Raw genomic sequence first — 121896 nt, forward strand, 5'->3', positions numbered from 1 at the left:
CGTGGTATAGCAAAGAAACCGTGGAGTATTTTTTAATTAATATTTTTTGGAAAACCGTGGTATAGCGTTTCGCGAAGTTTGAAGCCGCGAAAATCGAGGGATCACTGTATAGGTCTTCAATGTCTTTTTTAAAGAAACATGGACTTTTATTTAGCTGTCGTAATTGATGGGCTGGATTTCCATGGGCCAGGATTACCATGAGTGTAATCATGAATTCTTTCATCAAGGGTTTTACTGGTGAGGGTGATAATGAAACAGTACATTGTACATGCTGTAAGTAGATTGGCCCCTAGTGATTCCAGGAGGGGGTGGGGGAAGATCCGTGAACCCCCCCCCCCACAATCCCAGGGAAAAGCTGACTTGTAATGCTGTCACTACCACTTTTCTGCAAGGACTCCTCTTCCATACTTGGGGAAAGGCAAGTGGAGATCTTCAGGAGTTTGAGCTGATTGAAGGATTTGTGCCAAAGGCTGGTTCCTGTCCTCAGCATGTGTGTCACTAATGCATTGAGCATTCACTTTCATATGCATAGCAAGGTCAAAGACCTAGAAGGAAGTTGAAAGGCACAACGGGGGCAGGTGGGTGGGAGAAATGACAATGACTTCTGAAGAGCTTGATTTCAGTTAGCTATTTCCTCAGCCCAGCATCTCCTTCAAACACAGGGAGCTCAGAACACTGTCCATAAGTGAAAAGGATCCTATCCAATATCTAGCTTACATTAGTTCCTAGCTGGCTATGTGATCTCCAACCTATATATTTCTATGGATCTTCCTTTCTTTACTGTTAGCCCTTGGAGAGAGCTCAGGTGAAGAATAACTAATGAAGTTGGTGAAAAAAGAATCACTGATGAATCTTTCCACTCTGATTTTGATAAGTTCCTCAGAGTTAGATTTTCATGAACTTCAGTTGTTTTTGTTTATTTATTTGGACTATCAAGTTAAGTTTTCCTTTGATCCTTTCAGTGTCTGAAGATCTTGGAATGGGTTTCCTCTTGTTCATTATAGGCGGTTGTTGCAATTTGTGAAACCAGTTCCCATGACTCAAGAGAGTTATTGTGCAAGCAAAAAACATAATGAAAATGTTAGGCCTATTTTGAAAACAGCAAGGGACGGATGACTATCAGAGGCTCACTTATCCATAATATCTTCTTCCCATTTGGGAGATATGCAGGGGTGGGCTACTGCCCGGATGGGGGACCAATGCAGTGGGGTAGCAAAAATGGAGCTCCACCCCAAAGCACCCTGTTTGTTTGTTTGTTTGTTTATTTTTATTTGTTTGTTTGTTTGTTTATTTGTTTATTTATTTATTAGATTTGTATGCCGCCCCTCTCCGTATATTGTTTTACAACAGTAAAAAACAATATAAACAAATCTAATATTAAAAGTAATTAAAAAACCCCAATTTAAGAAACCAATCATAAATAGAAACATACCATGCATAAATTTTGTAAGCCTAGGGGGAAGGGAATATCTCAATTCCCCCATGCCTGACGACAGAGGTGGGTTTTAAGGAGCTTGCAAAAGGTAAGGAGGGTGGGACAACTCTGATATCTGGGGGGAGTTGGTTCCAGAGGGTTGGGACCGCCACAGAGAAGGCTCTTCTCCTGGGTCCCGCCAGACGACATTGTTTAGTCGATGGGACCCGGAGAAGGCCAACTCTGTGGGACCTAATTTGCACTGAAAGTTGTTGAAAGAAAATGCATAAGCCACGCCCACAGTGTGGTAGTAAAGATTTTGGTAGCCCTTCACTGGAGGCATGGGAGGAGAGAGTCAGTATATGGGAGGAGAGAGTCAGCACCAATATATAGCTAATTGATTCTTATGCCCCAAAGGTGTTTTCTAAAGTAGCAATTGGACTTTCTAGTTTTTCTTTGAAGTCTTTTCACTTCTTATCCAAAAAGCTTCTTTAGAGTTTCTTGAATAAGAAGCGAAATGGCTTCAAAGAATAATCAGAAAGCCCAACTGCCTCTTGAAAAAGCACCTTTGGAACAACCATGACCTTGGGTGACTGAGAATCTCCATAGACATTTGACTGGTTCTTATAAGATCAAATATGGCTTAGTGGGAGAAAGGACGATCATGTCTCTGTGCTTGCATAGAATAAAACAGGATCCTTTTCTCTCTTTCTTCTATTTAATGTAGTTCAAGTTTAAAAAGACCCTAGCAATAGCACTTAGACTTATATACCATTTTACAATGCTTCTACAGTCCTCTCTAATCAAATAATAATAATAATAATAATAATAATAATAATAATAATAATAATAATAATAATATTTGTATGCCGCCCTTCTCCAAAGACTTGGGGCGGAGTCAGCATATTGCCCCCAACAATCTGGATCCTCATTTTACTGATCTTGTAAGGATGGAAGCCTGAACCTGGTGAGATTTGAACTGCCAAATTGCAGGCAGCCAACAGTCAGAAGAAATAGCCTGCAGTACTGCCCTCTAACCACTGTGTCACTGCAGCTCATTACTTATGTGTTTGTTTATGATCTTTCTGTAATATAAAATCCAACTTTCAGTTTTTCAACGTTTCCATATGTATCTATCTATCTATCTCTTTCTTTCTTTCTTTCTTTCTTTATTTTTTTTTTATTTATTTATTTATTTATTTATTTATTCAAACAATTATAGGGTGGTAATTTGTACAAATAAAACATTAGATAAGTAATAATAAAAAATAACAAAATAAGACAATAGGACAGGGACGGTATATTTATATACATTATATATGTTTAAACATATATAAACATATATGTTTATATGTGCATGCATGCTTGGAATAATCTATATCCCAACAAGTAATAGTAATTGTTGTTGTTTCTAGCGTCTTTGACTCAGTGTTGTCTTCTGGTAATTGCCTGGAAAATCCCTGCTGTTTTTTCTGGCAAAATTTTATAAGTGGTTTGCCCTTGTCTTTTTCCTGGGACTGAGTAAAAGTGTCTGGCCCATAGTCACCAGCTTGTTTCATGCTTAAGGCAGACCTATAACTTATGGACACCTGTTTCTAGCCTACACTATAGACAAGCATTCTTGGTTAAATTTGACTTTATGACTAGAGATATGGATTGTATAAACAAAAATCTTGGATCACAAGTTCACTTGCAGGAATTGGGCATAGCTAGAAGAGAAGGACCAGGGGGCACATGATAGCAGTACAGTGTTCCCTCGATTTTCGCGGGTTCGAACTTCACAGAAAGTCTATACCACGGTTTTTCAAAAATATTAATTAAAAAATACTTTGCGGGTTTTTTCCCTATACCACGGTTTTTCCTGCCAGATGACGTCATATGTCATCGCCAAACTTTCATCCGACTTTAAAAAACTTTTTTTTTAATAAACTTTAATAGATAAACATGGCGAGTAATGATCTAAATGGTTGCTAAGGGAATGGGAAATTGCACTTTAGGGGTTTAAAGTGTTAAGGGAACGCTTGTGATACTGTTCATAGCCAAAAATAGTAGTGATCTCTCGGTTAGCGCGGGGGTTACGTTCCAAGACCTCCCGCGCTAACCGATTTCCGCGTTATATTGGATGCGGAAGTAAAACCACCATCTGCGCATGTGCGCCATTTTTTTCATGGCCGCACATGCGCAGATGGTGGAGTTTGCGTGTGGGTGGCGGGGAAGACCAAGGGAAGATTCCTTCAGCCGCCCAACAGCTGATCTGCTCCGCAGCGCGGAAGCAGCGAGGAGCCGAAGATGGGGTAAAGGCAAAGGGGAAACCCCATCTTCGGCTCCTCGCTGCTGCCGCGCTGCGGAGCGGATCAGGTGTTGGGCGGCTGAAGGAACCTTCCCTTGGTCTTCCCGCCAGATCGCTTGCCGCTTGCCAGTCCACACACGCCCCCCTGGATGAGCGGCCCCGCATGGCCCCAGCACCGGACTCCGTTGCCGGCGGGAGGAAAGCGAATGCCACGGGGCTGGGCTCGGCTCCCCCCTCGGCTTCCCCCCTTACCAGCCCCGCCGCGGAAGGCTCCATTCTGTTCCCTGCCGGCCCGATTGAGCGGCCGGCGGTCTCCATTCAGGGAACAGACGTCCACCCCCTCCTCGGAGTCCCCGGCACCCAGCGTCCCCACGCCGCCTCCACCTCCCGGTAATGCACCCGACCTCTGCCTCTCTCTTTCTCTCTCATATACCACGCCGGCAACAGGGAGAGAAAGAGAGAGAGAACTAGCGTGGACTTATTTTTTATTTTTTAATATTTTATTTTTTTAATTAATATTTTTTGAAAAACCGCGTTGCAGCGTTTCGCGCTAATCGGGAACGCGCAAATCGAGGGATCACTGTATTTACTCCCGCATCCCTACTTCATGGAAATTCGACTTTCGCAGGCAGTCTCGGAACGCATCCCCTACGGAAATCGAGGGAACACTGTATTCCAATATAGTCCCTTGCATCCTGGACATAAACTGTTTCAACTCCTACCCTCAAAACTTCGCTACAGAGCACTGCACACTGAAACAACTAGACACAAGAACAGTTTTCTCCCGAACGCCATCACTCTACTAAACAAATAATTCCCTCAACACTGTCAGACTTTTTACTAAATCTGCACTTCTATTCTACTAGTTTTTCTCATCATTCCTATCATTTTCTCCCACTTAGGACTGTATGACTGTAACTTGTTACTTGTATCCTAAGATTTTTGTTAATATTGATTGTTTCTTCATTGCTTATTTGACCCCTATGATAATCATTAAGTGTTGTACCACATGATTCTTGACAAATGTATCTTTTTCTTTTATGTACGCTGAGAGCGTCTGCACCAAGACAAATTCCTTGTGTGTCCAATCACACTTGACCAATAGAATTCTATTCTATTCTATTCTATTTGAGGGGCTGCCACAGAAAGGAGGGGGGGGGTCAAGCTATTTTCCAAAGTGCCAGAAGGCCAGACAAAGAATAATGGATGGAAACTGATCAAGAAGTGATTCAACCTGGAAATAAGGAGACATTTTCTGACAGTGAGAGCAATTAACCAATTGAAAGTTTGCCTTCAGAAGTTGTGGGAGCTTCATCATTGATAGCTTTCAAGGAGAAACTGGACTGCCATCTGCTATAAATGGCGTAGAGCCTACTTGGGTGGGGAGTTGGATTAAATGACCTACAAGATCCCTTCCAATTCTATTAATCTGTATCTATCTGTACTTCACAGCCAGTTTAAGGTCCTAAAATTATCTAGTAGAAATAAGCCTTATTTTATTTTATTTTATTTTATTATCAGTCATACTGAGAAACCGATAAGTTTGCATAAGATTAAAGCCCTAAACTGCGAATTTTATTCACAGGAGAAAACTATGCAAATTATCAGGAATGGTCAACTGTGGAAAATGTGTACAATGTCCGTCATGTTAACTAATATGGATTTCACAGTAGGAATTCTTGCTATGTATCTTTTCTTTCTCCCTCATTTGTATCCATTTCAACGTAACTCACTCCCTGTTTTATCAATACATTATACACATACGTTGAAAAAGTGCTATCATGATTCTTACTGCTGTCCTTAAGGGCTAAGAGCAGTGATGGGCTCCTAAGGGTACAGTCAGGTATGCAGAATCGGTAGAACAATTTTGGTCAGGTTTGCAGAAACGATTAAAAAAAATTGATTTTTTTTCTTTTTCCCCCCTTCTGGGTTCTGGGTATGTTTTTCCTATTGCAGTAAATGAGGTTGAATGTGTATAATTTTAGAAGAGTTTACATGCATGTGTGTAGGGGTGTGTGTGTGTGTACATACATATGCAGTTTATGTAGTGGATAATGTATATTTTTGTTTGCCTGTTTGTAATATGTATGTATTGGAATAAACTTCCAGCAGACGTGGTTGGTAAATCCACAGTAACTGAATTTAAACATGCCTGGGATAAACATATATCCATTGTAAGATAAAATAGTATAAGGGCAGACTAGATGGACCATGAGGTCTTTTTCTGCCATCAGTCTTCTATGTTTCTATGTTTCTATACATACGGCATATATACATAGAATTAAATAGTATATTTTGGATGTTCAGTAATAGTAAATAGATAGGGAACTTGTATCTCTTTGGGGCAAGGAGCAGCTAGGCACCCTAACCCAAACCCTTGACATGAGTGATGTCAAGTTGGCCACCTTTAAGCCAGTCACATGACCTTTAAGCCACCACCACCCGGTCACATGATCATCAAGGCACTCTACCTGGTCACATGGCTGACAAGCCACACCCACAAAATAAGCCATACCCACAGTGTGATAGTAAATTTTTTTGCAACCCTTCACTGGCTAAGAGGATGTATTGTCTTCATCAGCAACAGTATGTGTGTGTAAGAGAGAGAGAGAGAGAGAGAGAGAGGGAGGGAGATTCCAATGACTGATTAAAACTAGAGGACCGAGAAAAACGGTTTCCAAATAAACTATCTTTATTTCTCTACAGGCTCTGAGCGAGCGGAAAACACTTTCACTCTATACGCGAGTTACAGAAGAAGCGCGTAAGACCAGGAGCTCGGCTATTTAAAGACTTTCCCTCAGCAACAGCCGGCGGCTGACAGCTCTTCCATTTTGGCGCCCTCTACAGCAGCCAATAGGAAGCAGGTAAACAATGCCTATGGTTTCTTTCAATTCTGCTTAACAACTCTTGTTTAACAAGTTAACCCAGATACAGAACATTATAGAACATTACAGAATTTACAGTATTTAACACCCCTCCCCCTTCTGGATGATTTTACAGATTTTTATTCGGTCAAGTATGTTACAAAGTCTTCTAAGTGAGGGGGTCTTCGCGAAGTCCGATCCGACCGTCTAGGGTCGCCCATGACTTGTGTGTCCACCGACGAAGATGGTTCCTCTCGTCCTGCAGACGCGTTGCTCCCATGCCCAGGAGATGGCAGAGCTGAGGCAGCGCTGGAGTGGCTATTTCCCCCAGGTAAGTCCCAATCAACTGGTTCCGGGTTCCTGTTTGTCCTTGCGAAATTCCCTGCGGGGAGGGGATGAGTGTTATCTGTATGTCCTTCACTCCCCATTTTCTCCACTCTCCCCCTAATGTGGTCAATGTGCCTTTTCCAGAGGCGGCCATCTAGTAATTCCACCATATATGTTTTGGGACCTGTTTGGTCTTGCACAATGCCACTTTCCCAATGCTTCCCTGCATCAAAATTTTTGACATATACCTTTTGTCCCACGGCCACTGCACGTTCAGGTATTAGTATATTGTCCGGTTTTAATTTGATGTAGGAGGGGTGCAGCCTATCCAAGGTTGATCTTAACCTTCTCCCCATTAGTAATTCCGCAGGGCTTTTCCCAGTGGTCATACTAGGTGTTATGTGTTGGGTCAGCAAGAACGTGTCTAATCTCTCCTGGATGTCACCTGGAGCTGACCTCTTAATGGCCTCTTTGGCCACTCTCACATAACGTTCTGCTGCTCCATTAGACCACGCTGCGTGGGGCGAGGTAAGTGCATGTCGGACCCCCAGACCAGCTAGGAACACCTCAAATTGCTTAGATGTAAATTGGGGCCCGTTGTCCGAGACTAATATGTCCGGGCACCCATGTGTTGTGAATAACCTCCTTAATACATGTATTACTGCTGATGATGTGGTAGAGGTTAATGGCACTATTTCCAGCCACCTGGAATACGCATCAATCAGGATTAAAAACATGTGATTCCCCACTGGTCCAGCCAGATCAATGTGTACCCTAGACCATGGCCCTTGGGGACTGTCCCACTGTGCAGGGGTGGTTTTAGGCGGGTCTGGCCGCGTTTCTTGGCACTGGCCACATGTTGCCACCCAGTTCTCAATTTCTTTATCCAAGCCTGGCCACCACAAATACCCCCTTGCCAATGCCTTCATCCTCACCACCCCTGGGTGTCCCTCATGAAGCATTTTCATAACTCGTGGTCTTAGGGCAGTAGGGATAACCACTCTTTCCCCCCAGAGAATGCAATCATGCATAACTGATAGTTCTAGCCTCTTGGTTTTAAATTCACCTATTAAGGGATCGTCCCCATTTGCTGGCCAGCCTTTTAAAATGTAATTCAGAATCCTGCTCAAAGTCTTATCTTGCCTGGTTTCCAATGCTACCTGTCTGGCAGTGACCACAGGAGACTTATCCAACTCTATAAGAAGTACCTCTGTAGCGGGCGCTGGGTCTTCTACTCTCTGTCCCAACGGACAGCGACTAAGGCCGTCTGCATGATTAATAGCAGAGCCTCCCTTATGAATGAGCTGGTAGTCATATGCGGCTAGGAAAATAGCCCATCTGGACATACGGGGAGACATGAAGGGAGGAGTGGGCCGTCCCGTGGCTAGCAGACCCAAGAGAGGCTTGTGGTCAGTAACTAATTGAAAAGGTCTCCCAAGCAGATAATGATGAAATTTTTTAACCCCGGCTACCAGCGCCAAAGCTTCCTTGTCAATTTGCGCGTAATTGCGCTCAGCCCCAGACAGTGTTCTAGAGAAGTAGGCAATGGGAGCCTCCTGTCCATTAGGAAAAATATGGGCCAACACACCGCCCACGCCGTACGGAGAAGCGTCGCAGGTGAGCCTCACAGGAAGGGTTGAGCTATATTGCACTACTAGGCTATGCGATGACAAAAGATCCTTAACCATATTAAATGCCCGTTGTTCCTTCTCACCCCAATGCCAATCTGTCCCTTTATGGAGGAGCCTATGCAGGGGTTCAGCCACTGAGGCTTTTTGGCGTAGAAAAACAGCATAAAAATTTAAGAGCCCTAAAAAGGCTTGAAGCTCTGTTTTACAAGTTGGGGCAGGGGCTTCTTTAATGGCCCTAACTTTTTCCTCTGTGGGGTGAATGCCCTGAGCATCTATACGAAATCCCAAAAATTCGACTGAAGGTGTTCCCCATACACATTTCTCCGGTTTAAGCCGCAGACCCTTATCTCTCAACCTAGTGAGTACCTGCCTAATTCGACAGTGCAGCTGGCCAGAGTTGTCCCCACAAATTAAAATATCATCGAAATACGGGACCACCCCATCAAGGCCCCCCAATAATCGCTCCATTAACCGCTGGAATATACCAGGAGCAACACTCACTCCGAATTGCAAGCGCGTACACTTAAAAGCACCCCTGTGCGTTACAATAGTCTGTGATAAGGCAGTGGCTTCGTCCACGGTCAATTGCTGGTAAGCCTGGGCAAGGTCCAGCCTCGCGAAGATTTTCCCAGACCCCAAGGTGTGTAACAGCTGCTGCACCACTGGAATAGGATAGGAGTTGTGCTGTAGTGCCTTATTAATAGTGGATTTGTAATCAGCACAAACACGGAGGGAGCCATCTGGCTTCAATGGGGTTACAATTGGTGTTTCCCAGGGTGCATGTTCCACTGGAACCAATATACCTTGCGCTTGAAGTTTTGTTAATTGCTCATCTAGCTTACTCAGCAAGGGCAAGGGTACCCTGCGAGGCTTTAATCTAACGGGAGGAACAGAAGGGTCTAAGGAAAAAGAAATAGGAGGTCCCTTAAAGGTACCCAGACCAGCCCTAAAAACCTCAGGAAATTCAGTGACAAAATCAGGGGCAGTAGAAAATGTCAATTTGTTAAGACCTGTTACCGCTAAACCCAAGGGTGCCATCCAGTCTAACCCTAGAAGGGAATGATTAGCTCCGTCTACAACTAACAGAGGGAGAACATGGTTCACATTTCTAAAGGTAATAGGAACAGTAGTTTTACCCAAAATCCTAATTGGGTGACCCTGGAAGTCATTGATAGCAATGTCCAAAGGTTTCAATTCGTCCCGTGCCAAACTTGGGATATACAAATGTAATTTATGCCAGGGCATTAGTGTATATTTCGAGCCAGTGTCCAATTCCATATGGCACGGCTGATGGTTCAAAAGGATGGGGACAACAATTTTATTAGGGGCAGGAGGGTAAACTGTAGAACCACTGAAAAAGCGGTTACCTCTGGCATTCCAAGGCCGGCGGAAACCCCGACCTTGTGAGCGGAAAGGACGGTAGGCTCGTGTAGCAGGAAAGGAAGGTTGTTGACCTTGTGGAGAAGAGTTGTCATCCGGCAAGGCAGCACGGCAAGCGGCGGCGATGTGGCCTCTCTTCTCGCATCTGTAGCAGAAGGCGTCCTTAAAGGGGCAGCGCGACCGTTGATGTTGGCCTCTGCACCCAGCGCAGGCAGGAAAAGTTGACCTGGCTTGTCGTTCTGGTGGCCCTCGAAGGTAGCAGCAGTTGTCATTGTAGTCTTCATAGTCGGCGATCTGCACTTCAGGTAGGCGGCGAGCTGAGGGACGCTGAGAGTCAGTGATCTTAAAAACAGTCTGCAGCTTGTCATTTGACTTTAAATCAGCTGCCGCAGCCTCAGCAACCTCAGCTGTCTGAGCAGCTTTAATCACGTCTTGTAACGTGGAACCCTCAGTTGCTAACAACTTGTTCCTAATGGTAACGTTCCGCATCCCAAAAATGAGGGCATCCGTCAATCTGGCTTCCGGATTGTCAAAGTGACATTTTGCCAGGATAGTTCTGAGCCTGGTCGCGAACTGGTTAATAGATTCCCCATCCGATTGGGACATACGGGAAAATTGATGCCTATACACTATAGGCGGCTTCGTTGGTTTAAAATGGGCAGCCAACTTTTCTTGCAAAGTAGCCCATGGGACAGCATTAGGTGGTTCGGGATCAGTTAAAGTCCCGGCCAATTCAAAAATATGTGTGCCGCAGTAATTCAAAAATAGAGCGCGTTTCCTGCTGTCCTCAGCCGTATGTAGGCTGGCAGCTTCCAGGAAAATCTCAAATTTAGCCATATAGGCTGCCCAAGTTGACCGTTCCGGGTCAAACAACTCGGGAGGTTGAATCAGCGAAGGGGTCGACATATTGATTTTTTCCTAAAAAAAAAATCACCGCTAAGACCCTCGTCGCCAATGAAATGACCGAGAAAAACGGTTTCCAAATAAACTATCTTTATTTCTCTACAGGCTCTGAGCGAGCGGAAAACACTTTCACTCTATACGCGAGTTACAGAAGAAGCGCGTAAGACCAGGAGCTCGGCTATTTAAAGACTTTCCCTCAGCAACAGCCGGCGGCTGACAGCTCTTCCATTTTGGCGCCCTCTACAGCAGCCAATAGGAAGCAGGTAAACAATGCCTATGGTTTCTTTCAATTCTGCTTAACAACTCTTGTTTAACAAGTTAACCCAGATACAGAACATTATAGAACATTACAGAATTTACAGTATTTAACATGTAAGAGAAAAGTGGGGTAGAGAAATTGACAAATATGGTTCTGGGGCAGCTGGAACAACTTGTTTAATAGTATAGAAAGGTGGCAAAGGACTATTTCAATAATGCAGTAGGATGAGTTCTATATACTTCCAAAATAATCTGCAAGTGAAGAAAAGCTCTCAATTTTGCAAAATTTAACTAAAATACTGTACATGATATGACCACTTCGCTTTATTTTATTGTAGGGATTCCTCCTCATTCAAAAATAAATGCAAAAATGCCCAGTGGGAGTTGAAGCAAGGAAGAAGGGTGTGTGAATTGGTTGGGATGGCTCTATCCCGGAGTTCCCCTTGCATCTCTCCCTGGGACTTCTTGTATTGTGGATTCTGTATGCCGGGATTAGTTTCAGAGGAAATCAGATTGTGTCTGCTTCCCCTCTTTTTATAGCTGCCAGGGTTCCTCCAAGCCCTGTCGCTCCCATTTAGCATTACTTGGAAAGCAAAATCTGTAGATGGCCAGAGGGACTGTTGCTTTCATCAGAAGGATTAAAAGGCAGGAAGTGATGGGTACTGACCGCTAAGAACAAGTGAATACTGCCACATGTGTTACAACCTCTGACCAAATATTAAAAAAGCAAAACAGCCCTGTTGGTCTATTTCATTAGGGAACTTGGGCAGTGTTCTGTCTGGGTTCCCCCAGACCTCAACACCAACTGAAAAAAACAGCCAGACACTCTGGTAAAAGCCAAAAGTATTTTATAACTGGAAAAAATAAGCACAGAGGAAAACCTGTTCTTCCCAACAGACAGGATATAATACGGTACAGCAGGGTCCTGATGTCCAGACAATACAGCAAACTTCTTGCTGGCACACCCCCCCAAGGTTTCAATAGTCAAAGGCACAAACCAGGATTCCAAGACGCCAAAGTTCACAGTCAGGTCCCACGACTCTCAAAGATAAAACTCCACAAGCCAGGAAGGGTGGGTCTGCCTTTTAGCCTTTCCCAAGAGCACCACACCCAAACCCAGCTGCTGCCACTTTAATGCTGAAAGTATTTAGCCAATTGACTCCGTCTCTGAGTAGCTCTTCGTTGTCGCAGATCAATTATGGCTTGTGCACTTTCCTCTAAGGAATCCAGGCTGCTTGCTGGGGAGAGCTCCCCCTGGTGGGACTCTGGCTGTCCTCCCTCTTCTTCAGCCTGGGATTCCTCCTCGTCTGTCTGCACCTCCTGTTCCTCAGCCTCTCCCTCTGAGCTGGAAACCGACAGAAGGTCAGCCGTTCCCGGAGGGGCCTCAGACGGAACCACAACAGGCAGGTAGGGAATTAGATTCAAGTAGTAAGAGAGGAGATGGAGTGAAAGTGGGAAAGGAAAAAGCAGAGAGAAAATGGGACGATAAAGTGGGAAAGATCCCCAATCGAAGATTCATTTGAAGAACATCTTTAAAAAAAATTATTTTTTATTTATTTATTCAATTTTTATGCCGCCCTTCTCCTTAGACTCAGGGTGGCTTACAACATGTTAGCAATAGCACTTTTTAACAGAGCCAGCATATTGATGAATGTATGATTACAAACACACAGTGTACGTAATCATACACTAAGTTCCAACATCTTACTTAGTCTTGGTTTGCTTAACTTTGATTTATTGAATATATATTTAATATATATATACAGTGCTCCCTCGATTTTCACGGGTTCAAACTTCGCGAAAAGTCTATACCATGGTTTTTCAAAAATATTAATTAAAAAATACTTCATGGGTTTTTTTCCCTATACCACAGTTCCCCCCCCCCCGATGACGTCATATGTCATTGCCAAACTTTTGTTTGCCTTTAATAAATATTTTTTTTAATAAACTTTAATAAATAAACAAGGTGAGTAATAATCTAAATGGTTGCTAAGGGAATGAGAAATTGCAATTTAGGGGTTTAAAGTGCTAAGGGAAGGCTTGTGATACTGTTCATAGCCAAAAATAGTGTATTTACTTTGCGGAAATTCGACTTTCGCGGGCGGTCTTGGAACGCATCCCCCGTGAAAATCGAAGGAATATATTGTATATATTGCTGGGTTTGCTCAACTATTTTCTATAAATCACCATCAGGGGGTGCAACCACTGAATTTCAATTGAGTAAAAAACGTTATGGCTTGGTATTAAGTATGGGGCAACAATCTATGGTAATTTTTTGAAAATACAGATTTAGCATTATTCATGCAAATGTGGATTTTGAAGTGTGTACCCAATTCAAAATACTAACTTCAGAGAATCTTAGTCACAAGCATAGAGTTTTCTAATCCTCGTGGTGCAGTTTCAAAATAAGAGTGAAACTAAGGGTGGGGGGGTTGAAATCTTAGAAGCTGTCACATTTCAGGGAAATAGTCAATGCAATTCTATGTTTCTCTTTATGAACAGTTAAGGTAGAACTGCAAAAGCAGAGCATAGATGACAATCTGAATTATGCATAATCCTGGTTGCACAAGGTAGAGCTGTGCAATACAAAAGATTTTTTTTTAAAGCAAGCAGTACCGGTACATAGAGCTTTTATTATTATCTCCAATTTAGCATGGTTTAATTTAAACCTATTTGAAACTTGTTTTGGTTGCCTAAGATGCCCTCTATGTCTGCTAGGACTTACTTTGCCCTCAGGCAGTAAATTCAAGTAGGCCAAACTTTCAAATATGCTTCCAGGTGACATTTTTGATACACAAATACCAAATTTTCTTAATCATACAAATGTTTACAGAGCTCATTAATAATAACAGCACCCGAAGGAAAGCTCAATATTTCCTCCATTCTATCAGAGAAATGGTTTATATTTTGTTCTTTTATTTTAGACAATGGATATGTAAAATAGACAAAATAAAATTAATCCAGAGAACATATAATAATGCAATGTTATATCTGACTGCCTTGATAATACTGTTTAGCTAATTCTGGAAGGCCATGAATTCTCCTCTCTTTACATTACTGTGTGGTAATTCAAGGGCACTTATTAACTGCATAATAAGGAATCAGAGTAAGAGTGGCATTGCTTTCAGGAAAAATCAGAGGTACTCTATATAATGATGAGATTATTTGGACCATAGTCTGCTCTCTCCTACCTGTTGCATAGCACCATGTTTTCCCGAAAATAAAACCCCGTCTTATTTTATTTATTTTTTGAACCCTGCAATAAGCGCTTGGTCTTATTGACATGTATTCAAAAGCTTGATTGGACTTATTTTCAGCAGATGTCTTATTTTGGGGAAAACAGGGTAGTTGGCATCTTCTGAGAGGTTAGATATTCCAACCTAGGTTCATGATCTTCTGGAGATTGAATGCTATATTGATATTACCAGAAATGAATAACTCAAAGTATCTTGGTCTGTTTTTGGTACAACTACAAAAATCCTGACAATTGCTGAGTACCAAATCAAAATAGCTTTGTTCTGGAGACGTAAATGGTGTTTCTTTAGCTAACAGCCCAAAAATCATAGTTTTCTTTCTGTATGTAGAATAGAAGAAAAATAAGAAGGAAAAAAATCATGTATATTTAGTTCTGTCTATTTCAGACAACAGATAGGTAAAATAGACAAAATAAAATTAATCCAGTTCTAATTTAATACTTTAAAATGTACTAGAATTAACTTAGGTTAAATAACTAAACATATTATGGTCAGGTTCTAAGACTAAACCCTGAGATATCAAATAAAATTAAAATATGAATTATTATCTTTTTCAAATAAATTTAATGATAGCATTATTTCTAAGTAAATGTATAATATTCCAGTTCAGTGAAAATTCGTTAGATTCCTATTGCAGTTTATGTGCTGCTGCATAATTTTTGGCTATGTTATGAGTAATAGAAAAGTCATTGCCCAAAATTATTAAATAATAAAACGGACAATTTCATATTTATTTTATTTATTTTATTTTATTCTATTTAAATGCTGGTGAGTAATGGAAGAATGAGCAAATTGAAAATATTTCTATAGTATATTAGACAAGGAAGACATGTCCCAAAGTTTCTACTTGATTATTCCTACACAATCACAGACAATGACAGGCCCTTTTTGTCTGTTCGTCAGTAGTTTTACTTATCTTTGTACCTCACAGTCTCATAACAAAATGAAACAAAAGTGGCATTTATTCCAATATTCAAATGCAGGCTAAAGTACTAACTAGGGAGCTTTTAATGGACTAGTAAAGGAGATCATCTGAAGATCTGTTAAGTGTTTCCCCCCAGAATCGTCTGGTTATCTGAAATTAAACAACAATAAAAATACATATGTTAGATTCATATTTATTATTTTGCTATTCAACACAGTACCAAATCCTTTGAAGCCATGTTATAATAATGATCTGTTCACTAAGCCATAGCAACTAAATTCACAGTTGATGTCAAACCAAAGGTCTTGATTTACAAGTTATAATAGCTAGGTTCATTTAATCAAAGCAAATAAAGTACATAATTTGTGTACCCAATCTTTATCTCCAATTCCGCTACCATTTGTGTTTGACTGAAAATGCTATTTCTAATCTAACCACTGAAACCTAATGGCACTTCTAAGCACATTATTGTAGCTACAAAAAAGTCAGATTAGACCAAGTTAACAAATAGAAAACCATAAGAACATCCCACATACATGAATAGAGCATGAATAATAATAAAAAATCCCCAAAGGAAGACAACCATTTCCATATTATTGCCATTAATTTATCCTTGTAATCACCAAGTTCCTTTCAAGGGAAGTCTTTCTTTAAGAATGAATATCTATCTATCTATCTATCTATCTATCTATCTATCTATCTATCTATCTATCTATCTTCTGTATATCCATCATTTATTTTCTATTCAAAACATTTAGTATTGTTAAAGATTTCCAATCATTTGTGTGCCTCTCCAAGCAAAGACACTGGGAGGTGTGATTAATACCCCATGAATTCTGAATGTCAATATATTAACTAGAGCAGCTCATAGACCCAAGAATTGCATTTATACCACATACTAAATAATACAAAGTTTAACGTAACAGGAGCCAAACTTAAATTAGTTTAAGTTAATTTATGGTCCAGTTGTCTGGATTTATTTTATACTCATTATGGAAATATAATATGATTGCCATAAAATTGCTGAAAATCAGAGGGAATCTGGTGCAGCTCATTTTCACTCTAGTAAGGAATACCATGGTTGGAATTGTAGGTTGATATTGTCTTAATACACATTCTGCACCAATTCTTGGAGTTTCACCAAGAAGTAAGAAACAATTCAAAGTGCTAATTTGGCATAGGCAACACAACAAAGGAAGCCCCTCTTCAAAAACACATAAGCAATGTGGGTAGTTCACAGTTGCAACACCTGGCAATGTCACTAACTTAGAAGTCTTTCACAGGGGATTAAGCAAAGTTATAAAAGTTAGGTTTGCTTCCACCTAGCCAGGTAAATTAAATAGAACCTCTACATTCAAAGGCAGTGTACCTGCAAGTACCGGCTATTGGAGACAAAAGGAAGAAGAAAGTCTGTATACATTTCAAGTTGAGGTAGGAACTGATCTGTCTGTCATGTTTCAAGTCTAACACTAGAGAAGGATCTGGCTGGAATGGGATTAACCCTTTGGTATCTTCCTTCTTCCAGCCAGGCTTCAAGCTGTTTTTGGATGGCATTAGCTGAACTATGCTAATAGCTTTCCTTCCTGTTCCTCTCTGTTTACACTGACAAGTATCGGGTTGTGCTGTTGAAATCAGAGCTCACTTCCTTCCATAAGATTAAAGAACCCTCACTTGTAGCCTTCTATCCTAGGTTGTTGACAGGAACTAAAATTAATGATTTATTATCCCAGAACAGGTTTTCAGAATGCTGCCTTTTTCAATAGAGGCAAGTGATTCTTCTGTTACTCTGGAATGGTGTCATGAAATCTTCCCCTTTTGGCTAAACAGAGTGTAAGGAACAGTGTGGAGCTGAGAAATTTTTGGCCTGTCTGTCTTTCTGGGATCCCTTAATTTCATACAGTTGTTCCTTATTTTGAAATTTCAGAAGAAGTGTTTGGTCCAGTTTCTTAGTGATGTCAGGTAACATTCTGATTTTTTAAAGGCAAGAACTCACTCACACTCTCAAAGTTTGAAAGGAATTGAAAATACTATAAAAAAGGAAGGAAACCTGCCAGGGATCCTTTACTGATAAACAAATCCAATAAATCAAGTGAGAAAGTTATCCAAGGCTGTCAATTTAACCATTTAACTAAAATGAGCATATTAATGAGAATGTTAGCAAAAACCTCAGAAGAGAAGGATTTAGGGGTAGTGATTTCTGACAGTCTCAAAATGGGTGAGCAGTGTGGTTGGGTGGTAGGAAAAGCAAGTAGGGTGCTTGGCTGCATAGCTAGAGGTATAACAAGCAGGAAGAGGGAGATTGTGATCCCGCTATATAGAGCGCTGGTGAGACCACATTTGGAACACTGTGTTCAGTTCTGGAGACCTCACCTACAAAAAGATATTGACAAAATTGAACGGGTCCAAAGACGGGCTACAAGAATGGTGGTAGGTCTTAAGCATAAAACGTATCAGGAAAGACTTAATGAACTCAATCTGTATAGTCTGGAGGACAGAAGGAAAAGGGGGGACATGATAGAAACATTTAAATATGTCAAAGGGTTAAATAAGGTTCAGGAGGGAAGTGTTTTTAATAGGAAAGTGAACACAAGAACAATCTGAAGTTAGTTGGGGGAAAGATCAAAAGCAACATGAGAAAATATTATTTTACTGAAAGAGTAGTAGATCCTTGGAACAAACTTCCAGCAGACGTGGTTGGTAACTGAATTTAAACATGCCTGGGATAAACATATATCCATTGTAAGATAAAATACAGGAAATAGTATAAGGGCAGACTAGATGGATCATGAGGTCTTTTTCTGCCCTCAGTCTACTATGTTTCTACGAGTTAGTTTGATCTAGTGCTTAATGCATCAGGCTAGTAACTGTGAGGTTGTTAATTCTAGTCCATCCTTAGAAACAAGCCAGTTGGGCACTTTATCTCAGCCCTAAGAAGCAAGCAATGTCAAACCACTTCTAAAGGAAACTGCAGGGAGTAGTCCAGGCAGTTCTCCCGGGTCAACACTGTCTCAAAAAGCACCAAATTTCTCTCTCTTTCTCTTCCTCCACCTTTCCCTCCCTCTCCCTCCTTCCTTCCCTCCCTTTCTCTCTCTCACACACATACACATACCAAAGTCACAAAGCATAAGCATGCTGTTGTCCAACTTTTTCATTTATTTTTTAAAATTTTATTTGTCAAGTACATATTGATAGTATACAAAGAAATAACATTTATATACATGATATTTATTTATTTATTTATTCATTCATTCATTCATTCATTCATTCATTCATTCATTCATTCATTCATTCATTCATTCATTCATGTATGTATGGATGGATGGATGTATTGATTGGGCTTTTATGCTGCCCCTTTCTGAGGAGGTACTAATATTGGTACTAATAAGGGAGAAACTTAGAACAGGGACAGTAGGCACTCTGGTGCCCTTATGCACCCCTTTTACTGATCTTTTAGGACTTGGGTGGGGTTAACAGTGGATAGTCTAAGGGTAAAGTAAAGTCTATGTTACACCTCCTATCTTTCAGTTCAGTTTCAATCATTAGATCCTCCAGGGTTCTCCTTAGCCTAATTAAGGTCAGCCTTCTTGTCTCAGCCTGTGTCTTACATGAAGGGTGTACACAATTTTTCCAACTGAAGAACTGCCCTTGACCTTTGAGTGGCATGTCTGGGATTGCATTCCTAAAATACTGCATGGAATCAGAGCAAAATAAAATGTGGATTTCATTTCACATTTAAATTCAATTAAAACGATACATAATTAATATGATCAAGCACATGCTTGGCCATTTAATGCCATCTGTAATGTTAAAAAATACGCTTTGGAAACATATTTCGGAGGATTCTTCGGTACCTTTAGGCTTTTGACCAGTTGCAGGAGGTTTGGGGCTGAGAATCTCAGAAGAGTGAATGAGAGCGTCATCACTACTGCAGCTCTAGATCAGGGGTGTCAAGCACCACGTTGTCACGTGATGTATTGGTACTTTTCCCTCTTCACTAAACTGGGGGTGGGCATGGCCAGTTCATGATGCATCCGGGCCCTGAGTTTAACACCTCTGCTCTAGATACTCCTTTGGAAATGAGGGGAGAGAGAATGGGAGGCCGGAACAAAGAAAGCAGTTATCCTAGTATGAAAGAAAGAGTTTTTTCACCCTGATCTTCCTTACTTTTCCCAGTCTAGCGTCTTGCCTTAAGTCAATGTTTTCCAACCTCAGCAGCTTTAAGATATGTGGTCCCCAATTCCCAGAATTCTCCATGGGATTCTGGGATCTGGTCCATCCATCTTAAAGCGGCTCAGGTTGAGAAACACTTAAGTGATGAAGTTCAAAATGCCTTCAACTTCTGTCCTCTTTCCAAGTGTCCTCTTGCACTCCTCATTTCTCTGTAAATACCTAAATGTTATGTTCTGTCACCAACCTTTCTCCTTTTCTTAAGAAATTGGTAACTTCAAAGTATTCTGCAAACCAGCAGCTAAGCTCTCCAGTATCCTGCAGAGCAGAAAATAAAAGCAAGCAAAAGAGAGAAACTATTGCAGAAAGAGAGAGAGAGAGTTGTAAAGGGAGAGAAAGGAAGGAGGTGAATCACTTTCCCTCTTTGTGTCTTTCCCTGCCTCATGTTGGCTTTGACTCCTCACAAATTTCTTCCACCACCAGCTACAGATATTTGTTTTCTATAGTAACCACACGTGGTTCCAGAACACTTCATTTATCACTCTTCAGTCTCTTTCCTGGAAGGAAATTTGTATATATCAAGCATAGCTGAACAACCCCTGACTTATCACCTGCCTAGCATTGACAAGAGTCACATTTTTTTCCTACAGTTTATGGAAAACAGAGCTGGTTTACAAGCTTCTAATGGTGACAGGACCAAACTTCATTGATTTTGTTCATCAGCCCGGTCAGGTGGAAAATGGGCTTCAGAACTGTATAGCTTGAGATGACTAGTTTCCTCCCTTATGTCAAACCCTGAAGATGGTCCTGAATGGATGACTACATGATGGCACAGGTTCCACAATTGCAACCTCAACGACGCAACAAGGGGACAAATTGCGGAGGAAAAAGCAGGTCTGCCTGTTGTGGTTTTTCTTACATGTCTTGCCTGTTTCCTGCTTACACAATCAAGGTGTAAAGGATTGGAAGGAATAAAGGAATTAGGATAACTGGGATTATTTATTGTTTCCAAAGCAAAAGAAAAATGGGGCAGGGAGATTATTTGATAACTCTTGAAAGATGGCTAACAAGCTAGGTTGGCTTTTGTTTGTTTGTGGTTGTGACTGCTGGCATACTACTCTTAGGCTTCTAGCTGTGCTAACTGGAGAGAAGAGAAACATCTATCTATCTATCTATCTATCTATCTATCTATCATCTGTCTGTCAGTCTGTCTGTCTGTCTGTCCGTCCGTCCGTCCGTCCGTCCATCCATCCATCCATCCATCATCTATCTGTCTGTCTGTCTATCTATCATCGTCTGTCTGTCTGTCTGTCTGTCTGTCTGTCTATCTATCTATCTATCTATCTATCTATCTATCATCGTCTGTCTGTCTGTCTATCTATCTATCTATCTATCTATCTATCTATCTATCTATCTACCTACCTACCTACCTACCTACCTACCTACCTACCTATCTGTCTGTCATCTGTCTGTCATCTGTCTGTCATCTGTCTGTCTGTCTGTCTGTCTGTCCGTCTGTCTGTCTATCTATCTATCTATCTATCTATCTACCTACCTACCTACCTACCTATCTATCTTTCTATCATCTGTCTGTCTGTCTGCTATCTATCTATCATCTATCTATCTATCTATCTATCATCTATCTATCTATCTATCTATCTATCTATCATCTATCTATCTATCATCTATCTATCTATCTATCTATCTATCTATCATCTATCTATCTATCTATCTATCTACCTACCTACCTATCTACCTACCTACATATCTACCTACCTACCCACCTACCTATCTACCTATTTACCTACCTATCTACCTACCTATCTACCTATCTACCTATCTACCTATCTACCTGTCTGTCTGTCTGTCTGTCTGTCTGTCTGTCTATCTATCTATCTATCTATCTATCTATCTATCTATCTATCTATCTATCTATCTACTATGCCGCCCAATCCCATTGGGCTCAAAATACAATAATAGAAGAAGTCAATATTAATACTAAACACATTAAAATTATAAAACAATAAACTCCTAGTATAAACCCACAACAATCCAATCAATCAAACACGCATACCTATCCTATCAATGCAATTCGGCCATGACAGATGGTGGTATTCATGGCAGATGGTGGTATTCAGGTCTTCACTGCCAACAAGGTGGGAGATATGTCTCTTACTATAGACCATGGGAACAATGCTCCCTGCAAACTTCTGTGACTGAGAGCTAAGCCTCATTTGCCTACTCCTTGCTCAGACTTCTTCCTGAAGGAATATGGAGCATCTCTGATATCCTCTGGCTCCCTGGATAAGGAGAGGACAGCCTGGCAGGCATGCCACAAGCAATATCTGCATATTCCGCTCCCCTCCCAAAAAATCATAAAGTTTATGGTAAGTATTCATTCATTCATTCATTCATTCATTCATTCATTCATTCATTCATTAGGTATTCAGTCATTATAGTTTGTATTAACATAACATGAGTAGAAGGTAGTGATAGAAAGACAAAAGGACAGTAGGACAATGGTGTACTTATGCAAGCCCCTTACAGACCTCTTAGAAAAGGGGAGAGGTCAACTGTAGATAATATAAGGTTGAAGATTTTGGGGTTGGGGGTAGAAACAACAGAGTCAGGTGGTGAATTCCAGGCATTGACCACTCGGTTGCTGAGATTGTATTTTCTGCAGTCAGTTTGGAGCTATTTACATTTACATACTGGTGCTGGAGATCCCCAGAAAGGAAAAAAAAAAGCAGGTACTCTTCTTCTACCCCCAATTCCTCAAATGCAATTTGGAGAAAATGTTTAATCAACTCCAAACATTTGGAAATGCTCCTCTTTCTTTTATGAACAAGGATCAAAATTATCTGACACAGCCATCCTCACTTCCGGTCCACACAAAAGTGAGATAAAATAAATTGCTTTCCTTGTTGCAGTTCCTCCCCCAACCCCTTCCTTATTTCATGCTGTATTTGAATGTTTGTATATATAAAAATAATAATTGGTGTTTCTTATGAGGAGCATTGAAGACGCATCAGACCCCTTTCCCTTTGAAAGCACCTGAATCTCCACCGCCACAAGTTACAGCGAGACAGGAATTCTTGCAAATGAGGAAATGGATTGACCACAAATTCCACAGAATCACAACTTTTTAAAAAATGCTACTTGCACTGTGGTTTTAAACATTTGAACTGCTTAGCCAGAAATTAATGGGTTCAGCTGTCAAAGACAAGTGAGATCATTCGGTCGTAGACCATTGGAACTACTTTTGAACTTTGCCACCCAAAGAAATAAAATGTATTGAACTTTGTCAGAATAAATAGGAAATAATTATGCACCTCGCTCTGATTTTGAATAAATACCGAGAAATATGTGAGCCAAACCAAAACAGTTTTGTCATATGTACCTACAAGATGGAGGGGGTGGGTATTAAGGACTACACTGGAAGTACTGATGCACAACCCCTGTTCTACAGTGTGCATCCATGATGTAATGGATTAGTAGTCTGTTTCCTGCTTCTGATGCACGTGTAATCTGGATTGTGTGGTTTGAGGGTGAGTAATCAGTGAATACTACATTGCAAGTCAAGTGTTGATAGCCCCTTTGCCGATCCCCACTTCCTCTTTTAATGATCTGGCTGAAATTTTACTTGTCAAGAGTTCCTGATTGGCAAGCAACCTCTTGTATCTCTCCAAATGGCCCTTTCTGATGAGATGTGACAACTGTATCAAAGGCAGGAAAACAGCTAATATCTTGGGGCAAGTGTCTTGCAGGAAATGATATTCATACACAGACAAACAAACAGACACTCCACCAAGACTGAATCAAGACATCAGGCCTGAAAAAGTTTGTCATTCTCTTAACCTTCTAATTAATGGGTGCTGTGTGTATATGTCTATTGCATGAATGCAGATAAGACAGAAAGGAGGATATGTTGAGTTTGCTTGCAGGAGAACAGCTGCCTAGCTTAGGGATATATTGCACTGCATGTACAATGACTCTTCCCAAGCAGAAATGCAAGTCTGGGAACTGCAGGAAATAAAGTAACTTGAACATGACGCTACGACAGATGGGAAAGGGAATGGATTGTACAGAGGAGAAATTAACACTTCCTGTAGATCTATTCACATGCTATTTCATGTGTAACATGCAACACACAAACCAACTAGAAAGCTATCTGTAGAGGTATGGAAATGAAAAATATTTCAGATTATTAACTTCCATGCTGATAAGATGCTCAACCAGGAGATAGTACAGACACTGGGATACTCTTTTTAAATATTTTATTAATTTTCCACTTTTAAAAAGAAAACACAATAGCAAGTACAGGAGAAAATAAAATAAAATTAATGATAGTACTGTATATACAGATATTAGCATTACATTAGCATTAAAGTCACTATATTTACATTATATTAATTATACACTAGAGTATAATTTGTCTCAAGTATTTAAATTAGTACATGCTTTTTTTCCATTAACAAAATAATTTCATATATACTTCAGTGATTTATTATGCAGGCTATATTGCCCCCCCCCCCAATTGTAGAGTCTAGATTTTATTTATTACATTCTTCAAAATATTTAAGAAAGTAAAGATAAAAAAATTAACATTATTAAAACAACTGTAAACCAAACTAAACTACCTATACCTTTCTTTATCTTAACGCATATTTTATTGTTGTATATATTTTCCCATAATACAGACACCGGGATACTCATAAAGCATTGGACGATAACCTTTTTATACTGAGCAAGCTACAAGCTTTTAACATCAAAGTACTCAACTTTTTTCAATCATTCCAGATTTAATGTCTCACCCGGAGATACTTCATTTCCCCCCCTGATTTTTGTGACTGTTCCTGCAAAGCGCTGCTCTATAAATGATTCCAGTACAATCAAGACTGTTAGCAAAACTATACTCTGTACCACAGAATAGAGAAATCAAGACTACAGATGGTTGTCCTGAACAGTAACATGGAAGACATTCCTGATGGAGAAAATCTATGAAGGCAGACCTCTTTTCCCCTCTTGCAACCTTTTTGAGGCAGGCATCCTGCAGTTGGGTTGTTTCACCCAATTTCATTCAGAATAGAATTGGAAGGGACCTTGGAGTTCTTCTAGTCCAAACCCCTGCTCAAAAAGGGGTTTGGACTAGAATGATCCTGTATCATTTCAGACAAGTGGTTGTCCAGTCTTTTCTTAAAATCCTCTAAGTGATGGAGCAACTGCAACTTCTGAAGGCAAGCTGTTCCCCTGGTTAATTGTTCTCACTGCTATTCTGGTTTCTGGTAGAATTTTAGCTATTACAAATACAGTAATACCTCATGATACGAACTTAATTGGTGCAAGGAGGAGGTTCGTAAGACGAAAGGTTCGTAAGACGAAACATTGTTTCCCATAGGAAACAATGTAAAGTCAATTAATCCGTGCAACCAAAAAACCCCCCGAAAAAAAACGGCTTTCGGCGACTGCTGGGAAGCCGCGCGGCTGTTTTAAAAGGTGACAGCCGGCCTGGGGGGCTTCCCAGCACCCCCCCGAACCCAGGTTTGGGGTTCGGGGGGGTGCTGGCAAGCCCCCCAGGCCGGCTGCGACCTTTTAAAACAGCCGCGCCGCTTCCCAGCTGTCTCCCGAACCGAACCCGGGGTTCAGAAAAATTTTGCCTCTTCTTACGAACTTTGTTCGAGTTACGAACCGGCGTTCGGGAGGCTTCTGGGAAGCCCCGCCGCCCGGCTGTCACCTTTTAAAACAGCCGCGCGGCTTCCCAGCAGTCTCCGAACGCCGGTTCGTAACTCGAAAAAAGTTCGTAAGAAGAGGCAAAATTTTTCTGAACCCCGGGTTCGTATCATGAGTTGTTCGTAAGACGAGGGGTTCGTATCTTGAGGTACCACTGTAACTTTTACTAAATACAGTATTTTGTAAACAAAGAAACTCCATCTTTATTCTCTTCCTTCCGTATTCAAAATAGACTTCATACTAGCACATTTCTTGTTCTCCCATTATCTCTCCTAATTACATTCCTTTTGTATTCCTCTCAGCTTCCTCCGTTCACCAAGATTTATGTACTGTACTCACAGCATGATTCAAAAACAGCAGAAATGACTAGAAAATAACACAGAATGAGTTTGCTTGCTTGGGAGCTGAACAGGAACACCTTCCATTTTTGTTCTACAGCATTGAAACTCCACCCTTCTTCCCCACTGACCCCCTGACATACCAAATACTACATTACTCCAGTATTTAACCCATTCCTCCCCTTAATATCTTCTTCCAAACACTTGTTTCTTACGTTTTTGGACCCTTCTGAATTTAGGATCGACCTAGCGAACATCTGATTCTTCCTCGCTAGATTCTGGACTTATAGCAATATCCTGTGGCTGGCCTCCCACCTGTTCTACTTCCTGTAACCCCGGGCCCAACACTAATTCATCAACACTATCTGTATCAGAGTCCTCCCCCACCCACCCCCCCCCCCCCCCCCCCCCCCCCCCCCCCCCCCCCCCCCCCCCCCCCCCCCCCCCCCCCCCCCCCCCCCCCCCCCCCCCCCCCCCCCCCCCCCCCCCCCCCCCCCCCCCCCCCCCCCCCCCCCCCCCCCCCCCCCATCTTCTTTGTGGTGGCCCCTCAAATACTGGAATACTGCTATCATGCTCCCCACTAGTCCTTCTTTTCTCCAGATTAGCCATATCCAGTTCCTGCAACTGTTCTTCATATATTTTCATTCACAGGACTCTAGTTGCTCTTCTCTGCACTTTTTCCAAAATCTCATTTTTTTTTTGGCAATATGGCAACCAAAACTAGATGCAGAATTCCAAGTAAGTTTTAGTAAGAAACTTTACCAAGTAAATACATACTTACCCAGCAGTCGTATTTCTAATCTGTCCCCAGACCTTTCTAGGTTTAAAAATTAATACCAATACTTTGAATGATGTAATAATACTAATTCATAGTGGTTGGGAATCATTAGGACAATATTAATAAAGCTGCTATCCTTCAAGAACATCAGTTGGAGGACGGATGATATAGAAAATATGTTAATGTCTGAATAAACATCTTACCCAACAGTAAATTAGTTGCATGTTCCAAGTATCAGATGTAGAAGTATGAAGTCAAAATAATTATACTGTATAAATATATAGATACATAACCTAATAGCTATAAAGCTTTAATAGTATTTCACAACAGTTTCCCACAATCTGATACCCGTCAGATGTGTGGGATTTCATTTTCCATAGTTTTCTATTTATATCCAGTACCTATTCATTCTGAAGATTATCTGCCATATGAGTCTCAGTGACTGATTAGGTCCCAAAGAGTTGGCCTTCTCTAGGTCATGTCAACCAGACAATGTTGCTTGGCGGGGCTAAGAGGAAGAGCCTTTTCTGTGGGGGGCCCAGCCCTCTGGAATCAGCTCACCTCAGAAATTTGCACTGCCCCCACCTTCCTTGCCTTCTGTAAGTCTTAAGACCCACCTATGTCGCCAGGCTTGGGGCAATTAAGTCTCAGCACCCTGGCAAATGAAATGAGATATATGTTATATGACTGAACTAGTATGATACTGGGCTTTTAAACTGTAATTTTAAATTTAATTAGATTTGCCTTTGTGTTGTATTGTTATATTATATGCGGTGAGACGCCCCAAGTCCTCAGACAAGGGCGGCATACAAATCTAATAAATGAATGAATGAATGAATGAATGAATGAATGAATGAATGAATGAATGAATGAAAGATTGAAGATGCTGGCTGAGAGATAATAAAATAGGCAGAAATCCAACAGTTATCTATCTATATCTTTATTTGCACATAGTTGCCTTCTGTGTGCTAGTATTTATAGTTGAAAGTTTTGCACTTTCCACTTGTCTTATGAGATAACTAGTTAAAATTTATATATGTTGGGCCAAGGATACTTGAAAACTCTCATTCCTGTTACCTTGCTTCTGAAAAATAAAAGTTTAGCTTAAATGCATGGTTTCCAAATATATGCCAGCTAGAATTATAAGCTGCTGGACTTTTGTAGAGCAAACTAATCTCAAGATAGTGGTAATGGATATGAATGCTGATGCACACCTGGGCAATGATTCAGCACCCTTTTGAGATGGCCAATGAATTGGTTATTTCCAAGGGGATTGCCAAGTTTTTTCAGATAGAAGATTTTTATCAGTGAACAATGTCTGGTTTCACTGCCCTCTATGCTTAGAAATGAGAAACGTTGGGTAAAACTTGATGCAACTGTTCCCAAGTGGGCTGATTCTTTCCCCTTTTGACTTCAACCACTCAGCTTAGTCATAGTTTGTTTGGCATTTTTAATATTGAAACAAAATTAAGAACTTCTTCTAAAAAGAAAAAAGAAACACTACACAACTTCCTTCATTTTCCTTTCACGTTACCTTACATTCCAACCTTAATGCTGAAAATACAATTGAAAGAACTTCTCAGTGCTGCCTCTTTACTTATTTACTTCAACTAATTCCTTGAAGCTGCTTAGATAATTGTAACTCTGCATTGTGAAGGTATCCCAGAACAGAAGTAAACTCTGATGTATGAATAATCCCTTCTCCATCTCCAAATCGTCGCCCTTCATTATTTTCTACAGGAAAAAAATATAAAACAACTGTTTTTCTTCCAATATAATAAAATAATTATTAAAATATACAAGAATTACTATATTTTGATTAAAAACTTATTTTTTAAATGACAAAACTGTTTCCTTTAAAATCACCCATAGTATCTTCCAGATGTAACATTTCTACAGCAGCAGGTAGATAATCAAGTTTTTTGATGGATGGAAAACAATAGGTAAGACTAGGAAAAATTACATTGAGTACCAGCAATGAGCACAGGTGCCCCTCAGGGTTGTATGCTCTCTCCATTGCTCCTCTTACTCTAATGACTGTATCTATAAGGATCCTTCTGCTAAAATTCTCAAGTTTGAAGACAGTACAATGGTCCCAGGCCTTTTGCAGCTCAGCTCCAGTAGCCTACAATGAAGGAATGACATTTATTTATCAATCTGCTCTCTGTGTCAGATCTTGCATGTTTGGCTGCAGAATTCTTCTGCTCTTGGCTTTAAGTTAGCTTGTAGTTCTGCTGCTAACAGTGATGGTTCAATCCCTAACATCCAAAGGCTCCGTGGGACTAAGGTTGGTGTGGTTCTGGATACTATAAATGAGGCAGATTAATACAAATACAGTAGTACCTCTACCTAAGAACTCCTCTACTTATGAACTTTTCTAGATAAGAATGGGGTATTCAATACTTTTTTGCCTCTTCACAAGAACCATTTTCCACTTACAAACCCAAGCCTCCGAAACTGTAACCGGAAAAGACAGGGAGAAGCCTCCATGGGGCGTCTTTAGGAATCTCCTGGGACCTGGGAGGAAACAGGACTGGAAAAGGCGGGGAGAAGCCTCTGTGAGGCCTCTCTAGGAATCTCCTGAGAGGAAACAGGGCCAGAAAAGGCTGGAAGAAGCCTGCGTGGGACCTCTCTAGGAATCTCCTGGGGGAAGAACCTGGTCATGGAACGAATTAAGTTCATAAGTAGAGGCAAACAGATCTTGAACACACAGTTCTTATCTAGAAAAGTTTGTTAGAGGCATTCTTAGGTAGAAGCACCACTGTATTTCATGAGTATTAAAGCCCTAGTTGATTAATCTGCTTGTTTAAATCCTTTGCTCAGAATCACAATAAAATCACAATCACAATCACAATAAAAATTTCCTTAACAAAGGACTATGCAGGCAGGAGTTGCATATTATCTCTCAAGGCCAGAAGAAAATGAATCTTGCCATTACAGTATGCTTGAAATAAAATCTTGTGAATGATTGAAATAATATAGTTTAAATGTATACAATAATGAATCACTTTCCTGAATCCAAATCCACTATGTGATGAAGTAGTCTGCAACCCACAAGAACTCATGCAACCATAATTTTTATTTTTATGGGCCTTGAATCTTGCTACAAAAAAAGCTAACATGGAATTGAAGTTAGAGGAGAAAAAAAGTTTTGTGCAAAGTCAATTGAGGATTACACACACACACACACACACACCATATTTTTGCTGATATTGAAAAGGAAGGGAGACTAGATCTATTTCAAGCTTATTTGACGGAATAGATAAATGATTAGATAGATAGATAGGTAGATAGGTAGATAGGTAGATAGGTAGATAGGTAGATAGGTAGATAGGTAGATAGGTAGATAGGTAGGTATAGATAGAGAGATAGAGAGATAGATAGGGAGGGAAGGAGGGAGGGAGAGAGAGAGAGAGAGAGAAAGGGATAATCTAGACAACATGATGGCATGAATCTTGTGAATGGAATATAGCTGTTGAAAAAGATGACTTGTTCAAAATAAAGGATGGAATAAAACATCTACATAGAAATATGGGACAATGAACATGGTTTTAAAATAAATGGAGAGAGAGAAAAACTTTGTGGTTGGAAATGACTACAGATTCTTAAACCAAGAAGAGGATGTAGACAATGCTTTCCTCAGACTAATTAAACATTTCAGAGAAGCAAGGATTAGTAATCTTTCATCTCTATCTCTATTATCTCCCTTACTCTGTCATCTCTCTCTCACTCTCCCTCACTCTCCCCCTCTCTCTCACTCACTCACAAACACACACACACACTCACAGAGAGAGAGAGAGAAGGGGGGGCACACAAATTCCAGAAAAATCCTAATGTGCCTAGCTAACAATTTTCTATTTCAAAGAAGAAAAAAGAAAATAGTTATTTTTGTGACCATTAATGAGATTTTTAAAAATTCAAGAAAATACCATTGCTGGAATCAATGAGCTTATAAAAATCCATAATTCTGGCTTAGTTATACTTTGGATTTGGATTTCCCAGGAATACAGTATCAATCAATATATAAAAATAGTCTATGGCTAGAAGTACATTTCAATGTAAATGTTCCTCCCTTCTCTACCTCCCCTGTATAATTTGTTATCTTATCCATTTGATTACCAAAAAAAAGCCCACTACAAATACCATTGGGCAGCCTACTCTATAACAATGTAAATGGGCCTTTCTTCAAATATTCCCTCTTTGCTGCAGGCTCTGTTCCCTTTTCACCTCTGCTCTTCATTACTCTGAACATTGCTACTGCTCTTTTCTGTACCCAGCACTGATCCTTTTAGAATAGAATAGAATAGAATAGAATAGAATTTTTTTTATTGGCCAAGTGTGATTGGACACACAAGGAATTTGTCTTGGTGCATATGCTCTCAGCGTACATAAAATAAAATATACATTTGTCAAGAATCATGTGGTACGACACTTAATGATTGTCATAGGGGTCAAATAAGCAATGAAGAAGCAATATTAATAAAAAATCTTAGGATATAAGCAACAAGTTACAGTCATACAGTCAACATGGGAGGAAATGGGTGATAGGAATCATGAGAAAAACTAGTAGAATAGAAGTGCAGATTTTGTAGAAAGTCTGACAGTGTTGAGGGAATTATTTGTTTAGTAGAGTGATGGTGTTCAGAAAAAAAACTGTTCTTGTGTCTAGTTGTCTTGGTGTGCAGTGCTCTGTAGCGATGTTTTGAGGGTAGGAGTTGAAACAGTTTGTGTCCAGGATGTGAGGGGTCAGTCAATATTTTCCCCGCCCTCTTTTTGACTGAAATTGTCCAATTATTATCAGATTCACCCCTCTATCATAATACTGGTATATTTCTATACCTTGTACTTATGAACTTATACCCAACTCTTTAATAGTAAATCTGGTGAAAATATCAAACTTAGTTTCATATGGTATGGGATTTTTGAAAATAGCAAGTGATAATTTCATGAAGAAAATCTATGTGTTTGCTAGGAATTGAAAAGAATGTGATGGTGACATAATCAATCAAATGCTGTGGAAATAATTTTACTTGGACTTCAGTACTGCATTTGATAAAGTAGACTATAACTTACTACTAAAGTAGAAAAATATGCAACAGCAACAGCATCAGATGGATTTGAAACTGACTGGTCAACTGCACTCAACTTGTAGTGTTCAATGGAACTGCATCTAAGGTGGAGGGAATTAAACAGTGAAGTACTCCGAGGCTCTGTTTTAGGCCCAGTACTCTTCAACATCTTTATCAACAACTTGGATGAGGGGAAAGATGGGGAACTCATCAAATTTGCAGATGACACCAAACTGGCAGGAATAGCCAACATTCCAGAAGATAGACTCAAGATCCAAAAGGATCTTGACAGACTTGAACATTGGACACTATCTAAAACAATTCAATGAAAAAAGTAAGGTGCCACAATTAGACAAGAAAAACAAAATGCACAGATATAGTATATGTGGCACCTTGCTCAACAGTAGTAACTGTGAGAGTGACCTTGGAGTCCTATTAATATGAGCCAGCAATGTGCAGCAGCTTCCAAAAAAGCCAACATAGTTCTAGGCTGCATTAACAGAAGGATATCAGGCAAAGTGTTAATACCACTTTATAATGCCTTGGTAAGGCATTACCAGTTTTGGTCACCATGATCCAAAAGAATGTTGAGACTCTAGAAAGAGTACAGAGAAGAACAATAAAGATGATTAGGGGACAAGAGACTGAAACATAGGAAGAACAGCTGTGTGAATTAGGTATGTCCAGTTTAATGAAAAGAAGGAGTAGGGAAGACATGTTAGCAGTGTTCCAATATTATTATTATTATTATTATTATTATTATTATTATTATTATTATTATTATTATTTGTATGCCACCCCTCTCCGTAGACTCAGGGCGGCTCACAACATACAATAAAACAATTTATAACAAATCTAATAAATTAAAAAAAACCATTAAAAAAAACCATTATTAAACCAGACATACACACAGACATACCATACACAAATTGTATAGGCCCGAGGGGGTGGGGGAAATGCCTCAATTCCCCCATGCCTGAGGGCAGAGGTGAGTTTTAAGGAGTTTATGGAAGGCAAAGGAGGGTGGGGGCAGTTCTAATCTCCGGGGGGAGCTGGTTCCAAAGAGTCAGGGCTGCCACAGAGAAGGCTCTTCCCCTGGGACCGCCAGAGGACATTGTTCAGTCGACGGGACCCAGAGAAGGCCAACTCTGTGGGACCTAATTGGTCAGTGGGATTCATGCAGCAGAAGGCGGTCCCGGAGATATTCTGGTCCGATGCCATGAAGGGATTTATAGGTCATAACCAACACTTTGAATTGTGACTGGAAATTGATCGGCAACCAATGCAGACTGTGGAGTGTTGGTGTAACATGGGCATACCTGGGGAAGCCCATGATTGCTCTCACAACTGCATTCTGCATGATCTGAAGTTTCCGAACATTTTTCAAAGGTAGCCCCATGTAGAGAGCAATACAGTAGTCGAATCTCGAGGTGATGAGGGCATGAGTGACTGTGAGCAGTGTGTCTCGGTCCAAATAGGTCCGCAACTGGTGCACCAGGCAAACCTGGGAAAACATCCCCCCATAACAGCTGAAAGATGGTTCTCTAATGTGAGCTGTGGATCAAGGAGGATGCCCAAGTTGCGAACCCTCTCTGAGGGGGTCAATAATTCCCCCCCCAGGGTTATGGACGGACAGATGGAATTGTCCTTGGGAGGCAGGACCCACAGCCACTCCGTCTTATCCGGGTGGAGTTTGAGTCTGTTGATACCCATCCAGACCCCAACAGCCTCCAGGCACATCACTTCCACTGCTTCGTTGATTGGACATGGGGTGGAAATGTACAACTGGGTATCATCTGCGTACTGATGATACCTCACCCCCTGCCTCTGGATGATCTCACCCAACAGTTTCATGTAGATATTGAATAGCAGGTGGGAGAGGACTGACCCCCTGAGGTACCCCACAGGGGAGTAACCTCAAAGTCGACCTCTGACACCCCCCCCCCACTAACACGGACTGCGACCAACCAGAGAGATAGGAGGAGAGCCACTGAAGAACAGTGCCTCCCACTCCCAACCCCTCCAGCTGGTGCAGAAGGATACCATGGTCGATGGTATTGAAAGCCGCTGAGAGGTCAAAAAGCACTAGGACAGAGGATAAACCCTGCCCCGAGCCCGCCAGAGATCATCCATCAATGCGACCAAAGCAGTTTCTGTGCTGTAGCCGGGCCTTAATCCTGACTGTTGAGGGCCTAGATAATCAGCTTCTTCCAAGGACCATTGGAGTTGGACTTACTCTTCCTCCATCGCTTCTCTAGACGTCTCTTCTGGCATTTCACCTCCCGGAGCTCCTCGTTGAACCATGGAGCTCTACGGGGTCTAGTGCCATGGAGAGGTCGCAAGGGTGCAATCCAGTAAAGAGCCTCCGCTGCAGCCTTGTTCCAAGCCTCAGCAAAAGACTCCGCTGTACTGTGGATGAGTGCCTCTGGAATAACCCCAAGCACCTTCTGAAAGCTCTCTGGGTCCATCAAGCGTCTGGGGCAGAACTGCCTAATCGGTTCTGCCTCCATGCGGGGAAGGATTGGAGCCAGGAAGTCAAGCCACAGTAGAAAATGGTCTGACCATAACAAAGGCAACACTTCTAAACCCCTTAATGTCAGACCATTACTCAATTGCTCAGAGAGGAATACTATGTTGTGTGCATGCCCCCCTCGTGAGTCGGACCCTGTACTACTTGAGTCAGGTCCATGTCTGTCATGGTGGCCATGAATTCCTGTGCTAATCCAGAGGTTTCGCCGAGTGACTGTAGGTTAAAATCCCCCAAGACAATGAGTCTGGGGAATCCTACTGCCAGCCCGGCCACCTCCCCGAGCAGCACAGGCAGGGCGTTGACACGCAGCTTGGAGGCAGGTACGTGAGCAACAAGCCTACCAGAATTCCTAAGTCCAACTTCACTAGGAGGGACTCACAACCCACAATCTCTGGAGCAAGCAAAGGCTCTCCCTGGCTATAATAGCCACTCCTCCCCACCTTCCCTGAGGTCGTGGCTGATGCCATATCTGAAACCCGGCTGGGCAAATTTCAGAGAGAGGAACTCCTCCCTCTGGGCCCAGCCAGATTTCAGCCACACATGCCAGGTTGTCCTCCTCATCCAGGATCAAATCCCAGATGAGGAGAGCTTTATTTACCACCGACCTGGCATTGAGTAGCAGCAACCTGAGCCCAGGGCCAGAATTACACTCATCACCAGTGCCCAGGGTTCAGCTCACAGAACCAGAACAAGGTATCATTATTAAGCAGCGATCCCTCGTTCCCCTGGAATGGCGAACTTCATGGCTCCCGCCATATCTGCCTCTCCCCAGCAACACTGGAATATTCCGACCCTCTGCCACCCCAGAGATCGGTGCCTCCTCCCCTCCCGCCTCTCTCTCGTCAGGTGGGCCATGCAAATCATTCATATCATACCATGCATATCATTCATATCATACCATCCATACCATAGTCCCACCCACCCCACCCATCCCATTCATACCACCTACTCATTCCATACATATCACTAAACCCACCCCAATTATCCATCAATTAAAATTAAAAATCTAAATATTACTACAAAGATTAATATTAAAAAGTCTAAAAGTTAATATTAGAATTAAAATGTTAAAAAATTAAGAAATAGATTAAAAGTTCATTAATCAGTAATAGTCAATTTGTCTAAAATCAGCCCTATATAAAAATGTAATCAAACAATTAGTCATTATCTCAATATCTCAGGGGTTGCCACAAAGGAGAGGGAGTGAAACTATTCTCTAAAGGATCTGAGGGTAGAACAAGAAGCAATGGGTGGAATCAAGGAGAGAAGCAACTTAGAACTAAAGAGAAATTTCCTGACATTTAGAACAATTAACCTATGGAATAGCGTGCCTCCAGAAGCTCCAACATTGGAAGTTTTAAAGAAGATGTTGGATGACCACTTATCTGAAGTGGTGTAGGGCTTGTTGCCTAACCAGGGAGTTTGACCACAAGAACTCCAAAGTCCCTTCCAATTCAATTCAATTCAATTCTATTCTATTCTATCATAATTTGGATAGTATTTTAAACAACACTGGATATGCAAGGAAAGACGAAAGTGAAGAATCAAGATAATTTTAAAGTGGCAAAAATTGTAACACTTTGGAAGTCTATATTTCCAGTGGTTTAAAATAAAACATGCATAAGTTTGCAAAACATATGTGCCCATATTTACAACAACTGTGCTCTTCACGGGATGTTACAGAATATCAAGATGTTACAAAACATCTTGTTCATCTGCTAAGATGTAACCAAAGAAAAAAAATTATAATGGAAAGTGACAGAAAGTCTGGGTTTTTTTGAACTGTGAAATGTTTTCCCCAACCTGCTTTGCCTAGCTCACAGATCTGGATATTTGAAAAGTTTGCACACTTTTACTTTCCGCTAATTGACAGTACTGTATAGTATTGCCTTAAATTGGGTTTTTAGAATTTTACTTATGACTGATATGGGCTTCTTATCCTCCCCCTCAGTACTTCAGATGGAATATGATTAGGAGAAATAAACTTTGAAGAAGAGCATAACGGACACTTAGCATTGGCTGGATCTAGGCAAAGTAAATACCACTATAATAATCTACAGCAGTGATAGCAAACCTATGGCACACATGCCACAGGTGGCACATGGAGCCATATCTGCCAGCACATGAGTCATAGCCCTAGCTCAGCTCCAACACACATGTGGAGCTGATCCATCAGCCAATTTTTAGCTTGCATGGAGGCTCTAGGAGGGTATTTCTGGCCTCCAGAGGGCCTCTGGGGGAACAAGGCCTATGGAGCTTGGGGAGGGTGAAAAACAAGCCTACCCGGGCCACCAGAGGTTGGGAAAGGGGGGAATGGGAGGGTCGTGCATACATGTGTGTGGCACTGTGGGAGGGTCTTGTGTGCATGTGCAAGGGGCAGGGGTGGCTACTGCCCGGACAGGGGAGGTAGTGAAAATGGAGCTCCACCCCAGAGCACCCAATTTGCACTGAAAGATGTTGAAAGAAAATGCAGGGCGTGCTGCATAATCCACGGCCACAGTGTGGTAGTAAAAATTTTGGTAGCCCTTCACTGGTGTGGGGGACATGTGTGCATGCAATAGCATGCGCACACACACTTTTGGTACCCAAGGGAAAAAAGATTTGCTATCACTGATTTATAGGAAACGCACCAGAAGACACACACAAACCTTCCCTGAGATTCTGGGATGGAGATGGAGATTAAATCCGCATCTTTTAAAAAAGATGTGCAAACAGTAGTAAAGTAATTATTCTTTGTTGTTACCTATAGAATTGCGAGTGCTGTTTTGCTTTGCTTTACATGAACATGTCCAGACCAGAGTACCTTAAACCAGCTGGGGCAGAGAGGGGAGAATTTTAACTCTGAGATTCTTGTGGTTTACTTTCTTCCCTTCCTGGCTGGAAGGCTTGATTACACAAGGTATTAATTACATTTATTTTTATTTTCCTTTGCCGAGGAGAAAGTAAGACTAGAATGAATTAACACATTCTTACATGAAGGAACTTTGTGCTATCGCACTTTCCCCCTCTTCTTAATGAGTTCTCACGAACAAATTCTTCCCAAATAGGGCAGGAAATTTATGGATCGTACATTATCTCCTAACACTAAACATAATGTAAGAGAGAGAGAGAGAGAGAGAGAGAGAGCGCTTTTATTAGACCCCCATGTCTTTAGAATATTGCAGGCAAACTTCTGAGCTATACCAGATTCTTTTTATAGAGTTTGAGGTTGAGGCATTTTTGAAAGAGCCAGTGTGGTATGAAGAACAGAGTTCAAGATGACTCAATATTCTTCTCTCAGCCACAAAGTCTACAGAAGACAGTGACTGTGTACCCACTACTTAATCTATTTGATAAGGGAATAATTATGACGGATGATAAAGGCAGAAGAGACATGAAGCATTCTGCCATTCTTCCAGCAAGGATACAAGGCAACAAAACAGAAAATATAAAATAATAATATTTTCTACTTCTTGGGACTATCAGTTACAACTTCCATTTTCCTGAGAAAGTGGACTGAATTGCTATAAATGATATCAACAATATCACAAATTTAAGTCGGGAAAAGCTAAATGACCATTTTTATTGTAGACGGAAAAGGAACAAGAGCTTTACCTATTATTAAAGCTAACTCATTCAACGTATGTATGGAAAGGCATTCTGAGATGCAACAGGCATCTCCTACCTGGGGAATGGTCCTCCTTTTTTGGAGAGGGGCAAGGTATGGGATGGAATAGCTTAGTGGAAAATGTAACAGAAAGCCTCATTTTTATGAACTACCAAGATTCTTTAAGGATGTTGCAGGAAATTCTTTGGTATATTTTTTATTCTTGCAAAATGCATATTGAGTTTACTATGCAAAGATGATTCTTTGAAATTTGTCATTTTCTCCTGCAGAATAGGACCAGATTATCTACGGGACCATCTCCTACCACATAACCTCCCAGGTACCAATTAGAGCACACAGAATCAGCCTCCTCTAGGTCCCGTCAGCTAAGCAATGCAGGTTGGCGGGACCACGAGGGAGGGCCTTCTCTGTTGCTGCCCCGGCTCTATGGAATCAAGCCCCCCCCCAACATCTGCACCGCCTCGCCCTGCTGGTTTTTTCGTAAGGCCCCAAAGACCTGTCTATGCCGACAGGCCTGGGGGTCCTGATATTAACAACGTCCCTGGCCACATATTTGAATGTGTTGGATTGGTGTGTATGCATGTTGTTATGTCCATTTTATACTAGTTTTATTAGGATTTTAGAGATTAGATAATATTTTGACTTCTTCTATTGTTTTGTAATTGTTATGCTGTTGTAAGCCGCCCTGAGTCCTTCAGGATTAGGCGGCATAGAAGTCAAATACATAAATAAGTAAATAAGTAAATAAGTAAATAGGTAAATAGGTAAATAAGCAAATAAGCAAATAAGCAAATAAGCAAATAAGCAAATAAGCAAATAAGTAAATAGGTAAATAGGTAAATAGGTAAATAAGTAAGTAAATAAGTAAATAAGTAAATAAATAAACAATTATGTGCATGTGCATGGTTAATTCCAAATATATTAGATTTTCCAGAAATCCTTTAAAGAAGAAAAAAAAGTTGATGTTGATTTTAATTGAGCAACATCACCTTCTTTTGCTTGTAGCTCTCCTAAAGAGAAGGCCACTGCAAATCAAGACAGAAAAATACCCACTGGTATTCAGTGCAGATTAGAGACTGGGGATTTTTACAATTATGCCTTTCTTCTGCCAGAGACAAGGAAGCCTGTGGGGAATAGCAGATTGGGGGAACTTTGTTTTTCATCTTTACTAGAGGAGCACCTTGATGAGACAGTATGGGAATGCATGCAGTCAAGAACGTAGTAAAACAATATTGCTACTGGGATCACCTTTATTGTCCAGAGATTAGCACAGCAACACAGCTACATCTCCAGCTACAATTAATTAGAAATAGTATTCTAGATTGTTTTTGTGAGGTGACATGAGAAAGTGACATCTCATTAAGGGATGTCCCAGCAGTCACTGACCAACAAGAGTTCACAAAATCTGTAAACAAAAGAGCAACACTTGTAGTGATTAAAGGACTGCAAGGTCTAATAGAATCCTAATGATTAAGAAATTTGTTATCGAAAACGTTTAGTATCCACTTTTAGAATCAATGAAGTTTAGGTAGCAAGTTCCCATGGATCAGAGATGGGGAGGAAATGTAAGGTATGGAATAATCTAGCACACAGAGGCAAAAGATACAGTCGGCAACAATTCGATTAAAGCAGAAAGGAAAAGGAGATTGGTCATGGTAACTACAGGCTTCTTCAGCTACCGTAATTGCTAGCTATAGTTAGCTATACTGTACTAACAACAAAAGACTTAAGTGCCAAAGCCCACTGCAACAACATAGCCAAGAAGGCTTCAAGAGTTGTAAACCTAATCCCATGTAGCTTCTGCTCTGGCAATCTCACACTACTTACCAGAGTTTACAAAACTTTCGCCAGACCCATCCTCGAATACAGCTCATCTGTTTGGAATCCATATTGCATCTCAGACATTAACACCCTTGAAAATGTCCAAAGATACTTCACCAGAAGAGCCCTTCACTCCTCCACTCGAAACAGAATACCCTACGAGACTAGACTTTCAATCCTGGGCCTAGAAAGCTTACAACTAAGACGCCTTAAACAAGATTTAAGTATTGCCCATATGCTGCAACGTCCTGCCTGTCGGTGACTACTTCAGCTTCAACCACAACAACACAAGAGCACACAACAGATTTAAACTTAATATTAACCGATCCAAACTTGACTGTAAAAAATATGACTTCAGTAACCGAGTTGTCGAAGCGGGGAACTCATTACCGGACTCCATAGTGTCATCCCCAAACCCCCAACACTTTACCCTTAGATTATCTATGGTTGACCTATCCAGATTCCTAAGAGGTCAGTAAGGGGCGAGTACAAGTGCACTAGAGTGCCTTCCATCCTCTGTCCTATTGCTCTCCTATATCTCCTATACCTTTCTTCTATTCCTATATCTCTTCTTCTATTCTTTCATTGATATGTTCATTGATATTTATTTATTTATTTATTTATTTATTTATTTATTTATTTATTTATTTATTTATTTATTTATTTATTATTTAGATTTGTATGCCGCCCCTCTCCGAGGACTCGGTTCCTATATCTTCTCTTCTATTCTTTCTTAGATATATTTTACTATGAGTATCTCCTCTATAACCTTCATCATGTATTTTACTATGTGTATACCCACTAAAACCCTCATTGTGTATTGGACAAAATCAATCAATCAATAAAATAAATAGTTCAGCACTTCAAATCTCACCAATGGCTCAAGGTTGACTCATCCTCTCATCCTTCCAAGGTGGGTAAAATGAGGACCCAGATTGTTGGGGGCAATGTGCTGATTCTGTAAACCACTTAGAGAGGGCTATAAAAGCACTATGAAGCGGTATATAAGTCTAAATGGTATTGTTATTGCTAAAAGACTTATGTTTTTGAAAGTGAAATGCAGTTTCTCATCCTCAGATCCAGGGGTGGATTCCTTTCAGTTCAGTCCAGATCACCCAAACCATTAGCGATGGCTATGCTGGTGACATAATTTTGGCATAATGGATCTGTTTTTTCCTGAATTTTTGGCCTATTTTCCTGTGTTTTGATGGCTTCGCCTCACTCTGAGGAGAATGTAAACATGTAAAAAAAGCCCTCCCGCTTGCCCCCCGGGTTAATACTGATCTTTATTTTTGGGCCTGAAGCACAGCTGATCAGCTCCTCAGCTGTGTTGCGGGTGGAATCCACCTTTTGAGCACATGCGGAAGTGAAATCGAATGAGGGGATGTTCACATGTGAGTGGAGGGAGCACACACACGCAAAACATCATAATACAAACTGGTGGCGAAAGTAAATGGAACCTACCCCTGCTCAGACCTCAGTGACATGAGCAGAAAGATGTATAGGGGATTATATAAATGTTTATAATATTTGGGCATCTGAGTTTGTATAATAATAATAATAATAATAATAATAATAATAATAATAATAATAATTTACTCTAATGAACTGAAGTATTGTATTATTCCATACATTCTGTATATTTTTTATTTTTATTAGTGGGTTAATTATTAACTTATTATTAACGTGTTCCCTTTGTCATGGTCAGACCATTTTCTACTGCGGCTTGACTTCCTGGCTTCAATCTTCCCCTGCAGGGAGGTGGAACCGATTAGGTGGTTCCACCCCAGATGCCTGATGGACCCAGAGGGCTTTCAGAGGGCGCTTGGGGTTATACCAGATGCACTCGTCCACAGTTTGGCGGAATCTCTTGCTGTGGCCTGGAACGAGGATGTGACGGAGGCTCTTGACCAGATTGTGCTGTTGCGACCTCTCTGTGGCATTAGACCCGGAGAGCTCCTTGGTTTACCGAGGAGCTATGGGAGTTGAAACACCAGAAGGCGACATCTAGAGAAGCGATGGAGGAAGAGTAAGTCCGAATCTGATCGAACACTTGTAAGAGCTCATATTAAGACTTACAAAGTTGCGCTCAAGGTGGCAACAGGCGTGTATCATGCCACCTTGATTGCATCAGCGGAATCTTGCCCAGCCACTCTGTTTAGCGTGACCTGCTCCCTCCTTAACCAGGGGGAAGCTGGGGAGCCCTTGCAGAGCAGTGCCGAGGACTTTAACACATTTTTCGCTGATAAAATCGCTTGGATCTGGGCGGACCTCGACTCCTATTAGATAACAGAGTTGACTGACAACGAGTCAGTTGAGGTGACTGGGGCCTGGTTTCAGTCAGCAGGGAGGTGACATGGAGCTGGGTCCAGGTGATTGTCAATGCTTCTTTGGGGAGGGGCTCCCTACAAGGGGGAACTTGTGCGCCCCCTTTTCTGGACCTAGCCATTCTCAACAACTATCATCCAGTCTCCAACCTTCCCTTAATGGGGAAGGTTGTTGAAAAGGTGGTAGTGCTCCAGCTCCAGCAGTCCTTGGAAGAAGCTGATTATTTAGGCCCTCAGCATGGCTACAACACGGAAACTGCTTTGGTTGTGTTGATGGATGATCTCTGGCGGTGCCAGGACAGAGGTTATTCTCTGTCCTGGTGCTCCTTGACCTCTCAGCGGCTTTCAATATCATCAACCATAGTATCCTTCTGCGCTGGCTGGAGGGGTTGGGAGTGGGGGGCACTGTTCTTCAGTGGTTCTCCTTCTACCTCTCTGGTCGGTCACAGTCAGTGTTAGTGGGGGTTCAGAGGTTGACCTCTAGGTCTCTCCCTTGTGGGGTGCCTCAGGGGTTGGTCCTCTCCCCCCTGCTATTTAATATCTACATGAAACCGCTGGGTGAGATCATCCAAGGGCATGGGATGAGGTATGATCAGTATGCTCATGATACCCAGCTGTACATCTCCACCCCATGTCCAGTCAAAGAAGCAGTGGGAGTGATGTGATGGTGCCTGGAGGCTGTTAGGGTCGGGATGGGTGTCAACAGGCTCAAACTCAACCCTGATAAGACGGAGTGGCTGTGGGTTTTTCCTCCTAAGGACAATTCCATATGTGCGTCCATTACCCTGGGGGGATCACTGACCCTCTCAAAGAGGGTCCGCAACTTGGGCATCCTCCTTGATCCATAGGTAACATTAGAGAACCATCTTTCGGCTGTGGCGAGGGGGACGCTTGCCCAGGTTTGCCTGGTGCACCAGTTGCAGCCCTACCTGGACCAGGAATCACTGCTCACAGTCACTCATGCCCTCATCACCTCGAGGTTCGACTACTGTAACGCTCTCTACATGGGGCTACCTTTGAAGAGTGTTCGGAAACTTCAGATCGTGTAGAATGCAGCTGCGAGAGCAATCATGGGCTTTCCCAGATATGCCCATGTCACACCAACACTCCGCATTGGTTGCCGATCCATTTCCGGTCACAATTCAAAGTGTTGGTTATGATCTATAAAGCCCTTCATGGCATTGGACCAGAATACCTTCGGGACTGCCTTCTGCTGCACAAATCCCAGCGACCGATTAGGTCCCACAAAGTTGGCCTTCTCCTGGTCCCGTCGACAAAACAATGCCGTCTGGCGGGACCTGGGGAAGAGCCTTCTCTGTGGTGGCCCTGATCCTCTGGAATCAACTCCCCCCAGAGATTAGGACTGCCCCTACCCTCCTTGCCTTTCGCAAACTCCTAAAAACCCACCACTGCCGCCAGGCATGGGGAAATTGATTCCCCTCGGCCACTCCGTTTTATGTATGGTTTGTTTGGGTTGTATGAGTGTTTTTTAAATTAAGGGGTTTTAACGGTTTTGCTTTTTTAATAATTGGATTTGTATTTTGTATTGCTGTTGTGAACCGCTCCGAGTCTTTGGAGAGGGGCGGCATACAAATCTAATAAATAAATAAATAATATGAAAGTCAGTTTGGTCTAATGATTACAGGTTATTGGCTACCAATCAGGAGACTAATTCTACCTCAGGCATGAAACCTGCTGACCTTGGGCCTGTGCCTTCCCCTCCCTCCCTCCCTCCCACCCCTCCTCTCTTCAGACAACTTGCTTCTGTATTCATCAGAAATCAAGACTCAAAATCATCATCATCATCTAAACTGGAGATTATTCATTCCTTCATTCATTCATTCTTCTAATACTGCTGTCTCCTCAGACCCAGGGCAGCTCACAATAAGAATAAATACATCTAGAAATCTAAATCTAAAAACATTCTAAAACTCCAATTTTTAAAAACCAGTTGTTCACATTCATCCAATCATACATATAAATTCATTCATCGGCTGAGGCTAGATGTTAAACTTAGTGGCCCATGCCTGTTGGCAGAGATGGGTCTTTAAAGCCTTGCAGAAGGGGGGGAAGGATGGGGGCAGTATGAATCTCTTGAGGGAGTTGACTCCATAGGGCCAAGGCCACCATCAAAAAGGCTCTTCCCCTAGGCCCCACCAAGCAACATAGTCTAGCTGACAGGAAGTGGAGAAAGCCAACTCTGTGGGATCTGACCAGCCACTGAGATACATGAGGCAGAAGACGGTCTCTTGGTTAATCTGATCCAATGCCATATAGGGCTTTATAGATCATAACCAATACTTTGAATTGCGTTCGGAGACCAATCGGCAGCCAATGCAAGTCGTGGAGTGCTGGAAAAACATGGGCGTATCTCGGAAGGCCCATGACTGCTTGTGCGGCTACATTTTGCACCACCTGAAGACTCCGAACATTCTTCACAGGTAGCCCCATGTAGAGAGCATTACAGTAGTCAACCCTCAAGTTGATAAGGGCATGAGCGACTCTAAGAAGAGATTCCTGGTCCAAATAGGGCTACAACTGGTGCACCAGGTGAACCTGGGCGAACGTTCCCCTCATCATACCTGAGAGGTGGTGTTCTAAGCTCAGCTGTGGATCCAGGAGAATGCCCAAGTTGTGGACCTTCTCTGAGGGAGGCAAAAGCTCCCTCCCCTCCAGGGTAATGGACGGACAGGTAGGATAGTCCTTGGGAGGCAGAACCTACAGTGACTCTGTCTTGTTGGGGTTGAGTCTGAGCCTGTCATCCATACCTAACAGCCTCCAGACACCAGCACATTACTTCCACTGCTTCGCTGAATTGACATGGGGTGGAGATGAGTATCATCAGCATATTGATGATAACTCACCCCGTGTCATTGGATGATCTCACCCAGTGGTTTCATGTAGATATTGAACAGAAGGGGGGAGAGGACTAACCCCTGAGGAACCCCACAGGGGAGGGGCCTGGGGGCAACCTCTGTCCTCCCACTAACACCAACTGAAATCGGCCAGAGAGGTAGGAAGAGAACCACCAAAAAACAGTGTCTCCCACTCCCAACCACTCAGTCAGCACAGAAGGATACGATGATTGATGGTGTCAAAAGCCATTGAGAGGTCAAGAAGCATCAGGATAAAGGAGTGACCCCTATCCCAGGTCTGTCAGAGATCATCTGTCAGCGTAAACAAAGCAGTTTCCATGCTGTAGCCAAGCCTGAATCCAGACAGTTGAGGGCTCAGATTGGTTTCATCCAAGGTCCTTTGGAGCTGGAGTGACACCACCTTCACCATGTGTGGTTTTTTTTAGGTTGGTAGGTGGTTGGTAAATAAAAGCACAAGTCCAATGTCTAGAAAAGGAGGTCGCTGGCATACTAATAAGTTCTGAAGTGATTGCCATTTACAATTGTTAATAACAATGTTCCCTCTAATTTTTTTTCGGTGTGGGCGGAAAAATATAGTGTTTGAGCGGCAGTCCCTTTGGGACTGGGCGGCATAGAAGTATAAACAAACAAACAAACAAACAAGAAAAAAACCCTTCTTTTTTATTAAAGGAATTAATAATAAAACAAAACCAAAATCTACTACTATTATTACTATCTTCTCTTTTTCCATCCCTGTCTCCTCCCCCCTTGTGTGTGTGTGTTTATGTGAACTCTTGAACCATTTCCAATAACAGGTGAGAGTTATTGGAAATGGTTCAAGAGTTCACACACACACATAAGCGCGCGCGTGAGGCTGGGTTTGTTTTTATCTGTTATTATTTGGGTGCTTTTTACAATATGCTTTAAATCAAGAGTCATTTCTCTCTTTCTCTCTCCCCCTCTTGCTCTCTCTCTCTCTTTTTCTCACTTTCTCTCTCCCTCTCTTTCTATCTCGCTCTGTCTTTTGCTCTCTCTCTCTCTCTTTCTCTCTCTCTCACTTTCTCTTTTGTTTTCTTTCTCTCTCTCTCTTTTGCTTTCTTTCTCTCTCACTCTATCTCTCTTGCTTTCTTTCTCTCTCTTGTTCTCTCTCTTGCTATCTCTCTCTCTCCCCCCTTTCTCTCTCTCTTTCTCACATACTTTCTCTCTCCCTCTCTCTTTCCATCTTGCTCTGTTTGTTTGTTTCTCTCTCTCTCTCAGCGAGGGGGCTGCGAGAGCACTTTCTCTGAGCGCTTCGGGAACGCCTGCCCTGCCTCTACTGCAGCCCCCTTGCTGAAAGCTCGGAACAAAAGCGCTCCCAGCGAAGGGGCTACAAGAAGGGCGGGCGGGCATTCCCGAAGTGCGTGGAGAAAACCCTCTCACAGCCCCCTGGCTGGGAGCGCGGATGAGGAGGAGGAGAAGCTGCAGCTGCCACCGCCACAGGAGAAGTCATGCCCCAAGGCAGGAGGCGGAGAAAGCTGGAGAGGGGGCGGATTGGGCAGGCGGAGGGCAGCGGCGAGAGGCCGGGGGCATGAGGGAGCCGGAGGCACTGTGGGGAGGCGGGGGCGGCCGTGGCTCCCTTTCCTTCCACCCACAGGCTGGCAGGGGGATGGGGAGCGCGTGTGGCACCTCCGCACTTTTGTCGCTCCCCTCCCCCAACTCCAACGCCTGGCTCCTTGCACGCACTTGGAAAATGCTGCACGGGGGGTATTTTGGGGTGTGCACACAACTTACAGGGAACAATGGTTAATAATTTCAGGTGTGGTCTCACTCTCAATCGCCCTCTTCCTGAGCACTCCAATGGAGGTATTAATCCTATCCCATTGTTTCAGCGAGTTGCTCTCACTAGCCTGATAATGCTCTTTCTGTCCATCTGGTGCTCGCGTTCCTCACACCAACCACTTGTGCTAACACTGTCTCTGCCGACCGCTCTCACCCATCTGTGTGGCAGTGTCGCTTCAACTTTCAACTCCACCCTCCGAACTGGTTGGTACTCTCCCTGTCACCTCCTCCATTACCTTGTTGCCGTCGCCAGCCGCACTCCCCCGCTGGTGTCCAGATGATAGCATAGATCGGCGTGGTGGGGTCTTCATGTTCTCTGCTGATACCCACAGCCATTCTCACTTGCCAATATGCCTGTGTTGCTTTTTCCAGCTCTGGAGTCCCCTCGTTCTCACAAGCACATTCTCATGGTCAATTCACTCTTCTTCTTGCCTCTCCCAATAAGTTCATCAACTGCCACCTTCTTGCCACCACCCCTGTCAATTTGGCGCTGGCCTCTCTCACCCACCAGCATCCCAAAAGTAAGGTATCCGTAGCATGGCGGATCAGCGGAGAGGGGCAGCATACAAATATAAATAAATAAACAAATAAACAAACAAACAAACAAATAAATAAATAAACAAACAAACAAACAAACAAATAAATAAATGGCTCGGCTTGGCTCGGTAGCTCAGAGGCACAGTTAGTATGGCAAAATGAAGAGTAGCTTAATTTAACTGTCCTCACTCCACTGCTGTTTGCTCCTTATGTCAATTCAGCTCTTCTTTCAGTTCTCCTTTTTTGGTTGATCTCCTCCCCCCCTCAGATTAACCATCTTCCACCACGTCGCCTCATAAACACTTTACTTTGCCCACTTAGACCTGTTGCAGCTCCAAATTAGTCCCCAAAGCCTGAGGATCCTTTGAGGTGGTAAAAAGCAATGGGCAAAGGGCCTTGCTGGGAACTTATTAGATGTTGACCATGGCGGCTCACTTCCTTCACTCCTTCTCTCAACCGCTGCTGGATTATGTCAGATTAAGATTAGAGAAACACTTATTATTCCCAGATAGGGATGTTAAATGCACTTGGTCTACAAACATCTATCCCTCAATACTATATATATTTTTCATTAAATTTTAGCCTAATTTGGTGATCTACCATGATATGGAACTTTGGCAGCCTTAGTCTGCAGCAAGGGTAATCAAAAGGTCTTTATTTTGTGTTTCTTGTTGTGACAGACTAAAACAACATCCATTCTAAAAAGAGAAAAGAGTAAGTATCCATTGAGATGGAAAAAGCCTTTCTGAGTCTTTTCCCCAGAAGGAATAAAAGGCAACAATTTCTCTGATTGGGGAAAAGTTATGTCTGTCTTAAATGTTAGCCTTGGGTTGACGACTGTCAGTGTCTTATTGCATGGGTTTGAAGCCCTATGCAAAATCAGGGAAAGGCATGGTTCTAGTGATGCCAATACTAATTACTTTGGACTTGGAGTATGGACCTCTATGCTGAGCAGGTGTAGAGCAGAACCTACAAGAGTATGGAAATTAAGTCCTCGTGAAGTACAGTTATAGAAGCTAGGCAATCTGCAAAAGAGAAGACCAAAGCAAGATTGATCTATATAAAAGAATGTCATGAAGAAGAAAACATATGGAGCCACTCATGGGTAAAGCTGAAGATAAGACAAAGAAGCAAAGGAAGGTAAGAAGGGAGAGTCCAAGAGTTATTCTGCAGAGGAATCCCCTGATGGTAAGAACTGATAAACAAGTAGAAAAGTTTGCTTAGATCAGTGGGTAAGCTCACCGTTGTTGGAAACTAACTGAAAGACCATCTTTGGGGATGCCCTAGCAGACTTCTCTACTGAGCAGATGGTGGATTAGATGATCTTTAAGCCCAATTCAAACTTTTTTTTTTTGTTCCATGATTTTCAAGACAATTAGTCCCTTCTGTCTGATTATAAACATGACAGACATTTTTCAGTGTAAAAAGAATAAAATGCTGAAGTAAGATCAAGCAAGCAATTATGCATTTAATTTATTATTTTAAAATGCTTTGTAAAAAAAGATGAGGTCCTTTACTTTGCACCTGTGTGCAAGGTGAACTTTTTCTGCTTCATATTGTTCAAGGTAGATTCCTAGAATTGGACAACTATTCACTATTTTTATGCCTGAAATTAATGATGTTGAAGGGGGGGGGAGAGAACCAATGATTTTTGACTGAGCTCAGATGGTAGGTTTTCAAAAAGTCCTTTTATTTAGGAACATGATGAGTAATTTGCAATTACTGCAATTTCCAAAATAATTGCCTATGGACTTAAATAATAAAATAATAAGTATTCATTATCTATCCAATAAAGCACAATTGCATTTCATTCTAAACTCTGGCATTCTGCTACATTATAAATCTTAGGAGAAGGGCGGCCTAGAAATCGAACAAATGAATGAATGAACGAACGAACGAACAAACAAACAAACAAACAAACAAACAAACAAACCCAAATCCCAGTTCTTCATGAAGGTAATTTGCTATATTCTTTCTTCAGCCATTTATATGTGTAATGTGTGAGTGTGAATGCATGTGTATGTATGTGCACATGGATGTCTACACATACAGTACATGCATTCACACACACACGTTCATCTTATTATATTTAAATAGGTTTGGATTTCATTTTAAAATCCTGTGGCATTTTTTGGGGTGTGTGTTAAATCTACAGTAACCGAATTTAAACAAGCGTGGGATAAACATATATCCATCCTAATATAAAATACAGGAAATAGTATAAGGGCAGACTAGATGGACCATGAGGTCTTTTTCTGCCATCAATCTTCTATGTTTCTAAATGCTGTCAAAATAAAATAAAATATGGTGTCCTTGAGATGCATTGGACTATAGTACCTTTTATCTCTAGTCACCCTAGATTTCTACCGGGCGATGGGAGTTGTAATCCAGTGCATCTGGAAGGCACTAGGTTAGAAAAGCCAGTTTCTATAGCTTCGAGATATACTTCTGGCACCCTGAAATATCAGCTATCCTCACATTTAAAAGTTCAAATTTCATTACTGCTTTGAAGTTGGTTTGGAGGGAGGGGAAGGAGTGAGGGATTTATTTCGTTTTGTGTTTTGTACTTGACTTCTCCTTAAGGTTGGGAAATAAAACAAATTCTTTTATTGTTTCCTATATTAGTTTGGTTTACTTTTCCAGATGCAAGATTCTTATGGAGCACAGCAGAGGTTGCAAGATACCGGAAAGGAAGATTTTGCATTGGGGAGTTAAAGAGAGAACAAAGGACTCCAAACAATTGAAGCTGTGAATGGTCAGAGATGGCTGCTAAACTCTGTCTGATGAGACAATACACAGCTTCCCTGGGGGGACAACCTGGCCCATCAAGTCCGCTCTATTTGCAGTTTCACAGGGGGGGCATCACTTGGTTTACATAGGTCCAGACAGACCTTCCTGCTGGTGAATGTGGGATGTCTGCAAAGATTTCCTGATCTAACCTTCAAAACAAATTGGTGATGAAAACAAACAGGTGATGGTTAAATCTGCTGCAGTCAGAACTGCAGGAATTCCTTGACTGCTAGGGCAGTCTCCCAGGTTCCTCCTTATGTGATGGCAGTAGGTGCAGCTTTGTTAATTGTAGCACTTAATAACCCTTGAGACACACACCAGAAGATGACGCAGACACCTACATATCAAGCAGAAATTGATTTCTTGATATTGTAGGTGTCTGCATCATCTTCTGGTGTGTGTGTATGTTTGTATGTACACGTGTAGATGCTTTCAAGAAACATTAATAACTTTTTAAACAGAAAAAATGGGGGGTGGGAGGATTCTTTATAACAGGTGAGTAGAAAGGCATATTGTTACATCTAACTGAAAAATTATTATTCAAAATGTTTAAAAACAAGGATAATCTCTTCGCTGGATTACCAATGTGGTCTATAAAATAAGACTTTTAATGAACAAAATACTATGTTATAAAAATGTTTCAAAATTATTACCTGTTTATCAGAGTCACATACACATATACACACACACAATAGCAATGACATTTTCTTCCCTTCCCTTTCGGTCAAGCCCACTCAGTCCCTCTGAAACCTTGGATGTCCACCCCCTCAAAATTGTAAAGGAAATGAAATGTAATTTTTGTCCTGGTGATATCTATAATATATCAGAGTATAGATCCAGCATGCTCCTCAAAAAGGGCAAGGTCATTCTGGAACAAATAAACAAAATAGAGTCCTGTATTCTTTGGAAATGATGGTTTTTCAGAGTTAATACAGGAATGAATGGAGGAAAGTTATATATGTATTTCTTTCAGGTTGCAAAAAGTCAGATTACCCTAGATTTAAGCATTCTCTCTCTCTCTCTCTCTCTCTCTCTCTCTCTCTCTCTCTCTCTCTCTCTCTCTCTCTCTCTCTCTCTCTCTCTCTCTCTCTCTCTCTCTCTCTGTGTGTGTGTATGAGTGTGTCCGTACATGCACTCTCTCATACACACACACACACACACACAGAATAGGATACTTTGGTTTCTTGGAGATCAATATGAAAAGTTAGTAAAGAGTTGTTTACATAATCTCAAACCCATGCTTCTTTTTAAAAAAAAAATAATACTGAAATTATTACTGAGAATTATTGAATGGGAGAAAAAAAATCATTTTACTGAATTGAATGTAGCTTGGCAATCAGTTTTGCAATATTATATAGACCAATTTAGAATGTACAGAGTAGTTTAATGATATTACTGAGTAATTCAGGTCATCTCATTTAGATTTCTTTTGTGAGAGTTTGAATGTAAGGCTTCTCATCTAAGTATATTCCAAACTTTAAAGAAAGAGTATTTTGACAATCTTTACAGCTATGTAAATTGACTTGTTCTGAAATACGTTTTGTAATGGGGCAATGAGGCATGTCTAACCAAATCTTTGGCAATATATTGGTATCATGTACCCACAATAAGTTGTTTTGCATCTCTCCTTCCCCTAAACACCTGAACCCACTTTCTGTAATCCTGAATGTTGAAAAAAAATAAAATGTCATGGACACTGACAATGTTAATTTAAAAAGTACTTATCACCATTTATTGCTTCAACTACTTCTAGATTGAAGCAATAAATAGTAGATTTAAAAAACTGCAAAAGTAAGATCCTCAAAAGGAGATATTTTAAAAAAATCTTCACCTTAAAAGGTTGAATTCTTTTTAAATGGGGCCAAAGCATTATCAAATTAGCATTTTTAGTATGCCTTTGATCTGACTTTCTTCAGACTGATGGAAAAAATCAAGTGGATTTCCTGATCAGTTTTAACCCGCCCTCCTTTTAAATTGAAAGATAATTGGTAGCAATCTACTGGATTATTACTTGTTTTTATGCAAGGAAAAAAAATGCCTGAACAGGTTATTCTATGAGTTGAAAGCTGTTCTGCAGCTTGTGGTATCTTGTACTGGATTTCATGCAGACAGGCAATAGGCACTAAATGTCCAAACAGGTTGATTATTTATTCATTCATTCATTCATTCATTCATTCATTCATTCATTCATTCATTCATTCATTCATTTATTAGATTTGTGTGCCGCCCCTCTCCGTACTTGCCACATCCCCAACCTTGTGCCCAGAGCATGCTATCTGTTCACATTTGTGCCCAGGGCTACCAGTGACTGCTATCACTAGTAGTCATATATATATATACCACAAGTATACAAAACAGTTTCAGGATAAGGACCCATTTGGCCTTGAATAGTCTTATTCTGAAGGCTATATTTTAGTAGTTGGGGGGATAAAATGTCAGTGTAAGGGAAATTAAAAAGTACTTATTAAAGTGATTGGTATCCACATGCTTAATCCTTTTTCCTCCCAACCCACTAAGAGTACTCTTCAGAAACTATTTGGGTAGACCCTGTGAAAGAGAGGAACAGACAGCTGAGGGCCTCCCGTAGGATCTCCTTTATGATAACAGCATTGATATTAAAATCACCCCTTTATGTATACAATGAGTATATGCTTGAGAGCTTTCATTTTAGAACAATATAAAACAATGAGAAAGCAACTTGGAAAGTTTGTGGATTCTGACATTTGGATAGAAGATCTTTCTGGGTTGTGGATGAGAGGCTGCAACTCTTGTATAAGAACGGGTTGTGTAGGGCAGTGATTTTCAACCTTTTTTGAGCTGTGGCACATTTTTACATATACAAAATCATGGGGCACATTGAGCAGGGGGCAGAACGGGGGGAGGGGGTAAAAAAAGTTTGGACAAAATTTTTTCTCTCTCTCTCTTCCTCCCTTTCGCTCTATTTCTCTCCCTCTTTCTCTCTCTTCCTTCCTCTCTCTCCATCCCTTTTTCTTTCTCCCTTCCTTCCTCTCTTTTTTGCTCTTTCTCTCTCCCTCCTTCCCTCCCTCTATGTCTTTCTCTCTCCCTCCGTCCCCCCTCTTGCTCTCTCTCTTGCTTTCTCTCTCTCTCTCTCTTTCTATCTCTCTTTCTTTCTCTCTCTCTTGCTTTCTTTCTCTCTCTCTCTTGCTTTCTTTCTCTCTTGCTTTATTTCTCTCTCTCTTGCTTTATTTCTCTCTCTTTCTCTCTTGATTTCTTTCTCTCTCCTCTCTCTCTTGCTTTCTTTCTCTCTCTTTCTCTCTCTCTCCTCTCTCTCTTGCTTTCTTTCGATCTCTCTCTTGCTGAGCTTCGCGGCACACCTGACCATGTCTCGCGGGACACTAGTGTGCCACGGCACACTGGTTGAAAAACACTGGTGTAGGGATTAGGAACAAGAAAAATTCAAGGATTAGGAGCAGGGACAAGGAAAATTCAGATTCATATCCCCATGCAGCAGCAAACCAATCAAGGGCAACAAGGACTTTCCAATCTGTCATTGGCTGACAACCTTGATGTTGATGTTGAAATGGAGATTGAGCGGAAATCATCTAGGGTTGTGGTGGAAGTCCCATGCTGGCTGGATAATTCTGGAAGTCCACAAACTTAAATCTTTAGTTGCCAAAACTAAGAAATCTCTATTTCATTACTGCTCTTCTCTAAGAGAAAATATGAAGTCCAAATGTAATGCATTTGCATCGTACTATTTTTGAGTGCAGAAGCAGTTCACAGCAGGACTGTGGAAAGAAGCAAAACGCAGCATCCCCTGGTTAGTCGGAAGATTGAAGGGGGAACGGCGACTTGAAGGGGACCCGGTAACATCCATTCAAGCAACAGCGCCGCTCGGCCTTGGAGGGGCAGAGCCAGAGGGGCGGGACTTAAAAACTCTCCCCAGCCAATGGAAGGGGAGCCGTTTGTCTTTCTTTTAATAGGGGGCAGATCGAGAGCGCAGTTTTCCGAGGAAAAGAGGATGGATTGGCGGAGTAGCGAAGAAGTGATTAGTGCAGGGAAAACTCCGCCGAGTCTTCGGAAAAGTTCTAAGGAAGAAATCCAGCTCGACTGTGATCTTGACTCCGGCGTTGCCACTATCAACCGGATCTTGACGCAGTAAAAGTTTCCTCGCTCTCTCCAAACACTCCGTTAATGATAGCGGAGCAAGCTAGGATTTTAAGAAGACGCAGCTCTGCAGTTGACTTAAGTAGCCTCGGTGCTGTTGCAATTGGACCAGGAAAGTGTGAAGGCGAGCGCTGGCTGATGCGCCTTTTCCAGTCTCGATGAAACTCTGAGCGCTCCAGCACTTCCTCGGGGCTTTCGACTTTGCGTCCTCTCAATCTCAAAACTCCCCCCCCCTCCTCTCCCTTCCCGCTTTCCGCCTCTCTCCCTGCCGCCGCAAATCTGTCCCGCGAGTCTTTTTCTTCAATGGGCGCCTTGGATTCACTCACCGGAGGACCTGCCAACCCGACCGCATCTGCCCTCACCATGCTGAACGGGGCAGAGAGCCAAAACTTTGCCAAGGAGCCTCCGGACCTCCAGGGAACCACGACCAAAGACACGGGCGGCGGGGGCGAGCTGAAACTGGGAGCCCCCCAGGACCGCTTCTACTACACCGACCCACCTTTGCAGGAAGGCGGCTGCAACTTAGGACTGACTTACGGAAGCCCAATGGTGCAAAGCGCCTTCGCGGGGACCGACCCGGCCTCCTCGAGCAGGTTTTTGGGGCCGGCAGCGAACAATTGCTCTTCCTATCGAGCTCAGCCTCCCCCGCCTATCTCCACGTCCAGTGGCCCCGCCGCGAATGCTGGTTTCTCGGTCTCAGCTAGCGAGCTCTATCCCAGCGCCGGGGACCTGTATGCTAGCTCGTCCGCCGGAGAAGGCTGCTACTCCACAGCGGTCCAGCACGTGTTCTCGCGGGCTCCCCTCTATCCCGTGCCGGGCTATCAGGTCTCTGGGAAAACCCAGGTTGTCCTCAACAACTACCCGCTCTGGGCCAAGTTCCACAAGCATCAGACGGAAATGATCATTACTAAGCAGGGCAGGTGAGCCACGCGAGGAGACGCCACGCCAGCCCGACAATTGGCTGTGGTTGGGCCGCGGGGAACGGAGGGCAAACGGAGGGGTGGGTGACCTGGGACTTCGAGAGGTGGGCAAGTGGGGCTCCCGCCGCGAAGGACGGGTTTGTGTGGGGGGTGGGAGGGTGGCAAACACCGCGTTTCTCTTTCCGCGTTTGCTGAGAACTTTTATCCCAGACGGAAGAGGAGCCGGGATGGGGAAAGGCGAGTCTCTTACAGGCACCAGCTGTTTGTGCGTGCGTTTGGCTGCAGAAAACAGGTGGTTGGCTTGGCAGTTTCTCTCTAAGGCTCACCACCGGGCAGTGAGCCGCCGACAAGGATGACGGTCCTGCTAATCGGCCTATATTTTTGTAACCGAGGGGAGGACCAAGCAGGCTATCAAGCAGGCTTAGTTCAGAGAGGAAGAAAAGAAGAGAAACATTTAAATATTTGAGGGGTGAATTCACTTCCCATTTGCAGGATTCCCATCAGTTTAGATGCTTATCCTTCTGGGCGAATCTGCACTTCATGTAAAAACTTTTCCTAAACCTTGATTACTTGGGAAAGTTATTTTCCAGTCACCTGGCTTCTAGGTAGATCATCAGAAACTTTATTTAGATGCTTCCACTACCCTCCCCATGAAACATGTGTATCTTAGTTTAATTTGCAATATTATATTGGAAATATTGCTAACCAAGTTCTAGAAAGGTAAATTTGATGTGTCTCACTCATCTGCATGAACAGCTGTCTAGCAGAATGGGTGAAAGGTTAAATGAAGTTACCGGTCTGCTGGGACCCCAAATAATTACACTGATTTGCTATTTTTCTGTTTATTTACAGAGTAAATAAGGCAAGAAAGTGTGTAACTTTTATTTATTTATTTATTTTTAGTTTTAACAAGCAATCATGCAACAGAAACTGAAAAGTGGGACAAAAAAGACATTTTGGTTATTAGAAGAATATGATTTAGATTACTTAGATTTATTTTTATATTTATAAGCAGTATGTGGTGTATTTCAATATTTTTTCCCTCATCAGAACTTTTAAACATGAAAAATAGTATAAAAACTATGCTATTTTTTTTTAAAAAGTATGTATACTTTGTGAACAAAATACCTGTGTCTCTGTGTTTAAACAGTTCTTTTTTTTGCTTTTTATAGGATATAATTTTTAAAATAAATTTCAACTAGTACTTTATTAATGCTCTTGATAGTTTAATTCCTAGTTACAGATTTCTTTCTCTTTATTTCAGGGCATTTTTATGCTAGTTAAAAAAAGAAAGCTTTAGCTGATTAATCAGTGAGACCAATTTTAATGAGTGTCACTAAGAGTTAGAGGCACATCTGTTTATGTTTGTTTTCATGAGGCTATTTTAGTTCTGGTATGCTACTGTAAGAAGGAATTAAAATGAGATTAAAAATGAAATGTGGATTTATAGAGATATTATTAAAGATGCCCTTATCTTACAGATCCACTTATCTTAAATGGTGCTCTTATTTCTTAATTTGAGAATTACCTTATACTTCCTTCAATAACCAAAATGTATGTTTAAAAAATGAAATTACATTACTTTGGTAATCTATTGATTATAACTAAAAATCTAATTCATATCATTATATCTAATTATCTGGGAAGGAACAATATTTAATTAAAAAGTAAATTTTGAACAGAAATATATAAGGCCATTTTGTAAATGAACTAATAATAATCAGATAATAAAAACATGTTAACTGGACTGGCGACAGTCTAAAAAATATTACTGATGACAGCACTGAAACTCAATTAAACTAGAAAATTTGGTTGTTTTGAGTATTGAATTCTCCACATTAAATATAAAGAAAAAGAAGGAATATCAGGATGTCTTAGAAATTTCAAACATAGCAAAAAGAACACCATCGTTATAGAACCACTCATATCATACATAGCGTTGCAAATACAGAGAAAAATCAAAAGTATGAAAAATGCAAAAAACAAATGCCACAGTACGTTTCTTATAGTTGAGAAGCATGTTATTTTACATGTGGAATCTTAATTAATTTGGGCAGTCATTTTGAAATATTACTAAATTGTCTATAATTGGATGGAATTTATAAACTGCTTTAAGATAGTTTGATATTAGTAGCTTAATAGTTCCTCCAAAGAGCTCAGAGTAAGTTTAAGTTGCAACAGTGGCTACTTTAAAAAAAACAAAAACACACACCTTCAAAATGATGGAGAAAGGCAGCCTGTGAATTGACCCAAAGTTCTTAAATCCTAATTTACAAAGTTCTAATGTGTTCATTTTCCCACTCGACATAAAAAGTGTTAAAGTTGCTTTCTTGTGGTGTTTGTGGGCACATATTTGTCAAAACACCTTTATAAATCGTGGTTAAACATGCAATTAACCAGTGATCTCCCAGCACAGAGCTGGGAAAATATATGTTTTTTTCTCATGTGAATATGTCAACTGGCTTTTCTATTGGGTCAGAAAAGACATTAAATTTGATTCTTAAGATATAGTTTGATTTTATGGAGAGCAAGGACAGGGGACAATATAAACAAAAAGGCAAGTATTTATGATTACTTTATTTGAAATTGATTATGAAGAGAGAAAAAGTTCAGTCTTCTGATCTGTTTTCGAACTCAGATCATACTTAGTCTTTGGACCCTGGATCATTTTGAACCATTTGCAGGATTTATTTCTTTCATCCTGAGGAACTACAGAACGGGTGAAGGGTGTACTGCCACAAACTTCTTTCTAGAAATGAAGCTGTGAACATGTTAACACATGAGCCTTCTTGTCTCACACCATTCCTCATATTTCCTCCAGTCATTTCACTATCAGATTAGGATATCTTTATAAAGACCGCCATTGTCGTTTTCTTTTGTTTGGCCCTCTTCTCTCTGCTCATTTGTGCTCAAATTCCTCCCAACTGAGCTGTGCAGATCCGAAGGATCTACCTGTAGCAGTGATAGAGGAAAGGGAAGGTGGGAACATCTTAATACACAGCTTAGACCTGCCAACCAGTTTTTGTCTTCGGAGAAGATATGAAAGTAAAGATACAGTTATGGATTTTTATTGCTACACTTTTCTTCTCCTACATACCAACTTATTGCAGAGTTTGACTTAAGTTGCATTGTGATCAATTGAAAGGAGAGTTTGAAAATTAGGAGAAAGAAATGACACAGAAAGATGCCAAAATTCATAGACTAACAAGGTCCCTATTGCCAGGCAATTTATGCCACAAAGTCATACAGGCTACAGTAGAAGATGATCCTCTGGCCCTGTTAAAGAGAACCATATCTTTTAGAAGTATTGCCTTTCTGTAATTGAAAGCTCTTTAAGTGAAGATCTAACAAGTTTCCATTATATGTCTAACTAAAGACAAATTATCACCTCAAATTCACACAATACCTAGGAAATGTTACTATTGAAGAGTTCACATGCAAAGGTGAGTCTGCCTTTAGATCCAGAACCTACTCCCAAATTATATATACAATGTCCTGGCATTATTATTATTATTTATAGAATGACAGAGTTGGAAGAGACCTTGGAGGACTTCTGGTCCAAATCTCTGTTTGATCAGGGCCCCCTGTACCATCCCAGACAAATGGTTGCTCAATCTTTTCATAAAACCTCCACTGTTGGAGCACCACAGCTATTGAAGGCCAAGCCATCCCACTGATTAATTGTTGTCACTGTCGTGACTTTGACTTCATCTCACCCAGACCCACGACGGAAGCAGACTTAAGTCATCCCAGCCCGTTGAAGCTTTGCCAGCAACATCATTGTGAAGAAGTTGGGAGATTGCAGTTACTTGAAACAAAGACACAATAGATAGGAAATAAAGACAGCAAATTCTATGCTCCTTGCCAGTTCAAATGTTGCTAAATACTAATTTAGGATTAGAATCCTATACATCTATACTAAAGTGGTGGCCTTGGGCAGTTATTTGGGGGGTATGGCAGCAAACTCATTCTACCTACTTATTTATTTAATTTAAAATTTTAAAATATCAATATCTCTATCTCTCTACATCTACATCTACATCTGTCTGTCTATCTAATCAATATCTATCTGTCTGTTTGTCTCTCTAATCAATATCTAATCAATATTTATCTATCATCTGTCTGCCTGTCTATATCCTCTCTCAAACACACACACACACACACACACACACACACACTATCCATCCATCCATCCATCCATCCATCCATCCATCCATCCATCCATCCATCCACCCATCTATCCAACCAACCAACCAACCAACTAACTTTGTTGTATGCTGCCCAGAATATTTTAATTGTGAAATGGACAGTTTGTCAAATGTATCTAACCAGCAAAACTCTGGGCTGCGAACAAAAATATGGGTGTACTGCAAGGAGAGTATCTTCAAGGTATACATTTTTCTTAATTATATAAGGCTACTGGGGTCAGAGCAGTAGAACTCTGATATACCATTAGAGGACAGCAAAAAGTTGTCATTTTCTATGCTTCCCTCTGGCCATTGGATGAGGCCTACTCATTTCATTAATGGAATATTATTTGTCCTTAAAACAGAATTCCAACTAAAAGATAATTTAGGTTAATTTTTCCCAATTGGCGCCTTCCATTTATTTAGTTAAAAGTTGGCAATGGGTTTGTCTGAATGGCTTTTCTTGCATTGTTGGGCTAGTCTCCTTATTTCCCATCAGGCAATACATTCCAATGCTAAGTGCCTTGGAATGTATTTTAATTCAGATTGCATATAAAGCGACATTGGAGCAATGAGCTTCAGTGAAAAAATATATGCAATAGCAAACAATTATAACCAACAGAAGTTCCTTCTGCTGACTCCAAGAAGAGAAATTCTGAAGGACTTTAACAGACCAAGTTAAATAAGTAATGGATAGGAAGTGGTAGAAAAAGGTCAGGCTATAACATTTTACTGCACTTCTATCAGTCAAAATGCACAGTAAAGGACTATCTAGTAATTCTGGTTTCTGAGACAGGAGCATGTTTTCATAGACCAAAACATCCTGGTAGCTGCCATCACCATCATGCCTATTTGCTACCGTTTCATGACAATTGTATCTAGTTTTTAGAAATTGGAGGGTGGAAGTAGAACGGGGGAGGAATTTCCTATGCACAAATTCTGCTTGCCGCCTCTGTATGAGGCCAAGATTACACAGAAGAAAAACTCTGTATTCTGAACAACCCCCCCCCCAAAATGCCCCCTTTGAAGCACAGACTTACTTACTTACTTACTTACTTACTTACTTACTTACTTACTTACTTACTTACTTACTTACTTACTTACTTACTTACATGCCGCTGGTGGAAGAGAAATATGGTACTGACCATATCAGAATTGTATAGTATTATTATTGTTGTTGAATATTCAGTCAGATGCGTAGGCATTTTTATTCACCTTTCCAGTTGTTGTTGAGACCCTCGGGAAAGGTAGGTGTTGTTATTTGATGGTGTTCAAGGTATTGTAGCCTAATGTAAGCTATTCCAAGTAAATCTGCCTTTTGCAACTGACTGATGCTGATTTTATCAATGCCGATGATGGTGTTCCGTTCTAGATGTTTTGCAATTGCACCCAATGGTCCTATTGCTATTGGTATGATCCATGCTGCATTTGTCATAATTTTTATATTTCTATTTACAAACCTGTATTTTGTGATTTTCTCCAATTCTTTTGCTTCTATTCTGCTGTCTCCAAATATCGCACTATCCTTTTTTTTTCTTTCTCATCAACAGTTGTTACGTCTGGAGTGTTATGTGGCAGCTGCTTTTCTGTTCAAATTCTAAAATCCAGAATTTATTGGACTTCAGAATTTTGGCTTTTTTGTTTTCTAATACTTTTGTGGTCCCATCGGTTCTTTCGTACAACTCAATGTACTTCTCACAGTGAATGCATTGTTATTACATTTTTATCACGCCGTTGTTTGTAGTAAGCTTGTATAATATTCTTGCAGAAGCTAACTAGATAGCTTCTTTGCCCTTCCTCTCAATTCTAGTTTTATAAACATTTATTAAAACTGGTCTTGTGCAATCAAAAATAATTGCTCTGTTCCTGCTATTAGCCATCCCTAGTGCTGTTGTTATTTATTTGTCTATTTGTTTATTAATTAAATTTATATGGCACCCACCTCACAGAAAGTGTTATTGTCTGCTTTGCTTGCAAGGTTTTTGATGTATCGTCCATATAATAATTTGCTTTGTCCTCCCGTTTTCTGTTCTTCATTTGGTTTTTCTTGTAGACCAATTGTTCTCTTTGTTGTTCAGTAAGCTTTCATGGTATTCTTTGTACTATAAATTCAGTGCATTATCTTCAATGTTAGATATTCTTCCAATGCCCCGTTTCTTCTTCAGCGGTTTGTACTTCCCCACCTTGGCTCCTTGGTAAGTAGATCTGAGGATTAAGGCGTGATACATTGTCCTTATACTTATTATGTGTAATTATTATATTACTATGTAATAATGCATTATCATTTCATGAATGGCATCAATAAGTAAAAAAACACAACATTTTCCTCCTAACTTTTAGTTCTACTTTTGTTTTGAGCAAATTCTCTTTGCATGCCAATAAAGAACATGTTCCAGATATGCCTAGTGCACTTATTCAGAATGGGCTATTAGAAGCGATCAGCCCAACAGAATGTGGGTTGTTGAGGTTTCCTCAATCTGGCACCATCTGGATGGGTTATTACTCTCAGAATTCCTAGAAGCACATTGGTCTGGAATGGCATTTGACTTAAAAGTTCTGAGATTGATTACTGATTAGGGTAATGTTTTGCTGGGTTTTTTATTTTATGGCTTCACTAGATGAAAAGCCATTTCTGATCATCATTTAATGAACTGCTACCCGCTTTAAAACTACTGCAAACTACTGCATAGTTTGGAAATACTATCTTCTTTCACACGTGTTTGCTTATTCAATAAAATAATTTTCTGAGACTTTATTATGAATAGTTGATTTAGAAATAGCAACAAGTGGAAGATAGTGATAGCACTCTGCTTTCCCTCCTCGATACCTGGTGTGTGACTTTTGGGAAGCAGGATAAATAGCTCTGTTTAGGCATCTGGTGATTATTTTTGTCATTTCATTTACTGCTTGTTCATTATTATTTTATTATTACCCGTGTTTTCCCCAAAATAAGACTGCGTCTTATTTTCTTTTGGGCCCCAACATTTTGGCAAGGTATCTTATTTTTCTCCCCCATGTGCGAGAGGCCCACTTCTGCTTGCTCACGGTGGATCAGGAGGTCGCACAGTGCGCTAGTGCCACCGCCATGAGGTGTGGGGATGGAGCCCTGCATCGGCTTACCTTGGGGCCTGCGGCCAGGCCCCTCATTCCCTGACACCTGCATCACTTTGTAGCAGCAGCTCCAGAAACTCTGTCCAGCAGGATCCCATGTGGCCCACTTCTACTTCCTCACAGCCGCAACAGGGTAGCAGACCGAGCAAAATGCCAATGCCAACCGTGAGGTGAGGTGGAGGTGTAGAGCTGCCCCACGGCTTACCTTAGGGCCCCTGTAGCCAGACCATGGACACTGCTGACACCCGCCTCGCCACAGCATATCAAACAACCAGATGGAATGAGTGGGTGGCTAGCTGCACAGGTTCATAAGCAGGCTTTATTCCGCAGGGTAGGGGTTATATTAGGCACACATGTTAAAATATGCTGGGGTTTATTTTCAGGATAGGCCATAACTTGGGGGGAAGGGGTATTAAGCAGGATTGGTCGTTTTGCTTTTCTGAGTTTTTGATGTACAATATACCTTGAGATTTCAATCATTTATAAATCTACATACAATTATGTAGTTCATTATTTTTATGATTATTAATTTGGGTTTATTGTTTTATTATATTTGAGTTTGTACTAAGTAATATGTCTTGCGCTTTCAGTCACTTATAAATCCACGTATAATTATTTCAAAGCATTATTTCATGTTTAGTTATGACTGCTGGCAAATGATGTTAAATTCTCATCTTTAAATATACCAATATGAAAAGTTTTCTGGATAGATGATAAGCTTATAATAAAGCCTAAAACTAATCGAGAATAGGAATGTCTAATTTGAGCTTCTTATTTTCTTAAAAAGTATAACTGCTAAATAAAATTCTTTGAAAAATATTCAGGATTCATTTTCATAGTTTTAACTGTGACCTGCCTGAATAGTTTGAAACAGCATATGGTGTTTTTTCCCCTTGCAAATGTCTGCTTTCTGTGTATGCAAATTAATTTTTTTTAATTAAATGAATAATTTAAATTCTTAGGTTAATTGATTATTAATTATTAAGTACATACTAAACAATTGAAATTTAATAATGATTAATTGATCAACAATTACTTTTTGAAAACAGGACAGTGTTGTAACTGTTAGCACATTGTACCTACACATTATTTTACATATTGCCATATTTTTTAAGGTATAAATTTGAAAGATTTGAATAGTAAGAACAGTTCTGAAACTTTCTCATTTCTTCCTGGAGCTAATATTTTATGATTGGTAAAGAAAGGTGAGGAAATGAAACTCATGATATAACATTGTGGACTTTATTATTAAGCATTGTAAAATTTACTGAGGGTATTTTTTTCCATTCATTAGGATTTTCCCTGACATCATAGCTATATTCCTTCTCAGATTGAAAAATAAACTAAATTTCTGCAAACATTTAAGGTAGTGATGGTGAACCTTTTTGGCACCCAAGTTTCCAAAGTGGAATGCATGTAAAGTAAGGGGCGTACATAAGCGCACTAGAGTGCCTTCCGTCCCCTGTCTCCTATATCTCGTATTTCTTCTCTACTATCTCCTCTATAACCTTCATTGTGTATTATTGTGTATTGGACTAACTAAAAAATATAAATATAAATATAAATATAAATACTGTATAAATATAAATATAAATATAAATATAAATATAAATATAAATATAAATATAAATATAAATATAAATATAAATATAAATATAAATATAAATATAAATATAAATATAAATATAAATATAAATATAAATATAAATATAAATATAAATATAAATATAAATATAAATAAATACCCAAAGTGGAACGCTAGCTGGAGTGCCAGAAGCTTACATTTGCAACGACCAGCTGGTCTTCAGGTTTTCGGCACTCCAGCACACGTGAAGACCAGCTGACCAGTATGCATGTATGTGCTAGAAACAAGAAGAGCAACTGGCGATTTGTGCACATGCCCACAGAGAGGGATCAATGTGCCATTTCTGGCATGCATGCCATAGTTTCGCCATCAGAGATATAAGGGATGACTGAAATAATGAAGATAAGCAATGGAATTAAATGGCTGTACGGTAATATTGAGTATTAGCAGATTGTAATTCTGAATACTGTCACTGTTTAAAAAAAAACATATTCCTATTAAAATATAGCACTTCAGGGAGAGGGTTCATCCTTGTCTGTGTAATGTACTACAGGTAGTCCTCCACTTAAACCCATTCATTTAACGATTCTTCGAAGCTTCGGAAAAAGTGGCTTATGACTGTTTTTCACACTTAGGCCTGTCCCAGCATTTCCACGGTCACACGACACAACTTGGCCACTGGCATATACAGTGTTCCCTCGATTTTCGCGGGGGATGCATTCCGAGACCGCCCGCGAAAGTCGAATTTCCGCAAAGTAGAGATGCGGAAGTAATACACTATTTTTGGCTATGAACAGTATCCCAAGCCTTTCCTTAACACTTTAAACCCCTAAACTGCAATTTCTCATTCCCTTAGCAACCATTTAGATTATTACTCACCATGTTTTTTTTATTAAAGTTTATTAAAAAAATATTTATTAAAGGTGGACGAAAGTTTGGCAATAATGTATGACGTCATCGGGCGGGAAAAACCGTGGTATAGGGGAAAACCCCGCAAAGTATTTTTTAATTAATATTTTTGAAAAACCGTGGTATAGCCGTTTCGCGAAGTTCGAACCCGCGAAAATCGAGGGAACATTGTATACTGCTCAAAAAAATAACACGTCCTAGATCTGAATGAATGAAATATTCTCATTGAATACTTTGTTCTGTACAAAGTTGAATGTGCCCAACAGCATGAGCATGTATAATTGATTGTCAATCAGTGTTGCTTCCTAACTGGACAGTTTGATTTCACAGAAGTTTGATTTACTTGGAATTATATTGTGTTGTTTAAGTGTTCCTTTTATTTTTTTTGAGCAGTGTATATTTATGACAAAGCCAGGTGATCACCCATTTGTAACTTTCCCTGCTGTTTTCCAAAAAATCAAAGTTAATGGGGGAAGTCGGATTTGCTTAACAACCTCATGATTCACTTAACGACTGCAATTATTCATTTAATAACTCTGGCAAAAAAACAAATAAAATAAGGCACAACTCACTTAACAACTGCCTTGCTTAGCGATAGAAATTTGAGGCTCAGTTGTGGTCGTAAGTTGAGGACTGCTTGTACTTTTTTATCTTGAAAAATTAAACCTATTGGAATTTCAAATCTACTGACTCTTCTCCTGGACTGCAAGAATAGCTGCATTGATACATGACTGAATAGGTAGACATCTGATTCTGGAAAATTGTCCTTTTGTAGGAAAACAAATAAAATAAATAGATACCTCCTCCCAATTATTGATTTAAAAATGTTACTCCTTTATGAGAGGAATTAAAAATATGTAAATACAGCCATCCATATATTTTTCCTTATGTGGTATCAATTCAAATAGGCCCCTCTACAACATTTGAAAGAAAATTTATTTACTATATTCATGAACTGCTGTTATTTCAATTGGTTCCTGGTCCAGTCTTATAACTCATTAAAGGTTACAAAGAAGATCATAGAAATATGTAAATATGATGTCAGGTCCACAGCTGGCAAAGGGGGTGGGTCAAGTCTGGGGAGAGGACTTTGGAAGAAAGGAATAAGAAAGAATGAAAGAATGTAATCAAAATATAACTGCTTAATTGTAATAATTTCACTAAATGCTAATATCCATTTAATATCCTTTAAAATAACTGTGCAATAGCTTGATAGGCAGAAAATTTAATTAGGGTGTAGCATAAAATTTCCACCCAAAATGTCCCTTGGCTTTTAACTCATGTAACAAGAAACATCTTGAGAACCAGGGTGGTGAGTAATTAAAATACTACACTAGAAGTACTGCACATTCTGTGGTGGACCTGGCTTTCTGGAACCAACTACCCCCCCCCCCCGACGTCCATATTGTTCCCACCCTACTGGTTTTTCAGAAAGCCTTGAAAACCTGGCTTTTCTGGCAAGCCTGGAGGCCACAATTTATGCCATTAATTTCAGCCTAAATAAGATTTGATTTAGTTGTATGATACGGTATTTATTTATTAATTGGACTTCTATGCCACCCCTCTCTGATTGTATTGCTAAGATATAAGGGTTTTTATATTATTACTAATATTGTAAATTGATGCCTTCTGTTGCCTTCTGGCAGAAGATACAGAACAATTAGAACTCGGACCACAAGTTTCCTGAATAGTTTTTATCCCAGAGCTGTACTCGCACTTAACAATGAACTAAAGGGTCACCATCAGTGAACTGTTGGACAATATTACTCAGTTTGTCATGTAGATGGTTGAGTGGTTTAGGGTGGGGAATTTGTAGTGGGTGGGACATTTTATTCTATTTTTTATTCTATTTTTAAATTTACCTATTCTAATTTTATGTATGTTGGGACTGGTCTCTGGGTGTCACATGACTTTAGTTGCCAATGACAATTCCTTGTTTTGACAATGACAATAAATTTATTATTATTATTATTATTATTATTATTATTATTATTATTTACATCATTTTATCGTTTTATTGTTATCAGCCGCCCTGAGTCCTTCGGGAGTAGGCAGCATACTATTATTATTATTATTATTATTATTATTATTATTATTTATTGTTGTTGTTATTTAATAATAATTTATTAGATTTGTATGCTGCCCCTCTCCAAAGGCAATAAATAAATAAATAAATAAATAAATAAATAAATAAATAAATAAATAAATAAATAAATAAGGAATAGCTCCTCTTGATCTGTGACTTAAGCAACATCTAATGATCACTTGGTGTAATTTTTGCTCTGTTGTCCTTTTTCATTACCCTTTTCCTCTTCTTGCTCCAAATCATTATTTTTCTGCTTGTTTACTTTGTTGTGTTTGCTTTGTTCTCTTGTTTCCTTGCAAGACACAGATAATTGTAAATGTCCTTAATACCAAAAGCACTAATTTTAGTTAGAATCCAGTTAGAATCTCCATAATCAAACAAAAATATCCTTTTAAATCTTACTTGATGTTCCTTCATGGCATACCTGATAGTGAGCGTTCCAGGAAACAAGATAAGGGACTAGGATTTTTAGTATCATCCAGAAAGATGGTTTTAACATCAGTTGTGTTCTTGATTATTTTCCTTTAGTTGCAACCCACCCTCTCAATCTTTCCTTCCTTGCAGAACATACTTAAGAGTCACATTGGAAGGAATCTCAGTGGCATATACATCAACACAGATATACAGACTATATTTATAACACTGCTGATATGGTGAATGAAAACCTCAATTCAAAACTGATCTAGATATTTTGTAAACTTCTGTTTACAAATACATGAGACTTGATAACCTTATCTTTTCCATTCTTTGTTTCCCCCCCTCCATCTTACCTAATCTTTTGATTAGGTTACTCTTTCTCCTCCCATTGTCTTCTTTTCTTAAGCCCCACAAAGGACGTTCGCTTTGATATTGTAACCAACATGCTCCAAATATGTTGAAATTCTAAATACATTAAAGTCACTGCATTTCCTGTTCACTCTCCAAGATTTTTGCAATGGTAGAAAAGTTCTCCCCCGCCTTCACCCCAACCCTTTGCTTCAAGCTCTGGGTGCTTCACCGACATCAGAAGAAGAAAAACAGCTGGATCCCAAAATATAACAAGATATTTTAGAGCTTAAAAAATAACCCTGCAATTTTCTCTATTTATTATTTATTTATTTATTTAATTCGACTTCTATGCCACCCAATCCCAAAGGACTCTTACAACAATATAAAAAACAAATGCAATAAAAAAGAAGTCAAATAAGGAAAATCTAAAACTGTAAACCCCAATTTTGAAAAAAAACCCCCATAAATCCAGGTAAAACACATACATACATACATGCAATGTAATTAGCCAGGGCAGATGTCAGTTTAATGGCCCTGAGGCCTGCTGGCACAGCCAGGTCTTTGTGGCCTTTCGAAGGCCAGTAGGGTGGGAGCAGTACAGGCACTGGGGGGGGGGAGTTGTTTCTATAGAGCTGGGGCAGCCACAGAGAAAGCCCTCCCCTGTGGTCCCGCCAACCTGCATTGCTTAATTGACGGAACCCGGAGGAGGCCAACCCTGTGTGATCTTATTGGTCTCAGGGAGGTATGCGGCAGGAGAAGGTCCCCTAGATGGTTTGGCGCTAAGCCATGTAGGGCTTTATATGATGGCCCACACATCTGCATTCTGGACTTTTTGCAGTCTCCAAACACTCTTCAAGGGTAGCCCCATGAAGAGTGCATTGCAATAATCAAGATGGGAGGTGATGATCCCTCTAGCTAGGGATCCTGTTGCTTCTGCACCCCAATGAATGCATTGACCATAGGTAGTCCTTGACCTACAAAGTTTGTTTAGTGACAGTTCAAAATTACAATGCTACCGAAAAAAATTGACTTATGACCACTTTTCACACTTACGACCCTTGTAGCTTCCCCATGGTCATGAGACCAAAACTGAGATTCTTGGCAGCTGATCCATGTTTATGAAGGTTGCAGTGTTCTGGGGTCATGTGATCACCTTTTGTGACCTTCTGAGAAGTAAAGTCAATGGGGAAGCCAGATTCACTTAACAATCGTGTTACTAATTTAAGAACTGGCGTGACTCACTTAATAACCATGGCAAGAAAAGTCATAAAATGTGTTCTGCCGGTGTGTTTCAACCGCCCATAATTACAGGGTAATTAGTCCAGGAAGACACACACCACACAATAAAAGGAAAACCCAAAAGTTTTTATAAACAGAAAAACAGAAACAGCCCTCTTTTTAAATGTCAAAAGGATTTTCTGGTACACACAAGGCACAGATTAAATGCAGTCCAATTGCTCACCCAATAACTAGGAAATTGAGTCCACTTCTAAAGTCCAGAGAGTCCACACATACAATCCTGAACAGCAAAAACCACGAGCTTGACGAAACAATGAATCAGATAAACTGCCACCAGGCTGCACTTTTATCTGTAGCACTAATTACAGCAGCCCCACCCAACCACAGGTGGCCTTATTTTCTCTTGTAATAATCCTTCAGTTGTTGTCTCCTATACATCACTCTACGCATGCGTGGATGTGTCATTAATTCTTGTTCACAATCCAGGGATGATACAGATGACTGATTTCCTCCTGGGCTGTCTGCCAAACTCCCCTCTTCCTTGTCACTCATGCTTCCTTGGTCAGAGGAGACTTCGTCAGCAGATTCTACTTGGAGCAAAACAGGCCTGCGGCATGTGGATGTCTCCCCACATCCACCTCCACATTCCTTGGGGCAGGAGCTGGGCCATAGCTAACCACAACAAAATGGGGAAAACTAATAATTGTCACCCTTAGCAACAGAAATTTCAGGCTCAATTGTTGTCGTAAATCGAGGATTACCTGTATTCCAAGGCCATCTTCTGTTCTAAATACGTGGAATAGAACTGTTCTATGCTATTATTTTTCTGAGCAAGAACTGGACAATTTATTTATTGGATTTTTTTTTCAATTTTGTTTGCTTATTGAGAATTTGGAATAGATATAAACCCAGAGATCTTTCCTTTGGAGTTGATGGATAAACAGTTGGGGAAATTTATTTATTCAATTTTTTTTAATGCCACCCTTCTCCTTAGACTCAGGGCGGCTTATAACATGTTAGCAATAGCACTTTTTGACAGAGCCAGCATACTGCCCCCACAATCCGGGTCCTCATTTTACCCACCTCGGAAGGATGGAAGCCTGAGACAGCCTTGAGCAGGTGATGAGATTTGAACTGCTGACCTGCAGATCTAACAGTCAGCTTTAGTGGCCTGCAGTACTGCACTCTACCCATTGTGCCACCTCGGCTCTATGAAGACTCTATAGCCGCTATGGCGAACCTATGGCGCCGGTGCCCCAGGTCAAATCTCCATAGTGTTTTTTTCATGAGCTTCTGTTTCCCTGCAAATGATGAAACAGAAACTGATGAAAGAAAAAAATCTTACCACTTGCCACACTGCTGATGTTAGGATGCCCTTCCTCCTGCCAGCCAGCTAATCTTCAGCTCTTTGCTGCACATGCACGCATATCTCTGTGCACATCAATGTGTGTTTGTGCATGTGCACATGTCAGCGCATGCACACATTTGTGCACGCACACACATTTCAATTTGGGCATGAGCATGCACACAATTTGGGCACTCGGTGTCTAAAAGATTCGACATCACTGCTCTTATAGCTCCAATATCTTTTTTTGCTTCTTTTAGTGTCCCACTCACTTTTTTAAAATTACAAGAGTTTCTTACCATTTTTGGATGGGAAATTCACAAAAACTACAGTATACGCAATAAACTAACCAGATTCTTTGTCATCCAGGTCATGATGGTCCCAAAGGTGCTTTTTCAAAAGGCAACTGGACTTTCTTTGTTCTTTCCTTGAAGATATTTCACTTCTCACCTAAGAAGCTTTTTCAGTTGAGTTCTTCAGTTCTTCTGAGAAGCTTCTTGGATGAGGTCTTAACCCTGCTGTTCTGTTCGGGTCGTATGTGACCCGAAGCCAAGTTTGAGTCCCTGTAAAAAATTTTCCCTGCATATCTGAAACTTGAAATTTCATGACTTTTCATCATTTCAGGGGTTCTCTCTATGAGAATTTTTTTGGGGGGTGGGGGGTTTCTTTCTTGCTGAAAACAAAAAAGTCACACTTGTTATGTTCCCGGGTCACCCTGATCCGGACCGAAAACTCTTCATTTGAAGTGCTTATGTTTGGTCAATTTGAATACTTTTTTCACTTGGAAAGTAGTCTGAACATTTCTGCGCACAATGATATGAAAATTGAAATGAAAAAAGTAATTCTTATTGGTTTATTTTGCTGATAGAATGCATCCCCCCCCACCGTTTTTGTGAAATATTTTTCAATTTATGGATAGTTTTGCTTGCAAAATATGTTCAATTTTACTAAAGTTGGTGTGGGATTGGTAGTTTGAACATTTCTGAATATAAGAAAAATATAAATGAACTGAAATAAATGTTTCTTATTGGTTGTTTATAATCATAAATAAGCCCCCCCCCCCCTTGGCTGCTTGCAAACATTTTCAATATTCATCATTTTGCTCATTAGTTTATTAAAGATACTTTGAGTAGTATCTTTACAGTTTCTATATATATATATATGTACACTGAGAGCATATGCACCAAGACATACTCCTTGTGTGTCCAATCACACTTGGCCAATAAAGAATTCTAATTCTAATACATTAGTTAAGCCAGTGTTTCCCAACCATGGCAACTTGAAGATATCTGGACTTGAAGTCCAAATATCTCCAAACTGCCAGGGTTGGGAAAAACTGAGTTAAGCGATGCCTCTTTTTCAATCAGCCTGTTTAGAGGGGTTTTCAGTGGATTTATTAGGTTCAGCCAAGGTCTTATCTGCTCCTTGTAACTGGGATCTTGAAAGTCCCTTCAAGGGAGCTTCTCTCTGAGTGTTGATCTTGGATGCAGAGATAAGGGAAATGACCTTAACAGAACCATATAAGAAGCCTAACCTAGGCAGAGTAATAAAACGTTCCAAGTGCAAGGAAACAAGATAACATTTGAAAACAATATCAACATTCAGACAAAATTATTCACTGGGGTAGAAGGAAGGGGGAAGGTTAAGCGCTTGCAAGTTTTTGTTATTATAGCCTATCTTTGTGGCTTTTGAACTGTGCATCTCCAGCATTAATTTGCTAAACTAGAATGCAGTGGGATATTTTACCACTTTTCAAAATCAGGATGGGGAGGAACGTATACATGGTTCAACATTATCAAGACTGAATGGTGTGAATGTAAGAGCCACTTGAACCTTAGATAGTGTCGCACTTCCTATGGTGCACAATTTGGAGAGTTTCTTGGGCTTCTGGCTCTTCTCAATGGGCTGATATACTGCAGGCAGTCTGATAGGAAAGACTCTGTCAACAAAGGAGAACCCCAGAAATCCACTTAAGGTCTGTGTGGTGCATGCAAGGCTCCAAAACCCCAAGATTTGCAAAATCCCTTTGTAGCCTGTACTTATATACAGTATACTGTACTGATATAATTGCTTATTTTATCATTGCTTATTTGACCCCTATGATTCTTGAAAAATGTACCTTTTTCTTTTATGTACGTTGAGAGCATATACACCAAGACTTGTGTGTCCAATCACACTTGGCCAATAAAATTCTATTCTATTCTAAATTTGCCTTGCCCACTTGTAATGCTTCAGAAAAGAAATGCTTAGAGAAAAAGAGGAGCGGGCGAACATCCTGCTTCAACCATTACAAAGCAGTGATGCAAACATCTAAGCCCTGCAACTTGACGTTGTGTGGATATCAAACCCAACAATTCCCCAACCACAATAAAAAAATCAAGATAGAAGCCCAATCCATTGGGTTTTTTAGCAGCTGCCTTATTTTTTTGGGTTTCCTGCGAGGATGTACTCATTATTTCTAACCATACAGCTTACTGCACTGAGTCATTAGCTATTACATATATCTTGTTTTATATAATAAGATCATAAGAAATTAGACATTAAGATTGTATAAAATTAAGAGCTGAATCTGAAAGACGAGAAGCTAGATTATTTGTAACTAATGAAATGCCGAAAATATGTAAGGCATCCTCATTTGTTTTCTGTTTTCTGTTAATGCTTTTTGAAATATTACTGGTGGGGCAGTTGTAGCAACAGTTTGATGATCTTGTTTACCCCTCTTCCCATTTTGAAGTGAATGACCAATGACCCTCCTCTCCAGGAGACGTAATTTTACTCCTTTAAACTCAAAGATTTAATGAGGTTGGGGGTGGCAGTGCGCTTATTGTGGTGGAATCTAGCTCTGAATTACGAGGGGGAAGGAGTAAAGAGAAACATCAGCTTTGAAACATTGCTGGGCAAGAAACAGTGCAGGAGGGGTCCTCCCTAATTGCTTATCAGCATTTATCTAGATAGCTATTGAGAATATGCTTTAGCTTGACAAGATTTTGTCTATGAGCTAATATACCATAGACAAACTGCTTTGAGCCTTTACACACATCATTCGTGGCCTCCTGGGTCTGATACAGATGTAATGAAAGGTTGTTTTAGTGACTGAGGGATATCCTGAATTCCTTTCCCTTCCTTGGCCTCCCAATATTACCTGCAAATGGGAAAAGATTGCTCTCTCCAGTGTATTGTGGAGTGCAAGTGAAAGAGTTTGCTGATGTTATGATGTTGATGTAAGAGAAACTTGAATCAGTACAGTAATGGTGATGAGAGGGAGGGAGGGAGGTAGAGGAGAGAGAAGTAGGTAGGTAGGTGCATATCAGTATTGGGCTGCAACTGGTATGGTCAGGCGCTCAGTCCCGGTTGGAACAATTGAGCTGCACACACAGTTCAAGGTGACTGGCAGGTGGGCACCCACGCCAATAGGAGATTTGGCTTCTGCGCATGTACAAGAAGCCAAATCTCATGTGAGGATGCTCATACATGTGAGATTTCACCCATTTCACCAAAAATCGGCAAGATCTCACATGTGAGCATCCCCCATGTGAGATTTGGCTTCTTGCACTTGCGCAGAAGCTGAATCTCGTGCCAATGCATGTGCCCACACATACCGGATGTGCGCGTGCCCGCTGCCAGGAGTGCACTATTAGCGCTGGCGACGGGCAGCCCTTCTCTGGGGTATATGTACTCCGAGGAACACCAAAATTCCCAAATATTCTTGCTGACAAGTTGGTGAGACAAATGAGATGCAATCTAATAATAAATGTTCAGAAAAAGCCTAAAAGGGGAACAGAAATAGTCTGAATTATCAACAATTTCACATAGGCTGCATATTCAGACAGGGCGAAGGGAGGGAAAGGCCCTGGCCCCATTCAACCACATCAGCAAAGAAGCACAGAGGTTCCAGCCCATCTGCCCCATGAGCGAAGTGGGCAATGTGAAGGAGACCACTTGGTGGCAGCAAGTTGCACGGAGGAGGGACGGTGGGGGACCCCTGCCCTACCCTGCCCTCCATGCATGAAGATGAACCACCGCCTGCCTGGAACTCCTCACCGCTCGTGCACTAACATCCCATTCCTGCTCAACCATACTTGTGTGCTGGTCTCCGAGCTGAAGTCAGGAAGGTGGCTGAGGTGGCAACGGCACTCTAGGACAGCACATGAAAGGGGATGCACCATTGCAAGGTCCGGCAACCCGCCCTTCCAGTCCTAGAGCTTTACTTTCTTTTCCTGCTGCTGAGAAAGAGAGAGAGAGATAAGAAAGAAAGAAAGAAAGAAAGAAAGACAGAAAGACAGAAAGGAAAGGAGGAAAGGAAATGAAAGGAGGAAAGGAAGAAAGAAAAAGAAGAAATGGAAGGAAGGAAGGATGGAAAAAATAAAGAAAGAAAAGAAAAAATAAAGAAAGATGGAAAGGAAAGGAAAGGAGGAAAGGAAGAAAGAAAAAGAAGAAATGGAAGAAAGGAAGGAAGGACGGGAAAAAAGGAAGGAAGGAAGGAAGAAAGAAAGAAAGAAAGAAAGAAAGAAAATCTTATGACACAATTGAGCCCAAAATTTTGTTTGCTAAGCAAGAGTGCTGTTAAGTAAGTTTCACCACATTTTACAAGTTGGCCATGCCTATCCAGTCACCTGACCACCAAGACATGCCCATCTGAATCCATGCCCATCTGACCTCCAAACTACCTCCACAAAATAAGCCACAGAATCAGTAGTAAAAAAAAAATTGGTCAGTAGATTCTGCACAATGCCTACTACCAACAATTCATTGGCAACTCTGTTATCAAGGTATTGTATTGGCAAAGTTTGTGTTGAGAAAAGAGGAAAACATCACTTTAACAGTGGGATAACTAAATATGACTTTAGGACTAATGGAGAAATAAAAAAACATCACCCTGCTAATTTCCTTATGTAGAAATAAAGACACAAACCTGTGGAAAAGCTAGAATTTGTAATCTCTCTCTTTCTGTATATTTTGTACGTTGCCTATTTGTAAGTTGTCTAAAGTTGAAGAACAGAATTCTGGAAAAAAAATTACTTCTTTGTTGTAAGGCAGTGTTTGATTTTTACCATGAGGTTTCTGACTTCAGTTCTACCAAATGTTTGAGGTTTGTGGCACAAACACAGCAACAAAAGACAACACTGAGAGTTAAAACTCTACAGTACCATATCTCAAACTGAAGATCTTTTTCAGAGTGTAAATGGGGATACAATCTTTGGCATTGTTCCAGTGCCTGGTTGTCAGGAAAGGTTAGAGGGAATTCTCATATCTTTGTAATAGGAATGGGTGAGCATCTTTTTCCTGTTAAAGGCTGCATTCATTTTGTTGTCATTAATTGGAAGCCACATGGTAGGCAAACCAAAGCTGGGACCATAAGATTGTGTATAGATGTGACTGTCCCAATCAGATGCAGGTAGAATGGTGTGTTTGTGTGTACATATTATAATACCAAACAGAAGATTAACTTTGCTACCCATGCACTGAACCAGGCGTCTCTAACCTTGGCAACTTTTAGCCTGGTGGACTTCAACTCCCATAAATCCCCAGCCAACAAAGCAAAGCAAAGCTGACTGGGGCAGGGGTGGGCAAAGTTGGCTCTTCTTTGACTTGTGGACTTCAACTCCCAGAATTCCTGAGCCAATCATGCTAGCTCAGGAATTCCAGGAGTTGAAGTCCACATATCATAAAAGAGCCAACTTTGCCTACCCCTGGGCGGGGGGATTCTGAGAGTTGAAGTCCATCAGGCTAAAAGTTGACAAAGTTGGAGACTCCTCTGTAAACAACCTTTCCAAAAAAATACAAATTCTTTATTACAGATTAGCAACTAAATCTAAATAAAATGTGTTAAATAAAATCTGCAAATTAGAGTTATAAGGTAGTACATAAAGAATAAAATACTGGAAGCCCTTGTTTAGCAACTGTCTCGATTTAGCAATAATTCACAGTTATGGTAGTGGTGAAAAAGTAATTTTAGGATCAATCTTTGTCTTTATAACCTTCACGAGTCAAAGAAGCTGAAGAAAATTCATAACTAAACACAGACATGGTTTCACTTAGCATCTGCTTTGCTTTAATGACCTAGTTGCCAGTCTCAGTGGTGGATGCTGGATTGAAGCAATGGATTTAATGTAAGCATTTGGAAAATGAGGGTCATTGTAATGGTTATTAGGAAAGATACTTAACCAATTTTTTACTCTTGGTTTCCAGCGGAGATCAGAAGAGATTCATTTATACATTAATCTAAGCCCATATCTGGAATGTCCTTAGTTTATACATTCCTAAACTAACTTTAAACTGCAAGCTACAGAGCTATAAGAGTTCACAATTAAATAGTAATCATAATAATAATAATCTTTCTTCTAAACCTCCTCTGTAGCATTTGTACCCAAGAAAGATTTATAGAGAACTTAAAAAAGGTTTGCACATATTTTTCTGTTATTTCAGTTGATCACTATAAATATTCTATTCAATATAATTGCCTGTTTGTTTAGAAATAGTTTATAAAACATGGAATGGTGGAGAAATGTAGAAGAGAAGGATGCTAATAATATATCATCATTAACTACAGGACGGGAGGGATAAGGTCATTAACCTTAGAACATAAGTTACTTAGTTTTCCTAAAGGTAGAAACTGAAACCAAAATACTTCATTTTGATCATTAACCAGCAAAATAGAAAATAGTTTCTATTGTTTGCTTTGACATTATAAATTTTATCAGACTCATGGTTCTGAAATGAAAAAAACAAGAGAAAGCCCATTATAGAGGGTAGACCTAACCCAAAAAAATGCCATCCTGATTTGGTATCTGTGAAAACAATTTTCAGTTTAGCAAAGTTTTGGAGTAGACATTGAATGTTCAATCTCAGTTCTCTCACTTGTAAGTTAGACATAAGAAAAATCAGTTGTATACAATAGTGTAAAATTTCAATCCAGAGAATGTGTTAGCATTTTGAGCAGTGGTTACAACACCTGCAAAGTTTTGCGTTTGTAACTAGGAGGAAGATGGGATTGAAGGTAAGAGGAGTTGTGCTTACTGTCTCTTGAGTGGTTAATGTGGGCCATGTAACCTTCTCCCAGCAACGTTAGCTCAGGAAGTAAGCAGCCCACCACACTATCTGCTCCGTTCTTTTGGTTGTTTTGTCAAAGTGGAGAGAATGAGGTTCAACTCCCCTTCTGAAAGTTAGTCAAGACACACTGAACCCCCATCACAGGCATGGACCCATCAAAGGATTGCAGATTGTGATAGGAATCAGAAGAGACAAATAATTATGTGATAGAGAAGACAAAAATTATGAATTGTTTACTTAGGAAAGGCCTCTTCAAAATCCTCCTTCCCATTAACCTAATTGTTTCTTCATAATTGTTTGCTAGAGAAAATGATCCTACTTATTTTAAACTAGGTGGTATCCCCATGAAAGATTTCTTAAAATGCAATACCTATGTTTATTTAGTTGTATTTTTTCAGCCCTAAGAAGGAGACAATAACACATCTTTGAAATTTTGCTAAGAAAATTACAAAGACTAATTAAGGTATCAACACTAATTTTAAAGTATTAAAAGTTGAAGTTCAGTCAATGCAAATCAATTGGCTATAGGTATCTTTCATATTTTATTGACTTCAGTTGGATTCTGTATAGCATAATAGATATATCCCAAATGGGATCCATAAATAAATTAAGCAACAGTCATTATAACACAGAAAATGAATTGAAAGCAGCCCCGGAAGTTTTTATCTTATCTTTTGAAGCATGTTATATGAACCCATCTTGTGCCTAACTAACCCAAAGATTCATGATCTGAATCTGTGTCTTCCTACTGTCAATCCAAAATAATATAGTTTTGCTGAGACCTCTAATAGTGCGGAAATTCTGCCAAACCTGGCATTTACAGGCTGGCAGTTCAAAATGCAAATGGAAAAGAGGGTGAATATTGGAGTGAAATATTTTATTTCAGTTCATCAGAAATAGCCCGTACACACTTCCCAAATCATTTCTTAGACTCAGATTGATGCAACATGTTGTAATTGTAATTCTTTTTGGCCATGAGAATTGTAGATCCAACACATCTTGGGGTTGCAAGTGATGAAATACTTTTACCTTGTTATAGTTTGTGAAAAGGGAGCTGCAGTCTTTGAAATACAATTCACATGGTCCTTGATCAAAGACAGAGAAAGAGAAAGCTTCCATATCATGGTTGTTCTACTTTTCAAACTCTCTCAAACTCTTTAAAAGTCATCTACCATGTCACCAATCCACAGTCATGGTCTTGCCCATCTTCTTTTCTGTTGAGAGAAAAGAATGAAAATCGTGACCCCATTCTGAGTTGCTATAAGTTTCACAGTAGCTTTCTACTCTACCCCACCCTACATCTCTTCAGCTTCACTTGAAAATGAAAGAGAAAACGATACGAAAATACAACTATAAATAATTAGCTTGATCCTTTCATCATGGCTCATCCTTTGCCTAAGTAAAAGAAACGGAGAAATCTTATCAAGTTTGACTAGATTACTTTAGCCAGTTTTCAGCCAGAATTGTCTTTATAGGGATTGTTCTACCTTCCAGCAATTATAACTTTGAACAAAATTTACTGCATTTATTGATAGTGGTTGTTAGGTTGGTGGCCCTTTACAGGAAGTTTTGCAGATTTATGGTTATTTATCAAATTTGCATTTTCATTGACTTCCAATGATCCATGTGTTAGATTGCAGTATTGACATTTTAGTAAGATTCCTTGTGTTCTTCTGTTGCAACATATTTTGGATATATTGTAGCTCCAAAATTTAACAAGGGGTGGAAAATTGACTTCTAAATATAAAAATCTATATATGTTTCCTTTGGAATTGATGCAAAATTTCCAGTTATATGTATCAACTTCAAATTCAATAATAGGAAACTAGGACTTGCAACTATAATAGAATACAGTGGTCCCTCGATTTTCGCCGGTTCGAACTTCGCGAAACGGCTATACCACGGTTTTTCAAAAATATTAATTAAAACATACTTTGCTGTTTTTTCCCCTATACCACGGTTTGTCCCACCCAATGACGTCATACGTCAACGCCAAACTTTTGTCCGCCTTTAATAAATATTTTTTTAATAAACTTTAATAAATAAACATGGTGAGTAATAATCTAAATGGTTGCTAAGGGAATGAGAAATTGCAGTTTAGGGGTTTAAAGTGTTAAGGGAAGGCTTGTGATACTGTTCATAGCCAAAAATAATGTATTTACTTCCGCATCTCTACTTCACGGAAATTCGACTTTCGCGGGTGGTCTCGGAACGCATCCCCCGCAAAAATTGAGGGAACACTGTATTAGGATGCAATATTCCTATTAGAAATATTGTAAGTGAAGCATGGGTTTCTTACAATTGGCTAATCTTTTCTAGTTATTTGTATATACAGTATTTATAATTTAATATAGTTGTTGTAATAACTTCAAAAATCCTGCACAACTATTCTGTGAATCCTTTACTTGGGGTGTAGGTGGGGAATGACTTGATGACATACATTTGTGAGTTCATATCCTAACATCTTTTTAAAAAACAGTTGCTAGGCATTTAGTTGGTTTCAATGGGAATGTAATACTGTGTTCCTATGTGAGGGTGGAACTCTCTCTGAACTTGCTTGTTTTCTTTATGTTTCATGACCAGATTACCTCTGGGACCGCCTTCTGCTGCATGAGTTCTAGCAACTGGTTAGGCCCCACAGAGTCGGCCTTCTCCAGGTGCTGTCAACTGGACAATGTTGTTTGGTAGGACCTAGGAGAAAAGCCTTCTCTATGGGTGCCCCATCCCTCTGGAATCAGTCCCCCCCAGAGATTTACACTGCCCCTATCCTCCTCGCCTTCCGTAAAAGTTTAAAGACCTATCTGTGCTGCCAGGCTTGGGATCATTAGACCCTAGCTCCCTGGGACGACGAGTGTCGTATGTCTTGCCGTGTGAATGGGAATGAATGATTTTAGATGTTATTAGAGTTTTAAAAGTTTTTTAGCTATATTAATTGGATTTTTAGATATGTACATTGTATATTGTTTGATATGTTGTGAGTCACCCCGCATCCTCGGAGAGGGGCGGCATACAAATAAATAAATAAATAGATAGATAGATAGATAGATAGATAGATAGATAGATAGATAGATAGATAACCCTCCCTAACTAGGTAACATCAGTTAGTAAGGAGCATTCTTACCACGTTTCTCTGATGTCCTTCCTCTTGTCTGACGATTCTGCAAGAATACTTATACAAGTTGCTAGGTCTTCCACCTGTAAGAATTGTTTTCCATGTAATGGCTTAAGACAGGGGTGTCGAACTCGCGATGACACCTTGTCATCAACTGATGTATCTCAACTTTTCTCCCCTTTGCTAAACGGGGGTAGGCATCTCCAGTGCATGATACATCTGGCAGGCTATGAGTTTGACACCCCTGGCTTAAGAGAAAAGAGACAAGTCAGTAAAGCACTCGCACTAGAGGGGAATGCTTGTGAAGTTGACAGATTTTGCTGAAATGGATAAATTAACCTCTTTGATTAGAGATAAGATGTTATCTGTATTTATTGCTCTGAAAGTCTCCTACAGACCTGTGATTTATGGTTTTGATTATTAGACAGGATAAGATGCAGAAAGAACAGTAATGTTATGTAATTTTAAAGAGTTAAAGTTACATCACATTCCTCTTCTTTCTGTATCTTAGGCCAAAATATATTCATACTTAAACTACCATGGAAAATATTGAAAACCATTTCTTTATACCTTTTCCACCTTTTCTATTTTTTCTTTAACTTTTATTCTATTTATTTTTCTTTTCTTTCTTTCTTATTGAATACTAGTTTGTGTTAGATTTTATCTTTTAGTTGAAAAGTTTTTAGTAAAAATGATGATGATGATAATAATAATAATAATAATAATAATAATAATAATAATAATAATAAATTAGATTTGTATGCCGTTGCTCTCCGAAGACTTGTGCGCGCCGTGTGTGGTGTGGTGCGGTGTCTGTTTGTAGCAACAGCCGCGGCGGCAGCAGCAGCAAGCAACACGGCGTCGGGAAGGCTCCGGGGGAATGCGGCAGTAGCCTCCCCAGCCGGGAAGAGCGAAGATTCTCTCTCTCTCTCTCTCCCCCGTCACCCACCCTCATGTTCCCCTCGGACCTCCTGGCTTTTACGCGCCGGCTTGGGATCCTGCGCCAAGAAGCCTGAGGGCGCCCTGGCCCAGCCTGGCTGTGTGCTTGAGTGAGGGGCTGTGAAGGTGCTCTCATTCTCGCTGGACTGGGGGTGAGAGGAAGGAGGTGGCGCTCGACCCCAGCAAAGCCGGCGGCGGGAGCGGCGGCAAAGCGGCGGGGTCCAGCCCTCTAACCGGCGCCTCGCCAGCTATCCGCCGCTTCTTTCTTCTCCGCCTCGCCTCCGCTACTCCCGCCGCCGCCTTTGCTCTCCCCGCCAGGCAAGAGGCCGGGCGAGCAGGCCGAGGCGCTGGAACTGGGGCTGCGAACTGCTCCGACGCCTCCCTCGCTTTTAGTACCGTGTTTCCCCGAAAGTAAGACATATGTCTTACTTTCGGGGTATGGCTTATATTAGCCGACCCCCCCTGAAACCCCCCATATGTCTTACAATCGGGGGGGTCATTATCGGGGAAACACGGTAGACAATTAGTGAACTATTATTAGGAAAAAGACCATTCTGAGTAAAGTTCATATTTTCAGTCACATCCCAGAGTTCATATATTAGTCACCTGGAATATATCATTTCTCACCAATTGGCCTGAATTTTCTATATTCCCATTTTTAACACTTGGAGATATCAAAAGCTTCATGGAGACTTCAGTTCCCAGTTTGAAAGGAATAATTTCCCACTCTTCAAAATACTTTTCTTTCTTGCCTCTTTAATTATTGTTGAAAGAGATAGCATAAGAAAGAGAAGCTCATTCATTAGGAATATTTTGATCTTGAATAGTAACTTTAATTGAAGCTATTTTTTTGTTGAGCCAAATTTTGGAATTTATTTAATATTGAACCTCAGTGGAAAAGAAAGTAACAAAGGACTTTGGAGCATACATAAGAAGAAGGAATCAACCTATTCTCCAAAGCACCTGAGGGTGGAAACTAAACAAGGAGAGAAGTAACTTAGAACTAAGGAGAAATTGCCTGACAATCAGAACAGTTGATCAGTGGAACATCTTGCCTCCAGAAGTTGTGAATGCCCCAACACTGGAAATTTTAAAGCAGATGTTGGATAACCATCTGTCTGAAGTAGTGTAGGGTTTCCTGCCTAAGTAGGGGGTTGGACTAGAAGACCTCCAAGGTCCCTTCCAACTCTGGTTATTATTATTAATTCTGATGACTAATAAATCTAGAATCAGTACTAGTGTCTTCAATCAGTGTTCCCTCTAATTTTTTGGGGTGGGTGGGCAGAAAAGTATAGTGTCTGAGCGGCAGTCCCTTCGGGACTGGGCGGCTCAGAAATATTAAATAAACAAACAAACAAAAAAACAACTACAACAACCTCACCCTGTTTTGCCTCAGAGAATTTCAAAATAAAATACTGTACTGTTTGTCTATAACAGTGAGCTCATAATAGGGCAACTCTATCAATATCAAAATGCCACTTAAATAGTTGAGCTAGTTTCAAACTAGATTTTGATTTTCTTTCTCTCTTCCTTACTCCCATTCTTTTTCTTTCTCTTTTCCTTCCTCTCTTTTTTCTATCTGTTTCTCTCTCTTCCTCTCTTCCTCTCTCTCTCCTTCCCTCTCACTCTTTCCCTCTCGGCTTCTGGGCAGGTTTGAAAAACTCTGAGTTGATGATGATTTTTAAGTGAGCGATTGCTCACTGCTCAGCTTAGAGGGAACTATGTCTTCAATGACTCATTAATCAAGCTGAACTTATTATTATTATTATTATTATTATTATTATTATTATTATTATTATTAATTAGATTTGTATGCCGCACCTCTCCGCAGATGAAAAGTGCTGGAAGTTCCATGGTTAACAGGAGATCACATTTTGAGAGTTAATCCAGACATCTTGCAGCTCTTCTTATGTAATATGGAAACAGTACATAAGCCTGTACATATTGGCTCTGAAAAATTAGGGTTGCACCCACTCTGTTTTCCATGAAACTGTTGTTCAAGCCAGATTTTCATCTTAGAACTTGATTTCTATGCCAGTTTTACCTTGGGAAAAACAAATGCTTCTTGGTGCATAAATGGTTTTAAAAAAATAGAGCCACCAAAATGTAATTCTGAAAATTAATCAAAAACAAAGTGTATGCAGGAGTAAAAACTGCATTCCACTGGTCCAAAATTTACAGTGTTTCAGATAACAAGGAATTTAGGATGGTGGAACAACACTGAATTTTAAAATATACATTTCTCCAATGCACTGCTGCAGAGAGTCCAACATGGGTGATACTTCAGCCTGATTGGTTAGGGACTGAGTTAAATTAGAATAGAAATTAGCTCCGCCCTGTAGCCACCCCCAATAGCTCAGTCTTAAAAACTCAGTCGCAGTGATAGGGACTATCACTTCTCATTATTGTTTATGTTTTTCTGTTAAATAATAATAATAATAAAATAATCCCTTTCTTTTGTTTCCTTACAGACATGGAAGAAGATAGAAGAGATCAGGCCCCTGCCCTCCGAGGGTAAAGCCTGCGACTTATCTGCCTCCTCAGGGCCCCTACTCCCAGAGAGCACTGCCCAGGGGACAAGCTCTCACTAGGCCGGGTCCCTAGCCTCCGTGGCCACACCCCTCCTCCGTGCTTAGTCCTTGGTATCACAGCCATGGGGAAGCTTTGAGGTCCCTAGCCTCCATGGCCAAACCTCTCCAGCCTTGAAGACTAGGGAGTTGACTGCCTCAGAGGCACCCCCCACCTCCTCTCATTCCCCGAGGATCATTTACCAGTAATTACTGGAAGCCACCCGGGTGATGAGGAGATCGGCTGCAGCGGCTTTGTTCATTCAGCCGCTTCACAGCTGGCGGGCACAACGGGGGTAACCGACGGGGGGGGTGGCATGTACCTAAGCATTCAGCCGATTCTCAACTGTCGTAATGTTGGGAGGCCGTTACTGCGACAGGGAAAATAGCAAGAGGATTCCCAGCTGACGGGTGCACTTTTAGGAAGCCGCCCGCAGTAGCAGTGCGCCCGTTTTAAAGGCCAGTTTGGCGGGAAACGCCAGACAAAGTAGTGTCCACCATTTTGGGAGCTGTGAAAAGTGTGCTCGATTGATGAGCCATCATGACAACGGCGCTCGCCATTTTGAGCCCAGGGAAGTGGGTCACGCCTACTCTCAGGCACGTGGACGCCATTTTGAGAGAGTTATTTGGAAAGATCGATAAGAGGAGTACTGACGCTCCCTCGATAGTAGCCAGTGGCCATTTTTTTCTTGCAATCTTCTGGGAGCGAGTGCGCTCAAACATAGCCTTTGTGAGACCAAGTGTGAGTACTACAGTATGGCTGAACAGGCATCTAGCACTCCCACTGAGCCCTTGTCTGGGAGGGAGGAGACCCCAAGGCCCAACACCAAGGGACATCCCTCCAAGTCTAAATCAAAGACTTTCTCATCTGATATAAAGGAAGCAGAAAGGAGGATTAAAACGCTGGAGGCACAGCTGGAGGCCGCCGAGAGGCAGGCCTCGCTGCACTAATCCCCTTCTTCACAAGCCCCGGTCTTGGCTCAATCAGCCTTACCTCAGTGGTTCCCCACCAACTCCCCAGGGACTCATGTGGGGTCTATGGCATCAGTGCCACAGCGCTGACCTATCTCCAGATAGGCAGGCCTCATCATACCAGCCAGTTGAGATGCCCACGAGACCGGAAATCACTGCACCTCAGGCCCAACTGTAGTCCCAACCACTTCAGGCCTTTCCTGGTTCTCAATACCCATCAGTGACATTCTCTCCATCAGCAGCAGGCCTATGCAGCAACGATGCGTGGAAGACCATGCTCCCGGCATTCCAAGAGATGTTGACCAACGCATACACTCAAGGGTTGTCGGTTGGCACACAGCAGACGGCCACCACAGTCCATACCAGACCACCTAGAAGGGACCTTTGGTCAGCACCGGCGTCCTCTTCCTTCCAACAGGAATCTGAGATGGATGAAGGAGAGATAGACACAGATCAAGAGTGCGAGCTGTCTTGAGGATGAAAGCCCTCCCTCCGAACAGCCGATTTCTATATCACTCTTCAAGCCCCATCTGTTTTATGTCCTTTTAAGGAAGGCCAAGCAGATTACCGACATAGGGGGCTCCTCCAAGCCGTTGGAGGCAGCAGCCGGTCTACAACCAGCAGCCTGTCTTTTCTCAGAACCGCAAAAAGAATCATGCCACATTCCATCATCCCAGATTTTTATGGAGGGTGTTAAGCATCCGTGGCAGCACCTGGCAGTGGCACTAGGACCTTTGGCAACGGAGCATTGATTCTACACCTTCGACACTGAGATCGAAGATCTACTGTCGTTTCCCACTATCGACCAGCCCGTCGCAAATTTGGTCTCAAATGCGGTAGTTCCATCAGAGCTTGCTGAAGTAGTAAAATCAAGGAAATAGATGAGAACATCTTAATATCAGAAGGATACCAATTAATAAGACAAAATAATGTTGTTGTCATTGATGTTGCTATACCCTCGTTTCCTCAATATACTGAAACACAAATCAACCAAACTCATTTAAGTTTAGCCCAGCGTGTGGAGTGAATTTAATCATTATGTATCTTGATAAGTATTTTATTTGTCAGGTGTATGTTTGTATGTGTATTCATGCATACATTTCATGCTACTTTAAGTTGAGAGGAGCAGGAAGTAATGCATTTCTCTATTTTGATTGGGTGGGTGTTCTGACATCCAAATAATTTCTTTCATGACTTGTTATATCTGCAATGAAAAATAAACCCTGTATTTTCAAATGAGTTTTAATGCCAACTTTTGATTTCAGTAGCACTACAGTATAATATTTATTTTGATGATTTTTATTGTTAGAGTTAAGTGGCAGACCTGGAAGAGGGATCTGATAGAGAAGTGTTTAAAAATATAAATTCCATCACTTTCTCTCCCATCTCATTAAAAACAGGGATTTTGATGGGCTACTTCTGTTTGAGATTAAATTTACTATTAAGTGGGATTAAAATATTGACTTCATTGGTTTCTGGGGAATTGGATCTGTTGAGAACAGGTTGCTTCTTTTGCTATGGAGATATTTCCTGTTTGGCAATTGGGGGTGGTGTCAAGTCAGTGTGTTGGTAATTGGAGAAGATATTCTTCCACCCTCCCCCCCAAAAAGAAGGTAGAAAAGAAAAAAACAATTTTATTTCTTTAAATGAATGTGATTTTAAATTTTCTTTTCAAACAATATCTAAGTAAAAAAAATCCAAAATCCACACCTAGGAAATCTCTATATTAGCCAGAATAACATACTAATATATAACGTTTCCACGAAAAAAGCAGAGAATGTAAATACCATATTTTTTTGAAGTATAAGACGCACTTTTCCCATCCCAAAAAGAGGGTAGAAATGTTGGTGCATCTTATACACCAAATACATCCATCTTTGGCCTCTTAAAGCCCCACACCCATGTCCCTTTTTGTGAAAAATGGCCCATTTTTCTCAAAAACTGGAAGCTCGGAAAGTATGGAAGGCTGGTGAGGGTTTGGGAGGCCTGCAGAGCACCTGGGGGCCAGTGAAGGCAAAATCTCCCCCATTACTTACCTTTTCAAAATCTTGATACATCTTATACACCGGTGCATCTTATAGTCTGAAAAATACAGTAAATACTATTTTTTCAGGATTGAATTTGGCAGAACTTAATACTACTGTCAGATAGATCCAGCTGATAAATGTGAATTTCGAAAATTGACTTCCAGTTTTCAAGTTTATGATTTGTTCTAAAACATAAAATAATAGTTTTTATAATGTTTTCTATCTTTTGTTACAATGCAGCGGAAGTGTGGTTTCTAGGTAGAGTGAATATGTTACATGGAAGCGAGCCCAGCTTTCTATGAAATTATATTCATCTTCTCTTTCAAAAGTCAGAATAGTTTTGGGTGGCCAAAACTACATTTGATACTAGCTGAATTCAAGGGTTCTAACTTCACCTTAGTCAGTTATTTTGAGACTTTGTCCATCTTAAAGATGAACTTCAAAGGGCTTTAAATTGCACATCAATCTGGGCAGCCAAGGGGAAATACCATGGTTTAGAATCTCTTGTCCCTGATCAAATGGATTACATTTCTCATTTAATGAATCATGTCTAAATGTGTAGGTATAGATTTATGTCAATATATGCAATGTTGCCCAACCATGTGATTTCTTATTTTGTTATTATTTGTAAGGATAATTAATTTCAAATGAAACTTGTTTTTTCTTTTCCAAGTATAGGTAATCATTGACTTATAACCATAGGCAAGCCCAACATTTCTGTTGCTGAGCAAGACTACTGTTAAGTGAATTTAATCCCATTTTATAACCTTTTTTACCACAAGTGTTAAGTGAATCACTGCTGTTGTTAAGTTAATAGAAACATAGAAGACTGACAGCAGAAAAAGACCTCATGATCCATCTAGTCTGCCCTTATACTCTTTTCTGTATTTTATCTTAGGATGGATATATGTTTATCCCAGGCATGTTTAAATTCAGTTACTGTGGATTTATCAACCACGTCTGCTGGAAGTTTGTTCCAAGGATCTACTACTCTTTCAGTAAAATAATATTTTCTCATGTTGCTTTTGATCTTTCCCCCAACTAACTTCAGATTGTGTCCCCTTGTTCTTGTGTTCACTTTCCTATTAAAAACACTTCCCTCCTGGAGACCTTATTTAACCCTTTAACATATTTAAATGTTTCGATCATGTCCCCCCTTTTATTTATTATTTAGATTTGTATGCCGCCCCTCTCCGCGGACTTTTCCTTCTGTTCTCCAGACTATACAGATTGCTAACATGATTATTAAGTGAATCTGGCTTCTCCATTGATTTTGCTTGTCAGAAGGTTGCAAAAATATGACCATGGGACACGGCAATTTCCATAAATGCAAACCAATTGTCAAACATTCAAATTGTGCACCACAGAGATGCTGAAACTGTCATAAATGTGAAAAACACTCATAAATCACTTATTTACGTGCTGTTGTAACTTCAAACAGTCACTAATTAAACTGATATAAGTTGAGGACTACCTGTAATTGCATATGTAGTGTTACGGGTAGTCCTTAACTAATGCAGTTGAACCCATTTTTTTTTTCCTAAGTGAGATGGTTGTTAAGTGAGTTTTGTCCCATTTTACAACTTTTCTTGCCACAGATGTTAAGGGAATCACTGCAGTTGTTAAGTTAGTCACACTAACTTCCCCATTGACTTTGTCTGTCAGAAGGTTGCAAAAGATAATCAAAAGATCCTGGGACATTGCAACCATCATAAGCCAGTGTCAATTGAATTGAGCATCTGAATTTTGATCACGTGACCATGGGGATGCTGCAGTGGTTGTAAGTGTGAAACATAGTTATAAGTCACTTTTTTCAGTACCATTGTAACTTTGAATATATATAATCTACATATGTGTGTATATGATGAATGTGAACAGAGATGGGCTGCTGCTGGAGTGGCTAATTGCACGCACCTCAGCGGCTCTGGAGTGCGAATACAGGATCAAAGGCAATTTTGTTTCCCACACCTTTGCAGGTAGCAAAATCTCCCAGAGGGACATGCTTGCGGGCATGTTTCAGGGAAGTTTTCTGATTCCCTGCATGCGGGGAATCAATTTAGCCATCTCAGCAAGTTCCATCCTCTTCACAAATCAGTTATGTATTGTGGGTAATTTATTTCTATCTTTGCATGCAATAATCTCAATCATTATATACACCAAGATGAAATACCATACAATGAGCCGAGGTGGCGCAGTGGGTAGAGTGCAGTACTACAGGCCACTAAAGCTGACTGTAGATCTGCAGGTCAGTGGTTCAAATCTCATCATCGGCTCAAGGTTGACTCAGCCTTCCATCCTTCCGAGGTGGGTAAAATGAGGACCTGGATTGTGGGGGCAATGTGCTGGCTCTGTTAAAAAAAAGTGCTATTGCTAACATGTTGTAGCCGCTCTGAGTCCAAGGAGAAGGGTGACATTAAAAAAAATTGAATAAATAAATTTCCCCAACTGTTTAACCATCAACTCCAAAGGAAAGATCTCTGGGTTTATATCTATTCCAAATTCTCAATAAGACAAATCTAAAAATGATTTAAAAAAATAAAATAAATCCACATTAACCTTGACTTTGTTGAATCATAAATATCCATGACACTCAATATCTCAAGTCATGCCCTTCCAACCCCAAAAGCATTTTATTTCTCAGCTGAACCCAGTCCGCCATGAAAACTAAACAGCAAACTGCAATTAGGTAAACTCCTCTTTTACTTGCAGCTTGTAACACCTTATAGAAACATAGAAACATAGAAGACTGACGGCAGAAAAAGACCTCATGGTCCATCTAGTCTGCCCTTATACTATTTCCTGTATTTTATCTTACAATGGATATATGTTTATCCCAGGCATGTTTAAATTCAGTTACTGTGGATTTACCAACCACGTCTGCTGGAAGTTTGTTCCAAGGATCTACTACTCTTTCAGTAAAATAATATTTTCTCATGTTGCCTTTGATCATTCCCCCAACTAACTTCAGATTGTGTCCCCTTGTTCTTGTGTTCACTTCCTATTAAAAACACTTCCCTCCTGAACCTTATTTAACCCTTTAACATATTTAAATGTTTCGATCATGTCCCCCCTTTTCCTTCTGTCCTCCAGACTATACAGATTGACTTCATTAAGTCTTTCCTGATACGTTTTATGCTTAAGACCTTCCACCATTCTTGTAGCCTGTCTTTGGACCCGTTCAATTTTGTCAATATCTTTTTGCAGGTGAGGTCTCCAGAACTGAACACAGTACAGCGTTCCCTCGATTTTTGTGGGTTCGAACTTCGCGGATAGCCTATACCACAGTTTTAAAAAATATATTAATTAAAAAATACTTTGTGGTTTTTTTCCTATACCACGGTTTTTCCCACCCAATGACGTCATATGTCACCGCCAAACTAATAATTTTTGCAAATAAATAACAAAAATAATAATTATTGTTAATAAATAATTATGTTTATAAATATCAGGATCACTGTGTCTTATTCAATGGTGAGTACCAGTAATAATGGTGAGTAAATGGTTGCTAAGGGAATAGGAAACGGTAATTTGGGGGTTTAAAGTGTTAAGGGAAGGCTTGTGATACTGTCCATAGCCAAAAATGGTGTATTTACTTCCGCATCTCTACTTCACGGAAATTTGACTTTCGCGGGCGGTCTCGGAACGCATCCCCCGCGGAAATCGAGGGAATACTCTACTCCAAATGTGGTCTCACCAGCGCTCTATATAAGGGGATCACAATCTCCCTCTTCCTGCTTGTTATACCTCTAGCTATGCAGCCAAGCATCCTACTTGCTTTTCCTACCGTCCGACCACACTGCTCACCCATTTTGAGACTGTCAGAAATCACTACCCCTAAATCCTTCTCTTCTGAAGTTTTTGCTAACACAGAACTGCCAATGCAATACTCAGATTGAGGATTCCTTTTCCCCAAGTGCATTATTTTACATTTGGAAACATTTAACTGCAGTTTCCATTGCTTTGACCATTTATCTAGTAAAGCTAAATCATTTACCATATTACAGACCCCTCCAGGAATATCAACCCTATTGCACACTTTAGAGTCATCGGCAAATAGGCAAACCTTCCCTACCAAACCTTCCCCTATGTCACTCACAAACATATACAGGTAATCCTCAATTTACTACCATCCATTTAGTGGCAATTTAAAGTTGCAATGACATTGAAAAAAGTGACTTATGATTACTTATTAAACTTAAAACAATTGCAGCATCCAATGGTTATGTGATCAAAATACATGAACTTGGCAATTGCAATATATATACAACAGTTACAACATCTCAGGGTCATGTGATCATCTTTTGTGACCTTTGACAAGCAAAGTCAATGGGGAAGCCTTTAACAATCATGTTAGTAACTTAAAAACTACAGTGATTCACTTAACAACTGTGGCAAGAAAGGTCATAAAATGGCAAAACTCACTTAACAGCTATCTTGGAAATTTTGAACTCAATTGTGATCATAAATTGAGGTCTACCTGTATTTAACCAGTGTTGTTGTTTTTTTTGCCACACAGGTTTTTCTGCCACTATTTAAATGGTAAGTTGTAAAAATAGGTATTCTCTGCAATAAAAAATGTCCTTGTAAGTAAGACATTGATTTTTATCATCAAAGTTTTCCTCAACAATGACAGTTGTAGTTTCACCCTTCTTAACATGTCTTTTTAAGTTCATTCCATGCATTAACATAGTTACTTTGAAACATGTTAATTCATAACTTATAGAAATAACATGTGCTCTTGAAGATACCGGATAATTTACCTTCTTCTGAATTTTAAAACCCAGCTTATTCAATTCTAATAGATAGAAGATCTTCTATTTTCATATTATTTGTTAATAATATGAAAGTGAGGATTCATAGTAAGTAGACATTCCTGACAAAATGGAGATGGCATTGCATCTGAGATTGACAGACAACAAGGATTTCTGTCTGCATCTATTTATCTATTTGTCTGTCTGTCTGTCTGTCTGTCTGTCTGTCTGTCTACTTACTTATTTATTCGATTTGCATGCCTCCCCTCTCCGTGGACTCAGGGCGGCTCACAACAAACAAGGAATACACAATAAAACAATTCTGATCCAATTAACAATAATTTTTAAAAAAACTTTAAAACATCCTAAAAATTAAAAGATTCAGTTAACATTCATTCAATCAACAATTTAGTCTAAACACATTCACTGGTCAGAGGGGGAAAGATCTAATGACCCCAGGGCTGGCAGCAACAATGAATCTTCAAACTTTTTCGGAAAGGAGAGTGTGGGCAGTGCAAATCTCTGGGGGGAGCTGATTCCAGAGGGCTGGGCCCCCCACAGAGAAGACTCTTTCCCTAGGCCCCGCCAGCTGACATTGTCTGGTTGACGGGACCCTGAGAAGGCCAACTCTGGGACCTCACTGGGTGCTGGGATTCGTGCAGCAGAAGGCGGTCTTGGAGATAATCTGTTCCTATGCCATGTAGGGCTTTATAGGTCATAACCAATGCGTATTGATATATCACCAATGTATGTATGTATGTGTATGTATATGGGATGTTCTGGGAGGGGTACCTCTGGTGTAGGGGCATGTCATGTCCTTTTATGGCAGCTCATTTTAGGGCAGTTTTTAGAGCAGCTCATTCACCTTTGGTCCCCACCTGTCACTGAGCTTTCAGCTGTGGCTTCTAGTAGAAGAAGAGCCTTCTCTGTGGCGGCCCCGACCCTCTGGAACCAGCTCCCCCCGGAGATCAGAACTGCCCCCACCCTCCTTGCCTTTCGTAAAGTTCTTAAGACCCATCTCTGCCATCAGGCATGGGGGAACTGAGACATCTCCCCTGGGCCTATACAGTTTATGCATGGTATGTTTGTGTGTATGCTTGCTTTTAATAATGGGAGTTTTAGTGTTTTTTAAATTATTAGATTTGTTCTTACATTGTCTTTGTTATTGTTGTGAGCCGCCCCAAGTCTATGGAGAGGGGCGGCATACAAATCTAATTGTTATTATTATTATTAATAATAATAATAATAATAATAATAATAATAATAATAATAATAATCTATACCATGCACCGTGGCCACACGTGCAACAGCTTTGATAGGCTGGCCAAACCAGGTTGAGAGTAGCCTTTGTGTCATTGACATTCGATGAGATAGGAACCTGTCTATCCTGAGCATGTAAAGACAGATTCCGGCAAACTGAGCAGATGAAATCTATTAGAATAGGACAACAATAATAAAGGCAGCCTCTGCAAGCGATGTGGTACACTAAGAGCATGGCAAGACACGAAAGATACCCTGGTCAACCACTGCACCCAGCCCATCTCCAACTTTCTCAACTCTTGTCCTGCTCTTGGAGCAAGATAGAACCAGGGAAGAGAGAGTGAGACTGACTATGCACATCTTCCTCACTTTAATCCAATTCATATGCAAGTCTTGACATCCTCCCAATTCCCATGAAAAGTCCTGTGGCGATAGTCAAGCAATGAATCAGGTGTCGATTCACTGGGAACTGTAGCTGCGTACCTGCACACAGGCAACTCAGGTCTAATGGTCGTCTTCTTGCTGACCAAAGCAAAAGCTGAATTCAGCATGTACCTGAGTAAATGAACAGCCCTCTTTACTACTGCTCACCTCTGTAGTAAGAGAAAGGAGCTAGAAAAGGTGCCCTAAACATTGTTATTTTATAGAATCCTGTCTAGCTTACTGTGGCTGGAAGGGATTCCATTTCATGCAGTTAAATAACGAAATTTTAAAGAAAACATAAGGTGACAACACTCACCATTGGTACATGGAATGTACATACACTTCAAGGCAATCCCTTAGCAAATCGACCAGAAAGAAGAATAGCCCTGATCTCCAGGTAGCTCTCAAACTTAGAAACATAGAAGACTGACGGCAGAAAAAGACCTCTTGGTCCATCTAGTCTGCCCTTTTACTATTTCCTGTATTTTATCTTAGGATAGATATATGTTTATCCCAGGCATGTTTAAATTCAGTTACTGTGGATTTCCCAACCACGTCTGCTGGAAGTTTGTTCCAAGGATCTACTACTCTTTCAGTAAAATAATATTTTCTCATGTTGCCTTTGATCTTTCCCCCAACTAACTTCAGATTGTGTCCCCTTGTTCTTGTGTTCACTTTCCTGTTAAAAACACTTCCCTCCTGAACCCTATTTAACCCTTTAACATATTTAAATGTTTCGATCATGTCCCCCCTTTTCCTTCTGTCTTCCAGACTATACAGATTGAGTTCATTCAGTCTTTCCTGATACGTTTTATACTTAAGACCTTCCACCATTCTTGTAGCCCGTCTTTGGACCCGTTCAATTTTGTCAATATCTTTTTGTAGGTGAGGTCTCCAGAACTGAACACAGTATTCCAAATGTGGTCTCACCAGCGCTCTATATAAGGGGATCACAATCTCCCTCTTCCTGCTTGTTATACCCCTAGCTATGCAGCCAAGCATCCTACTTGCCTTTCCTACCGCCCGACCTTAACATTGGTATTGTGGCCCTGTGCGAAACTCATCTAGCCAGTTTATAGAAACAGGAGGTGGTTATACATTCTTCTGCTGTGGATGCAGCAATAACAAATGCTGTGAATCTGGAGTTGGCTTTGTGGTCAAAAATCATCTTGTCTGCAAACTTGCCAGTCTTCCCAAGGTAGTGAATGACCAACTGATGAACACTACATCTTCCACTACCGAGAGGAAAGCAAGCCACACTGATCAGTATCTACTCACCTACAATGATGAACCCAGATTAAGTAAAGGACAAGCTTTATGAAGATCTTGATGCCCTACTTTTATTTGTTTGTTTGTTTGTTTAATTCTATTTTTTAATGCTGTCCTTCTCCTTAGACTCAGGCTGGCTTACAACATGTTAGCAATAGCACTTTTTAGCAGAGCCAGCCTATTGCACCCACAATCCGGCTCCTCGTTTTACCTACCTTGGAAAGATAGAGGGCTGAGTCAACCTTGAGCCGGTGATGAGATTTGAACCGCTGACTACAGATCTAGGAGTCAGCTTTAGTGGCCTGCAGTACTGCACTCTACCCACTGCGCCACCTTGGCTCATTTCATTCATGAAGCACGCTGGCAGGCTGATTCTAGTTGGTGATTTTAATGTGAGAGTAGGATTCAATCACTCTGCCTGGGATGGCGTCATTGGAAAAAATGGAATTGACAAATGTAACAGCAATGATAAGCAGCAATTCATCATCTCCAAATTAAGCTTTCACATCAAGCCAAATACACGTCCACAAGGAAACAAAACTGTGATGAAACGGATCAATGTCAGCAAACGGAGGAACTACAACGCAGCAGCTTCACTAGCAGAAGATCTTGACAACTAACTCTCAGAGCTGCAATTGGAAGGAAGTACTGAGAAGGACTAGGAACACTTTTGGAATATTGTACACTCTTCTGTACTAAAGATTCTAGGACTCCCACACAGGAAATAGCAGGACTGGTTTGACAAAAATGATGAAAAGATCAAGGCCCTTCTTGCCGAAAAGCACCACCTTCACTGTGCTTATCAAAATGACCCGTCATCAACCGCTAAGAAAAATGCCTTCAACAACACTTGCAGGACCGTACAGAACAAGCTTCACAAGATACAGGACTTCAGGTTGAGTACCAAAGCAGATGAGATCGAAAGGTTTGCTAATACAGTGTTCCCTTGATTTTCGCAAGGGATGCGTTCCGAGACCACCTGCAAAAGTTGAATTTCCGCGAAGTAGAGATGCGGAAGTAAATACACCATTTTTGACTATGGACAGTATCACAAGCCATCCCTTAACACTTTAAACCCCTAAATTACCATTTCCCATTCCCTTAACAACCATTTACTCACCGTTATTACTGGTACTCACCATTGAATAAGTCACTTAGTGATCCTGATATTTATAAACATAATTATTTATTAACAATAATTAATTTTTTTGTTATTTATTTGCAAAAATTATTAGTTTGGCGATGACGTATGATGTCATCAGGCGGAAAAAAAGGTGGTATAGAAAAAAAACATGTGAAGTATTTTTTAATTAATATTTTTTGAAAAACCGTGGTATAGGCTATTCGCGAAGTTCGAACCCGCGAAAATCGAGGGAACACTGTAGAAACAATATTAAACAATTCTACAAAGCCCTAAGATCCTTGCATGGACCTCAGCTTTCAGAGAGCTCCCTTCTACTGGATTCAGATGGTGCAACTCTCTTCACTGAGAAGATTCTGATTCACAGTGATGGGCTGAGTACTTCCAATTTGTATTCAATTCCCCGTCTTCCCTCAACAACAAGGCGATTGATAGAATGCCCCAGGTGGATATTAACCACAGCCTGGACTCCCCACTATCAAAGACTAAAACCCTACAGGCCATCAGCCAGCTGTCCAGTGGCACGGCCCCAAGTTCTGATGTGATCCCTGTGGAGGTCTATAAGGATGGCAGTGCAGTGCTTGTCAATATACTCACTCAGCTGTTCCAGACTTTCTGGAATCAAGGATGCATTCCCCAGGAACTGAAAAATGCATCCATCGTGCACCTCTACAAGAGGAAAGGGAATTGACAACTCTGTGATAATCACAGAGGAATAACATTACTTTCCATCACAGGCAAGATCATGCGCGAGTGTTGCTGAACTTCCTGACTGACCACCTGGAACAGGGTTTATTATCTGAGGCTTCTACAAAGAGCGTGACACTGTGGACATGATATTCATAGCCCAACAGCTCCAAGAGAAGTGTCAAGAGCAGAATCGTGAATTGTATACTGTCTTCGTGATTCTCACTAAGGCTTTTGACACTGTCAGCTGTGAAGGTCTGTGACACATCATGTCAAAATTTGGGTGCCATGATAATTTCATCCTGATAAAATTTTCAGTTTCAGTCAGTTTCACGATGGTATGATGGTTCGTGTTCTGGATGATGGAGAAGCTTCATAAGCTTTCCTGTTACAAATGGCATCAAGCAAGGGTGCATGATGGCACTGACCTTGTTCAGCATAATGTTTTCAGCCATGCTGTCAAATACCTTCCAGAAAAGTTCCTTGGGTGTTAGGCTGAGATACAGGACTGATGGGAAACTGTTCAACCTGCGAAGACTCCAGGCTGTCACCAAGATAAAGGAAACTGTACTATGTGACCATCTCTTTGTTGATGGCTGTGCCCTGAGTGTTGGATCAGAGCAGGAAATGCAAGCCAATGTGGGCAAATTTGCAGCAGCATGCGACAACTTTTGGTCTCCTTAACAACATAAAGCAGACCAAAGTTATATATCAGCCAGCTCTGCAACCAAATACCAAAAGCCCACCATCATAGTGAAGGGACAAAAGCTTCAAACAATGAACCAATTTACATACCTTGGCAGCACCCTCTCCCGTGCAGTGATAATTGACATTGAGGTCAACTGCAAAATTGCCATGCAATCTCTGCATTTAGCAGATTATTGACCAATGTGTAGGATCATCATGTAATAAGCCTTGCTTAAAGTCTACTGAGCAGCAGTGCTAACTACCCTGATGTATGCCATTGAGACTTGGACTGTATATAGGAGACATGTTAGGCAATTGAACCACTTCCACATGACCTGCCCTGGTAGAATTTTGAGAATCCAGTGAGAGGATTAGGTACCAGATAGAGAAGTCTTCTCCAGAGCATGTCTGCCATTAATTTCACACCCTGCTGATGAAAGCCCAGACATGCTGGGCAGGACATTGCATCCCTACACCTTTATGGTTAACTGTCTAAAGAAAAGTGATCACACAGGAGACAAAGGAAATGATACAAAGACACATTGAAAGCCTCCTTCAAGTCCCTTGATATTGACACCACCTCCTGGGAAACCCTGGCACAAGATCGATCAACATGGCGCATGCTGATCCCCCAACGTTGCCAGACATCCAAGGACAGATGAACATTCATAGCAGAAGAGGAGCGAGCACTCTGCAATGCCAGAGCTGCAAATGCTGTGACAATGGTGGCCACACATCTCTGCCCAATATGTGGCAGAGCATTTTGTGCCCATATAGGCCTTACCAGCCACCTGCTGAGACATCGTAGACATTCCACAACCTGTTAGATGTCAAGGCCCTCTTCAAACACGATGGATGAGCATCATCATCACTGATACTAGGAACCAAATTTTAAATTTATCTTTTATGCTAACTTTTTAGGTCATTTATCTTACATAGTCATTGGCCATAAATCAAACTAAACTGAGCTTACCCCTGATATAAATTGACACTCAGAGAGGCATTAACTCTGACATATTCAATTCTACCAGGAAGATGGAAAATTCACTTTTGACTTCACTTGTAGAATGGTATAATTTGTGGGAATCTATAAAGAATGTTTATTAATTTCCTAATCATACCTTTTGTCTTATCTAATGCTTTATGCTAGTGAGTGATTGATGCACTTCTTCAAGATAAAAATATTTCATATTTGCTTGAATTGCTGAACCACATATGTGTCTCTTGTGTTTTCAAGTATTTGACAACTCAGGAATATAAGAGTTTTCTCACAATATATATGGGGAGATGCTATTATATTTTTAGTATAACGCATGTATCTACATTTCATATCATTTTCCTTATAAAGAAAGGGAAGCTTCTCTGTGACAATAATCAAGTCTTTAAAAAATAATGAACGGGAAATAACACTTGTTATATATTGGATTGAACCTATTGGGACCAATTTATTTATTAGGACCAATACTCCAGAATGTGTTTCAAAAGGTTGATGGCTAAATTTGATACTTGCTATACACTGATCTAATAAGAAATTATTTTGTATAGGTGCCATTCAGATTGATGGGAACTGTTCAGACAGGAGTTATTTTAATTATGCAGAAAAACTGTTTTGTAAGCAAGCACCACATTATTCAGTGTCTGTATATGTGTGATTTGGATTCTCCATTCTCAAATATCAAACAATTTGCCCTGGGAATAAACTTCTCATGCCTTCTGACGTTTTGTCCATCTGTCTTGAGGGTTTTTCTCTCTCTCTCTCCTCTTCTCACTTTCTCTGAAAATAGTAGCAGTGTCTATTTCTGAACCGGAAATGTGGCAGAAGGGAGGGAAGAGCAAGAGGGAAATGGTAAGGTAGAGAATTTGCTTAAGGTCAGAGGGGGTGAAAAAGAAACAGAGATGTTCTTACATCTGTTGCAGTCAATTCAACAGTTCTCCAGGAAAGAAAATACAGAACTTGTTCTATTCTGTTTGAACTGCCCTGTTGGAATTAGGTGAACCAATTGTGAATAGTCTGGAAATGGTTGATTGGGAAACAAATAAACCTTCTTAGGGCTAAATGCAGCCATTAAAGAAGGTGGAGGATATATTGTACATTCACGACCAACAGCAAGAACAGATGGGAAGCAAAGGATTATTTTGATAACAGGATGAACATTTATCTCTTTCTTCTTCCTTCCTTTCTTTGGAAGAAATACTCCTAACACAGTGATGGAGAACTTATGATACATGTGTCAAAAGTGACAGGCCACAATGTTTTAGATGACTCATCAGCATTCAACAAATATGACAACAACTGTTTATGAAAATACACTTTGGAGGCTATACAAGAATTGGTGTTTTCCTGCATGACCTCCAGAGTCCTCAAAAACCACATATTTAGCGCATACTTTGGGTGCTTTGCAGAGAATGTAGAGGCTGAAGAATAGCCTTCTCCAAAGCTTTTTCAACAATGAAGGATTTGTGTGACTCAGAACAGCCTTTGATAGACCGTGGGGGCCTATTGCACTTTGGATACTAACATGAAGTAGCATTTCTGAGGGTCATTAGTAAGGCTAGGCCTGAGGTTTGAGGCCCACCCTACTTCTACTTCAGGCTCAGTATCAACATTGCTGCTACTAATGTTCAAAGTGACTTAAATGTGGAAGGAGATACCGTATTTTTCGGAGTATAAGATGCATCTAGATTTTAGAGGAGGAAAGCAAGGAAAAAAGTATTCTGAACCAAATGGTGTAGTTATATATTATTTAATAAAATACTGGTTTAGCATAATACTTTTTACAACCATGTATACTATTTACAACCATATAGACTTTTTACAAACTTCAAACTTGATAGGGTGCGGCATTGCTGAAGCCATCTCTGGAATGCCCAGTCAACGAAGCGGTGGAAGTGATGTGCCGGTGCCTGGAGGCTGTTGGGGCCTGGATGGGTGTCAACAGACTCAAGCTCAACCCGGATAAGATGGAGTGGCTGTGGGTTTTGCCTCCCAAGGACAATCCCATCTGTCCATCCATTACCCTTGGGGGGAATTACTGACCCCCTCAGAGAGGGTCCGCAACTTGGGCGTCCTCCTCGATCCACAGCTCACATTAGAAAACCATCTCTCAGGTGTGGCGAGGGGGGCGTTTGCCCAGGTTTGCCTGGTGCACCAGTTGCGGCCCTATCTGGACCGGGACTCATTGCTCACAGTCACTCATGCCCTCATCACCTCGAGGTTCGCCTACTGTAATGCTCTCTACATGGGGCTACCTTTGAAAAGTGTTCGGAAACTTCAGATCGTGCAGAATGCAGCTGCGAGAGGAGTCATGGGCTTACCTAGGTATGCCCATGTTTCACCATCACTCCGCAGTCTGCATTGGCTGCCGATCAGTTTCCGGTCACAATTCAAAGTGTTGGTTATGACCTTTAAAGCCCTTCATGGCATCGGACCAGAGTATCTCCGAGACCGCCTTCTGCTGCACGAATCCCAGTGACCGATTAGGTCCCACAGAGTTGGCCTTCTCCGGGTCCCGTCAACTAAACAATGTCGGTTGGCGGGCCCCAGGGGAAGAGCCTTCTCTGTGGCGGCACCGGCTCTCTGGAACCAACTCCCCTCGGAGATCAGAACTGCCCCTATTCTTCCTGCCTTCCGTAAACTCCTCAAAACCCACCTTTGCCGTCAGGCATGGGGAAATTAAACATCTCCCCCTGGGCACGTTTAATTTATACATGGTATGCTTGTGTGTGTGTCTGTTAGCATATGGGGTTTTTTAAATCTTTAAATATTTTAATTAATTGGATTATTATGATTTGTTTTCACTGTTGTGAGCTGCCCCGAGTCTTCGGAGAGGGGCAGCATACAAATCCAAATAATAAATAAATAAATAAATAAATGCGAAGGCTCGAACCCCTCGTCGCCACTGTTAAATCAGAGACGGGAGGCCGATGAAGAGGATAACAGGTCTTTATTATTTAATAATCAGGAACATCTAAAGTGACCAGCTCGCAGGCAGGTAGTGACTTAAAAACAAGCGGCCAAAACCACACCTTATATACTTTGTTACTAGCGCTGGGATTGGTGACAATGTTTCAAAACTTCACGCCGGGGCTTCCTATTGGTTGCGCCCGGAGGCTCCTTATTGGTCACGCCTCGGCATCCCATTGGTTGCGCTAGCGGGCTTCTTATTGGTCGCCCTGCTCCAATCAGCGATCACCTTTATTCTAACAACTTGCAAACATAACAGATAGCTTTAACATTGATGGACTTCAACTCCTGGAATTCCTCCTCCAGTCATGCTAGATCGGGTAATTAGAAGGCAAAAATATACCCTGGTTTTGGGGGGGGGGGGGCAATTTTTTGCCTGTTTTTTTGCAAAAACAGATTGGGCAAAGAGTCTGGGAGGCCTGCAGAGAAGCCTGGGTTCTGGGGCATGGCAAAAATGCACCCATTTTTGTGAAAAATGCCCCATTTCTCATCCATTTATTTGCAAAAATGGGGTGGACAAAGGGTCTGAGAAGCCTGTGGCAAGCTCCTGTGTCCTTCGGGATGGCAAAAATTGCCCCATTTTTGTGAAAAACAGGCAATTTTTTCACAAAAATTGGGGTATTTTTGCATTCTTCCAGTCCCCAGGAGCTCTTTGCAGGATTCCCAGAATCTGTGTCGACCCCATTTTTGTGAAAAACAGGCCCATTTCCTGCAAAAATGGGATGCTTTGGGAGCCCAAAAAAATTGGCTGTATTTGGTGTATAAGACGCACTGACATTTCCACCCTCTTTTGGGGAGGGGGTGGGAAGGTGCATCTTATACTCTGAAAATACAGTACATAATTGTTTCTCTTTAGTTTGAGAAGGAGGGTAGTTGGGGTGGGTGACATGCTGCAGACTCAAGTTAGACATTTTCTTAATTTTTGGTATGCAAAGCTCAAAAAAAATTCCCCTTACTGCCCTAACCAATCAATCAGTGAAATACTGTATTAGTTTCACATTTTAAGCATTGATCATTAAACATTTATGTTGTTGAATGATGAGAGACAAGCTATTTTATTTTATTTTTTATTTTGTAAAGTTTCTTTATTGTTTTCAAAAATATTTCTCACATGCAGGGCCGCCATCAGGAATTTTGGGGGCCCATACAGCCTAAGTGTCTGCCCCCCCCCCATTTTAAAGCTACTTTATTTTGCGACATACCAATTATGTATTAAATTTACCTTTCCAAAAAAAAAATTAAACCCTGCCACTACAACAAGGTACACTTGTTTGACAGATTAATAATATGTTAACGCAGAAAATATATTCAACTGACATCAACATATTACATACATACATATAAATAAATAACCAGAACAGTGCAAATACACCAAATTAACAAAATATTATTAATTTTGCCATCAACAATATTAAAAGCAGCAATAAGATGGCACAAAGGATAAAGACAAAATACTCCTGCATCACACTAGAAAAATATTGGTTTTCACAATAATACCAATAAATAACAGGTAACCAGAAGATAAATTATACATAATAATGTGTATACGTAAACTCCACCATAGGTGTAAAAAGCACAGTGCAAGAAAAAAGAAGAGAAAGAGGAGGGAAGAGCAAAAACCCTTCCCTCTTCTTCTCACTAACCTCTCCACCTATTTCCTTATAGCATTTTCCAAAGTTTGCAAAATTTTAAAATTACAGTACTTTATAAAAAAGAACATACCCTCATGTATCATCAAATCCATATTATGAAGCAAATATGCAAAAAATCCAAGATTTTTTCTCACACATGTACCTGCTATTGAGTTCCATAACTTAATATACTTAAGCTTTTAAATGTGTAATGTATAATGTCTCTTAACAAATAGCATGTTCGTGGCTCTAAGAGAAACACCTTTTTTTTCTCTTTATTCTTTCTTCTTCTTTTCCTAGGATGTTATCATATCTATTAAACATACGGTGAGATATTACTTTGTATGCATTTAATATAATTGAGAATGTGAAATTTAAAATAACAAACTCCTGCTTCAGATCTTCTCTGTACAAGTCTCAAAATATGATGTACAGTAGTTTGTTTTTTTGAAGTCTTTAGTAGCTGTACCCAGCTTCTCCTTTGCATATTCAAATCTTCCCACTTCCCACAATGCTTGCTTCTGGAATCCAGGATGGTGTTTGCTTCCCAAATCTAAAATGGTGAGACGGCTCCAAAACACATGTCAACTCCAAAGCAACACATCTTTTCCTCACACTTAGAAGGGAACAATTTCGAAAAAAATCTAACACCATAACCAGAATGTATACCAAATTGGCTCTGATCCAAACTTCATGTTTAGAAGCTATGAAGCTCTTTAGGCAGAATAGAGAAAAATTAGGCATTTTTGCTGATCTGTTCCCTTTGCCTGGTCTTGATTGTAATCGCCGCCCCCCCCCTCATTTTTCAATTTGCCCGGGCCCCTGACGCCAGTCCCGGTAATACTGCCCTATCGGCGGCCCTGCTCACATGTTTTGTTTAGGTTTTACAGATCTTATTCCATCTCTATTACCTTTTGTATATATCTTTTATTTAATAGTATACTTTCAATTATATATATCATTGGTAGAACACATTTTTGGAAAAAAAAGAAAAAAAAGAAAATGCTTGTACAGTGTTCCCTCGATTTTCGCGGGGGTTACGTTCCAAGACCTCCCGCGAAAGTCGATTTTCCGCAAAGTAGCAGTGCGGAAGTAAAAACACCATTTTTGGCTATGGACAGCCAAAAACTACCCCCACGCACCCTTTTTCAAGGCAGCGCAAGGAGCCGGGCTTGAAATTAGGGCAGGGAGCGACGAAAGTGCGGAGGCCGGCAAAGATTGCTTTGAATGTCAGCTGCTCCCGCCCCCCCAGCGCCTCCGGCCCCCTCGCCACTACCGCCCGCCCGCCCGATCCACCCCTCTCACCGGCTTTCTTCAGACACGGGTCCTCCTGCAGCAGCGCTGGCGGCTACGGCTTCTCATCCTCCTCATTCGGCCGGTAGCCACTCTGAGCGCTTTGAGAATGCCTGCCTCGCCCCTCTCACAGTCCCTTAGCTGAGAGCACTTTCGTCCCAGCTATCAGCGAGGGGGCTGCAGGAGAGGTGGGGGCAGGCATTCTCACATAGAGGGAGAGGGAGAAAGAGAGAGAGAGAGCAAGAGGGGGAGAGTGGAAGGTAGAGAGAGAGAGAAAAATGATAGAAAAAGGGAGAAAAAAGAGAAATTAGAAAATGATTGAAGCAGAGAATGACAGGAAAGAAAGAGAAAGAGAGAGAGAAGTGACTCTTGGTGATGACATATGACGTCATCGGGTGGGAAAAACCGTGGTATAGAAAAAAAACCACGGAGTATTTTTTAATTAATATTTTTTTGAAAAACCGTGGTATAGCCGTTTCGCGAAGTTTGAACCCGCGAAAATCGAGGGATCACTGTACTTCGTTTCTATTGATATTTGCAAGGTATTTGTTATTCTTTCTATATATACTGATACTTTGTATTGTAACATTTTTAGTTTTTCTTTTGAATCCATGGTGGTTTTGATTCTTTGCTTTTAATTCCCTTAATTGAGTTTGTGATTTCATCCATCTCTACACATCTATATATTTTGTCAATAATTAAACTTTCTGATGGAGGCAAGATATTTTATTTATTAATCAGCTTGTGACAGAATATAATATTCATTAGGATGAAAGGAATAGGTTGATCCAAGATCATCTGCCTAGTTTCCATGATCCAGGGAAGACTAAAAGCTAGGTCTTCCCACTCCTAAACAAGCTCCTTAATCACTATGTCATAATGATTGGAGTATATCTGAATGAGTAGTAATAAATATTTGATCGATCAATTGATTGATCCAAATTATATTTCTATAGTTGACTTTTTCATGCAAAAGGTAGATAGTGTGTTATTCATATACTCTCTAATCTGATTAGCTTTTTTCAACATAGACACAAAGACATAAATCAGGAGAAACGCGGATACTGAGTAATAAGAAACCCTAAAATGCAAAGTTATGCTGTGTTTGTGTGTGTTTAAAAAACATGTAGACTACCTGTAGGTACATATTTGGAAAGTAAGAATTTGGTGGGAATGCATATTATATGAATTATTTTGTCCAGTTTCAAATGGCAATAAGACCAGGCAAGGTCTGTATCACTTTGTAATTACTTTCTAATATTTTAATATTAATTAATGAATTAAAATATTAGAAAGTAATTACAAAGAATTAATTAATTAATTAATTAATTAATTAATTCAACTTCTATGCCGCCCAATCCCTAAGGAGTAATAACAATAATTAATAATAAGTAATACACTCAAGAAAACTGAAGTGTGAATGGTTGCCATAACTTTTTTCTTTAAAATTGTGCCTTAACTTGACTACAGGCATGTCTCAGCATACAAGCAGAGAACAAACTGAGTTTGTGACAAATATGTAAAGTGATAGCCTACCTTTCATTTCTCTCTTCCCCAATCCTTCTTTCTACCTCACCAATTAGGAGGATGTTTCCATTTCTGAGTTTCAACATCTCCGGGCTGGATCCTGTGGCTCATTATAGCATCTATGTGGATGTTGTTTTAGTGGATCAGCACCACTGGCGATACCAAGGAGGGAAATGGGTTCAGTGCGGCAAGGCCGAGGGAAACATGCCAGGTATAAATAGAGAAATCCGCTTTTTATTCATTGTCTCTTCTCTCTCTTTTCAGAAGAATAAAATTCCAGTCAGGATTCTAGTACTGCAAACAATTAAACAAAACTTTCAAGTGCATGAACTACTATTTTGTTTTCTTTTTTAGAGATAATTGCCACCTTAAATTAAATGTGAATGATTTCAAATCTAGCTTGGACCCATGCTATAAAAAGAATGATAAAAAATCAGCAATAAAAATATGTACAGTGATACCTCGTCTTACAAACCCCTCGTCATACAAACTTTTTGAGATACAAACTCAGGGTTTAAGATTTTTTTGCCTCTTCTTCCAAACTATTTTCACCTTATAAACCCAAGCTGCCGGCACTGGGATGCCCCGCCTCCAGATTTCTGTTGCCAGCGAAGCGCCCGTTTTTGCACTGCTGGGATTCCCCTGAAACTCCCCTCCATGGGAAACACCACATCCGGACTTCCATGTTCTTGTTATGCTGCAGGGGAATCCCAGCAGCGCAAAAACGGGCGCTTCGCTGGCAACGGAAGTCCGGAGGTGGGGTTTCCCAGCGAGTGGAGCCTCAGCAAAATTGCAGCATCACATAAACACGGAAGTCCGGAGGTGGGGTTTTGAGGACTTCTGTGTTTTTGTGATGCTGCAATTTCGCTGAGGCTCCCCTCGCTGGGAAACCCCACCCCTGGACTTCCATTGCCAGTGAAGCACCTGTTTTTGCACTGCTGGGATTCCCCTGCTGGGATTCCCTTGCAGCATCACAAAAACACAGAAGTCCGGAGGTGGGGTTTCCCATGGAGGAGAGCCTCAGGGAATCCCAGCAGTGCAAAAACGGGCGCTTCAGCTGGCAAAAGGGGTGAGTTTTGGGCTTGCATGCATTAATTGCTTTTCCATTCATTCCTATGGAAAACATTATTTCGTCTTACAAACGTTTCACCTTCCAAGCCTCATCCTGGAACCAATTAAGTTTGTAAGACGAGGTATCACTGTACTTCCTCATCCTCAGTCTTTTACCACTATTAGACTGAACCTCAGGCATCCATAGCAGCTTGAATGAGGAGAAGGTCCATGATGGTTTAAGCTTCTCTACAACATTTTCTGTCCAATCCAAGATAATAATATAATAGAAGAGATGCATGCATCTGAAGGCTTTCTTACTATAGGCATGCAGCATTTCAGATTTGAAGGGGACATGGTGCTTTGTAGTACAGGGTGCGTTCCAAAAGTAATGCAATTATTTTTTTAAAGTAATTTATTAAACAGATTTGCACAAACACTTAAAATTCTTCAAAGTACTGTCCTTGGGCCTCTACACATTTTTCCAGTGACTCTGCTATGACTGGTACGCGCCCTGGAAGGCGTCTTTGGGGACCTCTTGTGAGGTCTTCATCACGGCTGATTCGATCTCTTCTGTGGATGAAAAACGGGTTCCTTTCAGGGCTGGGAGCAAAAAGAAGTCTGCTGGGGCGACATCAGGACTATAGGGGGGCAGCATTAGCAACTGATGTTTGGCCAGGAACTTGCAGACTCGTAGCACGTTGTGGCAAGGATTGGATTGGATCTCGTCCATAGAAGAGATCCAATCAGCCGTGACAAAGACCTTGCGAGAGGTTCCCAAAGACACCTTCCAGAGCATGTACCGGTCATGGCAGAGTCGCTGGAATAAATGTGGCCCAAGGACAGTACAGTGGTACCTCATCTTATGAACTTAATTCGTTCCATGACGAGGTTTGTAAGTAGTAAAGTTTGTAAGGTGAAACAATGTTTCCCATAGGAATCAATGTAAAAGCGAATAATGCGTGCAATCCCAAAACTCACCCCTTTTGCCTTGCACCACTGAGAATCCCCACCTCCAGACTTCCATTGCCAGCCAAAGGACCCGTTCTTGCACTGCTGGGATTCCCCTGAGGCTCCCCTCGCTTGGATTCAAAGCAGCACCGGCAAAAATGAAGGGAATCCCAGCAAGGGGAACCTCAAGGAAATCCCAGCAGTGCAAGAACGGGCGCTTCAGCTGGCAATGGAACTCCAGAGGTGGGGTTTCCCAGCGAGGGGCGCCTCAGGGGAATCCCAGCAGCGCAAGAATGGGCGCTTTGGCTGGCAATGGAAGTCCGGAGGCAGGGATTCTCAGCGAAAGGAGGCTCAGGGGAATCCCAGTGCTTCTGCTGGCAATGGAAGTCCGGAGGCGGCTTATCCCAGCAGCGGCAGCTTGGGTTCGTAAGGTGAAAATAATTCGGAAGAAGAGGCAAAAGAATCTTAAACACGGGTTCGTTTCTCAAAAAGTTGATTAGAAGAGGCATTCATAAGACGAGGTACCACTGTACTTTGAATAATTTTAAGTGTTTGTGAAAATCTGTTCAAAAAAAATTGCATTACTTTTGAAACGGACGCTGTACATGGAGGTATTCCTGAATTCCCCAGTGGCTTCTCTTAATAGAGTCACATGTTTTCTCAGGAATATGCAGTTATTATAGAGGTGATGACGCATGCTCCCAAGTACCCAATCCTTTCAACATCACACAGCCCTATTTCTTACATTTTCTTCACATATAGTATTCAGGATTCATTTTGGATTCGATTTAGTATGAATCTTCTATTTTGTATATAAGAATTAATAGATTTAAAATGTTTATCTATTACTTTTCTATGAAGACTTCCTAAAATATTTATAGTGAATCCCCAACATAACCCTAATGAAGACTAGAATTTCTGTCATATGTCATAACAATCATAAATCGAGGCATCTAAGAACGATCGATCTGATTTTATGACAATTTTGTTGCAATTAAGTGTTAAGTGAACATTATGTGGTGGTTATTAAATGAAACCCACTGTCTACAAGTTGAAATTGTTGCACATTGGAAATAAATGCTGATTTCCTGCAAAAAAACACTGTAAATCATAGTCACATGGCTGCAGGATACTGTAAACAGCCATAAGGGTGGGCCGGTTGCTGAGCATCCAAAATGTGATCATGTGACTGTGTGTGCGTGTGTTTGTGTGTGTGGGAGGCACTGGAACTTTGAATCCAGGCCATAAGTATCTTTTGGGGGAGGGTCTGCTGTAACTTAAATAGGTGCTAGGTAATGGTAATAAGTTGAGGCTTGCTGTACCCTACCATTAAGCACTAATAAATAATAATGAAATTAATCTGATGATAATGTCAGAAATGCACAGAGGTATTACACCAGCCCTCCCCAACTTTTCCTGCTTGGTCGACCATCAAGGAGGGGCAGGGGATGGTTTTCTATGAGGGGCAGATACATTGTTCTGTCGAGTTCTCTGGTAGAATCCTCCCAAAAATGCACAGATACAATTTCAGACACACACACATTTGAAAATTCAAAACAATGTTCTTTATAATGAAAATACACTTAAACCAAGCCCTCTTTTGGTATAGCAAAGAGCACTCGTCTCCAAACAAACTGGTAATTTGTACAAGTCCCTTATCAGTTATGTGATACTTAGCTTGCAGCTGTGAGGCAATTCACAGTCCTTCTTTTTTCACAAAGTGAAACACACTTTGCCCTGGTTTAGTTTCACAACGGGGGAAAATCAGCACACAAAAGGTCAAAGTCAGTAAAGCAGTCACGAAACACGATCATATAATCCTCCACAATGGCCAAACCCACAGGCTGCTATTTATAGCAGCCTCACTAATTACCACAGCCCCACCCAACCACAGGTGGCCTCATTTTCTTTGATAATAATCTCTCAGTTGTTGTTGCCTATGCATCGCTCTCCGCATGCGTGGCTGTATCATTAACTCTTGTTCTGAATCCAAGGAGGAGCTAGATAATTGATCTCCTTCTGAGCTGTCTGCCACACTCTCCTCCTCCCTGTCACTCATGTCTTCTTGGTCAGAGGAGCCTTCATCAGCAGATTCCACCAGGGGCAAAACAGGCCTGCAGCATGTGGATGTCTCCCCCACATCCACAGTCCTTGGGGCAGGAGCTGGGCCAGAGCTAACCACAACATACATGAGCGCAAGTCACTTGCAGAAGAGGAGCTTTGTTCACACAGACACATGCTCACCCGCTGCTTTCACAACCTGGTTCTGAATGGGCCACGGCCCAGTAGTGGCCCGGGGACCCTGGGGTTGGGGACCCTATATTACATAATTCCTCAGATACTTTTCAAAAAGGGTGGTTCTTATTACACTCTACTAATATTTAATTGTCTGAAATAGGTAATCCTATTTCATTCTAACCTGGTGCTATCTAGGTTAGAAAATGGTATTTTAGACGGACTCTAAGGATCCTCAAAGGTATCTAATGAAATTAAGAAGATCTTAGATGAAAAACAAGGATTTTGGAGGAAGCCCTATAGGAAAGCAGTTATTTCCTGTCTCCAATCAATGAGATTTATAATAACATCCTGATATGGCTAAACAAGCTTCAAAGGCAGGTGCTAAGTGTCAGTCATCATTTTGGGTAAATTGATATATTAAAGAAAATGAAAGGAAAGCAATGCTGAAAACTTTTTTAAAAAAAATATTTTTATTAAATTTTATTACAACAAACAAAAAAACAAAAAAACTTTGAATCCAGAAATTTGTAAAAATACATTTTAAAGAAAGTTTATATGGCCACATAACTTACTCTCAGTGACTCTGGACAGCTTGCAACTAAAATATTTTAAATGTTTCTTTCACCCCATAATGCCTGCCCAATTAGTGGACCCCATTTTCCCTCTCAATGACCAAAACTACAGTTGTTCAGAAGATTTCTATGGAAACATTCCATTTTTCTTCTGGCTTAGAACTTACCTGAAATGCTGAGATGGAAGAAAGTGGCTTTGGGTCGTAACTGGAATTCCTATTTTTTTCATTGATTCCTTTTTTTAAAAAAACCCTGTACTAATTAATTCTAGTCTAAATTTCACAAAATTATTTTAGCAGATAAAAATGTAAATAAAAATGGGATGGATGTTATTTAAATTTCTCTGATTCAAAATGGAAAGTGAAAAAACATTTCTATGTTGCCATTCTACCATCCCAGTTGCATTTTCAAATATTACTCCAGTTTCAAGAACCATTGCTCCATCTGCTGCCGAATATGAGAAATGGCAATGGAATCATTAAAAACCTCTTATCAAAATGTTAGTGCAATTTTTTAAAGATTTTTTTTAACCCGACTTTTTATTTTTCTTATAAACAATTCAAGAGGGCAAACATCAATCCCTTCAGATAATCAATTGATCCCTATATAAAATAATGTATTAAATATTACTTTACAGATAAGTCCTTGACATACAGTCATTCATTTATTAACTGTTACAATGGCACTAAAAAAGAAAGAAAGAATTGTGACCAGTATTTCCATATGCAATTACTGCAGCATCTCCATTATCAAAATTTGGATGCTTAGCAGATATTTACAATAATTGCAGCCTCCTAGTGTGGTTGTATGATCACCATTTGCGAATTTCTCAGTCAACTTCCAACAAGCAAAATCAATGTGGGAAGCCAGATTCACTTAACCACCACCATTATTATTATTATTATTATTATTATTATTATTATTATTATTCATTAAATTTGCATGCCACCCCTCTCCGTAGACTCGGGGCGGCTCACAGCAGTAATAGAAAAAAAATGTACAATACAAATCTAATATTTAATATTTAAAAACTAAAAAGCCATAATTTAAAAAACATACATGTTATTCACTTCAGTATCACAGTGATTCGTTTAACAGCCATAGTAAAAAAAGGTTATAAAATCAGGCACAACTCTTTTAACCATTGCCTTGCTTAGGAAATGCTGGTCCCAGTTTTGATCCTAAGTCCCAGTTTTGATCCTAACTCAAGGACTATTTGTACTACAAATAATGATAAAGGATAATAACAACAATAATACTAATTTCATTAAAAGTAAGTAATTTTTTATATATGAAAAACATTTTAATGTTGATATCATTAATGGAAAAGTTGCATCTTATGAGCATCAACAAGAGCACTAACATATAGTCATTCATTCATTCATTCATTCATTCATTCATTCATTCATTCATTCATTCATTCATTCGATTTTTATGCCACCCTTCTCCTTAGACTCAGAGTGGCTTACAACATGTTAGCAATAGCACTTTTTAACAGAGCCAGCATATTGCCCCCTCAATCTGGGTCCTCATTTTACCCACCTCGGAAGGATGGAAGGCTGAGTCAACCTTGAGCCGGTGATGAGATTTGAACCTCTAACCTTCAGATGTACAAGTCAGCTTCAGTGGCCTGCAGTACAGCACTCTACCTGCTGCGTCACTCTGGCTCATTAAGGCACCAGGCTAGAAACCAGAAGATTTGTGAATGCTAGGTACTTCCTTAGACATCAAAATTGGCTGGGTAACTTTGGGCTAGCTACTCTCTCTCAGCAAAATCCAAGTCACAGGATTGTTGTGAGGAAAATAGGACGCAGAAGTAATGTGTAGGCTCTTTGAATTATTTATAAAAAACATTAAAGGTGAAATAACACTTAGACTTATACATCACTTCAAAGTGCTTTACAACCCTTTCTAAGCCTATTTAGAGTCAGCATATTTTCCCCAACAATCTGGGTCCTCATTTTACCAACCTCAGAAGGATGGAAAATTGAGTCAACTTTGAGCTAGTGAGAATTAAACTGCTGGATTACTGGCAGCCGGCAGTCAGCAGAAGTAACCTGCAGTACTGCATTTTAACCACTCGCCACCACAGAATATGAATGAAATAAATAAATACTTTGTAAAAGTAAATAAATATCCTTTGGCTATTAAACACAGGCTTCTGTCCTGATTAGATATCTTTTCCCTGAAAATTAATTTCTCTCTTGAGTTTAGCCAACATCATCCCTCGATTCTTACTGCTTATACAGATGTCCACTTTTTAGGTGATTGTTCTGAGACAATTGTTGTTCAATATCTTGTCAACCTTGAGCCGGTGATGAGATTTGAACTGCTGACCTATAGATCTACAGTCAGCTTCAGTGGCCTGCAGTACAGCACTCTAACTGCTGCGCCACCCCGGCTCATTTTATCCAATTGGCTTCATCCAATCCTTGGATAGTCCCATCAACCTTGGGTGGGGTGTGTGTGTCAGTATTGACAACTTTGGGGCACCTTGTACATAGTTTTGTACATTTAGGAACCATTCTTATCCAATTGTTTGCACAGCGGGTATTGGAGCTTTAATGTATTGATTTCAAAACATACCATATTTTTCGCTCTATAAGACGCACCTGCTGATAAGACGCACCTAGATTTTAGAGGAGGAAAATAGAAAAAAAATATTTTGAGCCAAAAAGGGGAGAGGAAGAGAGGAAGGAGTGAAAGAAGGGAGTGAGGGAGGAAAGAAGGGAGGAAGGAAAAGAAAGCAAGAAATGGAGGGAGGAAAGGAAGGAAGGAAAGAAAGAAAGAAAGAAAGAAAGAAAGAAAGAAAGAAAGAAAGAAAGAAAGAGGGAAGGAACAGGAACAGAGGAAGGAAGCAAGGAAACATGAAAGGGGAGAGTAAGAGAGGAAGGACTGAAGGGAGGGAGGGAGGGAAGAAGGTAGGAAGGAGAAAGAAAAGAAGAAATAGAGGAAGGGAAGGTAAAAGAGAGAAAGAAAAAGAGCAAGAAAGAAAGCAAGAAAGAGAGAAAGAAAATGAAAGAGAAATAAAAATAGAGAGGGGGAATGAAAGAAATGGAAGGAGGGAAGGAAGGAGAGAAAGCAAGAGAAAGAAAGAAAGCAAGAGAAAGAAAAAAGAATGAAAGAGCAAGAGAGCAAGAGAGAAAAAGAAAGAAAGAAAGAAAGAAAGGCAACTTCAAAGAAAGGCTCACTGAGCATCTCTCACTCTCTCTCTTTCTATCCCTCTTTCTTTCTTTCTCTTCCTTTCTCTCTCTCCTCTTCCTTTATCTCCTCTCTCCCTCCCTCTCTTTCTCTCCCCCCTCTCTCCCCCTTTCCCTCTCTCTTTCTCTCTCTCCCTCTCTTGCTATCTCTCCCCCTCTCCCTCTCTCTTTCTCTCCCCCCTTTCCCTCTCTCTTTCTCTCTCTCCCTCTCTTGCTAGCTCTCCCCCCTCTCCCACTCTCTTTCTCCCTCTCCCTCTCTCTCCCCCTCTCTCTTTCTCTCTCTCCCCCCCTTTCTCTCCCTCTCTCTTTCTCACTATCTTGCTGTCTGTTGCTCTCACTCACTCTCGTTCTCCGTTCTTCTTAGCGGTGATGCGCGCACGCCCTGCCCGCCTCACCTTTGCCGAGAGCTCTCAGCAAGGGGTTGTAGGAGAGGCGGGGCCGGCGGCAAAGGCGATATTCAATGTCGGGGGAGAACGGGTGGTTGCACGCGTTCCCTATCTCCCTGCTAGCCCACTCGGAATATTCAAAATAAGAAAAACCTTCGCCGGCAAAGGCTTTTCTTATTTTGAATATTCCGAGTGGGCTAGCAGGGAGATAGGGAACGCGCCAGCCGCCCGTGCGCCCCCGACATTGAATATCGCCTTCGCCGGCCTCCGCTGACAAAAGCCTTTGCCGGCATTTCCTCTCGGCACAGCGGCGGGCGGAGAGAAGGAAGGGGGGGCAGCGGCGTCCCTCCTGGCCTTGGCGGGCCGCCCGACCCTCCCCACCTCCTGCAAACGCGGCGGGCGGCGGGGGGAGAGCGAGGAGCCGGTTCCGGCGGGCGCGGGGCTTGGCTGGCTGGCTGGCGTGGGGAGCGCCGCTGGTGGTGAGGAGGGAGACCCTCCTCCGGGAGGGAGGGGGCCAGGCAGCAGCTAGCCAGCCAGCCGGCGGGATGGCGCTTCGGAGTTCGCAGCCTCCCCCCCCCCCCCCTGCCTGCATCTTCGCTCCATAAGACGAGGCTGATTTTTCTTCCTACTTTGGGAGGAAAAAAACTGCGTCTTATGGAGCGAAAAATACGGTAATGCTTTACCTTAAAAATTATAATTTATAATTGGCTCTATTGCAAGAGGAGATGGGTTTAGTGTAATCTCTGTTTATTAGAATCCCTTTGGTCCAAGAAGCTAACTAAAAATGTAAAGGAAATGGCATTTTTATAGGATTTCACACTCGGGGTTATCCTATTTGTAGGCAGGGTCATAGTTCTAAATATGATCCTGTAATCTATATATGCCTGCTCTCCTCCCACCCCATTCTTATCAAAACAAGCACCCACGCAGTGATGGGGCTCCTATGGGAATGGTCAGGAACGCAGTTCCGGTAGCAAAATTTGGAGCGCCACCCCACTGCACCCAATTTGCACTGAAAGATGTTGAAACAAAATGCATAAGCCACGCCCACAGTGTGGTAGCAAAAATTTTGGTAGCCCATCACTGCAGCCACATCATATAATTGTCATACTTCCTGCTAAAAAAATGGGAACTGTCATTTCAGGAACAGACCGAGCAAAACCTAGCAAGAATAGTTGGTCTGAAGTGGCTTCAAGTGAGTTTATTTACTGAATAGTATGCGCTTTCTCCGTACTTAAACTGCAAAATACTTACTGGAAATGCCATCCTTCTGGCAGGGAATCGGACATACATGCACCCAGATTCTCCCAACACTGGAGCGCATTGGATGCGACAGGAAATTTCCTTTGGGAAACTGAAGCTCACCAACAACAAAGGAGCATCGAACAATATCACCCAGGTAATCTGGCTTTTACCCATCCCATTGACGCTGCTGTTAAAAAAAATTCTGGGTTGGTATTGGGGTGGAATATGTTCAGCCGCAACTCACAGATCGTGTATGAATGAATGGTGTCCTGTGTATTTGACAGATGATAGTACTGCAGTCCTTGCACAAGTATCAGCCTCGCCTGCATGTTACTGAGGCCAAGCAGGGCGAAGTGGACGAGGTACATCCCTCAATCTGCACTCAGACCTTTACTTTTCCAGAGACTCAATTCATCGCGGTTACTGCGTACCAAAATGCTGATGTAAGTTTAAATGAGAAGTGAAATTGGCCCCTTTTACTCTTCATATGGCAGAAGGATAAGAAGGTTATTTATTTGCCTGTTTGTGGCATTCCTATCCCACCTTTTCTACAAAACTTCCTGGCTTCCCACCTGCCTTTTTATCTTCATGGTATTTTTGTGAGGGATTTATATGGAAATGGGGCCATTTGTATCCACTTCGTCTAACAACCAGAATTTATCTATCTATCTATCTATCTATCTATCTATCTATCTATCTATCTATCTATCTATCTATCTATCTATCTATCTATCTACCTACCTACCTACCTATTTATTTATTGGATTTGTATGCCGCCCGTCTCCGCAGACTCGGGGCAGCTAACAACAATGATAAAAAACAACATGTAACAATCTAATTTAATAAAACAACTAAAAACCCTTATTATAAAAACCAAACATACACACAAACATACCATACATAACTTGTAACGGCCTAGGGGAAGAAATATCCTAACTCCCCCATGCCTGGCGACAAAGGTGGGTCTTGAATAATTTGCAAAAGACAAGGAGGGTGGGGGCCTTTCTAATCTCTGGGGGGAGTTGATTCCAGAGGGCCGGGGCCACCACAGAGAAGGCTCTTCCCCTGGGGCCCGCCAAACGACATTGGTCGACGGGACCCGGAGAAGGCCAACTCTGTGATTTGAGACCAGCAAATTGGTCATTGAGCAAGGCAACGGCTAAGTAAAATTATAATTGGGCTTATAATCTTACTAAAGCTTTCCTTTGCTTCAAAGGCCATAAAAGGGAGGATGTGTTGCAAATTTATTTTTTCATCACTATCATAACTGCAGTTACTAAATGACAGTCACTAAATGAGGATTGAGTGCCATGACTTAGCTAGGATTTGAAGCTGGATTCCCTCTAATCTTAGTCCCGTGATGGCGAACCTAGGGCATGCGTGCCACAGGTGGCAGGTGGAGTCACATTGGAGGACACGCGAGGCATTGCCCTATGTCAGGTCCAACACGCACGCGCCCCCTGGCCAGCTGATTTTCAGCCTTCTTTTCGTTGACCCCAGGTTTCCGGGAAGCCTCCTGAAGCTTGGAGATGGCGAAAAATGGGTCAACGGGCCAGTCTGTTTGGAAACAAACTTCTGGTTGGCCCATTGGACTATTTTTCACCATCCCCAGGCTTCAGGAGTCCATTTTGAGGCCTATGCGCATGCGTGGGGGGGCAGCGGGAGGAGTGTGCATGCGTGGGGGTGGGAGAGAGCATACACTCTTTTGACCCGTGAGCCGAAGAAAGATTCGCCATCACTATCTTAGTCTAATCTTCTAACCACCACATGACAGACTGGCTCAGGGAACTTAATAATGAAAGTAGTTCAGTTAGGGAAAGTTATTTTTTAACTGTTAATAAATATCCTCTTGGCAAGGACACATCAGCTAATTTAGAAAAGAAAAAGACAACAGTGCTTGCAGGCAAAGAATTAAAGTTCCCTGAATTAACACAAGGATCTTCCATGTCATGGCATACTATAGTTATTTATTTTTGACACCATTGTTCCCATCATTATATAGTGGGTTTTGGTATAATACATATAGCAGTGATGGCGAACCTATGGCATGGGTGCCACAGGTGGCACATGGAGCCATATCTGCTGGCATGTGAGCCATTGCCCTAGCTCAATTCCAACATGCATGGGTATGCCGGCCAGCTGATTTTGGCTCACCCAGAGGTTCTGACAGGGTGTTTTGGGCTTCCAGAGAGCCTCTGCGAGAATGGGGAAAGGCATTTTTACCCTGCCCCAGCTCCAGGGAAGCCTTTGGAGCCTGGGGAGGGTGAAACAGAAGCCTACTGGGCCCACCAGAAATTGGGAAAGAGGCTGTTTCTGGCCTCCAAAGAGCTTCGGGGGGGGGGGAAAACTGTTTTCGTCTTCCCCAGGCATTGAATTATGGGTGTGGGCACTCACGCCTGCACGATAGCGCACACTCACACTCTTTCGGCACCTGAGGGGGAAAAAGGTTCACCATCACTGACAAATAACATGGGTTTTGTGGATTTTACCCCATTGTATGTTTCCACCTATAGAGGGCAGTGTTCATCTCCCCCCATGCATGCACACTCCTCCCGCTGCCCCCCCCACGCATGCACATAGGCCTCAAAATGGACTCCTGATTTTACCCCATTGTATGTTTCCACCTATAGAGGGCAGTGTTCATCCACTGAACTAACTCTGTCCAGCCATTTTCATAGGTGGCCAGCATGAGGTAATAGAATGCTGTTATCTTCCCACTCAAGTGGTACCTACTTATCTACTCACATTTGCCTGCTTTTGAACTGCTAGGCTGGCAGGAGATGGGACAGGGACGGGAGCTCACTCCATTTCGCGCCTCTCAGGTCTTGAAGTTGACTATCAGCTTTTCAGCCTTAACCACTGAGCCACTGTGTCATCCCGCATGATAGCCAAAATAATAGTAATAGTAGTGCTTGTAGTAACAATAGTAGCAGTAGTAAACCCAGAATCTTGGAAAGGACAGTATAAGTGGATACAAATGCCAAATCGGGTTTAAACATTTGTTTAACTATATGACAAATCATCATCATCATCATTCATGAACAAAGCAGATGAAACGAGATAGTTAAACTCATTCCTTTTTGGATATTATAATACAAATCTTATCTTCTGTTACCTTTTATCATCTCATATTATTATATAATTAATATACCATACATTACTATATTGCATGGCATTCAGGGGCGGATTCCCAATCCCACCGCTATTAGTGCGCTGCGCATGCAGCTTTGCTTCTCCTGCCTGTGTGGCTCCCAGCGTGGTTTTTTCTGCGCATGCACAGGAAGCACAGTCTTGCGAGGGGGCGCACACCAGAGAGATTTTTTGGCAATTTTTTTTGCTTTCGCGCATGCGCAGAAAGCAAAGAATTGCCAAAACCTCCCATGCGTGTGTGGCCCCTTGTGAGATTTCGTTTCTTGTTCATGCGCAGAAGCAAAAAAAATAAAATTATAGCTACTATTTTCTCACTTTTTTCTTGATTTTTTTCTCCCCCAGATCACTCAGCTGAAAATAGATCACAACCCTTTCGCTAAAGGCTTCCGCGACAATTTTGATACGTGAGTCTATTGCATTTTCTTTCAATTTCTTAGATGTATCCATTAACATTTCACAACCCTTTGTATTCTATTTGACCGTAACACCTTCTGCCTCGTCTAGGTGTGTTACCAATTTAATCATTGCATACAAATGGTTAAAGAACAGTGCCAAGCTTTAGTTTGATATGGGTTCTTAATTTCACAGCAATTAGTCTATTGCAGTAGTTCTCAACTTTTTTAATGCCGTGACCCCTTAATATAGTTCCTCATGTTGTGGTAACCCCCAACCATAAATCTAGCGCCAATTCTCCCAACAGAGCTTTAAGCTGATTGGCAGGAAGGTCAGAGGGACACCCCCACTGTAAACGCCTGATAGCTCGGATTGTAATAATATGTTCCAAGGCGCCAAAATAGAAGCTTTAGTTCCTAACACCATGGGGAATTGGTCTTTTCCTGTGGTCTTAGGCGACCCCTGTGAAATGGTCAGGTGACCCCCAAAGGGGACCCGACCCCTAGGTTGAGAGCCACTGGTCTATTGGATGGGGTTGCAGTGAGGAGTTAGCAAACAAAAAAAGCAGTGCATAATCTGGTATTCTTCAAAGATCTGAAGATATACGTCCATAATTTTTAAATTATTAAATTATTCTCCGGAACCGCCTTCTACCTCATGAATACCAGTGGCCGATAAGGTCCCACAGAGTTGGCCTTCTCCGGGTCCCGTCGACCAAACAATGTCGTTTGGCGGACCCCAGGGGAAGAGCCTTCTCTATGGCAACCCCGGCCCTCTGGAATCAACTCCCCCCAGAGATTAGAACAGCCCCCACCCTCCTTGTCTTTCGCAAGTTACTCAAGACCCAACAATATCACCAGGCATGGGGGAATTAAGACATCTCCCCCAGGCTTTCTTATATTTTATGTTTGGTATGTATGTGCTGTATGGTTTTTTAAATTGTTGGGGTTTTTTATATAATTTTATTATTAGATTTGTTCCATTATTATACTGTTTTTTATTACTGTTTTGAGTCTTCAGAGAGGGGTGGCATACAAATCTAATAAATTGAATTGAATTGAATATATGTTAGCTGTATGTGGAGGATAGCCAACTGTCCATCCTAGAGCAGGACAAACAGGTACCATGACTTGAAATATGCTTGCAACCCAACACAGTGCCCAAGAATGATTGTCTTTCCTAACTATCTGATGCAGATTCCTTGTCTCATACCCATTTGCTGTTTTCTCTCTCTCTCTCTCCATTCTCCACCCTTTGCCAGGATGTATACCACAACTGAGGGAGAACGCACAACCCCATCTCCACCCAGTGTGGCCAGCTGCCAGCAGCTCCTGTCAGGCAGCCGGTTCCAGCCTTTCTTGCATGACCAGTTTCCGCTGCCCCAGAGCCGCTTCTTCAATCGGGAATGTGTCCCACTCCCTCTGCCACCCAAGGATCCTCCCCACTGGTATTTTGCTTCACAACAGCCTCCCCCAGCTCCCCTGGAATATGGTGCCTATGAGGGAGACTTCCGAGGGAACAAATTTATGCCCTATGGGGTAAAGCCATTTGCTCTCCAGCCGGCCTCCCATTCCTCCTTGCCCTACTATCAGGACCACCCATTTGGTCCCCCTCCTGCATGGAGTTCGCCACCTCAGTACCACCATCCCAAGCCCAATCCAGGGCCCCTGAGCTGGTTCCGGCCCATGCGGGATTTGCAGGCCTTGCCTGCTGGAGAGGAGAAAGGGAAGGACAATGAGGGCTGGGCTGAACCAGGCTCAGTGAAATCTGCAGATTCTTCAGACTCTGGCTTATACGAAGCTGAGTGTAAGCGTCGCAGAGTGTCTCCATATGTCTCAAGTGCCGAAAGCTCCCCACCTCTCCGCAATGGGGAGGTCTATGACAAAGAAAGTGGTGGGGACAGCGGTTATTATGGGTTCTATGGCAATTAAGAGAAGTCAGAAAGGTGTAATAGCAAAGGATTGGGGGGCAGGGTTTCTGCAGAGATAAGCTGATGTCAGCGGTTCCCTGTAAGATGCATCTCTTTGTGGGGAAATAATCCACTTCTCCATGGGCAGTGCCAAAAGTATAGCTAAGTCATAGAACGAGTTCTTTGTAATCACACTTCTTTATTCTACAGTTTCCAGGTGGTAGTCTTCTGATGTTAAACATGCATTCATTGCGACATTTGTGGATCTAAGTGATGCAAGCTTTCATGGTGAGCCCAGATCTTGGCTCTTGGATTCCCTTATATTCATGTATAAGAGCTTTTGCTTGTGTGTGGCAAATGACAAGGACAGACATACTCCAGTAGAAATGCATCAACGCAACACATCTTCAGGTTCTCTTCACATACCGTAGCTATTTTCAATTTTGCTTCCAAGCTCTGCCATTCCTGCATATTGTTGAGCAATGAGAAACAATTTTATCTTCTTAAATGCATTGAAATGTTTAGCTAATACTAATATGTGAAAATCAACATGGAGAGATCTGATAAACTCACACATGTGCACAAATACTTCTTAATTCTGAAGTGCATGCCATAATACTACATATTAGCTTGCTGGTTTCAGTTGTTCTGAGCTACTAGAGGTTGGTGCAACAGAGTAGGTCTCAATGTAAGTTTCACCTGCTGGATTGGAAACCATGAGCAAACTAAGCTATGCATCAGTCTTGGGATGCAATCTCTCTGCAGCGCTTTGCTTTAATAGAGATATGCATTTTGTGCCTTTGAATGAGTACAAACAGACCTCTTCTGTTCTTGCACAGCTAGTAACATATCAATGTCTTTATCATAATTAAATTTAGGATAATGTAATTACTTTACAGTCTCTACCTATCTATCCTTCTTAAAATCTCCACAATCCATTAACATATTATTGGGATTATCATGGATAGAAAAACTGTTTTAAAATTATGGCAAGCAATTTGGAATTTGGAAAATATATATTTTGTACAAAACAAAAATGTACTATTCCTGTATTTTATTTCAATTCTGCATGCTTGATTTTAAAATCAAAGTTCTTTTGGTCCAACCCACCCAGGGATTGGTAACCTCAAGTGTCTTTTTGATAGAGCTCAGCATATACAGTACATCGGATCACATATAGATGTGCTGTGTTCTCATTGCTTGGATGGGTGCTTGAATTAAAGAAGTTAGCCACTTATGCAGTATAAGAAAGGAGGAAATATATCCCCCCAAAAACAGAAGATAGTATAGATACACAAACTCATATAGGCACAAATTTGGCAATCGATACAAATAGAATATTGCATAAAATACTGGGGAAAAATTCAACCAGTGGATCAATCTGCTATACACAAAGATTTTGTTGTTATTTGGCAATTTTAATGCCCTTGTTATTCCTTTGACAATTTTTGTTTTAAAATTTTAATTAGATTTTAGCCATAATTCCTTTCAAACAGAAGAGGATAACATTGCAGTTACAGCCTACACATGCAAAAACCATAGGTTATAATAATAATTTACTCTATCTTACACTATCTCTCTAATTATGAACCAGAAATAACAAAACTTGTT

At 40.9% G+C, this 121896-nt stretch overlaps 1 protein-coding gene across 2 annotated transcripts; it reads left to right on the plus strand.

Annotated features, from left to right (window-relative positions):
• Window positions 1-53917: 53917 nt before the first annotated feature.
• TBX21 (T-box transcription factor 21) lies at window positions 53918-121177 on the plus strand. Of its 2 annotated transcripts, XM_070729285.1 has the most exons (7): window positions 53971-54661; window positions 105248-105402; window positions 114866-114987; window positions 115118-115276; window positions 118326-118387; window positions 119638-119823; window positions 120496-121177. In XM_070729285.1, the coding sequence occupies exons 1-7, from the start codon at window positions 54045-54047 to the stop codon at window positions 120515-120517; spliced, it is 1323 nt and encodes a 440-aa protein (XP_070585386.1). In that variant the 5' UTR covers window positions 53971-54044; the 3' UTR covers window positions 120518-121177. The 2 variants fall into 2 exon arrangements, with proteins under 2 accessions (XP_070585387.1, XP_070585386.1); XM_070729286.1 differs by lacking the exon at window positions 120496-121177 and having other exon boundaries at window positions 53918-54661; window positions 119638-120403.
• Window positions 121178-121896: the final 719 nt, after the last annotated feature.

The sequence above is a fragment of the Erythrolamprus reginae genome, chromosome Z (genome assembly GCF_031021105.1).
Source record: "Erythrolamprus reginae isolate rEryReg1 chromosome Z, rEryReg1.hap1, whole genome shotgun sequence".
In the NCBI taxonomy this organism is placed as follows: domain Eukaryota; kingdom Metazoa; phylum Chordata; class Lepidosauria; order Squamata; family Dipsadidae; genus Erythrolamprus; species Erythrolamprus reginae.

What these genes read in the sequence shown, in the direction of transcription:
- TBX21 (XM_070729286.1), top strand. Translation starts at nt 54,045, where the DNA reads ATGGGCGCCTTGGATTCACTCACCGGAGGACCTGCCAACCCGACCGCA. An exon ending in ATCATTACTAAGCAGGGCAG is followed by an intron (nt 54,662 to 105,247) that starts GTGAGCCACGCG and finishes CTCACCAATTAG; the next exon opens with GAGGATGTTTCCATTTCTGA. An exon ending in TTCCGCGACAATTTTGATAC is followed by an intron (nt 118,388 to 119,637) that starts GTGAGTCTATTG and finishes ACCCTTTGCCAG; the next exon opens with GATGTATACCACAACTGAGG.